Source organism: Silurus aristotelis (genome assembly GCF_946808225.1).
Source record: "Silurus aristotelis genome assembly, chromosome: 21".
Taxonomy (NCBI): domain Eukaryota; kingdom Metazoa; phylum Chordata; class Actinopteri; order Siluriformes; family Siluridae; genus Silurus; species Silurus aristotelis.
The window spans coordinates 8,185,055-8,329,233 of NC_139594.1; the positions used below are offsets into that span (position 1 = coordinate 8,185,055).

Here is a 144,179-nt window from a genome sequence, read left to right on the forward strand (position 1 = left end):
CATTACAGCTGCAAACATCTGTATTCGCTTTGATTCCAGCTCAGTTCATATTTTTGCTTTGTACCAATTTCCAACTGATCTCCTCAAACAAGACTGAATAATTCATAAAGTCACTATGTATTCAAAGCAGCGTGACTGTAAAGGATATATAGAGAGGTGTAGAGCAGTATAACAACGAGCCCAGAGATTAGTTACCGAACCTCTCAGCCACCCTTCGTTGTTTGATGGTAACTGTCTGAAACAAACTGCAACCTCAGCTAAATGTAGGAAAATTAGACCTATGGCTGAAGGCACAAACCTCTGCAGTGTGGACTTTGCGAAATGAATCTGCAACAAGGTCTAATGCAATAGACTTTGATTTTGTAAAATGCACGAGTTGCTCTCGGTTGTAGCAGCATGTCCAACCTGGCCTCACAGCAGATTAAGATAAATTGATATTTGAGCTGTACAACAGAGAGAGAGGAATAATGATGGTTCTCAAAAACATAACAAGCAGCATGCTGGCAGAGGAATAATAAACTCTTGCCCACTGTATTGCATTGTTCTCATATTGTCTCATTCAGGTTGGAGGCGGCGTCAAAAAAATTTATCTTAGGAAGACGGATAATTACATTAGATAAAAATATGTTTCCAATAATATTAAATAATCCATTTATAGTCTTAAACTACTAAAGACACCAGTCAGAGGCTTTGTGTTTGCAAATTAAGCCTATTTCACACCAGAACTGACAATATGTGAAGCAAATGAAAGAACCAACCACTTTTACTGTGCGTTTTTAATGATTATTTTAGATTCCATATTTCTGTGCTGCCAAACGCAGCTAAAGAACAAACATGAACAGATGTAATCAACAGTTTTTCAGACATGGTGTATACTTAGAACCAAGGAATGGAGGCTTCTGTGGTTATGTAAGAATTTTCCTATATTTAAAATTGACAAAAATAAATAAATACACTGTACATATAATACATTTTAAAAAACACAAAACAAGTATACCTGATATACACTGATCGGGCTGTGACCGCTGACAGAAAGTGAATAACACTGATTATCTCGTCATCATGGCACAAGTTAACATTTCGTCCTCAAAGTTGATGTGTTAGAAGCAGGGAAAATGGGCGAGCGTAAGGATTTTGACAAGAGCTTTATTGTGATGGCTGGAAGACTGGGTCAAAGCTTCTCCCAATCTGCAGCTCTTGTGGGCTGTTCCCGGTCTGCAGTGCTCAGTATCTATCAAAAGTGCTCCAAGGAAGGAACAGTGGTGAACCAGCGACAGGGTCATGAGCGGCCAAGGTTTACTGATGTACGTGGGGAGTGAAGGCTGGCCCACATGGTCCGATCCAACAGCTGAAATTACTGAAGTTAATGCTGCTAATGATCTACAGGTCAGAACTGTTTTGGCAGCAAAAAGAGGGCCGACACAATATTAGGCAGGCGGTCATAATGTTATTCCTGATCAATGTACAACGCTATAAAAATAACCGCTAAAATATCCTGTTGATGATCAAAGTCCAGAAAGAGTGATGCTATATTTTCCGGAAGGTTCTGGCGAGGAAATATAACTCCGCCGAATCTTTCCTACTTGCTTTGGGCTTCAGGGTCTTCACGTCTTGAAAAGCACGGGTAAGACCATCCCGGAGCTTGTGTGTGAGCGCTCCATCCCAGTACTTACAAAGCAGTGAGCCTCCAGGCCGCAACAGCTTCTCAGCAAGCTCTAACAACGAAAGACACATGCACACAAGTCTCTCATGGTCCAGCTCCTTAAGCCCAGTGGCATTCGGTGCCATATCACTGAGGATGACATCAGCATAAGCTTGAGGAAGGAGCTCCTGCAGCTTCGTGTGAGTAGTAGAACTGGTGATATCCTGGTTGGACAGGAAGTGGGCACCTTCCAAAGGGGCGATGTGTAGCAGATCTATTCCAAATACGCACCCTTTGGTTAAATCAGGCCCTGCGAGAAAAAAACAGTGAAACAGTTAAATCTAGTAATCATGATGATTTTAGAGATGTGTGCGAATGTATTTAAACATTCAGTGCAAAATCACTGATTAGTTGTAAACTTAATATAAATGAGTCTAATGCCAGAGGCTGTTAATCTCATTAGTAAATCAGCATGCCAGAGGCTGAAGTGAAGTGCTTTCAGAAATAAGTTTCTTATCAGTCTCCTCTACAAAGCCACTCTCTTAAAAAAACACATGCACATCACTTGAATTGTCTGTCATTGGCCTTAAGTAATAAATAAAACACAACAGGGAGTGCAGTTATAGGGAAATTTTCATTGAAAAGGAGGTGTAATACAGCGCAACACAGTTGTTTTGCCCCCACATGGTTTACAATTTTTTTTATTTACTAATGTATAACTTTATGCTCACCTGCACGCCAAAAACATTATCTGTATATTATATATATTTATTATATATCTTTTTTAGTCCTCATTACATCTGCACTATTTATATCTATGTATCTTTATATCCCTACTGTACATTCTGCCCAACATTTCATTCATTTGTGTATACAACGTGTGTGTGCGCCCGCCCGCCCGTCTGTCTGTCTGTCTGTCTGTCTGTCTATCTATCTATCACAATTTAGAACACAGTATGTCCAAACGTTTGTGGACACCTCACAATAACACAAATCAGGTTGTTCTAGATTTATTTCCTCCTAACTTTTCTGGGAAAGCTTTCCACTATATATGAGATTTTTGTGGTGGGGATTTGTGCTCATTCAGTAAAGAAAAAAAAGAAGATTGAGATCAGGCACTGTTGTTGGATGAGGAGTTTTGGGGTGCAGTCAGTGTTCCAGTTTATCCCAAAGCTGTTTAGTGAGGTTGAGGTCAGGGATTTGTGCAGGTTTTACACTCCAGTTCTTTCACTCCACCTTTTCAATTCATGTTTTTTTGTACCTGGCTGAACATGTCTGAGCCCAGGGACTATCCTCAAGGTTTGCTGTTATGGAATATTATAATAAGCATAATCACTACCCAAGTGCTTGGAACTTACTTTCTCCAGTTGAATTGACCCTTTGCACTGCGACTTGGCTCCAGGCTCCAGGGGCAGCACCGCAGTCTATAACACAGAAACCGGGCTTCAGAAGGCGGTACTTTTCATCTATTTCCAGCAGTTTGAAGGCGCTCCTACAGCGGAAGTTCTGAAGGTGAGCCGCTTTGACGAAGGGGTCGTTCATCTGGCGCACTATCCAGCGCTGCTCTGCGCCACTCTTCCCCTTCAGCACCTGGGATGAGCCATGAAGGCGACATGCCTGCAAATACAAACACTTCCACATGCTCTATATGAGTCTGGATGGTAACAAAAGTCGGGAAGTGCACCCAAAACACAATGCCTAACCGCCAGTGCTTCGAAGCATGCACTTATTAAGCATGAAACAAATATATAATACATCATTTCGACATGGTTTTGTCCATGAAGTTCTTCTTTATCTGACTTTCTACAGTACTCATGTGGCTGAAACGGCTTCTTCTTCTTTGTTACTATGTTCCAGTCTTGTAGCTTTATATCAACTACCACCTAGCGGTATGGAGTATATCTACCCTAAAATATCCGCACTTAATGATTACTGTCAAATAAAATTAAATCACACAAGAATATAACGGAATACATGCTGAATTGTACACGTGATGCTTCACTCTCCTGAAAGCTCGCCTGCTTTCCTAATTTTTTTTAAGTTCCGGGTTGATGATTCCAATCGAGATTATTTCAGTGTAACACAGTAAAGCATGTGGGCGGACAGAGGACACACGAACACGCGCGCGGGAAGGAAGCTGTAGTCCTGCTGGCGTTTCTTCAATAACTCGTTTAGCTGTTAAATTATAATAATAAGCCTGTAAGACATCTTTGAACAAGTAAGATGTTTTGTTTGCTGATTAAAAATTGCATTAGTATTAGTAAGGTTTCATTATTTCGACTATTATACATAGTCGATTATTTTTACAATTTGTATAAGTGCATACATTGTATTTATAATTCGCAGTTAGCACCTTTTTTTAAATGATTTAAGAAATTAAACTTAATTAAAAATATTTTAGTTTCAGAATTACTTTGTTGCCGTGTTTTTGGGAAGGAAAGATCTCAGGACTTCTTTCAGCTTCTCCCATTAGGGGTCGCTACAGCGGATCATCCGTCTCCATACCCCCCTGTCCTCTACATCTGCCTCTTTCAAACAACTACCTGGTCTTCCTCTTTTCCTTCTTCCTGGTGGCTCCATCCTCCGCATTCTTCTACAGATATACCCCATGTCCCTCTTCTGCACATGTCCAAACCATCTCAATCTCACCTCCCTCACCTTGTCTCCAAAACGTCCTACATGTGCTGTCCCTCTAATAAACTCATTCCTTATCCTTTCCATCCTCATCACTCCCAACAAAAACCTCAACATCTTCAGCCCTGCTATCTCCAGCTCCACCTCCTGTCTTTTACTCAATGCAACTGTCTTTAAACCATACAACATCGCAGGTCTCACCACAGTCCTATAAACTTTCCCTTTCACTCTTAGAGATACTCTTCTATCACAAATCACTTCTGTCACTCTTCTCCATCCACTCCACCCTGCCTGCATACTTTTCTTCACTTCTCTAACACACTCTCCATTACTTTGCACTGTTGACCCCAAGTACTTGAACTCCTCCACCATCTCCACCTCTTCTCCCTGCAACCGCATCACTCCACTGCCCTCCCTCTCATTCACACACATGTACTCTGTCTTACTCCTACTGCCTTTCATTCCCCTTCTTTCCAGCGCATATCTCCACCTCTCCAGGCTCTTCTCAACTTGCTCCCTACTCTCACCACTGAGCTGTATTAATAATGCACTTAGGTGTGATGCAGAAGGACACACAGTGGAGTGCATTGATCAGATGTAATTCTCCAATTATTCCACAGCGATTCTTTAGCAATTACAATGTGTCATGTATTTATGAATGGCATTTTAATAGTTTAGTTAGATTTATTGTTGGGGAATGTCTGAATGACAAGTTAGTTCTTCTTCTCTCGCTCTCTCTCTCTCTCTCTTAGTCTAAACTTCTCCTCAATCATTAGAAATTGTACTTTGTTAAACAACCCCAAAATGATGTGGCTCATCTTCAGGACAAGACATACATTAAAGGGGCTTTCACACACGTTCACTGAGTGCTCATAATCTCCAGCACCTATAGGAGACTCATTGTGACAAAAGCTACACATTATGCATGGTGTTATAAGATGCTACTGAAACAAAGAGACTAACAATAAGCATTAATGACTAGATTCTTGCGTTGTATTAGATGTTCACAAGGAAACTGCTAACCCTGGTGCTGGTGGTGCAACCTGGCCGTGTTCTGCTCGGCATGAAGAAGCGAGGCTTTGGAGCAGGAAAATGGAACGGCTTTGGGGGAAAAGTTAATCCCGGAGAGAGCATAGAGCAAGCAGCGAGACGGTGAGGAGACTCGTGAAATCTAACTTTACAGCTCATACATATTCTGCAGTATTGCACCAAGACAACATTTTATATTTTTCAGATGTTTCTGTGTAATTATTAAAAAATTGCTTCACACAAATGCAAATCTGATCAGTGCAGTACTTAAGTCTATATCAAGCAGTCACAAGACTTGTTTAAAATCGCAAGAATTAGAGATTGGATTAGAGATGGATGTATATACAATTCCTTATGTTAAAGCAATGGCATTCTAGCTGTATTATAAAAATTCAGCGATAAGATCTGTAGTGATACAGTGCATCTCAGAAAGTACAACCTTTTTCACATTTAGTTATGTTACAGCCTTATTACAAAATGGATTCAATTCATTATTTTCCTCTAAAATCTACAAACAATATCCCATAATGACAGCGTGAATAGAAGTTTGTTTGAAAGCTTTGCAAATTTAGTATAAATAAAATATCACATGTACATAAGTTCTCACAGTCTTTGCCATTACAATCAAAATTGAGCTCAGGTGCATCCCGCTTTCACTGATCATCATTGAGATGTTTCAACAACTTGATTGGAGTACACCTGTGGTCAAATCAGTTGACTGGACATGATTTGGAAAGAGACACACCTGTCTATATGAGGTCCCACAGTTAACAGTGCATGTCAGAGCACAAACCAAGACATAAAGTCAAATGAATTGTATGTAGACCTCAGAGACATGATTGTATCAAAACACAGTTATAGGGAAGGGTCATCATCTGTAAATGGAAGAAGTTTGGAACCACCAAACTGAGTGATCCGGGGAGAAGGGCCTTAGACAGGGAGGTGACCAAAAACCCAATGGTCACCCTGAAAGAGCTCCAGCGTTTCTCTGTGGAGAGAGGAGTACCTTCCAGAAGAACAGTCATCTCCGCAGCACTCCACCAATCAGGCCTGTATGGTTGAGTGTCCAGACGGAAGCCACTCCTCAGTAAAAGGCACATGACAGCCTGCCTGGAGTTGACCAAAAAGCACCTGAAGGACTCTTAGTTCATGAGAAACTTATGATTAAACTCTTTAGCCTGAATGTCTCACATACATATATCTTTATATATCTTTTATATATTTATATTTTATATATTTTATTTTATATAGTTTTTTATACTTTATTTATCTGCCTTCTTTTTCTTTTTCCCCATCCTATTCCCTCATGCCGGACCGTCGTAATAAGCATTTCACTGCATGTCGTACCCTGTATGTATGTGTATGTGATGAATAAAATTGATTTGATTTGAATGTCAAGCGTCGTGTCTGGAGAAAACCAGGCACCGCTTATCACCTGGCCAATACAATAGTCTGTACATGTGATTTTTTTTTTTTTTTTTTTTTTTGTAATACATTTGCAAAGATTTCAAACACTTTGTCATTATTAGGTATTGTTTGTAGAATTTTGATCGAAAAAATGAATTTAATCCATTTTGGAATGAGGCTGTAATGTAATGCAACAGTTTCAATGTCATATTGATTTGTTACTTTATTTTATTTAGAACGAAAGCATTATATCGACTTCACTGTAAATTCCAATATGTAATTGAAGGTCTGTGTTGCTGGAGTAAAATGACCAAGAATTAAAAAATGTGGAAAGTGCTCTTGTATTTCTTGAGCGAAAGTTTCCGATCTTTTAAAGAGAGCTGCTGGAGGAAAGCGGCCTCACTACAAACACGCTGGAAAAGATCGGAAACATCACATTTGAATTTGTCGGAGAAACGGAACTGATGGACGTGCACATATACCGAGCGGACGAATACGATGGCGAGCCAACAGAATCAGAAGGTAGCATCAAGACATTTTAGCATTCCATCTCTGTGATCGTGGCATAGATCATTCTGTTTTCTGTTTTTAAAATGTTTAACAGAACAAATGTTATTTTTTTGTATGGTTGTTCAAGAAATGCGGCCTCAGTGGTTTGATATCGACAAAATCCCCTACGGCAAAATGTGGGCAGATGACATCTTCTGGTTCCCACTGATGCTACAGAAGAAAAAGTTCTTGGGCTACTTTAAATTCCATGGCCATGATGTGATCCTGGAGCAAAAGCTAAACGAGGTGCAACAGCTTTAATTAGACTTTGAAATCTCTGATCTATGATGTTTTTCAAATGGACAGAAACGAGGTGAATGCCCTGTGCACACTCCAGTTAAGGAATGTGCATCATCTGCTGGACCTGGTGACACATGGAGCCTGCTCAGATATGATAACATCCTTAACCCTAACACATGTGGTCACTATTCCAAGTGACCACTTCTGATCGGATTTCACAAATAATGTGGTTAGGCTGTGATCTGTTATTGATTATCATACATTTTGCTCTTGTCTTTCTGCTAAAAACAGTTGAGCATATAGTGCACCTCTCAGGTGTAAGAACGGGACTTGTATTCCAACCTAACCAGTGAGCATATTTCCACAATATGGACAAAAGTATTAGAACGCCTGAACTTTAAATTTTCATACGTGCTTTCCCCCCCAAACTATCACCACAAAATTGGAGTCACACAATTGTATAGGATCAATGCAGTAGCATTATATTTTCCCTGTACTTGAACTAGGAGAGCCAAACCTATTCCAGCGTGACAATGCCCCTGTGCACAAAGCAAACACCATGAAGATATGCTTTGCATGGGCTTGAGTGGAAGATCTTGAGTGACCTGTTCTAGAGCTCTGACCCTTAACCCTGCTGAACACCTTTGGGATTAATTGAATGACTGACTGCACCCCAGGCCTCCTCACCTCACCTACATCAGTACCTGACTTTATTCACACCCTTGTGGCTGAATGAACACAAATCTTCATAATCTTCACACTCAAATCTAGTAGCACATCTTCCCAGAAGAAGTGGCGGTTATTATGACAGCAAATGGTGACTGAGTGTCGAATAGGATGTTCAAAAAGCACGTACGAATCTTATGGTCAGGTGTCCACAATCCTTTGTCCATGTAATAATAATAATGATGCTGCTTAGGCATTATGTTTATATGTTCATCCACAAGTGGTTAAATGTTTGTAAGATTTATGATTTTGTCAATTTTAGAATTGATCCAAACAGAGCAAAACCTTTAACACCTTCGCCTTTAAATACTGTATATTTAAGACTCTAGGATAAGTGGCTTTCTACTTACTGTGCCCACTAAGCAGCCTGAGTATAATGTAATCAGTTCTTGCTGAACCTGAGAGGTGCACTGAACTGTATACTGTATGTTATAAACTCTATTTTTAAGCAAGAACAAAAGTGGTCAAATCTTTAATAATTGATTTAAAAATAATCTAGCAAACTTTATCCCTCAAATCTACTCACAAGTGGGCACTGAAAACCCGTCCCAGCTGTCCAGTTGTGAGATAATATCCCAAGACGGACATTAAAAAGAAATCAGATACACGGTCTTTAAAATAAATACTGTTTGACGTTGATGTTCTACAACCGGTGTTTGTGTTATTCCCTAAATGCTCTCCTAAAATTACTATTGCAGCGGTGTCTGTAAAGATCTTTTTTTTTTTTTTTTTTGGTTACATAGTAATATGATGATTAGCAAACAGTTATTCAGCAATCCTGTTCTCTAAATCTTATGACAGGCTTTGGAAAGAAATAATGTAAAGTTTCTTGATGCAGTTTGTCACACTGTCACAGGTTACCGTTCATAGACATCTGTAATTAGTTTGTGTTTCGAGATTAGTTTTGTTGCTTTACACTGTGAAATAAATGACAACAATGGAAAGCTCTTGAATATAAAGAATTTAAATGAATCCAGTATGTATTATGAGTATGCATTACTAATATGAGACTTAAAATGATAAAACGGTATAGTATAAGTTTACATACACCTTGTAGAATCTGCAAAATGTTAATAATTTTTTTTTAATAACTGCCATAAATAAATCACTTAGTTTACATATAGTCCACAAACCACAAAAGTAACTAATTCAATACAAATGAGCAGTTCAGAAGTTTACATATGCTCTATTTTTAATAGTGTGTTGTTACCTGGATGATCAACTACTGTTTTAAAGTTTAGCGATTGTTGTTCATGAGCTTTATGTTTGTTCTGAGCAGTTACACTGTCCAGTATTCTTAAGGCAGATTCTCCAGAACCTGTACATTATCTTGATTATTCTGAGATCCACCTTGTTACATATTTTAGTTAATTCCCCCCCACACACACCCACAGTGTATCATGTGCTTTACATACAAGTTCAATGGATGAACAGAATAAATGTGTTAATTCTATAGTGTCATCTGGTGTGTAAATGGATTCTAAAGAAGGGAATTTCTGCTCCTAATGTTGAACTTGTGATTCATTTCTGTATTATCAGCAATATGACTGACTTCATTAGTGCTCAGAGTATCAAGCATCTGCTAATACTTTATTAGCAAACTTAAATATCCTAATAAACATCATGCACCTTAAAATGGTCTGTGAGCTGATATTTTTTCTTCAGTGTTGCTTATCTCTCATTTCTGTAAAGATAACATGTGAGTATTTTGACATAGTGCCTTTGGTGTGCCATAAGTTTGCAAGTAGTCAGGAATATTAAAAATCTACCATACAAATGTAAAGGGCCTTGTTTACAGTATATTGAACAATATTACCTTTTTCCTATTGTAATTATGTTTTTGTACAGAATAACTGCATCGAATTGAAAACACATTTCTTGCTTTATTGCTGATTAGCACAAAAATGTACATATAACAACATAATGGGTTAAAACAGGCAGCTGGGGAATTAATATGAACGAGCTGTGATTTGCTCATATTGCCAGCAGAGGGCAAACTATGGCACATGCTAAATCAATCAAGCAAATAAAAGTAAATGAATATACAAATTATCCAAAATATTCCTCATGCACAACACATTCCTCATGCACAACTCATAGATACTCAATTTCTACAAAATGTGTATAAAGGTTCTGTGAATAAATCAAAAAACATAATAATAGATGCATGATATACTGACATATCATATACAAGTAAAACCATTAAAATAGAATATATATTTCTCTGCTTTAAGTTACTAAACATTTAATATCTATCTTTTTCTTTCGCTTTACTTCATTTTTCCACCTGAGCTCTAGTAATTCAGACATTTTTTAATGCCTTAAGAAAACATCTGAGATTGTTTTTTGTATGTTCTTCAGATGTCAGTTCTTCTGCTATGCATATTATGAAAGCATGCTTGAATTGAGTGCACTTGAATAGATTTGGGCTCAGACATTGCAACTATGAATCTGTTTTGCAGTTATATACTAGATAGCTTTTTTTTTTGGATTAAAATAAAAATCCTTCTGTTGCAGCAATACTGCCATCCTCAGTCAGAATGTTCTTTATGATTCTGTACAAATTGGAGTGTTGTTTTTAAAACTATCATTAGCTTAATAATGACCCATATAGCATATAGGACTAAATAAAAAAAAATAAAATAAAGTAATAAAGAGCAAAATTGCTTTTCCTTTAAGCTACTTTACAAAGACAGCAGTTTCATACAAAATATGTTGGTGTCATTTCGCCATCAAGCTCAGCATGTGAGAAAAGAGAATTAGCAAGTTATCATCATGCAGTAGTGTACTGTAGGATACATAAAGGAAAAGAAAATTGTGCAAAGTCGTTCTGGCAGCCCAGCGTCGTTCCTCATCCTCTGCTATTTTGGCGTGAGAGGAGGAGACTGGCAACCATTACTGTCTGCAAAAAGTCCACTCAGCTTGGAGCGAAGATTGTTCCAAACCTGGCCCATCTACATGGAGATAACAGAAGACAAGAATTAGACTGGGACACTGGAAGCCTTGTGGAATGTTTTTCTTAATGTTATTTCACAGTTCCTGAAAATAGAACACCACATTAATACCACAGTTTGCTCAACTTCCTGTAGGGACCAGTTAAATGCTTTCTGCTTCATTAGTTAATAAGATTTCATTTAACCTGGTCAAAAAAAACCCTGTGTAGTTGTAGTTGACAGTCTCACTGTTAGTAAACGTGTGCACAATTTATTTCACTGAGATTGTAAAAAAAAAAAAAAAAAAAAAAAAAAAAACAGTTACGCTCTGCGTTAAAGAAAATCGCTGACTATAATTTAAAGCTGCTTTAAGTTTAATTAGTGTAATCTAACGAGACTCTGAAATGGGAGAAAAACGTACGCAATGTGGGCAAAACGTGGAAACCTGACATCCATGTGCTTGTTGAACATCCTATTCCAGATTTTTCCCTAATTTCCACACTTAATATTTCTTTAACATGTGGAAATATCTTTTATTAATGATTGATTCTGAATGCATTTTTCTTCCATGGCTTCCACTTTTCTATTCAGTGATCACATGAAATAACTATATACAAAGGATGTTCAGTAGCTGTTCCTGTGTCTACTAATGATTCCTGATTACTTTCTTCAGTGTCCTCATAAATGACTTCCTCTTTACAAATAAACAGTATACAAACAGTACAAACACTATACGGGCAAATGTGTATGGACACCTGACCGTAAGATTTGTATCGTTGACCATAATATTTGCAATGTTTACATCCAACTAAATGTTTACAGATTCAGTATTTATTTATAATTTTATACAGAAAATCCATTTGCACAAGCTTCTTTACTGTGCAGTGCTACTGTCATTGTTTTGTCATGTGTCTTGTCTGTTGTCTTGACTGTATCTGGTTGAAATGGCTATAAAGTCGACTTGATTTGACTTGCATGTGCTTTATTATGCATCCCATTCCACATTAAGTCCCCATTTGCTGTTATAATAACCTCCACTTGGGGTATTTTTTTGTAGCACATTTCACATTGTTATTAGTTATTTCTTGTCATTTCTTTTTGTTTATTTTATTTTATTCATATTAATTTTTGTATCACATTTCACATTCACAGTGTTATTTCTTTCTGTTTATTAATTACTTTCTGATATTTGCCCCACTCTGTATAACCAAAGAAAGTGGACTCAATATATCCACAGTAAGGCCTAATGTGTGCGAGTGTGCGAAAGCATAAGTCTCATTTATGGTCAGTGTTTCCGTTGCCAGCCTTATAAGTAGTTCCGTTTCTGGCCTAATGAGTTTCGGTTCCAGCCGGTGGAACTTATTTTGTTTCTGATTGGAGTCTTTGTCTTGTTACTGAATTTGTTTGTTCTTGTCTCAATTAGCCACAACACACTCTTCTCTTCTGAACAAGTTTCACTAGATTTATGAGTGTACTTGTTACCTCTATGTGCTCATTCATTCACAGGGGCATTAGTAAAGCCAGGTACTGATCTAGAGTGTGGAGGCCTGGGTCCCAATAGTGTTCAATAAGGTTGAGGTCAGAGCTCTATAGCAGGCCCCTCAAGATTTTCTATTCAGTGTCGATGACCTGAGCTCACACACAGACCCATGTATGTAGTGTATGGCAATTATACCCCATTCTTTAAAAAAAAATATATACTGCATATATAAGAATATATCTAGTTTAACTAGATTAAGTTGTACTAATCCAAGGCAAAGTCCACTATCTACATCCCTACAGGAGTAAAGGAGGAGTTATGCAGGGATATTCGGGTCTTGAGATATTTGTTAAGGGCTGCAAGGGGAAGAACAGGGAACAGAACTATGTGTTGTTTGGTGGGTGGAAGCAAGCAAAAGTTTTCTTGCTTTGAAGACTTCTGATATAATTAGATATTGTTTTTGTGTTTGCACATTTTGCAACATTTTGCTGTCAAGAATGTATCCCAGATACCTTTAAACCAGATTCCCCTGCATTATTTAGCAGGGCCAATAGCCATTCCTTTCTAAATAATTGTCGACATGCTATTATGTAACCTGGAAATTAATAAATGACAGTCCATAAATGCTTTACTGTCCTTGATGAGCTTGATAAATACAGTATCATCCAAGTATTTCAGAGAAGTTGTGGAGGGAGAGGGCATAATGCAGTCATTTGTGAAGTTAGATTATTAAAATTAATGACAATACAATCACATACCAGACTGTAGTGGACACCTGACCATGATACCAAATATGTGCTTGCTGAACATCCAATTCCAAAGGCATGTCATTGATTGGATTTGGTCACCACTTTGCTGTTATAATAACCTCCACAGAGATCAGGCACTCATATTGGGAGAGGAGGTATGGGGTGTTTTTGGTGTTCTAGTTCACCCCAAAGGTGTTAAGTGGGGTTGAGGTTGGAGAGCACAGGCTTAGAGATCACATGTGACGATTGTTTACAGCCTGTAAACCAGTCACTAGGTAAGTTGGTGATTAATGGAAAGTTGTTATGATGTACAGTCTCTTAGTGTTCTTAGAATTACAAGCTTAACCTTACAGTTTGAATCCAACTGTAAACTAGAAGGCCAGATTTCTGCACCTGTCACCCCAGGCACTGTATGCTTACAGTAAGTTCAACCCGCCAATTGTGGTTTATTGTAGATGTTTTTAGGAAAGTGTGTACAGAGGCAACATGGATAGATTCCAGAAAGACTGAGAACATTCGATGGCATACTGCTTAAGCACCCTTGCCTGGATGCCCTCTGGCCTAGGTTCTGATCTGGCTTACAACTACTGGTGGTGAATGAAGTAGATCCACAAGCCCTGAGATATTGACTGGGGAGGCTTGCAGCAGTACCTTACATTCATCTTAGCCGTTAAGAGATTTTAAATTGCCCATTGAATATACAGAGTATCAGCAAAATAGAAAAGCTTGATTTTTAAGGTAAAGCTGTGCTTTGTGCCTTCATGGCTTTATATTTAAGCTTGACCCTTAAAACTAAAATCTTTGACAAAAGCAGAATTTTCCAGAGCACCCAGTTCTGACATTAAAAAGCTGTATAATGTTCGTTTAAAATAGCTTATATATGATAGTAATTGACTCTAATATGTATATTTAGCATTTCTTGAAAAGGGAAAAATAAGTATTGTTATACAAACTGTCATTTGCCTCAAATACATGAGGTGGTAAAAAAAATAAAATCTTAATACTTACATAATAACATTTTTCTTTACACTTATTTCCCACCTCAGAGATACCTCAGAGTTAGAGTCCTTTATATTAATTAAGTTCCATAATATCCTTGTTTTATAATGCTACAGTGTTCGACTGTAGTGCAACATGACTGCTGAGTTATATAAGAGTTGATGTTTTTAATCACTCTCATGCAGGCCAAAAAAATGTGACATGATCTTGGAGGAAATTGAAATAAAAATCCCCAGGCAGGTGAAATTACCGGTCATGTGATTTTTGGAAAGGGAAGTGAATGCTTTTCATGCTTGGGATGTGTTGCTTCAGAACATTTTAACCATCTTTTTTTTATATGGGTGGAATTCCCTTTTTTCTTTTCTTCCACACAATCACTATTTCAAAGTCCTTCACATTCTTTGTCTGACCCATACAACATGTACATTCAACAATTCTCACCTCACTGTGACTCTGCACTTGTGAATTGACGAAAGACCCCAGAATGTGTGAGGTGATGGGGAGGTAGGCAAATATCACTTGACTTTCCTGATGCACACAGAACAGGGAAAAGTAGTTCCGTAGCTCCATCGTCTGGATTGCATTCTCCTGCTGCAAGGAGAAAGTCAATTTTGAATACATATTTCTATCTGTATTCTATCTGCATTTTTTTTTTCCAAACCATGAAAACTACTAAAATGTATAATTATCTAGAAGCATGAAATAATGTACTGAACAATTTTTATTGCAATAATATACATTGCCAAGACTGAAAGCGGATTCAAGGAATTGATATTGTCTGTACACCTGACATAGTGTACTGCTGTGTGGAATTATTGTTTCCCCACACAATGGCTGAGAAAAATGTCCCCTGTCCCCCCCCTTTTTTTTGGGCTAGGTTTAGGTATTTTGAGTGGTTTCTAAGATGTTATTGCAACCCTGGGTAATATGATATAACCACAAACACAGCTGGACAAAAGTATGTCTGAAACATCTCAAACCGAGCTGCTGGATAGCTATAAGTTGTTGACACTCATATGACAATTACGAGGTAACTCCGGATAGTACCATAGAGTAGCCTCTCGCACAAGTCAAGTGAGATAGTCTTGTGCCTTTTTCATTTAAGACAAAGTTGTTATGAGTGATATGGCAGCAAAATCAGTTTCTATATAATGGTTAAACAGAAAAATACTATATAATAAAAACACTTTGAGAAGTATTTATACATAAGTATTTATACATAAATATTTATACATTTTAATAGGTGCTTTGCTAATCAGCTTGACACTGATGAACATAAAGTTTGGCACATCTGGATTTGTGAGAATCATCCCATTCTTCCTCTAGAGAACCTTCCATGTTTTGTCAGGTGAAACAGCATTTTTTTCTCTCCATATGTAGTTTGGTATCCTCTGAGACTCGACCCCTTAGGACACTTTCAAAAGCCATCTGTGTGCAGAGTGTTTTGACACAATGTTGTGCTGGACTGGCGAACCATTTCTCCACACATCATATCTGTCTTTGAACACATTTTCCTTAGGGACGTCTGTGTACTACTGGACTTCGATCAACGAAAAAAACATCTTCCTAGGCTGCATAGTTCAATTGGGTAGCCAGCTTTAGGAAGAGTCTTAGTAAGTTTCAAAGCCGTTCCATGTAACAATTACATATCAGAGTCCTAAGAGACTGGCAAGAAATATTTTGTGTTTCTTTCTCCAAGACTGTGTATTGATGCAATCCAGCAGGTCTACATAATTGTTCAGAATTGTTGCTAAAAAAAAAAGTGAAGGGGTCTGAACTGAACACCACTTATGTTCAATACATATTGGGAATTTTGTAATGCATATCAATGTTCAAGTGTGTGTCTATAAGAAGACTGACCTGGACAATGCGGGACTCTAGCTGCTCCACAGACACCTGTTCTTTTGGCTGCACAGCTGCACTCATCATCTGTCTTTTCATCACACTGTACTTCTGAAGGGCCTTCTGGTGCTCGTGCAGAACACCCTTTTCGTGACGCTCACACAAGTCCTGCACCATATTCTCAGTAAGCATCTTGTAAATCTCGTAAAGATTAAGGCTGGACTCTATAATAATATCCATAATCATTGATAAAAAGATTCTACATAAAGAGCAGGTCTAGCCATGCTAACAGTTCATAAATACTCACCCTGTACGACTGCAGCAAATCCAGGAAGAAGTTCAGTTTTTCCACCACATCATCCTCTTCTCTTCTTCCCTATAAATAATTAACATATAAGGGCCCAGCAGTGAGATGATCTCTTTCGTATCTTACATAAACGCTTTCTATAAAAGAACTAGTACCTGTTGGGCAGCTTTTTCTGATAACAGGGAGAATTCAGAGGAAAAGCCATGAAGAGAAACTCTCAAATCAGCCCACATGCTCTTAGATGAGTCCAAGACAGGCACGGGTGAGGGATCACAACCCAACGTACTGGAGAAAGGGGTGAAGAGAAAATCAAATCAAATCTATGGTATATGTGGAACACAGAATATCAAGCAAATTTAAACACAAGACACAGCTGTATTACACTTATGTTTTATTCTTTTTATTATGTAAATTTATTGAGCTTCACTGCTAAAGAAAAGGTAATACGTGTCATTGTTAATATGCAGACACCTTTGAGTGTTTCAAAGAAGTAGCTTGAAATAATTCAGGAGTTCCCCTTGCTCAAAAGTAACACTTCCTTTAAACATGTCTGCTTTTTGAACAAGCACAATTGTTTGTCTGCTTTTATAGTCTCTTGCACATGTCCACAAAAAGGAAGTAACTGATGATTATTATTTTAAAACATGATGCCATTCGTGCAACTACCTCATTGTGAGTAATAAATGTTCAACTACAGAATTATTGCCACCTTTTGGAGGGAAAAGAAATCTACGAGTTGTGTAAAATACACAATACACTATTTAAGTAACTATAAAAATTTATTCTGCGATTCTTTGTGGAACATCTGTGTCAAAGTTTATCAACAACTAATATTGAATAAATTGAAAAGAAGTAACTGTAATGTGTGCGAAACCCTATTCATTCATTATTGGAAGAACTGTTCATTGTATGGAAACATTCAAAGAACATTCAACACAATAAAAATTAGGGTGCACAAGTAAGGTAAAGGCTATAAAGATACATATGTAAAAATGTAATTAATGGCATAAATGAAAAATATTAATAATCATTACCATTACATCATTTAACTTTAATAATCATAAACAATACTGTAACGCAACATCGTATAACTGATGCACGGCAGGTGTGTTATTTACCTAAGCTCCTTCCCAAACATGAGCAGATCTGTAGAGTTCTCCTTTGAACGCTCTGCCATTCTTTCCGCTCGGTCACGCAGTTTCTGAAAACTGTTGTGGATATTTCTGATCAGCTCTCGGCTTGTAGTAAACAGTACCTGGATGTCCGAAGGGAGGTATTCCTAAAGAAAACATACAAGGCCAGTGTTAGAACATAATGATGCTTAATATGAGCAGTGTTGCACACAATACAGTAAATAATGTGATTGTAGAAAAAATAAAAAGAAGAAGCATATAGAAACCTTGACTTGTGTTGCAAGTGTATAAGTCATGAACTCGTCTCCCATTTTCTTGAAAGAATCCCGCAGCTTTATTTGGACATCCTAACACAATTTTAAAAAATGGGAACATTTTTATAAATTATAACATTAACATGAATTCATATGATGCATTTTACTGACTAATGAATATAAATGACTGAAGAATCAGTGCACTCAAGGGGTGAGCGATATGACAAAAATATCATATCACAATAATTAAAGACAGAATTGTGCAATTTTTTTAATGCACAATATATTTTAAGATATTTAGTTACTGAAATACAGTAAAACTGCAAACAATAGTATTTAATTCAAAAACTGCAATATTATATAATAAATTTAAAAAATAAATTTACTGTACACTGAATGCACAAATTTAAAGTTCAACAAGAATGTGATTTATGCTTCTAATAAGAGGTTTAGTTTATATTGAAAAAGTTACCTACAATACCTCAGTTTTAGTCATTTCTATCAAACAAGACTTTCTGTGAAGCTACAATAATGAAAAAAAAAATCATATCCATAAGTGCAGTATGGACAGGATAGGACACTGATGGATACCTGAGATAATTCTGTCATTTCTTGGTTGCTTTTCCGTGATTTTATTTGTCCTTATCAGAAATGTCAGTCTTTCTCTCCCTCTTTCCTTAAGACTACTTACTGATTAAAGTACCTACTGTTTTTCCTCACGAAGATCTACAATGTTCCCCTCTTTTTAGTGCTGTCCAGATTATCAGCGCTGTAATTTTGCAGCCAGATGCTCCATTTTGTGTTAGAAAACATTTATCTGACACATTTGTGAAAAAACTAGAAAACTGAAATCTGGACAAACTCTAAAACTCTGGACAGCAGGATGACCACATCGATCAGAAACATGGTCATCCTGCTAGAGTTTTACTTCAGAGGAGATACAGAAGAGTCAAATGAGACCCTAATCCCACTCAAAAAGTAGTACAAACAAAAGACACTGAACAACTTTTCAAAAAGAAACAATAACATATTGTTCAAGTTAGCAATAGCAAACAAGCTGAAAGACAATGAAAAACCATGAAGAAAAATGTTACATCAGCTTAAGAACTCTATTCAGGATGTGAGAATGAATGTGTCCAACCTTCGCATAATTAGAAAGGACCTAAAGTGTGACATTACTGTTGGTGAGCCTTAAGAGGAAAATAAAAAGCATCAAAAACAAAATAAATAACAGGTCTAAACTGGTCTAGGATGTCCCTTTAATTCTCATTTAGTTTTTCTTTATAGTTTTATTGGTAAAGAATCAAAACTTTGACATAAATGTATACACATGTCCTAAAATTATTACTAGTATGCAGATTTGGCAAAAATGTTGAAACATAAAAACTAGGCATCATTTACTAAGGCATCTTTTTTACAAATGTAACTTGAAATTTGGATTGAAGAATGTCTGTTGTTCAATTTCAAATCCAGCCTCCTGATATACTGGGATACCAAAACAATACAAAAATAGTCTAATAGGTCGACACATATAGACCACACAAAACAGCACTAATATAGCAATACTGTAGAAATAATTAAATAAAAAAACGTTCATACCGAGCCGCTGAATGTGAGAAATATTTTAACAAGCTCGTCCTCTGAGAAAAAGGGATGCCTGGCAACGAGGTTCAAAAATCTGCCCAAACCACGTCGCCGTCCTTCAATGAACTCTCTCTCTGACTGCGAGTTCAACACTTTAGGGAACAGAGGTGAAGAAATTGAGTTAATTAAGATAAATCTGCATCAATTACCTAAAATATGAACAAAACACAATTTGCAAAACTATTGCTTGCTGGTTTTGTGTTGGCAGAAGCATGACATTAAATGTCAAAGCACCAAAACACAGACAGCACCAATAATTAAATTACATTACCGGTACATTTAATACACAGGTGTTTTACAACTTTTAGCATTTTAGAACATCTAATTCATGGAATAAAATTGTACCTGATTTAAGCACTCTTTTAGGTGGTAGGGAAGGCACCATTCTGTAGGCAAACCTATGAAGCAAAAGCTCATGGAAGACATCAAAGTCGCTGTAACGCCGATAGACGGACGTTTTGAAACGCTGAAAGGGGAAAAAAAAGGAAAAACTGGTACACAGAACATTAAACCTGTCGATAAACAACAATAGTTGCAGGAGTGTCGGGCTTTAGCTCCGTGAAGCTTTCTGTTGTAGATTTCTGTCATAATTTGTGTATTTGTGTAAATTACAGTAATTATTTTGAGACCGAATTTCTTTGGATGTGCCGGATGATTATGCAGACTTCTGTAGATATAAAGTAGTGTCATTATTAGAATAATTAATTCATGTGGGACGATAAAATTGACTGCTGGCATCATTTTAAACTACTCTTTATATTTCTCTGTATATAATATAACTTATATAATATAGCTTCACTATATATATATATATAATATATAACTCTATAAATCCATGATTCAGCACTTTTCCAGTAGACAAAAATCAACACAGACTCTACACATTATTCTGTCCACATACTGATTCTCGATGAATGGCTTTTTCCTACAGATGCAGAGTTCATGCAAGGCTGAGAAAAAAATTATCTCGTTCTGAAACTGCAATGCTGCAAGCAATCAATCAATTTGGCTATCCTTCCAAAATAAATCCGTCTAGCACCAACAGCCATGTTACACTCAAAGTTACAAATTCTTCCACATTCTGATGTTTCGGTGTGAACATTAACTGAAGCACTTGATCTGAATCTGCAGGATTTTTTACACTGTGACTAAATAAGCATATGTAAAGGTGTTCCTATAGAAATAAACAAATACACATTTTCCTAAAATGTTTCATACTTGTAACAAATGTGTACCTTCATGTGCAGGTATTTAATTATATTTTAATTACTGTAATGACTATTAACCTTTATTTTAATTACTCACGCTATTAACCTTTAACGTTATGGAGTTTGATGTTTAACAAATAAAGATTTTAATTTAGTTTCTAAAAAAGAAGTCAGAGGCTAACACATTTTGTTGTATGTGTGTGGTTGAAAGTCATTTATTGATTTATACAGAGTCAGCCAGACAGGTAGTATTCACAGGGGAGTCTTTCATTAATAACCATGGCCATGTTTTTCTATATTTTTCACAGAGAGAACCAATCTGACTTGACATTGAAGACTATAACCGGTTTAGAATTTAGAAGAATAGCACAACAAGTTGATCTTATTTACTCCCCACTAACTGCTTGAAAGAAATATCTTTAATAATGCAACCACCTATTATTAGTTTTTTATGCTGAAAATCTTTAATTACACATTGCTTGAGTAGTCAGAGCCTGAGGATGCTGAAACAAATCAATAATATAGTGAACTATTGAGCAAACATGATTGTCTACTGAAAATTCTGGCATTACAAAATGACTGACACAAACAAAGCAGTGTGTAGGAAATAGAAAACAAATCCGAACACAAATGCAAAAAAGGAGTTCTCTAAGATGTTTGTTCTCTTGACATTGTGAACATGTGACTCTCATTTGCTGACTATAACTGGCATACAGGAAGAAAGAATTAAATCTGTGAACACTGCTTGCACTATAATCTTTTCTACAGTATTCATTTATATGTATTCTACCAAAATGTCTAAAAGCTCAAATCTGCTCTATAGCTGTCACCTTTGTAAATGAATTATTAAATTATTAAATTTCTAGCTAAGGTTCTGTAATCCAAATGGATTATTAAATATTTATAAACAGGAGGTATTTTGCAAACAATTCCTAGTCAAAGATATACTAGTGCCATGCTGTTATAGATTAACTTGTGCTTCTACATTTTTAAACAAAGAATGTTGACATGTGCTTTGTAATCTGGAACACACACACAATATTATATATATATATATATATATTTACACACACACACACAGTGGAACCCGGTTATGTCGATGTCCTAGGGGGTCGCCAAAAAGCATCGAGATAAACGAAAATCAAAATGGCGGCAGTATATTAACGTGCTTGAAATTTCTTTATGTACATGATGTGCGTTAATAAATGAGAATGTGCATGCACGTGTTTTTGAAGGGTTTTTTACACAACAGCGTTGCCGCAATTTGTTTGATGAAGGCATGCTATAAAAATACATACAGTACATGTTTATCTGTCAGGAACCCACCTGCCACGCCCCCTTCGGCGCCCCCTTCGGCAGGTGTTTTCTCGGCCGCTTTCTCTGAAGCTCTCGGCTTCAATCGCGCACATATGGTGCTCGTTCAGCATCATCACCAGCTCCTATTTAAACTTCCACACTCTCACTGTCCGTTATTGTTGGTATATGTTAGTTCACGGCGGTTGTTGTTATCGCTCATGCGTATCCCGGTACGTGTCTTCCCACCGGCACTCTCTCAACGGCTGCGCTTTTCTTCCCAAAGCGCACCGCGGATCCCCCCCCGATCCTGCCGGTGTTCATTCTATGCTTTTGCTGCTCATCCCACGTTCTCCCGTGTGCTGTTTAGCGCCGCGCTTCTACTTTCGCTTTTTAACATTTAACAACAAAAGGCATATGTGCACTAACTAACAGCAGAGATTCACCAGTATACAATACAACACCTGTAGCAGCTGTAAGGTTTGATTTTTCCGCCACTTCCGCGAGTTCTTCTGCGGCTGCACAGCGCCGATCGAGATAACTGACGTTAAATGGCAAATCTGCTCATTATTTCACTTTAGTTGAGTATAAAGACAAAAACTTTTAAGTCAAATGTAAGCTGTGTCTTTCTGGTTTTAAACAGCAACTCCAATCTGTTGAAGCTCCTCCAGGACCTCCATGCTAGAAGCTAGAAGCTAACCCGGTGTTCTGTTCTACATTGTTGATAGTTTTTATACTTCAGCTGTGAAAGGAAGATTTTTAAGAGCTCAACACAACAGCTTTTATGATGCAGAAGCCACTTTAGTTTTTGATTGTGAATATATTATTCAGCTTGTTTTGTTATTTATTTCAGAAATCCTTGTGATATATTCAGTTTGTGCAGCTCTGACTTAAATAAAATAGTGTTTAAAAATTACTCCGTGTTTAAGTCTTTTGTGTTTGTATAGACCATAACACATAAAAGGGCATTAATGGGAACTTTAAAGAACGTTCTTTAAAAAAGTAACTAAAAAGTTACTTTTAACAGTAACGCATTACTTTTTGGTGTAAGTAATCAACAAAGTAACTAAGTTACTTTTTGAATCAAGTAACGAGTAACTGTAACTAGTTACTATTTTTTAGTAACTAGCACAACACTGTATATATATATATATATCTCAAGTCAAGTCAAGTTTATTTCTATAGCGCTTTTCACAACAGACATTGTCTCAAAGCAGAGTTACAAAATTTAAGAGGTAAAGTGTGCATTTATCTCTGATGAGCAGCCATGACGACTGTGGCAAGAAAAAACTCCCTTAGATGTTATGAGGAAGAAACCTTGAGAGGAACCAGACTAAAAAAGGGAACCCATCCTCATTTGGGTGACATCAAGAGTGTGATCATAATTCTTAAATAAAAAAAATAGCTCAACATTTGCGATCATCATAGATCCAACACCAGCTTCTCCATGCCAGAGCCTTGAAACACTCAAGGAGTGCTCTATAAACAATACTATATATATATATATATATATATATATATATATATATATATATATATATATATATATATATATATATATATATATATATTTATATATGTTTATAGTGCAATTACAAAAATCTACATCTGTCCACGGCCACTGTCTCCCCCAAAGATTTTTACACCTTTCTCTGCAGCAGCTATTTTAATTGTACTGTATATTTGTTTATTTAAAAGTTACTTCTTGTGAAACATCTTAGTGTGTGAACATACTACTCATTTATACTTACTTCACTGGTGACCTGATACTCCACATGTTTGAGGAACAGGCCTTTCTTCTCAGGGATGAGCTCCACCTTTATAGTGTCCTTGCCTAGCAGGTTCTCCAGAGACAAATACATAAGAAGAGGATTCTCCTGAGCTGGTTGTATTCTCAGGGCCTGCAGCTCCTTTGGGTCTCCCAGCTGAGGTTTAGGGAACTCTTTAAAATAATAATAAAAAAAAGTGTTATATTTTTCTTCCCTGAAAATTATTTATGGAACCGGTCAGGAGGGCTAGCAGTGTGAGAAAGTGTGAGTGTTAGGGATAAAAAAGTGATGCAGTAAGTAGTGTTAAAGGTCACATTCGGTTATTGCAGCCAGTCAGAAAGACACTGTCTTTAAAAAAGTCACAAAAAAAAGTGAAGACTAGATAAGAAGTACCTTTGGTCATTTACAAGTATCAAGTTAGTCTTTCCACATGTGTTCAAAATGTTAGACTCTTTTGAATTTAGTAAGACAAAAACCTAACATTGTTAACATTCTTAAAACAGATGCTAACTTTGTACCATGGTAACATAAATGTAGATTGATACATACGATTGCCACCGGTCAGATAACAGCTACAACAGTCACACTGAAACCCATAATTAAATTTAGATGTCGCAAACAGCTAAGCGATAACTTTATTATATCTTTCTTTTTATGTTGATTTTATTTTAACTCATAAAACATCTGAATAACAATGTGATTATTCAATCGCAACCTGATAGTCAACTTCATAACTAGATTTGCAGTATAATGAAGCACGCTTCACATACAGTTCATAAATTGTATCTCAAACATTATCAACACATGATCACATATCTAAAACATCATCAACATTCAGCTCTGTGGCGATATGCCCAAACTTCAACCTTTGCATGTATAGTGGTATGTATTATAATTGTGTGTTTTAGCAGCATCAACTTTCATGATTCATGAATGTGGTCCGATGGCCAGACCTGGGTGGTTTTTAAACATTTGGCATGTAAGAGAAAGAAACATGAGACATCAGCGTCGCTTTGTGCAGCTGAACTACCACAGGGGCAGCACCTGAAATAACACCATTCCACCAAAACGCCATCATTTTTTGAAAAGGAGTTAAAACTTGAGAGGGAAAAAGCCACAGCGTCCAAAACAATTCCTGCCTTGAAAACCAAGAGGAAGTCAAATTTTCTGACAACAATCACAAAAAAGCAATAACTATAAATAGAATTCAATAGAGGGAGCATATTCGCAATTTCACACAGAATTATAAGGTTACACAGAATTCAACAGGAAAGCAAGAGAACACATAGGGAAGCAAAACACACAAAAAGTGCTGACATAGCTGCTTTTTTTTTTTTTTTAAGAGTTGGAATAGAGGGAGTGTACATGTCCGGATAAAATATATTTATATGACTATATTTATAAGATTTCCTGTAAAAATATGTTAGAAGTCTAAACTTATGATTCGAGTCCTGACTAACAAAAACTCAAAAACAAAAACTGCTGCTACGAGGTTAATAAGAAGCCAGTGATTCACATGACATGTCATATAGAGTGCTCAGGTATGTGATTGGGTCTATATATCCTGTTAATGGCATATGGATTTCTATTGCTGAAATAAACTTTGCCTACCTTGTATGCAGTTCTCCAAGAGTTTGGGGCTCGGCTGCTTGCCTTGTTGAGCAAGGGCAATCAGCGCCAGGGCTTTATAGAGTGACAACTTACTAAGAAAACCATCTCCATTATCTACATGCTCTGTTATCTGTAAAATAAAAACAAAAAAGGCACATTTTATATATTACATTTTTGGCTCTCATTGAAAGTACCAAGAATGGCCGATACATCCTCTAGAAAATCTTAAACATGTTCAATGTAGGATTTACAAATATTATCAGATGTCCCTGAGTTGTATAGCAAACCTGGTTCTGTATGGTGACAGAGAGATTGGTCCTCTTGAGGAGTCTTTGGAACACATCGATTGACACACGTTCATCCGTCCTACTACTGATAGCTTGATGCACTTCCCTATAATACACAGGGACCGATCCTGTAGATGGAATAAAAAAGAGAGATACAACCTACACATTAAAATATAAACAGATGTGAATAGATATTATATATACTATATGGGCAAAAGTATTGCGACGTCTGACTTTTCTAGCTATTTGTGGTGCTATTTATTTGCTAGCTATTTTCTAGCTATATGTAACTGTTAACACAAAGTTGGAAGCACACAATTGGTGTCTCCGGATGCAGTAGCATGAAACTTTCCCATATTTGAAGTTTCTGAAATACTCCTAATACAACAGTGTATTAAGTGTATAAGAATAGGAAAATCTGAAAGACTGACATCTATTGGTAAATTTTGATATTATAATAGAAAGCTGGAAAATTTACCAGCTGGCAATGATGGTGTAACATTTTGACCAATTCTACCTGTGCTTTGGTTGCCCTTTGCTGGAGAGACAAAACTGGATATTCCAGCCTGTTCATTTTCTGTCACTTTCTAACTTCGAATACATACATATGTAAAACAGATGCTTCTAATGACATCTGTGAATTATGTTTTACTTTCAGTATCTCTACATTATGGTGTTTCATTTCATGGACAAACATATTTAGGATTCATAGCCCTTTACAGAAAGATAAACAGTATCAGAACAACTGGCACTAACTTCTCAGCTAGAATATAAATATGTGGACACCTGACCATCACACCCATATCTGGTTCTTCTCCAAACTGTTGACAATGTTTAAAGCAAACAGCTGTATAGAATACTGTTATATCTTGTAGAATTAGGGGTTTTTTTTCCACTGGAACTAAGGGGACTAAGCAAAACCTGTTCCAGCATGACAATGGCCTTGCACACAAGATGAACTCCATAAAGACATTGTGTGTTAAAGTTGGAGTAGAAGAACTTGTAGGGTCCTACAAACAGCCTTGACGTTCACCCCAGGAAGCATCTTTGAGATGAACTAGAACTCTACCATACACTTTCATGCAATTATCTAATCAGCCAATCATGTGACAACAGTGTAATACATCAAATCATGCAGTCACAAGCCAGCATCTTTGACTATCACATTAACCATCAGAATTAGGGGTAATGTAATTTAAGTAATGTTGACTGTAGCATGCCTGCTGATGCCAGATCGGTTGGTTTGAGATTTTTATACTTTATCTACCGTCTCCTGGGATTTTCAGTGGGCTCAGGCTCACCAAAACGAGACAGATGAAGACTGGAAAAATGTAGCCTGATATGATGAATCTTGATTTCCGTCTCCATGAGTCTCATAAAGGAACAGAATTAATCTATGGGCTATTGTCTCGACAGTCCATGCTAGTGGAGATGGTGTAACGATGTGCGTAATGTTTCTTGGCAAAATCTGGATATGTTAATACTGATCAATCCTGTTTGAGTATTATTGCTGGCCATATGCATCGTATCAGGACCACCATTTACCCATCGTCTAATGGCTACCTCCGGCATAATGCAAGTGCACATCGTCAGAAAAGCAAAAGTCGTCTCAAACTTGTTTCATAAACCTGAGTTCATGAGTGGTGGACAGTAAGGAAAGTGTAATTCGTTACATTACTTAAATAGCTTTTTCAGATGTCGGCACTTTACTTTGCGAAATTAGTCGTTCCTTTTTATTTGATTGGAACAAAATGTAACTGGTCAAGCACACAGTAAGCCACCAATCAGCGCACGCTCTGTTTTAAACTTGTTTTGATTGGCGTTTGGGGGTATCTCTTTAGCAACATGCAGTTCAGCATCAGATCAACAGCAAACAGAACATTTTGAGAGGAAAAATTGATGGAAGGAACTCATGATTCAACTCTCGTGGCCTTATTTGCTCAATTTTTCTTTTAAATAGTTGAAAAATGTTTTTGGGCTCAGGATAATTTAAACAGATATCAATCAGTGTTTGACTCATTAATATCATTCTATTAATAGATTGTTGTGCTGAGAGTAACAGAGTCTTTTCACATAAACTGAAGAGATTTGTGACAAAAATTATAATAGGAACATTATAGCCATAATAAATCATAGTACTTTGAATACAGGTGTATCTGAAGGCAAACATTTTTTTGTACTTTTACTCAAGTAAAAGTTTAAAGGAAACACTTTTACTGGAGTCATATTTTCCCAAGTGTATCTCGACTTTTACTCGAATACATGATTTATAAATTTCGTCTAGCACAGGAGTTCTTCAAAAATCTTTCCAGTCACCAGACCTGAATCCAGTAAAGCAGCTTTGGGATGTGGTAGAAAGTGTTAGAGACTGGCAGCATGAAAGTGCACCTGAAAGATCTCCACGAATGTGATGCATTTTTGTTTGTTTGTTTGTTTGTTTTTGAGACGGATTTACAATGTTTGCTTTCTTTCGTGCACGAACACAATATGAAAGTTGTTCTCTCGGGTGTCTTTCGGAGCCGCTCTGTTACGCAATAAAGTGCCACGGCTGCTCTCGCGCACTGCTTACCATAGAAGAGAATCAGAAATTAGAAGAACTTGCAGAAACCTCCATCTAGTCGTGTTTGCAGATCGAACAATATGCCAACATCCAGGACATTAAATAAACATATTTTAAGTGCTTTGCCTCCAGTTTGTCCATAAGTTTGTTCTACCAGAAACATACAAGTCCTGATCTAACGGCAAAAAGTTAGACAACCTCACTTTAAATGGGGACAAGTGTCTTACACAAGACCAACACACAAACCAAACACAGCTGCATTGCTCACCATAAGATAATACAGTAACACAATTACCTTCATTGAGCTCCCCTTCCATCGCTCACACTGTCATGTGAGTACATCTGCACCTCCATGTGATTTCCTGGGGAAAGAATCAAGAGGGGGGAGAGGGAGGGGGGGCTTTCCTACTGCCAGGCGTGAGATCGTAAAGTAGGCGGAGTCTAACGCCTCGCAAAAAACACTCACTTCGTCATGGGTTTGTCGAGGCATTGCTTCCGATCTAGAAGACTATTACTAAACCGGCACTACACCGCCCCCTGGAGGTCTGCCTAAGAAATCATTGCATGCATAGTTAACACTATGGTCAAAAGAATGTGGACATCCGACCACAATAGTTCATTCTTCCTCAAAAAAGTTGCCACAAAGATTGAAATACAGCAAACTGCAAATAACGTCTTTTTGTATGCTGTAGAATGACCTTTTTTCTGTTGAAACTTCTGTTCTGTTTCTATTAGAACAAATGTAAAAATGTGATTGTCCTGCACTGATCTAGCGTATCTAGCGTAGCATATTTAGCATGAGATGTTAAACAAGGATGCATGGATGTGATAGACCGGTGTCCACAAACATCTGGCAAATATAAAGTCTCCACGGCCTGTGAACAATGATAAACCTAGAATGAATGGATATTGTGTGTCGCCCAGATATGGTTGAGTTCCCTTTTAAGTACGTTTCCTCTCAGAGTTTCTTCCTCATGCCACCTCAGGGTGTTCTGCCTTGCCGCTGTTGCCGCTGGCTTGCTAATCAGGGATAAATTTAAAGGCAATAACTTATCAATTCAAATTTCTAACTTTTTTATTTCTGTTAAGATAATAGAAACACTATACAAATAATACCAAATTAAATTTACTAACATTGAAATTACTGTGCTATATAGCTAAACATTTTCTCCTGTGTGCTGCAAGTATCTTCCAAGAAGGCAATAATTATTTCAAAGTGCTTCACTAATTGTCAGCATGCAAGACTTAAATAAACAATATTCATCCATTCCTTGCTTCATGTCCAATAACCACTTGATTCAAAGCCTGTCCTGGTGAAGCTGGGTGTAGCCTGACTTAGCATAACCACTTTATCAACTGGCATGTTATTTTGGTGGTGGGAGGAAATCCCCAAACAGAACATGCAGAAAAAAATATCCACACAAATAGCTGCCTGAGTTTAGGTTCAAACCAGGGATGGAGAAGTTGTGAGAAGGTATTGTCACCTACTGTGCCACCAAACCACTAGGAAGAACAATGGCTTAAATTCAATGTCAGCTTCAACGTAACATGATGTAAGTTGCAAAGACAAAAAAAAAGAGATTTAATTACAATTTCATATCATGACATAGAATGGTGAGAATGCTAATATAACAATGACTAATTTTAATCATATTTTTATATAATAATTGGCAATATGTCAGTAGAGGTGCATAGGTATGTGAAAGTGTGCTTTGATAAAAGATCACTGTAAGTGATTTTGGTGTCCATCTTAAATTCTTCCTGCTGAAGTATCTTCGCCAGTTTTCTTGACTAAATTAATTACATTTATGGAATTTGGCAGACACACTTATCCTGAACAATGGGTATTCTCCTTTATACAACTGAGCAATAGGGGGTTGAGACCCTCACTCAGGGTCACAGGAGCAGCAGATTAGTGGTGTTGGGATTTGATCTCACGGCCTTTCAAGCCAAAATCCAACATTTTACTCAGTGAGCTTCCATTCCCACCCAGAGAAATACATTTTTTATTTCTGAATTCCTTGACCTGTGTTGCTTTCACAGCAAGCACTTATCTATGATGAGCTAATAGTGGCAGTAATTCTGAAACTTCCACCCCTTACCAACAGCCAAACATGCTCTTCCAGTCTGACTAGCTCAGCTTGTGTTTTGATCAGACTACACAGGATTTTTAATCACTGCTGCCACACTTTATCCTTTGAAAGCAGTGCTCACTGTTGCATTTAGCTTGGTAGATGTATGCTCAGGTAAGAAGCAGCAAAGAGAACAATTTGGGCTCCTTTAAAAATACTCAGTAGTCACTAAGATCTTGTTTAGAGCAATGTAATTAAATTATATTATAAATGATTATAAATACAGAGAAAGGATCTATGACTTGCATAATAATTTCTATTGTAATAATATATTGTAAAGATTGTGTCTGAGCACGGGAATGTGGGTCCATCACTTAAATACAAAAACTATCTCCCTTTTCCAATTGCCTTTTCTTTGGCAAATTGCAGGACTTTTGTGTGGGATGTTGCTGACATTTATCTGAAACTTGCCAAACTTGTTTAATCATTTCAGCTTTACAAAGGTTTTGTTTTTTTCCTTTATCTAAGGATGCTGTCAGCTCAGATATGTAAAAAAACAACATTAAAAAACAGTAAATGACAATTCATGGCATGCAATCAAAAGTGAACAATGCATTTTTAAACTCAGGACAAAGATTTACAGGAATGTAATGCAGTCATGTCAACATAGAGCATAATATAAACATCTTATAAAATTCATGCCATTAAGTTTTGATTCTATGTTTATTTTATTTTTCAAATCTATATTAAAATCTATATTAAACTTACGCACCAGAACCAGCAGATTCAGGGACAGCTTTTTTCCATCCACCATCACACTACTGAACTCTACACTACACCGCTAGATCACTACAAAACAAAACACAAAACAAATCACTGTATATAACCTCTGTACTATTCATGTACATATTTCATTGTATATTTTTTTTTACTCCTCAGTACATCTGCACTATTTTATCGATATGTATCTTTATATCATTACTGTACATTCTGCCCAACATTTCATTCATTTATGTGTATATAACGTATGTATGTATGTATGCATTCTATATTCATATATAGTAGACTGTTTATTCAGCTTGCTAACTCCTTAAATGCCATAACCTTGTAATCTTGTAACCTTTCACTTCTGCACATTCCTCTTCGACCGCTTCATTTTGCACTTTTGGTAGATGCCAAACTGCATTTCGTTGCTGTGTACCTGTAAAATGCAATGACAATAAAGTTCTATCTATCTATCTATCTATCTATCTATCTATCTATCTATCTATCTATCTATCTATCTATCTATCTATCTATCTATCTATCTATCTATCTATCTATCTATCTATCTATCTAAAGTTGTTCTCCTTTGGGTGTCTTTTGAGCTACTCAGTTATGCAATCTTAGGCAAGCATGTATGTATGGTCAGTGGTGGACAGCCACAAATAATTATTTTAAACTTTCATTACTGTATTAAAGAACATTTTTCTTTATTTTCATGTTTGGAAACTTTTACTTCACTGCTTTTTAATGCATAATGTCTCACTTTTTAATCATGCAAGAAAAACCATGGTGTTCCTCACCACTTTGACATGATAAAATATGTTAAATGAAGGTTTGGGGTAAAGGTACTCTTGGGGGAAACACTGACTTGTATAAACTATTCAAATATAGTTATTGATCAGAACTTTGATATTGATACCTAAGTGCATCTAAAAGCAAGTACTTTTACTCATCTGCGTTTTGACATCACTGCACTGCCTTCCAGTCCGTTTCAGAGTTAAAGGTTTTTTCTGATTTTTGAGTTAGTCTATAAAGCTTTAAATAATTCAGCTTCCAAATAGCTTGTTGACTTATGACAGCTCATGGACAGAGTACAGGAACAGACATGATCAAGTTTTTGCTGTGGCTGCTCAAATACTGTGGAATAATTTGCCTTTTAATCAAATCTGGCTACTTTAACATCTTTGTTAAAAACTTTTTTTTTTATTTGACTTTTAATTCCTAAAAAATCTTACGTTTCAGGGGGGTTCGTGTTTCTTGATTGATACTTGGTTTTGAATGCTCTATTTGTTTTACTTAGTACTTTTGTTGTAAAACAAAACAAACGTATAGGCTTGTTATAAAAGATGCAATAAGTAAGCTAAAGGTGCTAAAATAAACTACTGATTTATGATTGATTGACGTAATAGAAGTACTTGTACTTCACTGGAGTATTGATTTTTTTTTTCCACATACAGGAACCGTGTACTCTATTCACTAGTTTGTAAGAATAATTAGTTGTGTGCAGCGCCATCTAGCGGCAACATGTGAGCATTTATGTTGTTTTCATATTCTACCACTGGAGGTCGCGGCACTCAATAAATACATAATAGGTGATAAATCCGGTTTGATCCTCGGCTAAAAAAGGACTCCGCAGTGCTCCGGCATCAGCAGTGTCAGTAGTCGGAGGTCGTTCCCACTGGAGACATGGTGATCAGCGCGGCTTTTGGATGGACCCCATAACCAGAGATCGATACGCGAAGCAGAGCGGAGAAACAAGCGTGTAGGACGGATCCGACGTGGTTTTGGGCATGCGGGAGGACACAGGAATCAGATCAGACTCCAACATCCGATTGTACACGTGATTAACCCGATCTAACATTCAGGCAACTAGTTAATGATTAATCCGACTGTCAACAAAGAAGGATTTTTTTTTTTTTTTTACTGCTCGCGTGCTGAGGGTCTTTAAAATCTTGCTCAAGTCTCGGTAGGTCACAACAAAAGGAGGCAGTGATCTAGTTAGCTTAGCTTCCTGCCATCTGGAAAGCTAGTGCATGCAAACCGAGGGAGCCAGTGGAATCTACTGAGATGCACAAGAAACCCTGAACCCAGGAAAACACCTAACAAAACATCATTCCTCCTGGATGACAACACGAGGGTCTGGATTTCTCCACCAATGAGCCTGGAGATCAGCCGGCGCGTGCCGTGTGTGTGTGTGTGCAGATCGCAGACATTGTTACATCCGGTCTTCAGTCTTTTGCATTGCTAAAAGAAACCTTCTGAAGCTGTTTGAACATTGCATTTGGTTTCCGTTTGCCCGAAAATGGCCGCCGTGGTAAATTATTCGCCCCCGTGGTGGGTCAACCTGCTGCACCGTCTTCCTCACGTCAACCTGCGCTTCGAGCAGATCAGCAGTGACTTTCAGCCAGATGATTCCTCATACCAGCAGGTAAGATCTGCTGGACACACTGGAGTCAGTGCTGCAAGATGCATCTTCTGCTTTTTTTTTTTTTGGGGGGGGGGAGTCATTTTCCATGTCCTCTGAGAGGGTGATGTCATCAGTTACTGCAATGCATGCAAACTAATCCCCCTGCTACTCAGTCTGTATCTTGTATCCAGGGTATGTCCACTATACATCTAAAAGCCTGTAGAGACCTGGTCATCGTGCCGACCTGAGCTGTTTCGAGACGCTTTCCTAGGAAGGCTTTCCACCAGATTTTGGAGTGAGGCTGAGGGAGATTTCAGCCACCAGAGATATGACGCTGATGTTGGATGAGGAGGTCTGGGTTGTGGTCAGGGTTTATCCAGTTTCTTCCCAAAAGTGGTCAGTGGAGTTAGGGTCAGGGCTCTGTGCAGGACATTCGAGTTCTTTTACGCCAACTTTTACACATCATGTCTTCATCTACAGGAGTGTTGTCATGTGCTAATTTAAGTGTTTCAGGAAGAGGTAGGTCTTCAGTCGTCGCTTGAAGACAATCAGGGACTCCGCTGTATGGACATCCAGGGGAAGTTCATTCCACCACCTTGGTGCCAGAACAGAGAAGAGCCTTGAAGTGTACTTACCTCTCATTCTGAGAGAAGGTGGTACCAGTCGAGCAGTGCTGGAGGATTTGGGTGTGATGGAGATCAAGTGTCCCCCAGTCTTAATCCATATAGTGTATTGACATTAGTCTTGCTTAGTTGCCAAGTCAAATCCGTTGGTAAACGTGTAACGCAATCGGATTAAAAAAGTCTGCATGTAAACACCTTGATCCAATTGCATTGAGATTATTTTGAAGGTGGTTAGACACGAAATAATGCAGTAAATAGGGGATCACTTGAATCAGGCTGTTTTCTCAATCAGATTAAAAATATCCTGCACACATTCAGTGTGGTGGTCTCTGTTTTTCTGTGGTGAGTAAAAACCTCAGTAAGCGTCCTATTCAAAGTTCTTGTGGTGGTGGTGGTGGATCTAGATACCATCAAAGGAACATTACCTGACCACGTTCACATACTCATTCACACTAAAGGGCAATTTTAACACACAATTTCAATGATCAGGAGTTGAAGGAGTACATTTTGTGTAGAGAAGACCCAGTTTTCAGGGGGAAAAGGTTTCTTGCTGTTCTCCACTGTTGTTGCTTCTGCATTTCCAACTCATCAAAAACATCAGTGTAGTTTATTAATTTAGAGCAGAACCGAAAATCATTATAATGAGGCCCGTAACTGTAAAAATTGTGCTTAAAAAAAAAAAAAGCAGCTTCATGAGCTTTAATGGATTGAATAAACTACATTCTTTCATGAATGCATCCATGTTTTTTCTTTCTCTACTTTATCCAATTTTTTTTTGCACATCAAAAAGGTGAGAAATGACAAAACTCGCAAACTTGGAAATTACCACTTACACGGCGCAATGAACGCGGCATTAGTTATTTACAAGAGAATTCTGACTGGAACCTTGAATAAGACCAACTATTATTGCAAAATATTATATTTGCGAGCTTTTGGCCTATAAACAATGGGTAAAAATGCATTAACGATAAAAAATCTGTGGCGCTTTTGTCACCACTATGCGTTTTCACTCTGTAGTCACTTCATACCGGTTTTGTTTGTTTTGCTGTGGCCATGTCAGTGGCAGGTCATTTGTTCTGTAATAACTTTGGGAAATAAGAATAAAGTGTGTTCCAGCAGCGGCAGTCAATCCATTTTGCTTTTATTGCCACTGTTTTATTATTAAAAATTTTTTTTATAACTACAGTGTCGTCATTTGGTGAGATGATGAAATTAATCTAGGATGAATTTTTGCCATAATCATGTTCTAATGCACGCTTACTACTGAATGTTTAAGTCTGCTCAAGTCCAGATCGATTCCACAATCGATTTTTTTCTGTCTGCTTTGAGTCTTGGGAGTTATTAGGAGCATTATGTAGCTTACTCATGTTTTACTACCTATATTTAAAATGCTTTGTTTTTATGACATGGTTTGTATTTTATTAATTTAACTGTAATAAACAATTCAGTAAAAAGCTTTTAGTTTAATAAAATAAAAAAAAATCAGCTTTTAGATCGATTTAAATGACACCATTCCAAAAACAAATTTGGTTTTCTGGCACTGTATATTTTTGGCCGCTTTAGTTCGCTTCGATCGCTCATGTCACTTCCTGTCTCGATATTCAATGCTGCAGTTGGGAAGCAAATTGCTTTTACATATTATATTGTTGGGGTACCACCTACTTCTGCTTGGAAAGTTTCAGAAAGTCCGAAAAGTGTTTTGCTTTTTTTTTTTATGTGAGATTCAGGCTGACAAACTACACCCTTATCAGCTGACAAAACAAAGTGGTGCCTGAATAAACACCAAGTGTCCTAAACAGGCCAGGAGGCATGCTGGGTAAGTGACAGATGTAAATGTGAGTGTTGGTCTGTCCTCCCATTTGTCCAGTTGAAGACTTGAACAAATGCACTGTTGTTCTAGGATTAGTTTTCAATGTTGTATGGAATTTTATAATCTCTTGTCTTATTCTTTTAGTTGTTTTTTTTCCCCTTAAAAAAGGGATCACGGAAGGGGGGGGCTGAAATAAAAAAGAGGATGTAAGAATGAGTGTGCGCACAGTGTACAACTGAACAAACATCATTGTTCATCTTTAAGTACTTATATGCATCCTTCTTATAGAACAATGCTGCATTTGACTTTGGAATTGTGGAGATCTGAACTCGAGAGTCAATCAGACTTTGTTTAACTGTACAGCACTTTTGTGTACAACCTTTTGTGGAGTTGAAAGGAGCTTCAAGAAAAAAGAGTTGGAGAGAATGTCAGTTAATTGTATTTAAAAATAAAAAAATAGAAGAGATGATCAAACAGCTGAAGACCAAATGGAGAGAAAGAATTAAATGACAGTCCATTCAGCATGATTGGAAAGCCGGAGTGATGAGATGAGCCTCTTGACTTGACTTGATGAGCCTGGTTTAAAAAACTCTACTTCTCTAAAACGCTAAAAACATCATGCTAGGTGGCAGTAGGTTTAAGGCCGGCCATACAGAAATCCTGCTCACTTTTGAAATGATAGAATGAGGAACTAATAATGCACTGGTTTGCAGTGGGAAAGGTTAGATCCGATTGACTCAGGGAGGAAAATTGCACTTCTCAAAGTTTGTCTTTTGTTAGTGACAATCCAGTCGGCTGTGTCGAGTGACGTGTAGCTACCACTAAAAACAATGACATGTAGAGTCATTGATGTTAGAAGCATACATGTTGATCAATCTAAAGGATGTATGCATTCATAGATATTATCCATAGTATAATTATTTATATGTAAGAAATGCTTGTGTTTTACTGTTTCTTTTATGAGCAGCCATTTTGATTTGATTTGTCATCACTTCCTGAATTTGGAGTAGAGGATCCTAATCGAACACGTGTGAATAGACCCCCCCCTCTTGTCACGGCTGAGTATATGTCTGCATGCCTTATGTTTTTTTAGGCCATGATGCGTCACTCGTATTCTGGGCATTTGCCTTCATTCAGCATTAACACAGTCAGTTACTCATACGCTGAGTACGTTTGCACTATTTTGATCGTGGCGTATGGTACTAAAATGACTCGTTTTCTTTTTAAGAGATATGACAAAGTAAAAAACAGTGCTAAGCGTGTTGCTTGCTTACAAATCCAATAACAAAAAAGAGACTGTGTGGCCTGCGCTAGTGTAAATGCATAGCTACTTTGATTTAGATTTGCTGTCCTCCATTAGCATTCGTAGTTTAAACTTATCTGGCGTGTGTACCACAAAGCACATCAGAGGCTGGGGGGGAAGGGAGGACCGGCCTTTCTTCCACAGCATGCCACTCCTGCATCAGCTCAGATCTAACCCTCAACCACATCAAGTTAATCCTTTTTTCCTCAGAATGGTTATCTAGACGCTCTTAAGTATGAACTTTGTCCTACTTTCCGTTTCGACGCAAACAAAAAAGAAATGGATGAGAAACGTAGTTCTGAGACTGAATGAAAGAACATAGTGGCAGCCGTGACTTCGAGTGTACGGCTATAGATTTGTGTTCATTATTAATAACTTTGCATCAATATTAAATTTTGGATCACGAAGATGATGAGATTTAAGGTATTCTCTTTGTTTAGACTTAAAGTTGATTTACACTGAGTACGTTATTGAAGCAGTTATTTAAGGGGAGAAATACTTTATATGAACATAAATATTGGAACGCATATCTTTTCTAGCCATATGGGGTTCTTTTCCAAATCGTTCCAAATCAGTGTGTGGGATGTCTTTATTTGCCATGCACTTGAACTAGGAGACCCAAACCTGTTTCAGCATGACGATGATCCACAGGCCTCCTCATCCTACATGATTTTACTAACACCCTTGTGGCTGAATGAACACACATCTTCACACTTCACAATTTAGTGGATCATCTTCCCAGACAAGCAGAGGGTATTATAACAGCAAATGGGGACAACCTGCCAAATTGGTATGTGCTTTTCAACATCCTATCTTATTGTTAGTTGTCCTCAAACATTTGTCCATATTGTGTGGATTATAGATAAATAAAGAAGTAAAAATTGACTCACAAATAAGTGAGTATTTGTTTAGTTTGTATGCTGGACATGATATTTTTCCTGCACAACAGCAACATGGCAATGATTTCCTATTTTAATTTATTAATCTCACTTTTTTAAAACGGCCTAATTTTGTGTGAATATTTTCGCCACGCAATTATTTACATTTGATCTTTTTTTTTTTTTTCTCCAGATTTTCAGTTTCTTAGTAACATGACAAGCTGCAGGGTTTTTATGTCTTATTAACTTCAAGAAAGAAAGAAAACGTGCTCCTGGTGACTACTGAATATAACAGCTAGAACAATAACTAATACGAAATAGCTCCAGTGTTGGGAATGTTGATTGCATTCAAAACTCCTTTGATAATCACTAAATATGCAACCCTTTTTTTCAATCCATTTGTTAGGTATAGCAAGACAAGGTTTTAATCGAAGATGAATAATAAACAAACTAGAAGTGGGTTATTTTAAAGATTTGAGGTATACTTAACCACACCAAGCATTTTTAGTTTATCGTAACAGTCAAACAGGAAAGTCTTTAGGGAAGAGAAATTACACTTTCCAAATTTTTGTTAAAATGATAAGCTGTGTTTTTTTTCTGATAGAGTGATGGTGAGTGAGAGTGATTGCGAGAGAAAGAAAGCAGAGATTCAGATATCAGTGGAATCTTCCTTATCAATACTATAACAAATGATATCAGGAACTAATATGTTGACTATTAAACCTCAAAATGTGTGATGTGATAATTATTAATAAATTATATTTTGTAATCAGTTGGAAATCTGTCTTATAAGCAGAAAAATCCAGACTGTGCTGTTATATGAAAATAATGCACTCCCCTATTTAGAATCAGAATCATGTTTATTGGTCAAGCGTGTTAACAGACGCAAGGAATTTGGTTCCAGATGTTGATGACTCTCAAAATACAGACATAAATAACACTATACATTTAGCTTAGAATATACAGACAAAACGAGTATTGATAGAACACAATATACAGAGTATATGACGGATCAGTAACGTACATAAAGTGTGAGAGTGCATGGTAGAGCAAATAGCAGTATTGTGTGTCACGTAAGATAGAGGTTACTTTGATTTTGTACAATATACAGCAGCAATAGTGTGTGTAACAAATGGGGATGAAGTGATGAGTGACTGTTCTGATACACATCATGTTGCATGTCACCCCAGTATGTGTTATTGTAGCCTGTTATTTCTTACATAGTCAGCACTTTCTGTTGAAAAAGTCTGTTGTTTTGACAGTCATTGTGAATATGATGTCATTGCACACGTCACAATTTGAAACGGCTGCTTAACGTTTAGATGTAAGGCATTGGCCAAACGTCTGAATTCTTATTTTATATAACCAAGCAGCTGTGGCGGCTTAGTGGTGCTGGGATTTAAATTCACAAATTTCCGATCAGAAGTGTAACATCTTAACCACAGTTAAAATGTGTCATATCAACAATAAAAAATAAAACAATTTTAAAAAGTGTTTTTAAATCTTGAATTAAATTTCATTAAGCATAGACTCTATCTTAATAACCCAAAGTAAAGGGACACGAGCAAAAGTAGATTAATAATGAATCTGTTTTGTGCATGGATATGCTTCTAAACCAATTTTCTCATTCAAACAACACATCAGTACTTCTGCATGTTCTTTAGAAGAACATTAAAAGCTGACACATTAAAAGCTGACACCCTGACAGAGTGCAGGCAGGGTGGAGTGGGTGGAGTGGGTGGAGAAGAGTGGATGGAGTGATTTGTGATAGAAGAGTATCTGCAAGAGTGGAAGGGAAAGTTTATAGGACTGTGGTGAGACCTGCGATGTTGTATGGTTTAGAGACAGTGGCATTGAGTAAAAGACAGGCGGTGGAGCTGGAGGTAGCAGAGTTGAAGATGTTGAGGTTTTCGTTGAGAGTAACGACGATGGACTGGATTAGAAATGATTTTATTGGAGGGACAGCGCATGTAGGACGTTTTGGAGACAAGGTGAGGGAGGCGAGATTAAGATGGTTTGGACATGTGCAGAGGAGGGACATGGGGTGTATCAATAGGAGAATGCTGAGGATGTAGCCACCAGGAAGGAGAAAAAGAGGAAGACCAAGGAGAAGGTTTATGTATGTGGTAAGGGAAGACATGCAGGTGGTTGGTTTAAAAGAGGCAGATGTAGAGGACGGGGGGTATGGAGACGAATGATCCATTGTGGCGACCCTTAATGGGAGAAGCCGAAAAAAGAAGAAGATTAAAAGTTGACCAGTCCAGTTTTTGTAGTTTGTAAACTGTGTTAATGACCACAATCTGCAAAACCATCCTAACTGTGTGGATCAAAGTGTTTGTACGAAAATTATCCTAGGAATAAACAGACGTTTGGTAAATGTTTACTGTCCCACTTTCTCATGTCTGTAATTACACCCACCAATTTTGTCCCCATATGTGGTTCTGTTTGCATTAGTTCAGCGCTCATCTGATCTTTTGATGTGTGATTACACGAGTTTCATTTTTTGCATATACATGTATTTTGCATTTATTTAGTATGTATTTGGGTACATAGAACTGAAATATAAACAGTGCCTGTCAAGAGTTTGGAAACACCTAGTATTTTATTGTTTTCCTTCTGTTTATATATTTAACAAACTATGTATTTGAATAGTATGGAGAGTTACTTTGACCAAACAAGTATATAATTGCACAGACTTTATTTTCATTGCAAAAAGATTCCTGTTGCATGAATAACAGGTTTATACACTCTTTGCATCCAGACAGTCAGTTCTCATTCTTAAACATTCAGCTAAAATACTTTGCCATGTCTTCTGTAAAAACTTTCCAAAGTAAAGTTCTGTAAAACTTTTTTTTCTGACCTTGTGATCCAGTTCATCGCAGAGCAGTTCAATAGGATTTGGTTGAGGTGACTGGGCAGGCCATTCCTTGATGGATAAGACTCCAGCTGACTGTTTGCTCTCTGAATATAACTTCCAGAGCTTAAACATATACTGCGGGTGGCTGTCTTGTTGTATAGTAAGGTTTGTTCCAATTAGCAACAGTCCAGACTGAATTGCGTGGCGTAAAATTATGGAATGGTAGCCATGTTTGTTCAGTAGTTATTTCCACCAAGAATGAGCCTCCAACCTTCCCTTTCCACCTTCATGTTTGACTGTGGGACTGAGGCCGTCTGGAAAATAACATTATGCAACGCTAACTGTACAAATACTTTTCAGAGACGCTTGTTCTTATGTCAGTACATAGTAAGTAAGAAAATATTGGAGCTAAAATTGCATAAATAATAATGGACAAAAAATGTATCATATGATAGTTGGTTTAAGGAATCGCTCGGGTCGATGATTTGGAATTTTTTGCTTTACCATGTCAGTGGCTATTTTGCATAAATGTTGAGAGACTCACCTCATGACATCATGATTTGTCTCTTGAAACTTGTATAGGTAATGGACATAAAAAATGAATAGTCGTCTCTACCATTTGACTAGTAATCTTTTGTTACTAAATCATACTTCTCATGCCATTAAAAAGATCCTTTTTATGCTTAGCAAAGCAAGACACTTTTTTGCACTGATTACTATGCTGTTTTTTTTTAGCTGTCTGACCTGTAAAGCCTCAGGTACTTTCCACAAGTTAAGGTTGGCATGTGCTTTCCTTACTGCACACCATCAGTGCTCTAAAACACTGCTCTCCCCGTAATGCTATCTCTCCTTTCAAAGCATGTAATAGGCACCTTTCCAAGTGAACAGCACTACTTTCCTGTTGGAGCTGAAACCATACATGTTTTTCCACTCCCGCACCCACTCCCTATACTCACTGTGGGGGAGCTGGCGCTACTCTGTGACAGCTCCAGGCTCGGTGTTTTGCACTGGAGTCCCAAGGCACAAAGTGCTTCTGAAGCAAAGGGGGTTCAGAAGAGGACCTGGGGCCTCATTGTGGACGTACTGTTGTATGCCAGAGAAGTTTCTAAAATGTTTCTAGGCAACAAAAATGTTGCTTTTTTTTTTAGCTGTATTTTGTGCACTTGAATTAGCATATAGCGCATATATACACCTAGTTGTTCAATGTTTTTTGTTTTAATGTAAGAAGTTTTCAAATAAAGTACATTTTAGAAATCTAATATACTTAACTAATATACATTAATCACTTAAATATATTGTATTTCAGTATTGTGAAAAAAATCTATATCATTTTATTTGAATAGTACTTTTATATAAAGGACATAATCGCAAATAGATTAAAGAATTAGATTTCAAATAACTTTTTTCCATTTATGAATCAGTCCATTCAAGTTTATCTCTAATCAGCAAGCCAGTGGTGAAAGGGGCAAGGAAAAACTCTCTGAGATGGTATAAGGAAGAAACCTTGAGAGGAACCAGACTCAAAGGGAAATCCAGGTAACTTGTCGCAGATTCTTTGGTAGGTAAGATGCACGCACTAACTACGTACTGTCCCCCAGAGACCCAGATGATCGTAATGTTTTTTATTTTATTTGTAATGTTGGACACATTTAACAAGTGAAGGAAACAGGAATCCATGAATCTATATGTACGCATTTGTCTTTTTAGCATTAAACAGGAAATAAAGCTAGGTATTTGGCACTAAATATGCAGTATCAAAAGTAAAGAAACCATTCATTTGGTTTAAGCAAAAGGTTTGAATAAGTTCTTTGCCATTTGCATAGAATAAAAAATTTAATAAAATACAGATTCAGATGTTGCTTTGTCAGTTGCCTCTGTTAAGGAAATCAAAGACAACAAATAGCAGCAGCAGCATGTGACTAGTAAATTATGTTATTCAAAATCGATTTGACTTTCGCTAAGAACCCAGACTTTATCTAAGAACAAACCATGAAACAAAAGATAATGTGTGTATGGGCTTGAAAGATGATTTGAGCTGTTCCAGTGCGTCACTCATGGGAATGCCGTTTGAGATGCATAAACCAAAAGCTTGGCTGTTGCTAATCTGTTCTGTCAGTTTGTTGGCGTGGCGAGGCTGACGAGGCGGTCTCGTCGTCGAGCCAGACAGGAAACACAAGCTGTTTCTCTCAGCAGAATACTTCAAATAAATCGTCACATGACTCCCTTAGCATTGGATTACACTAGAGAATTTCAAAGGTGCTGCTGGTTGAGAATGCCTTCTTTAATGGCCACAATTTATTAGCTAAGGGGGGTTTATTAGCCTCAGTAAAATTTAAACAGGTCAACCGTGTTAGAGATTTCTAAGATGTTTTGCATCATCATTTGTGCACGTGTGTGGTCAGGTGTACTCCCGTCGCTTTCAAAGGCTTAAAAAAAATGTAAAAAAAATAAAATCTCAAACTGTTAGGTTAAACACAACTTTTATACATAAATGCATTTTTGAAACCCAATAAATCAGAGGAAATTGAACGGATACTCAAGTAGAAAGGGTTGGATCCTTTTTTGGATCCTTAGAGTTTGTTTATACTGACCAAACAAAGTGATGGAAATTTTTGAATAAACTTTTCCCAAAACTTTTTAGTAAAAGGATTCATAATAAAATTCAAGTTCATAAAATCAAAGGCCAGCCAAAAATTTAGCTTTGGAAAAATCATGCGTCTTTCCCACACATAATACGAAACTGCAAGGGATTTGCGTTTGGTTTATTGTGGATTTTCGAGCAGGATTTGCAGAATATAAAGTCTATCTTTGCTTTGGAGTCTTTGGAAAATTGACTGAATTTCATTCACTGAATGAAATTTGTTCATTGTTGGTCTCCTTTTTCACACAATGACAAAATGGAACCGAAGAGATGATGTTCACTGCTTTAAAGGCTTCTGTGAAACATTAAAACCAGCTTCTCATGATGGCCTGCAACTCTACATTAAAGGTAAAGTTGTGTCTGGTTAATGTATTAAGTGAGAAGTAGTTTGCATGAAGCCAAAGGAATTTTCATTTTTCCAGTCATTTGGTGAAAGATGCTAGTGGAAGATGAGGACGTCACATGCAGTCTGTGAAGTCCTCAGTCAGCATGTTTTATACTTCCCATTAATGAACAGTGTCTTTCCACACAAGATAAGGTTCAGCCATTTTTATTTTCCACTGCATGTCAGCAATTCCACAGACCTGAAGATTTTCAAGTTTGTTCGCTGTTGCATATTTTTTATATTTATTTTTGTCATACAATGTGAAGTGACCATTTTTGTTTTCTGAGCTGCTCTGTTTTAGGTTTTAGGTAGTTTCACCCATTTGGCACCATTGTGTGCTACCTTGCTGAGATTAGGTCTAGAAAGGTCACTGAGTTTACTTTATTCAATCGTGCAGTTCAATTCAATCAGTCTAAACTATTCGAGTCGAGTTACAGGAACTCAATTGTATTTGTAACTGAAAATGAAGATCGAACTCAGTTTGCCTTTACACAAATGAAACTTGCAGTGTAAATATAATAAAGTATAAAATATATATAATTGATAATCTATTTCAATTAAGATAAAAATTTATATTTCTATTTGCAAATGTAAAGTTCGGATAATACATTTCTTTTGCAAATACAGTTTCAGTTTTTGCTATTTTATAAAGGTTTTATTCTAGGCACCATTTTGTTCTTGTATCAGCCCCAGATACTACAAATCGGATCGCTACTATCTGTGCTCAGCTAAACGTGCAAGAGTTACAAGCAGCATTTGTGCCTTTAAACATGAGAGAGCTCACATCCACAAATCTGTTGGCCTTTTCTCTCTGTAGGCATGTTATTTTTAGGAGAAGCTGTGCTGTTGGGGACCACATTCTGAATGAGGAAGGAGTAGGCCTATTAAGATAATCTTCACGAGATTACCGCTGTTTAGTGGAGCTGGGTCTGGGACGCTTCCCGTCTTTAAACAGTGAACCACAGAAAAAAGAGGGAGATGTGGCAGGATTGTAATCTTGCTAATTGCCACAAAGTCTCTCTTCTATAATCATGGAAATAAAAAAAAAATAAAAAAAGGGGGGGGGGTCTTTTGTTCAAAGTAGTCATTTCTAACTACTAATTATATAGTAGTGGATATCATTTAGTACACTACACTACTAAATTGTTTGGTTATGCTGTGCATCAAAAATGCCTATATTTCCTGTAACCTAGGGGTCCTGGTACCAGGCTGTGGACAAGTACCAGGTCATGGATCATTTGCTCCGGGCTGCACAGAAAGAATAAAAACTCTTACTGTTTTATTTTATTTCCATTTTATAGACTTCCGGGATACAAGAACAATGTAGTGGTTCAATGGTTATGGCTCTGGGTTACTTCAGAATTTCGAAAGTTCATGTTTAAACTGAGCTGCCACTGTTTGGTCCTTGAAGGCCCTTACATCTTTCTGCTCCAGGGGCATTGTATCATCTCTGCCCCACACTTTGACCTCAACTTCCTAACAAGCTGGGAATTATTATTTTTTTTAAGCATTTTTCTTTGGGGTATCAATAAAGTTTAATACCTATGCACCTAAACAGACTCTTTGTTCATATTGTGTTCAAAATATCAATTATGGAATATTAAGGTCATACTGATATGTTTGAATGCCTCCTGAAACCAAAGCACAGTTGTACCTTTTGTATATTGTTGTATATTCAGCAAAACCAGATGATTGCAGTATTGCACATGTAGATGCTAGCTGCTAACAATGTAGACTAAATATCAGAAATTCCAACTTGGTAAACTTTTAGGGTTGAGAATCTGCTTATTTTTGTCTAAAGTATCAAAAATAGACACTGAATGTTTACATTTCAGTGACTGTTAGTAATAAAATATTTAGGTTTGTGCTTTTAGGTACCAATTTTTCATACCCAGGACTGATTTTCAGTATCTGAGATATTTACATCATTTTCATACTTCATTTAAAACTAACTTGCATTTAGCTAATTGATTCTGAAGGCCTAGTTAATAACGGTATGCATGCCAGCAATGCAGTTCTGACGGGATCTATTACTCTTTAAACACAGATGAATCATATTCTAAGTGCCTGCTGGCTCTTCTCCCAGGAATAACCTTTCATTGTCCTTCCTCTTACAGCCTTCTCACAATGAGTCTGACTAGCATGTGTTTAAGAACCACCTGAATTAATTTATGTAAATTCTACCAAATTTTATTTTAGTCTAGGTTTTAAGTGTTGCAGTAAAGTTCAGTGCAATTGTGTAATGAAATGGTATGGCATTAAGAATATCTTCAAGTACAATGTGAAACGAAACATTCCCACATCTAGTTGTAATCACATTTTTATTTAAAATGGTTAAATGAGATATAACCGATACATTCTTATAATCAACCATGGCTAGTAGGGATGCAAATAGCAGTTTCTTTATTTTCAATGCTATGGATCCTACACCTTTCTGGAGCTGGACCCCCATTCTTCCAACAGAGCTTATTACCGCCAATATTGTTTATGTGCTGAATTGGTTGAAGATTTAAGGACTCTGACAGTGATGGTCGTGGCAGTGGCATAACCTTTTCCTACCCATTCATGTGAATGGAGGCAGGTTCATCCTGAAAGTAACAACTCTTATTAGGATAGAAAGGTTTTCTTTTGTTTTGAAGGTGATCAGTCAGACTAACTTGGTATTGATTTTTAATGACTTTTTTTAAACAGAGGAGACAAGACTTTCACCTCTTCGGTCATAACTTTTTCTGTAGCTGTTGATGGTTGCTTCTTGATGTCCTGTCTTGTCCTGCTCAGACATTCAGTCACCAGAGCAGCTCTTTATTTCCTGACTTATCCCACAGTTGGACATGGATGACTAGAATTAAACATGCTTTCAACTACAGTTGTCAACCCTCTATACCCATGTGTTTTAGTTGGCAAACCCAGTCACAATCAGATTTCCTTTCCTTTGTCCATGGCAGGCTCATAACCTTCAGCTGCATGTTACCATGTCAAATTAACTGCTAATCTGATGGGTAAAGGTGATCTCTGTTTACCTGGACTTCTAGGTGTGCCTGGTACATTTTATCAGGATGGCAGGCATAATGTATGAAATCAGAAGTGGTCAGTGGAGATGGTCAAAATGCCATTTAGAGGGTTTCCTTGGCTAATTTAAACAAATAAGGCGACATTAGCTGTGTCAACTTTGATGTCATCAATAAAACTTCATGCAGGTTTGAAGGAAATGGCATCAAATTTTTTTATCTCCCGGACTAATATGGCTTGCTGAATGGGTGGAAGAGGAATCGAACGCATGTAGAAAAGCCAGTGAGCATTAAGACAAGAAAGCAGCAGGTGCTTCAATATGACCAGGCCCTGCCACAACAGGAACTTGGACCTCTACAGGATGTCCTATGGTGTAGGATGGAGGAAAGGAACACAGAGTTTTGTCAAAGATATAGATTTACAAGGTATTCATGCAACATTGAAACTTGCCACAAATAGTTGTTTAAAGATAAGGGTTTAAAGTACTGTATTTTTGTCACAGAAAAGTTTTAACTCCTCCACATTTAAGTGCTACTGTTGAAAAATCTGTATCTGTTCGAATGCTGTATATTTTTCACTATCTAGTGCATGAAGGCAAAGGGCACATTTAGATCCATGTTTAGCATTCTCCACTGGGAACTGAGCTGAATTCTTGTTTAAGAATGATTTGTATGTCTTTCTTTAAATACTCTAGAAATCCGATAATGCATTTTTTCCCCCCTCAAATCCTTTCTCATAAAAGGATGAGATGGAGCACAAACCACATTCCATTTCACCACAATCATATCCGTTGACCTTTCTGGTAATTGCAGTGTATTTAAAAATGAAGTCAAATCTTTCTTTTGCATTAACCAAGACGGTTTGTGATACACATCTATGAAAGAATGTACCTGACACCGCTAAGCCCAAGGGAGGGCTTATTGAGTTATACGATTGCATTAGCTGTTTGTTTATTTGATTCAGCTTATAGGTGGATGTGGGGTGACTTGATTAACTCCTCAGCAGGATACTTTATCTCTGCTTAATCATCTTGGTTTCACTTTGAAAACACAGGCGACCACAGATCTTCATTTCGCTCTCTGCGAGTGATATGAACCCCAAGGCTTGTTTTTGCTTGTTCACTCCTAAGGTTCTGCAGTCTGGCACATTCAAGCAGATATGCCTGTGCATATAGTTGCTTCTGGTCTCTTAATGACAGATTGGCACCAGTTGAAAGGGACAAGGATGAGACTATGGTTTTGTGAGACTTGAAAACCTCACATGACTACAGAAGTTCTATGGGTGTGAGATAAACAGATCTGACTTAAAGCCAAGTCTGTTCTCTCTACACCATGCTGTGCGGTGACTGTGGGCTTCATTTATAAACAATGGTCTTTTAAAGAATTTGTGGCTTTCAGTATTAAGGTGCTAGAATGATTGGAATAATTACTCATTATGTGCAGTGATAAGAATTATTCATACCACTTACAACAGTCAACAACTAATTACTAGGTTGTAATTACAGAACTATTTATTTAGTTTTAGACTAAATGGCACATGAAAATGTTAAGATTAGCGTGGGTTATGGTGTTGGTGGCCAACTAAACTCTAGTGCACTTACCCAAACTTTGGTTTCAACAAACTGAAATTCTAGATCGATAGAAGACAAATCAAGTACAATCTTTATGGTTCTGTATTTCAATTCAAAAGGCTTCTTCAGTCTTGCATGTCAGCATCCTTGTTTTTTTGGATGATTAGTAAAACAAAAAGTGCCTAAAATTGAATATGTGCTTCTGTGGAAGGACGTTGCTTCAATAAGACTTTAAGATCAAGTGTCCTCAGTGTTACACAATGGTTACGCAAGACATCACGAAAGGGCACATTTGATGAGTAATGCTTTGTTTTAGGTAAAATGTCAAAAGGCAGAAATAGAACTTACAAGTCATTCCTGGGTTGCCAGATCTTTGTGACAAGAGCAGCTCACTTCTAGTACGAATGTGCATGTTTTTTTTAATTGTTCTAGACAAAGTATATAGACTTTTATTTAAGCATCTTAATTACATGCAGACTTAATTTTAATGGATTATATGAGACCTTTATAGTTCGATATAGTCAGTATTTAATGTAAGTGCAAATTTGCTGAAGTTTTCTTTGCCAGTGTTTTGGGGAATTTGCAAACCGATTGAATGAAGATCTGACAGATTGTGCAAAAACATGGTCTATAATCCAGAAATAAGCAATGCATTCATACAATCCTATTTGTGTTAGGCACTTTACTCATTCTTCCATCTGTTTGCTCTGCTACGTCAGACTGTTCAGCACATTCATAGATCAACCCATGTAAGATCTTAGGCTAATCTGTTTGCTACATTTCTTCTGTTGTCCTACAGTCCATTCTGCTGCTTGGAGCGGTCGCACTAGCCTGCCTGGCACTGGACCTTCTCTTCCTCCTCTTTTACTCCTTCTGGCTTTGCTGTTGCCGCAAGAAGAGCAGCGAGCAGCCTAACGCTGACTGCTGCTGCACAGCCTGGTGTGTCATCATCGCCACCCTCGTGTGCAGGTGAGTTACTCCCAGCATGTACTGCTCCCTTTTCCTTTACAGTGTAAATTAACCACTGATAACTGACTGTGAACATGCAGCGCATTAGTAAGGTGTAGACTGCCATCAGCAACCAGAGCAGTTTTAGTGTCCCTAGGCATTGATTTTTTAACTTTCTAGAAGCATGATGGTAAATCTTGAAGCAAGAGATTCTCTAGAACCAGAGGTAAAAATGGTTTGATCATAAACTAAAAATGACCAGAATATATTTGCATTTGTCTTTTATTTTGGCACTACAATTTTAAATATATATATATATATATATATATATATGAGTGAAGGGCAGAGCTCTGTTTTAAAAAGGAGAGATAAGCCAAAATTTGGGATTTAAAAAAGCAAAAAAAAACCTGAAAGACAACAGTACTCTGTCGACTGCTGGTGAGAGTAAGGCATCTCACAAGGCAGAAGAATTGTACATCCTGGCACCGTCCCAACGTGTCGGGCGAAAATTAACATGCCAATATCTTTACAATTTTCTTCATATCATTATTGTAAGATTGTAACAACCGGAAGTTGGACCATCGTAACTTTGGGACCACCCATACATACAAATACAAAGTAACTAACCTCTATGTAGTTGACTGTACGTTCTGACAGTTTAGTCAAACACTGATTTCACAATTAAATCACTGTTCCAGTTAAAATGCTAACCAGTGTTTAATTTTTTACTGATTTTTCTTGTATCAAAATCAGTGTCACCAAGGTCTTGAATTTTTTATTTATTTAAATTTTTGTATTTTTTTTGTTTTAATACGTGATCCAGATTAAGAATGGAAATTAGGAAGTTGCTTCATGTTGTCATTCCTTCCACTCACCTGGAAGCATCTTCACTCCTCAGTTATTATTTGTGTATTTTGTTTGTGATTTTGGATTATTTTCGTCTCGGTCTTTGAATCTGTGCACTTTTGAACTTTTTATGCTATACGCTGACTATTTCAGCTGCGACTGCCTTCCTCACAGTGCCCTGGCTCCAAGTATCATCTGTAGATTAATGGGCCGTATCAGAAGCAGATCTCTTTTTATGGCTGTTAAGGCAGCAGTAACTTTCATTTTAGTTCTTTGCTCTTTGCTCCCCTGGCATTTGAATTATGTTCTCCACTAAAACAACTAACAGGAGCGAGAAAGATGGAGATACCCGACGGGTTTATTTTAAAGTGCTTGTCAGTTTTTATGACCTCTTCACACAATGCATTTTGGATATCGGGATATTGTACAAAAGTCGAACGAAACGTAATAACATTAATCTAACTTTTTGCATGAAATGCATTTTACATACTTCACAATGGCTGTTTATTACCTCAGCTTAAAGAAAAGCATTGCACTACTTGCTGGTTATTCACTCCTTCCCTACTGATAACAAAACCTGTTGGGTTTATTGGGGCATAAAATCGGTATATTGGTGGCAGTGCATTGTGGGGAAGACGGCAGCATTTTATTTCTTTACAGAAGGTGCTTGCAGGTTCCTTTGCTTCAGTGGTGGTAGGAAAATGGAAAAATATTTTTAGCTCTAATTCCAGCGTTGTGTACTCGAGTGCACGAAAGAGGGCAGCTTTGCCCATTACTAAGTGAACACCTGAGCACCAGCAGGAATTTTTTAATATCGTCATATAAATAGCATGTCAAAAAAAGAGTTTTATTCTGAGTAGTGATTAATTCATTAACCCCTCAAAGATCGTTAACATCAGATGTATTGAAAATAGTAAAGCAGTGCTTTCTAGACCTGGGTGATAGCATGATATTATTGGATATTGACGATGATTGACACCTGACTCAGTGTTGATTATTGACTCCATTCTACTCCCCAAAATGCAGCATGGTTGATTATTGCCTATTGTGTGTAGTGTCTGTATTGTTGTATTTTTGTAGCTGTTCGCACTTGTTTCCTTCATTTCTATTACAAGTTTTTACACCATATATATATATATATATATATATATATATATATATATATATATATATATATATATATATATATATATATATATAATATTGGATTGTTATTTATATAATTTATATTTTTTCTTTTTTTTTTTTACTTCGAATCTTTGGAATCTCTAGTCTGAAATCTCTTATCTGAAACTTTTAGGCTTTTTAAAATATAATAATTAAGCATTTTTAATATAACAATTTAACCCAAACCTCAATAACTAAAAAATCCTATGTCAGCTTGTACCTTATGTGTTGTCCACACATGCATTAAAATCTTGACTCAGTGGGTCCATGAATTTTATTTTTAAAGGGTCTTAGCACAAAAATGTTTGAGGACCACTGTAATAATAAAGGTCTCTGACTAAAACACCAGAACATAGACAGCTATGTAGTTTTTGATCTAAATATGCACTGAATCAACAACAATTCTTGTTCTGGTCACTGCACATCTTGAGCATATTTAAATAGTACGGTTTGGCTGCATTACGTAATCGAGTGCGGCTGAATGATTTGTGTGTTTGAAAGTGAAACCATAGAAACTGAATGCGCCTGGAAAGAACAATAGTGATTATTCCACACTGAAAACAGTTCTGCTGCTGTTGGATTGTGATCTTCGCTTTGATGCCAGGTGGTTTGTTTGTTTTTTATGGTATGTTGTATGTGATAAGCTGTGTGTTCATAGAGACACACAGCTACCACTGTTCTCTTCAGTCAGTGCTTCTTCCTTTAAACTTCTCATTGTAATTCAATGTATTTATGCATTTAATCAAAGAACATTAGTAATGTGCTTTGTCATGGTCCCCAAGTCCAGAGAGGAACAAAGTGATGGTGGGAAATCGGTGGGAAAATCAGCCGCTAGCTATTGTCCTGTCTCGCATCCTGCCGCAATAAAGCCTGTTGCCATGGCGATGTCTCCATTCAATGTTTAGGACGCTTAGCTCCTTTCATTATATCAGCAGGGTTGATCTTATTCACATGGTTGAGCCACATTGGGTAAAAGTTTAATTGAAGTTGCATGCCAGGCACATTCTATATATATATATTAAATATATAAAAATATTTTTATTATATTATTTATGTTTTGAAACAGCTGCTAATTATGCTATTCACTAAACTGAAGCATTAACCAATTTGAGCCTTTTTACACTTTAAAATCACCAGCAAACCCACCAGGCAACTGAAAGTATCAATGTGACTACCTAAGAGTATGGAAGCTAAAAAAGCTAATGGGCATAAATATATATTCTGTAAAATAAGCCAGAAATTCTTGAACATTCCTAGAAGAGATGGCTTTAAGATAGCTGTGGTTCTCTTTCATGTCCTGTTGGTGTTTATTATATTTGCACAAAATATTTCTTATATAATTATATAAGTTTTGCACTTGCCTGTTTTATAAATTTTTGGTGTCTGTTCAAGTTAATTAAATGTTCCTTGGTACCCAGGATATACTGTATGATCTAATTTGTCCACTCTTGCAAATGTATACTGATGGTCCCCGAGTTATGATTGTTTGACTTACGATTTCGAGCTTATGATGATGAGATCGATACGACAAAATTGTAAAAATATTTAAAATACGTTTTATTTGTTCTATAGATGTAGCCCAAACCAATATTCTGTTTACCATTTGTAGAATAATTTCAGAATCTAGTCTTTATAATGTTTGCTGATGTTGCCTTAGTAGCTAACATGCTAACTTGACCAAAATTCTTACAATATTTACAAGTGTTCCAAATCTTTAATGCTAGCATTCACTTTTATAAATGTTCTAGCCTGACATGATTTAAAAGAAATGTATACATGTATATGACTTGTTGATGGAGAAGTATAGAGAAGGACAGAAGGAGCTGCATTGTGTATTTGTGGATTTAGAGAAAGCGTACGATAGGGTGCCGAGAGAGGAGTTGTGGTATTGTATGAGTAAGTCAGGTGTGTCAGAGAAGTATGTGAGGGTGGTGCAGGACATGTATGAGGACAGTGTGACGGCAGTAAAGTGTGCAGTAGGTACGACAGACTGGTTCAGGGTGAAGGTTGGACTGCATCAAGGATCGGCCCTGAGCCCTTTCCTGTTTGCAGTGGTGATGGACAGGTTGACGGACGAGGTCAGACAGGAGTCTCCCTGGACTATGATGTTTGCAGATGATATTGTGATTTGTGGTGAGAGTAGAGAGCAGGTTGAGAAGAGCCTGGAGAGGTGGAGATATGCGCTGGAGAGAAGGGGAATGAAAGTCAGTAGGAGTAAGACAGAGTACATGTGTGTGAATGAGAGGGAGGGCAGTGGAGTGATGCGGTTGCAGGGAGAAGAGGTGGAGAAGGTGGAGGAGTTCAGGTACCTGGGGTCAACAGTGCAAAGTAATGGAGAGTGTGTTAGGGAAGTAAAGAAAAGAGTGCAGGCAGGGTGGAGTGGGTGGAGAAGAGTGACAGGAGTGATTTGTGATAGAAGAGTATCTGCAAGAATGAAAGGGAAAGTTTATAGGACTGTGGTGAGACCTGCGATGTTGTATGGATTAGAGACAGTGGCATTGAGTAAAAGACAGGAGGTGGAGCTGGAGGTAGCAGAGCTGAAGATGTTAAGGTTTTCGTTGGGAGTGACGAGGATGGACAAGATTAGAAATGAGTTTATTAGAGGGACAGCACATGTAGGATGTTTTGGTGACAAGGTGAGGGAGGCGAGATTGAGATGGTTTGGACATGTGCAGAGAAGGGACATGAATTATATTGGTAGAAAAATGCTGAAGATGGAGCCACCAGGTAGAAGGAAAAGAGGAAGGCCAAGGAGGAGGTTCATGGATGTGGTGAGGGAAGACATGCAGGTAGTTGGTGTAAAAGAGGCAGATATAGAGGACAGGGTGGTATGGAGACGGATGATCCGCTGTGGCGACCCCTAATGGGAGCAGCCGAAAGAAGAAGAAGAAGAAGAAGTATACATGTATATGACTGAATTTGAATAATCTGTATATGACTCAATAATTGACAGCAAACATTGTGAGCGTTTTTGAGTTTTTTCTGGAAACTGGAAGGATTTTTATAGGTACTATGAATAAATAAATGTTTACCAGTTTTTCTATTGTCTACTGTTGTCTTACCTCTTGCTATCTTGACTGGATATTTTTATTTTTTACCTAAATGACCTGTTTGTTGTTCCTCTTGTTGTCTATGTGCCCGTATGAAAGTGTGTGCATGTGCGGTTTGGTGAGATGAATAAATGCACTGCTAGTGAATGGCACCTAGAGATTTTAATGAGAAGGAGAGATAATGAAACACTGTGATTGAGAGTGTGTTTATGAGGAAGAACTTGCTGGGTCTGCTGTGTGTCTTCATGTGCTTCTCTCTGCATGGCTGATTAGCTCAGCTGTCAGGCGGCGCGGCAGGTGAGGACTTTATGAACACTGTGAATTACGCTCTGTCTTCCAGCCACTAAATTCAGCATTCAGCAGCACAGCCAATGTTTCCGGCCTCAGATAAAGCCTCCTCAGTGCACTAGAGATAAGTCAGGGGACAAGAGGGCTTCTGTAACACCATGTCATGTATTTAGGGTTTCATCGCGATTACTTTTAAAGTTATCTGTATGCAGTGATCATGCATTTCTTAGTCAGCTGTGATTGCTGTCCGTGAAATAAAGTGCATTATCACTTAGACGTCACCAGACCGTGATTAACCATCGACTGCTGGTGTTCTGTTGTGTTTTGTTGAAGTGTGTGAGTATCTGAGCAGTAATATGGCCTCTTGATCTCTTCGTAAATGATGGCACTTGAGCCTCCAGAGTACCAGGATGACTAACGACAGTAGAGCCTGCACTTCATCATCAGATTTTATCTTCAGGAGTTAGTAAGAAGTATATCTTATTCTCCCTGTCACAATCTCTCACATACTCACTTTCTCTATCTTTTTCTTTCTTTCTCTGACATATTTATTCTCTTCATTTTTATGCTTATATTTGCCCTTTTATGGTTTTTTCCTATTTTATTCTCTCGCTCTGGCTGGCTGCATTTGAGAGACTGTGCATGTTCAGGCAACATCCCTTTAACTGACACTGTCTTGGGAAACAGAACAAGCCAGTATTTTTTGTAAATAACATTATTCCAAGCAGGCCAAAATTGCTTGTTTTTTTGCAGAGTATCCCTTTAAGTTTTTGTGTGGTTTTTTTGTTTTGTTTTGTTTTTTACTTTTTGTGACATCACAACTGCTATTAATCCACTTTATTTTAGTTTGAACTATTGGTCTAATGCCACTAATGTCCACGTACTTCGATAAACTAGGCCGTTTTCAAAACCTTTAATCACAATCATTTTTATTATTAGACCAAAAATGACCATGTGCCTAACATCCATTATTTAAAAAGGAAATAATTATGTGAGGTGCTTATTTTTAAGTACCAACGTGCTGATTTGGCTACTCCTAAGCTACTGTTATTTCTCATGTTTCGGTTTTGCTTTTCCAGCCTAATAATGGTTTCCTTTGCATAGACAATTCTTTGGACCGCATAATGAGTTCTTATTAACAGATTCCATATACAAATTAAACAATTCTCCAGAATCAACTCCAGAACTTTTTATTCCTCTTCATTTGTTTTAAAATAAGGAGGAAACTGTAATGCCTGGAGATGAAGGCCTGCAAAGTAACTGCCTGTCTGTTGAGTCTCCAACAACTTCTGAGTCTGTGAAAATAAAAAAGGAAAAAAAATAGACTAATTTCTCAATTTAAAAAAAGCGAAAATTGCAATAATATTTCTTAAATCCCTTGAATGCAGTCTAAAAGACTTCATCTCAATCACGTATTAATTTTTTCATTACTAATTCATTATGTTGTACAATAGTCCATACATTAAAATGCAGCTCTACATCACTGACTAGCCTCTTTTATTGGATATTTTGATTTAAATAATTATTTTCGGATTAACAAGATTTAAGTGTAAAGTCTTTTTATTTATTTTTCGTCCTTTTTTTTTATTCAAGAAGTATCAGTGGATTTGTCTGGGAGAGAGCACAGAACATGGTCTTCAACAGCAAGTAGTGTTAAGGGAAATGGCGTTTACCATCTGTGTTTCATTAGGGTCTAATTTTGATCTGCAAATTGGTCATTTAACTAAACATGCAGCTCCTGAGCGAGAAACAGAGCTTGTAAATTTCTGCCACTTGCTTGACAAGGAATGACTAATAGAGACATGAGCACACAAGGCATTTTGGACAGTGCTGTTTTTGTGCAATGTGAAGTCTTTTACTGTCTACAAGGACGGTTTTAATCTGAAATGGCTTCCTCTTCACTGGATGAGAGCACTTATTAGCTAATGGCTGCTAGAGCAGTGTAGTGCACTACATAACAAATAGGATGTAATGTTGGCACTGAGAGGGAGAGTACAACAAAACTGAAAATGAACATGCATCTTTAAATGTTAAAATGTTGTGTTCAATTAGATAATCTTGTTGGAATAAAATCACTAATTCCAACTTTTATACACTATTTCAAAGGGTGGAAAAGAGAACTTAGCCATGTGATATTTCTTTTCTGTGTATTAGTGGTTGGATTGCCTCAGACTCTGTTTAGTCGTGCTGTCGCATAATTGAAGCTAGGATTAAAGACCCCTTCTGCATTTATTCATGTCTGCCTTCTGTGGCCAGGAGTCCCAAGAAAGCAAAATTGGAAATGGTGTGTGGGAAGGAACGCATTCCCTCGCTTACCTGTCAATCATGGTGACACTGGCCAATCCTGGGCATCTGTGAGTTCATGTGTGCAATCTGTGCATAGAGTGAATTGCAATGTCAAACACATATGTTATTCATACAAAAAAAAGGCATGAAATTCGGGCTGTTTAGCCAAATCTGGAGCTCTGTTTCTGAGAGGGCGAAGCTATGGTGAACTCAAATCAAATCAATGATTTGATTTGAGTTCACCATAGCTTCGCCCTCTCAGAAACAGAGCTCCAAATTTGACTGAACAGTAGTAATTTAGTAGTAATAGAACTTGTAGTAATAATATTTTCTTCATTCAAATTTTTTACTGAAAAATCAAATCATGACCAGAGGGTATCATTACACTCCTTCTTAATTCCGATTATGTAAAGTAACAGAGGCAATGAAGATTTGGTTCTGGGCAATCAAGGCACACATTGTTCTTTTCCGGTTGGATAAAATACTGCAACTCAGTGAATGAACAAGTCATGACTCATTCTGAAACATGTAGTTCAATAGACATAATATAACGTTGAGTCTTTCAAGGAAGCGTAAAACAAGTTTTGACCAACTGTATTTGTGAATTTTTTATTTTTTTTTTATTTTTTATTTTTCAGTCTTGGCACGAATTAGTTAAATGGGGTTTTTTTTAGTTAGGAAATAATTAAATAAGTGGTCCTGAATGAATGAGTGGTTAACAAGTGGCTGTTGAAGTCTCAGGCTATTTGTGTTTTCTGTTTCTTTTCAGTCCTCAGAATATGGATTTGTTTCGACTAAGACAGTCTTAGCTGAGGGCAGTTCAATGTTTAAACTTTAAGAGATTAAGGAAAAGTGTTTCAGTCTTGTAGGTAATGAGTGCCTACTTGCCCCTCACCCCTTATGTACCAAATTGAAATCTCTGTTGATGTAAAGTGTTTCTGGTTGAAATGGGAACAAGAGGAGTCCAAATTAAGACAAGTCCCTTCTTTGTATCTGTGATTGGACAACACACACTGTGTTCTTGATGTCCTGTTTTGTACTTGCCATGAAGTGATCATTCTTGTTTTTGTATGTATGAGTCAACAGAGTCCTTCAATTGGATCTGTGGCCTGATACAGAAATTAGTTCTCATAAGTTTAAAACTAAATCTTTTTGTTTAGTTAGTTAGTGTTACACAAATAGGCGTTGTAAACTGCTGCTTTTTAGGAGCTGGGAGGGTGTATTTTCGAAAAAGAAGGACAAACCTGGTAATAGCAAGCAGTCTTTTTAAAGATGCCGTTGTGCACAGGTACAGATTATTATAAATGTAACCGCATGTAGGGTGTGTGTTTTGTGGCAGTTAAATTATTTGTTTAACTCCGTACTAGCAGATTATCCCTCCAGATTTACTGCTTTGTCGGAATGCCGGGAACTTGAGCCAAGCCACTATTCTAGGAGTCATGTGACAGCCTCTGGGAGTCACCACCATGATGTCTCACTTTTGATCTTCAGTGCCTTGAAAAAGTCAATAAATCTTAATTAGGCTGGAAGTCGGAATTAACAAGTGTGTTGCCCTATTGTTGAACAAAGTTCGGCTTTTGATTTTGGTTTCATTTTTTCAGCGCATTTTGCTGGAATCAGCAAGTACCGGCATGAAAGCTACACGCCCGTGTTGCTCATATCTGATCGTGGCTGGACGAGTTTGCAGGGTCATTTACCAAGCTGGAGTGTACGCGGAATGTTTCTCCATAGTGCTGCACATGCTGAAAACTACAGTGTCGACAAATGGCTCAATGAGTCTTTGTTCAGATGGCGGTGCTCCACAGGGTCCCCCCGCTAGTGTAGAGACACTGATTCTTACTCCTATTGAGTACTACACAAAAGGACTGGACGACTACAAAGAGGGAGGGATAAACTCCAATAGGAGGATATGCCCTCAGAATGGGGGTGCACTGGTGCCACCTGGTGGTGAGGTAGCACTAAAGTAAACAGCCTTTTGTTTTGTTTTTTTGTTTTTTTTTTGCCACGATAAATTCCACAACTGCATGTTGCCAATATAATAATATTATTTAATAAGAGCAGTTCTTTCCATCTGGAGCACATTAGCCAACACTATGGCTTTGATTGTGCACTCCTCCATACCCACCTGAACTACATGATCATCACTGAACAAAAGAAATTCATTAATTCATTGTTCTGATGCAGCTTCAGCGGTGTTTCAGTTTTGAAATAAAGCAGCTGTTCTTCACAGCTAGCTCTATTACATTGGATTTTAACAATGAGTTTGCCAGATTTCCTCTGCAAGAACATTATTCAGATACCCTCGTTCACCTCCTCCTCCTCCATCATCTCATCCTGTTTTTCATGCCCACTCTTTTTGGTCTCTTTACAGTGCTGGCATTGCTGTTGGTTTCTATGGGAATGGAGAGACCTGTGATGGAGTTAACCGTCTCACTTACTCACTGCGCCACGCCAACCGTACTATTGCCGGCGTACAGAAACTGGTAAAGCCGCCACAGTTTCTTTTTTTTTTTTTATAAAACTTGGAAAGCATTATTCTGTGCATAATCACAAATTTTTACACATATATGTAAACCTCACAATTACCAGCATTTCTGAACGACCCTAAAAGGGTATTGTGTTTCTTGTCTGTGGTTTTGTGCTTACAGGTATCAGATAGCACCACCTCCCTAAATCTGACTGTCGATGAGAATTTGCAGCATTTGCAGAGCCAGTACACGAAGCACACTGATTACCTGTCAATTGTGCAGAAGCTGCAGGGCCAACTGGATGAACTTCTCAAACAGATGGTGGAGCTCCCTTTCTGGAGCAATCCCAGCATTTCCCTGGAGGCACTGGCCATCAGGATTGAACTCTATGACTGGTACAGGTGAGATGGAGGAAAATATATCAGTGGGACATTTTTATTATTGTTTATTACATGCGGTTTAATATATTAGTGCGATTGGTTGTGTCTGAATCAGAATGTTCCTTGTTGCATTTGAACAGAGCTTTACTGACTGTTTTGTAAATGAGGGAAGTGTGAGAGGAAGAGAGAGAGAGAGAAAGAAAGCTGAAAGGAATACTGACTGTCACACCAAGCGTGAACAGTGCTTTCTTACAGAGAGTGAAAATTAGCATTTTACTCACGCCCCGAATCTTTCAGCCTATTGTCACGTTTATATATATTTTTTTATATACTGCTTTTTGCATAGGCTAGACTAGAATCTTCTTTACAAACCTTGAGAGAAAGAAATCCATAGCAAATTAAAGATTTCAACAACATGAAAGATGACATTTTTTTTTTTTTTTTTTTTAATAAAATAAAACTTTTAAATCAGATTTAAAAGTTTGCAGTGTGAATGAAAGAATCTGTGTAACAGTTTGTTGTAGTATGTTCAGACCCCTGTATAAATAAATATATATACGTGTGTGTGTGTTTTTTTTATATATATATATATATATATATATATATATATATATATATATATATATATATATATATATATATATATATATATATATATATATATAATATTTCACACATTGTGTGTGTGTGTATTTACATGTTTATGTTTTTTGACTGGATTGGCTGTATTAGAGTATTTAAATAACACATTTATATATTAATCTCCCTACAGCTGCTTAAAGGAAGTCATCTCGCTCAGTACTTTGGTAATATGTTGGTAATATATTTGTGGTTTTAGGTGGCTCGGCTATCTGGGTATTCTCTTGTTTGACGTGTTCATCTGCCTGCTGGTGCTCTTCGGCCTTATTCGCAATTCTAAAGGAACTCTGATTGGGTGAGTGTGCGTGTGTATTCTCGAATAGGAGTTTGTCAGGTCGTAAAAAAAGCTCTGAAAAACCAGCTTGGAGAAGCCTCACATTCTGTCACCGATTTAGATGCATACGGGGTTTTTTTTACTTCACCGTGCCGTGTATGTGTGGGAGTAACTAGTAATGGGATCACCTTTTTAATTAACTTTGAGGTTTGGCCCACAGCACAATTTTATCCACCATCCTTTACAACATGTATTTATGTGATGATTAATAATAATATAAACTGTCTAATTATTACTATTCACATTTTTATTTGGCTTCATCCAAATTTCGAAGGCACCCATTTTACAGTAGACTGCGGCAGCAGTACGTCAATCATGCTGTGAAGTTAATCAGAGCCTTTACGCCAGGCACTGGCTACATACAGAGCAGATATTCAAAATAAAAACAAGCAGATTCCATGCTACGCTGGCAAACTTAATAAAATTTGTAAGTGATTCAAATCAACCTTTAATTGTTTGTTTCATGATACTTGCTTTTTTGAGTCCTCTTAATTATCAGAATGTTATATGATGATTAAAAAGTCTTCTAAATCTTAATAAATGCATAAAATTATCATTATGAATGTTTGTAATATCACCTGAAGTGCCTTTTTAACTGGAAATAGTGCTCTACAGAAATGCCAAATGTTTGATTCTTTCTTGGCTCTTATTAATTGTAGCCGCATTAGATCTGATTGCAGTAACAGCTACTAGAAACCTTTGTGTTAATGATTGTAATATAGTTGTATCTATTTAACATACAACATTATTTTGATCTTGACCTGGCGCTACCAAGTCCAGCATTGTTCGTTTTTGGGGGGTAAATAACTCTTCTGTTGTAAAATAGAATTTACACTCATGAAAATATTACATACAGTACGTATATATAAACTTTGCTAAGCTGACAAACCCAAATCTTGATCCTATTTGCAAGTAAATATTAATGGAATTTGAGGACTTTGAGCCTTTATAGCAGACTTTCTGGGCAAAAAAAAGTTCAGCACAATATATTGTTTGAATGGGGGCCATTTTTTATATAAAACTCTTGAAGTCTAAAATTAAAAAGCTATATTTCCAGAAGAGCAAATATAATATTCTGTTATGATTATTTTAATAGTCCTTCATTATAAATGCTCTATAAATCCCCTTTACTAGGCAATATTTTTAGCACAGGCAGGGATATTTTAATCTCGTTGAATCTGGTCATTACTCATGCTTGCACACTATGGAACTACATACCAAGCAAATGAAAAATAAATGTAAGAAGTTGTTATAGATTTGATAGTTAAATATATGAAATAATAATTTTAAAAGCACTGAGTTTTGTATAGATTTATTTTGTTTGTAGTTTGCATTTACACATTTCATTTCTGTACTTATGTGCACATTTTATTCACTTAATTTTTTTAACCGTTTTTTTGCAAAAAAGTGTTTCTAAATGTATTCCTCTGAATATCATGCATTGATTTTTATTTTATTATTTTATTTATTTTTTTTTATTTTTTTTGCAAGCGTGACAAATTTACATCTGGACACATTGATTTGTTTTGAAGCTTAAGAGTTTTTACAAGCTTTGAACTATAGTGAGGTCAGGTTTAAAGTACAGGACCTTATGACTGACCCCATTAACCTTCTGCTGCCCTAAAATAAGTAACAGCTGCGCGGCCGTTAGCTCTTAAACTCTAAGACGTCTGTATCTCTTCTATAGATCAAGCATTTTATTTACGTTTGGGCGTTTTTACATTTCACGTCTGCTACAATGCTATATTAATTTGAGGACCTTTCAGGACTAATCAGAGCATGAAGGCTTTTAGAGAAAGGCTTGTTTCAGTGAAATATTAAGCACCAAAACAAACAGGGCAGGTTCTTTTCCTATGCACCCAAAGGTTAATGAATCACCAGTGTATCTCTTGGTGATATATTCTTGAAAGAGATTCCTAAATGAAAGACTACACTTAACCTTGCATTCAGAGAGGTACGTTTAATTGTAGACACACAATAATACCGTACTGAGGTTGTAATAAAGGGTTTGATGTGGAATTCCTAGAGCAGCAGGAGAATCAGCGCGCCTGTCGCACAGCATGATTATACTGTATGAAACGGTAATGCTATTTAGAACACTCATCATTGTTGTTTACTTGTGTTGCTTTGTCTCCATGCAGGGTCTGTTTACTGGGTGTGTTGGCACTGGTAATCAGCTGGGGATCGCTGGGTTTGGAGCTGGCTGTATCCTCGGTGAGTGTCTCCATGGCAACACTACCCAGTTTTTTTTTTCTGTGCGCGCTGTAAAAACCTTACAGCGCTTTCCATTTTGCTCCTTCTTCGCTCCACCTGTACATGCCAAATACGTCATGGCTGCATCACAAGGACGAGGATGTACTGCATAACATACCTTATAATGTACACCCTGTGTTGTAGGGTACAAATATTGCGACTGATATAAAAATGATAATGTGCTACTAATAAATGTACCGTGTGTCTTTGTGTAGCCTTCTCAAGGATGATGGAACGATAATCCACAACACTAAGAAAACGACTGAGATTGTGGCCTTTCTTTTTTTCAGTATTTTTTTTCGTCTTTTGGTCATACGTTACTCATGTTTTTCCAGTCTAAAATAGTAAGCAATAGCAAACAATATATATTTTTTGGCTGTTTATGGGTGTGTTTTTACGCTGCTGTCTTACGTTAATGATGTCACTTCGTTAGAGCTCTGACCCACATGCACACAGGATATATCGGGAGTCTGTTTTCGATGTAGTTTATTAGTTTATGTACATCTGGTCTTTTTGGAAGAACTGTTCAATGCAAATCATTTTCTTCTACATATGTTTAACACTCATAAATAAATCATATTAAAATCATTTAAACCTTCAGAATATTTTTAATATATATATCTTTTATTGTAAACATTTATGGGAATACCATTAATGAAGAGTCAAACATAATTCAGGGTCTTAAAATATTGATACATTATAGAAATATAAAGAGGAGAAAAAGGCAATATGTGCAAATGGTGTATCAGTTTAGGATTGTAGTATGAGGCATATTTTTTTCAAAGGTAAATGCCATTTTACATTGAGGACCTACAGTCTCAAGAACACCACTTCAAGATCAATGTCATTTATGTGGAGTTTGGACATTGGAATGTTGAGCTATTTTATGAGTTTCTTAGTAGCTCCTGGTTCAATAATCTCAAAATGACTGTAGAAAACTGTAGAAAGGACATTACTCATAATCTTACATTCCAGTGCTCATGTTAGTCTTCTCTCTCCAGTGTTCTGTATTGTTTAAAGACTATAATCACACTCCTGATGTCACCTAAATGAGGATGGGTTCCCCTTTTGAGTCTGGTTCCTCTCCAGGTTTCTTCCTCATAACATTCAAGGGAGTTTTTCCTTGCCACAGTCACCATTGCTCCTCATCAGGGAAAAAATACACATCGTTCACCTTAACTGTTAAATTCTATAAAGCTGCTTTGAGACAATGTCTGTTGTGAAAAGCGCTATAGAAATAAACTTGACTTGTTCGGAAGTGATTTTTGATTTTAATACTGCAAATTTTTCTGTTTACACTGTGCACAAAAGGGTTACATTAGCTGTGTATGAATAGAAAGAAAACTTTGGTTGTTTGATGAACCCAGCAGTCTGTAGTTGATGGTCATCGCACAGGCTAATGTTGTGGACATAAATGTGGACATAAAACTAGGCTGCTAATTTGGCTCCCAGCATTGTATGACTTTCAGTTAGAAACTAAGACATAGCTTGTTGTTTTACCATGGCTTCAGCTTTTGATTGAGATTTTTCTTCCCCACTAACCCAGAGCCTGTTTGGAATGAGTCAACTGGTCTAAGAGTCTTGAGCTTTTGTTAATCTAGAATGAAATGCTTTCTATAATATTCATTCTCATCCCATTCACAGAGCTCGAGTGACTTTTGCGTGGCACCAGACACGTACATCGCGGAAGTGGCCGAACGCTACAGAGTCATCAACAAAGGTGAGATTTTACACTTTTGTTTTTAATCATCATCTGCCAACGTCTAATAAGTGTGCTTCCGAGGTGAGTCATGGGCTTGTGGGTTTTGCCAAGTGAATAATAACCGAACACGGTCTTGCCCTTTTGTGATTGAGTTCATACACGTGGTATTTTCTCACCGTGTTTTCGGCTCACACAGGCTCTTGTGTCCTGTTTGCGTTCAGAGAAGGTAAACCAGCTTCTTAGCTCATAACAACAGGCAGTAGAGTATAAATTATCAGCAGGAGGCAGCTAAGAGACCATGTGTGTGCCAAATACTGGTCTCTACTGATCAGGAGGAGAAATTAGAGCAGGACAGAGATAGGTGTTCCTGTTTCACAGTAATGCTGCACAGCAAAAGGTAAAGCATGCAGTATGACTATTAATTAATCTTTTCTTTTTTTACCCTTGATCTTGCTTCGCCTTTGATTTTCGCTTTCCCACTTGCTTTTGAGCATAAAAAAAAAGTTTTTTTTTTTTTTCTTTCCCCCAGCTTATCGCAGTTACCCTCATAGCCCATAGCAAACACCCTGACAGTGGCTAATGACTGTGGATGAAACAAGCATACAAAATGATCATAGAAGCATTAACAAGGTTGCCAGAGTACCAGCTCTGATCATCCTTCAGACCCTTGTTTAAAAAAATAAATAAATAAACTCTCTGTACTCTGGGACCTAATTACAAAACTTTTCCCCATTATTTCCACTGTTTCTATCTTTGTCCCCATGGAATGCTGTATAAAGATGTCTGTTATGTTGTATTGTATATTACAGTGTCTGACTCGAGTTAAGCTGGCACATGCTTTTTTGGGCTATTGTAAGATCTTCTTTGCAGTAATGTCTCAATAGAGCAGCCTGTCTGTCTGCCCTCAGGGCTCTAGCCTCTCCACTGCCTCTCAGAGGTCACCACTGTAATTATCTGCCAATGTCTTCCTTTATTCTGTCCTTTGTTTGTGCCAGTCTTGTCTTCTTAAAATCAATCGTAGTTGGAAATGGCTGTACCTTAAAAAGCTTTAAGCAGACCACTAAAGTTTCTTGATTTTTGGTGCAAGGACGACTGTGTATCAGATATGCTTGTTTCTCTTGGGTCGCCTTTTACACTCGCCCCTATTGATCTTTGTTCTATTTTACGCTGACATCCCCAATCGCCCGATAATATGTCCAGTTACTAAAGTTCACGTAAAGATGATTGACGAGGCTCTGGGTCTGTGGCTCGCTTATAACCTTTGAAAGCCTCTTGTGTTTGGCCATGTGTGGGCATAATTGAGTGAGCGTTTAATTCTTCTCATTAGCAGACTTGTTAGGTTTAGTGTGTGTGTGTGTGTGTGTGTGTGTGTGTGTGTGTGTGTGTGTGTGTGTGTGTGTGTGTGTGTGTGTGTGTGTGTGTGTGTGTGTGTGTGTGTGTGTGTGTGTGTGTGTGTGAGGAAGCCAAATCTCAGATGCAAATGAGCTCTACCACAACCAGGAATGGATAGTGATTTGTTGGCTGCTGCTTGTCAGGGTGCCCTTGTGTGTGTGTGTGTGTGTGTGTGTGTGAGAAGCTATGAAAGAGAAGAAAGCGTGAAAGGTTTAATCACTCCTCCAATGACCCAGGCCTACAGCTCTGACTCACTTACGAATCGCTCTCTCCGTCTGATTCGTGTACGCAAATGTCCGCAGTATAGCGGGTGTGTGAAAATCACAATTACGTTTGTGCTGGAGCTTGTCAGGAGGTGGTGTGAATATGTGGCGCTTCCTGCGCAGAAATAGAGCGTGGGAAGCTTTTTATAAACCTGTTTTCCTCCCACATATGCGCACTAACCTGCATCCGACATCTCCCGAGTCGGAGTGGATCAGCGAACGTGTTCACAGACGGCTTTTTTTTTCAGCCTCTGAGACAGAAGGCTACTTCAACAGAAAACACATTTGTTTCTTATCTATGGGCTTAATTGACTAATGCGAGGGTGAGGGGGACTGACCTTGTGTTCCGGTCGGATATTTTCTTATTGCACATGTCTGAATAAGGCTATAAAGGGGATTTGTGGCAAATTATGTCTGTAATGAAAAAAATAAAGATTACCAGGTACACATATACGGCCAAACATTTGTGAACACCTGACCATCGCACCAATATGTGCTTGGACATTTCATTCCTTTCTGTTTTAATAGGCTCCACACTTCTGGGAATGCTTTCCACTATATTTTGTATGGGTATTTGTGATGATTTGGCATCATTAGCAAGATCAGGCACTGATGTTGGGTGTGGGGGTTTGGGGTGCATTCGGTTTCAATTCCAATTCATCCCAGAGGGTGGTCAGTGAGATTGAGGTCAAGGTTCTGTGCAGGACACTTGAGTTCTTAACACACCATGTCTTCATAGAGCTTGCTTTGGACCTTCTGGCTATAGTTTTTTGGAGGCCCACTTATCATTGTGTGATAGTCAGGTGTATACAGATTTTTTGCCATTCAGAAAAGAGGCATTATTAAAGGGTTGAAAATGATGTCTGGATTTCCAGTTATTTGTTTGTCATTGTTCTTAACCTACCGTCTTTCTTGCTTTCAAAGACATCCTGCAGTATTATCTACGGTGCAGCGTGGGCCAAACCAACCCGTTTCAACAGGTAATAGTGGCTTCAAACATTCAATCAGTCTCAATCAATATGTATATTTCATATTGTTTATTTTTTTTTTTACTTTTGTATGCAGCTTGGCGTTTGTACAATAAAATGAACCTGGTTTGTCGAAATTTTATTTGGAGCCATTAAGGAATTTATGATCCTTCTCTGGAGACATACTACCCCATGCATACACCCCCCCACCAAGGTTCTATAGAGCATTACCACTGGTCTTCTACAGCTCTCTGTACACCAGACAGCACTTTGGCCAAGGGAATCTAATTAGATTTAGCCCTGGCTTTATGTGAATAATATATTACCCTTCTTTTATTTTTTTATTTTTTTTCCCAAAAAAGTATCCAAAGTATCCCACTGCATGTAACTAATCACATCAGGCGGTGGCAAGCCCTTTCTATTTTAATACACAGCTCATTGCTTTTAACCAGCGGCTAACAGTCATATGGAGATTGTATATTGATCTCTGTGAGCCAGTGAATCTAACTGGTGTCTGACTGATTCCACTTATATAGATGAGTCTCACGGAGTACGGCTGAGGCCACAAATTTCAGTCTTGTATTTAAAGATAAAGATGCGCTCTCTCTCTTTATGTCTTGTGACCGATTGATATATTGGGGCCATAAAGAGAATTTTTTCCAGCATTGATTTAATAATTTCCTGTCCCTTTTTTGTTAAGATGGAAGACTCGAACAGATACATATTGATCTGGTGTTTTCAAAAATGATTGTGACAACAGGCTTTTTCACAAAGCAATGCAGAACAGACTGTACAGTCACATACAAGATGCCTTGGGTATTCTTTTTTGTAATTTTTTCAGCCTTTCATGGCAAATTTAAAAATAGAACTGTTGCTAAGAGCCCGGGCAGGCATCAACATGCTTTTTGAAGGCGCCTTTCAAATATTAATGCATTTCTGAGATGTCACGGTTCCTTTGGCACTCGGCACTGAAATGGACTGCACATGTTGTATTGTTGTATTATTTCTACTCCTGTATTTCTCACAGAAAATCCTTGGGCAGCCTGTCACCCACCACCCTCTCTATCTTATGGGTTCTTATGCATTATTCAATCTCACTAGGGAATAGCAGTGGGCAAGGGTGATGATGCGTCTCAGTCAGCAGACGAGAGACCATCTGTCACTTCTGTTCATTCCATATCCATCTCTGACCGAGTATTCATGACATTCAATGCTCAGTTTTCCTTTCGTTCCAGTTTCTAACACATCCAAAACACACCTGCTCAGCAGCGTCGTACAGTCTTGCTTGGACTAGCTAGGTTTGTAGCTGGAGTAGAGGATACTTTTCCAAGATTTAAGAACTCACTCAAATGTGGTGAATGTAAATAATTGAATATTTGGAGTACTCCTTGGGAAAACTCAATTCAAATTTATTGCACTGCATCCAAGATGTTTTTGTGATCACAACGCCTGGATCCCATAGTGCTATGAAAATATATTTGCTGATTTCCTGAAATTGTATTTTTTCCTGATATTAAATTTTTTGCATATTTGTCACATTTAAATGATTTGGACAATCAAGCATATTTTAATATCACACAAAGATAAACCCAAAATGCAGTTTTTATATGATTATTTCATTTATTAAGGGGAACAAAAAAATATATATATTTTTATTTCCAATTTAAAGACAACAGTATTTGGACACCTGACTATTTGCATGTGCATTTGAACATCCCATTCCACATTTAGTACAAATTTGCTGTTATAATAACCTCAGCTCTTCTGGTAAGATGTTCCACTAGATTAGTATACTTGTGGAGATTTGTGATCATTCATCCACAAGGGTGTTCGTAAAGTCAGGTACTGATGTTAGGGTGAAGAGGCCTGGGGTGCAGTCAGTGTTCCAGTAAATTCTTAAGGTGTTCATTAGTTTTGAGGTTGAGCTCTGTAGAAGGCGCCTCAAGATCTTCCATTAAGATCTTCCACTCCAACCATATCTTTATGTGCACAGGGGCATTGTCATGCTGGAATAGGTTTGAGTCTCGTAGTTTAAATGAAGGAAAAATTTTATGCTATTACATCCAAAGACATCCTATACATATATAATTGTGTGCCTCCGACTTTGTGGTAACAGTTTGGTAATTTGCTTATATATTATCTATATCTTATATTATCTCTATCAATCTTTCTGTCTGTCTACCTATCTAAAGTATCTATCATTTGTCTTGTTTCAGTGGGAGGAACATGGCAAACCCAAGTATTTCAAGAAAATTGTCACTCACACTTTGCTTTTATTTACGTGTGTGTGAGTGAACCTTAATTCAAGTTCACTGGTAACCAGGCACATTAATGTTATTCCCCTAAAAATAAAGTTAAATTCTGTAAAGCTGCTTTGAGACAATGTCTGTTGTGAAAAGCGCTGTAGAAATAAACTTGACTTGAGCAATATGTCTTGTGTTATAGAAACTGTCTGGAAGCCACAAGGCTCTGGTGGAGATGCAGGATGACGTGTTGGAGCTCCTGCGTTCTGCAGTGCGAGAATACCCCCAAACCAAAGTGTGTACCACACACACCATACACATGACACACCATACACAGAACAAGTCTTACAGCGTGACTGTACCTAGGGACCATGTGCGTGTGTTCATGGCATCTAGTTCTGATTCTTTCCTTCTTTCCCATGTTTACTAACATAATGAGAGCAGATAAGTAGGAAATGTGAAAGGGAAGTGGTGACTTCTGGTGACTTCTGGTGACACAGGGGTGTGTGTGTTTGTAAAAAAAAAAAAAAAAAGAAACGCTGACCCAGTGGGGGAAAGATCACACCCTGATCTAGCCACAGGAACTTAAAAGAAAATTCCATTGGATTTCTTTTTATTTTTTTGTTTTATGAGTTGTCAGAAGAGAGTATGCTGTGCTTTTTGGTTGTCATTTCAATAGAAAGAATGGGTGACGAGTTAACGTCTGATTTATATCTGATATATTGTAATGATAAATTGTTCGTCCAGCTTGTTTTGCAGATGTTTCACTACCCTGAATAAGTACGACAATTAATAAATTAAATTTGGAATAGTTGGCGAATTTCTGTGATATAAGGGAAGTCACCACAAGGCTTTTCATCAATTTCTGGTACAAAACTGCTTCTTAGTCCTCCTTAAAAAAAAATTATTCTCTATTTAACCATTAAAAAATATGTTAGGAGCAGATTTAGCCTTTCATATGGAAATATGTTTGAATGTAGAATTCATTAGACAAAAACCGCTGCCCTTCAGACTTCTATTATAAATTATTTAATAATGATTTTTGTTCTGAACTGGAGAATTAATTTAGCATGGGTTAGAGTTTAGGGTTAATCTGTTACATGACAGATTTCGAACAGAAGCACTCCCATGTGTCTGTGTGAATAGCCTGCTGTCTGTGTGGAAAGCTTTTTTTAGGGGGCTTTTATAAGACTTTGAGCATGTGTAGCTTCGTCCATGGTGAGAGCAGAGGGAATTACAGAAAAGATGCAAGGTTTTGGTGTGTTAAATGTGAGTGAAAATTAAGTGCGAGTATACTGCAAAATTAAGCACTGCATTTTCTATATTGCGCGCATGCACACACTACAGTTCTGCTTTAGTGCAGCCTGACCCAGTTACGTTGCTGTTTTTACTCTCCATCTTTCTTACAGAGCAATCTAGAGCAAATTCAGGGGGTTTTGAACACCACCGAAATCAGCCTGCATCAGCTGACTGCCCTTGTAGATTGCCGCAGTCTGCACATGGTAAGTGAATCTGATAAGTGTGTGTAGTGTTTTTTGTTTTGGACAGACCCAGGACGAACATTGTCATCCTCATCCAATACCCAGCTTCACTTCAGTGCGTTTCTTTTGTCCTGTGTGTGTACAGAGCTAGTGTGAAATAACCATCAGTCATGGAGCATTGTAGTATAAAGTAGGCTTTGAGGTATTTTAGGAGTGTGGTCTCTATGGGGGTTTCTGCTCAGCAAATTACCATTTTTAATCTCTGGAACAGACATGATGGATTTTTTTTTTTTTTTTTTTATTACACACACGTGTTGAACCACCGAATTCAGACATGTTAAACGGTGATACCATTTCTGTTGTAGCTCAACACTAAGATTTACAGCAGATTATGCATAAACGGATTAGATTTTATTTAACTATGGGCACTTCTTTGTGTTAGTGCCGCATGCTAGGTTTTAAAGCTGTTAGAGAACAATAACAGGTTAAGTTCCTACTCTGGTTATTCAGCCTGTGCATTGTGCAAGCTCTTAGTGTGTTGTTATAATGCATAATCGCAACACCTTGACGATGACTAATAGTGGATAATTTGCAAGTGGGAGACACTGCAGCGCTGTTGCCTTTGCGGAAATCTATGTCCCTGCGGAGCTCGCTCTGACTTCTGAGACTCTTACACGGTCCTCATTGTCTGTACAGCAGAGTACAGTATTAAAGGGTTCTGTTCATTTCAAAAATGATAAATATGGTGTTTGTGTGTGAGAAATACATGGTGTGTGTGGGGTTTCTGCAGCGCCTAAGTTCTGAATGCCACGTTCTTCTGTCTAGTCACGAATCTGGGATTGTGGTGGAGTGTGGGTGTGTGAAGAGTGTGGGCTTGTGTCTTATGCTCTCTCTCTTTCTCTCTTTTTCCCTCCTTCACTTTTTCTTTCTCCCCCTCCCTCTCCCCCCCCCAATGGTTATGAACATGACGTACATTTGTGTTTTAGCAATGTGTGTATGTGTCCTCAGCAGCAAATATGTGTTTCCGTTACTTTCAGCAGGATTACGCAGGAATTGATTGAGCTCGTGTGTGGGGGTTTAAAATACCGTCTCTTTCTATGATGAAAAAAATATCACGAGGCTAGAAGATGCTCATGATGATACTGAGGATTTTTTCACCGTACCATATTAGTTAAACGTCTGCTAGATTTGTTCTCTTCTGGATCCATGCCTGTATATATGTAGCACACACGCACGCCACACAGTGTATCAGGAAGATATATATATACTGTACTACATATTATGTGTCAAAGGAGTAATTGAGATCAATAGGCTACTTGTACACTAGGGCTTGGGCCTATTTTTGTGGTTGTGAAATAGCATCTATGGAGTCTCTGTTTTCTTTCAGCACTGCAGCCAACCAGACTGGAATGTTTAAAATTTTAGATTTTTGTTGTGTTTTTTTTAAATAAAATTGTCTAACTTAATTTGGGTGTATTCATTGATATGTTCTTATTGTCGTAGTTGTTCAAGTTTTGAAGAGGCATGTAGTCCGATGCCTTTCTCCAGCTTATTCAGAGATAATATGGATGAGTTCCAACATGTATTGCGATAACGTTGTCGAGGATCATTTTTCTGGGAGCTCTTGCAGACACCATATAAAAGGCTTCTGTATAAAATCATTCAAGAGCATCATCATTAAAGTGGACAAGCTGTGAGCATTATCATTTTGGTTAGAAGGTGAAAGTAGTTTATAATATCTACAGGGTCAGTTATATCCTCTCCCTTTACTGTCTGGCTCAGCAATATTAAATGGTAGCATAATTGTCATTTTAAACCATTGATGTCTCAAACACATCAAAAAATAAAGTTTTGAACCATAACCGATTATATCTAGTGTTTCCTAATGATTAATCAAAAAGGAGACAAAGGGTATAAATTCATTTTAACTCGATTTGTCACTATAGTTACAATGTAGTTCAGCTGATTGGATATGCTGATAAAAAATTGTGCTCATTTCAGAAATTCAGATATTGCTAGATCATTCATATCCAACAGCTGTATGTAGGAAGATGTGCTTATTTGTTTCATGTGTTTAATATGTGTGTGAGATGCTGTTTTTTCTTTCTGCAGGATTACGTGCAGGCTGTGACAGGGCTTTGCTATGACGGTCTAGAAGGGCTGATTTACCTGGTGCTCTTTTCCTTCGTCACAGCCCTCATGTTCAGCTCCATCATCTGCAGCGTGCCTCACACATGGCAGGCTCGAAGGTGAGCGTTGTGCGTGTGTTGGGAAGGAAGTTGTAAAGCTTTGTCCTGTTTTTGATTCTCACTTACTGTTCAACAAATTGGTGGCGGACTTTGCGCGTCAGAAACGCACACGTCCATAAAAATTGTTGGCGCGCGGGAAATCCGGCTGCTCATCATGGATGAGATATGGCATTAATGTGTGGCAACTGTGCATGTGGTTGGTTGGTACAAATTTCTGACTCATCTTCATGAGTCCCCAGCACAGGCGCAGCTGCTTCCCCTCTCTTATAATCATTTCCTTTTCTGGATTCGAGGCAGCAGGGATTAAACAGGAACAGGGTAGAACCGGATTTGAGCTTTCCATAATTAACTCTGATCTTCAGTAGCACTGGAGTGTCTCCTCCATTGTCGCAAGATGTAGCTCTTAGCACCAAGTCTCTTTATCACTGTCAATCATCCACACTTCAAAGAGTGTGTGAATGGGTTAAAAACAGGGCAGTTTTAATTATAATCGGATCGATCATTAACAGTACCATTAACACTTCAGAAAATATTAAAAAACAGGAGGCATTTGAAAAACATTTTATTGAGGCTACATTCACGTTGCCGCATTTTGTGTCTGGAGCTGGAGCACAGTAGGTCTTTGTTTCTCTGTCATGCTGAATCCAGTGTTTCGGAGCTGATCGCTGAGGTTTGAAGTGCTCTGCTGAACAGTTTCTCCACCTGACCGTGGTGCCCTTGTAAGATGCTGCAACACACTGCAAAAAAAAAAAAACGTGTTCTTTCTTTTTCCGGCAGGGGGAGGTAGAGCTAAAAAGGTGACATCATCTAGTTGCTGATGTTTATTCCTGTGCTTTCTTTTGGCATGATCATCTGCATTGAAACCCGTCGAGACTCAAGATATTGCATTATGTGTGATTGTGTTTACTAAAGCCAAGCCAGTGCTCGAATAGGTGCAGTAGATAGTACTGATTAACACTGATTTAATAACTAAATTGTGTTGAAGTGGTTTTTGCGGTCCAGTCAGTTTCCTCACAGTCTGCAAAACAGGAAATTGAAAGAGAGAGAGAGAGAACAGGAAAAAGCTTCTGTTCTTATGGGTTATGAGGAGCACTGCAGAAACGTATGTGCTCATTTTGTTCTGCAGACGTCTTAATGTGATGGCAAAGTCACAGTCTGCCCTCTGCTGGCCACGTCTATTACTGCCAATGTCAAGCTAAAAGCTGTGGAACGTCAATAACATAAGTTTGATGACCGCCATCTCCCCCCACCCCCACCTGCTCCCTGCTTTATTGCGCACTCAGGCCCAGTGAAGACAATGAGGAAGACTCCGCAGCTTCTGGAGGAAGGCAAAACCATGATAACTTGTACCGGGTGCACATGCCTAGCCTATACAGCTGTGGCAGCAGCTATGGCAGCGAGACCAGCATCCCTGCAGCAGCACACACTGTCAGCAATGCCCCCGTTACTGAGTACATGTAAGTTACACATGTTCACTTTATACACACTCGACACTTAAAGTCATGCAAAAAACAAATGTTAGGGTGCAAATCAACAACTCATGACCTTCCATTTTTTACAACTTCGTAGTCTCAACATCTGTCCCTTACCACTGCAAGCATGCGCGCGCACACATGTACACGTGTGTGTGTGTGTGTGTGTGTCAACATATATATTACACAGGGTTCAGCCTTTATTCTTGTCTAATAAGGGACAGTGCCGTGCATTTTTATACTTGCTCCCTCATCCTTGATGACGCAGTTCAGAATGAACGTTTTTAGTATTAAAATGCCATTTCTTTCTGAATTGCTTTTGAATTACTATTACATCTTTATTAGGAGTCTATTAAAAGAATACAGGGAGTTATTATCATCCAGGACTGAATGATGCTACAGCCCTGAGCTTTATATTCATACAGCACGCAGTAGTATGCATGAGGTTTGCTGCAAATAATGTGTACATTATACAGTGATTGTCACTGTCTGTAAAGCAAACATGAAACACAAAAATTAGGCTGAAAAAACCTTACTTTTAGTCTATTCATTTACAACTGTCCATGAGAGAGTTTTATTATTTAGGGGAGAAATTCAGTGGAGCTTAAGAAGATATAAATAATAGAACTGAGGTTTTCATATGCTTTTCATTAGGGTTTTTTTTTTTTTTTTGGTAGGCGCAAGCAGACTTGAAGACGTAATGTTCTGGATGCTGGATCTGAAAAAGGATCACATCAATCAGCCTTTTTTCTCTATGCTTTTGTCCTTTTGTTCACAATAAGAACTTTTTATTTTAACTTTTGAAACACTCCCAAGTGGACATTAAAAAAAAAAAGATTATAAATGCTGTTTATTTTGGGATGCAGCGTAAAACTGAGGGGAAAAAAAACTTGTGGAAGAAGCAATGGTGTATTTGAAGTCATGTGATGCAGTTATGTGTCAACTCTAAACAAACAATGTGACGGCTGGTGGTTGATCTGTGGTTGTTGATTTGGCTGAATTAATATCACAATGGGGCAAAATGTTTGCTCTGAATGGCATTGATTTGAACACACACAAATTAATTAAGCATATGACAGTGATGACCAAAGCTATTCATACATTTTCAACTGTTTTGGTGTGGACAAGCAGTTATTTGGAAAACGTTTAAAAACCCCAGTGTGGGTGGAGAGCATTTAAAAACGTGAATGCGGTTCTGTCTGGATTAACATGGATCTAGCCTGTGGTGTTTACTTTAGTATTTTCACTTGTGTTGCTTGTATTTGAGATGTATTTTGAACAACCTTACTCTGAAACGGCATTATAAAATCCACAACACGGTACGTCATCGCAACATTTCGATATGCAAAATGCAAACCAGGTCTTACAGGCGGAAATTCTGATTTTCAATCGGATTACATCATTGACTGAAGGCCCTTTTTTCTCAGTCCAAATAACGCACTGTTACATAAAACACAGTAGGAATTAATACAGTATCTGGTGGCATTCTCTGAAGACGACATAAATCATACATTTAAAATCCTCCGCACCATATCACTTTAGAAACCGATTTTTATTATTTCAAAGATATAAACTATAGAAATCTGAAAAAGGTGTTATTGACTATTCAGCAGTAAGTCTCTTTCAGATAAAAGAAAACATAAAATGGAGAATTTATACTGAGTCATAAGCTAAAAAAAAGAATAAAAATCAAGATTCGGTGAGGATTTCATATAGAATGGCAACTCCATGGTCGGTTTTTAATCATGTCCAGGGTACAGTTAGCTGTGAGCCATTTTGAGGACCGAGTCGCTCTGGGCGTTTGTTGAATGGAGAAGAGATCTGAACATTAGGCAGGTGCCAGACGGTGTAGGTTTTTATACACAGAGCTTTAAATTTGATTCCATTTGAGACTGGGAGCCAGTGGAGAGAAGTGAGATGTCTGTAAATAAATTCAAACCTTCCTGCAGATTAGCACTGAAACAACCAATATGTTCGGCAGATTTATTTTTTCTTCTCTGCCTGCTAGGATTTTCTTGCTAGCAGTGTCAACAGTCTGCAGTGGTTTTCGCATGCGTTCCTTAATCTGGTGTTGCTGCAATTTCGTGCTAATTTAAGAACTTTTTTCTCACATTGTGAATTTCCATTAGGCATAAATGGCAAAGTAGGGTTTACTATTTTATATTTGCTTAGAAATTTAGCTATGCTGAAGCTTGAAAATAAAAAGTAGGCTACATTCTGGTGAGTTTTGTTTGTTCATACTTGTGCATCTTTCTTTCATCACACAGGACACAGAATGCAAACTTCCAAAATCCTCGCTGTGAGAACACTCCTCTTATTGGGAGAGAGTCGCCTCCCCCTTCTGTAAGTGTCTAACACTAAATGACACACACACACACACACACACTCACACACACACTGTTTGTATACTGGTAGTTCGTTTAATTTACACAGCATGTTGAAAAGGGCATGGCTGCGTTTCTGTGCCTGTGTGAGAGAGAAAGCTGTGTCTCTGTACAGGCTGTCAGGTGAAGTTAGAGCACACCAGGATCACACAATGAAACCATTAGACCTTTCAGAGTTAGTTTGGTGTGCCGACCTGGCAGTGCAGCTTAGTTTAGAGGACTGAGACGACTTGAGAGCTGCAGCATCAAGGTTGATGTTAATAGATGTATCTTTTAAAGAGAGAGAGCGAAAGAGAGAGATGGGGGAAGGGAGTCTGAAAGGATCTGAATTGCCTGTTTTGATTTTGTTGAAGTGTCACTTAGCTTGTGTGTCTGCTTTACACTCTTTTTGGCTGAACCCTCCCTCTGTTATGCAGTTCGGTCTGACTGCACTGGACGCAACGGTTACTGCTACAGACAGTTAAGGGCCTCAGGGGCTACTACTCGTAATGGTTTTAAACCTACAGGTACTGAAGTCATCTGGTCCATCCCCCTAATTTCTCCCTGTCTCAAATGTGTACATGGTGGACAGGGCTATGCTATTGCAAATTTGACAACTAGCCAAATCGATTATTTTAAATTAAAGCATGAGGCTGCACAGAGAGGATACGTGCATGAATCATAGACTTTCACAATGGGGCCATTCAAGTCGCACCACAGAACAGTCTGTCCGCATGATGCATTAAATAGTATGGGAGATTTTTGTATGATAGCTAATTGCTTTAAAAAATATATATATATATATATATATATATATATATATATATATATATATATATATATATAATTTCTTAATATATATTCTTATATATTACAAAACAGGGAAAATCATTGTAGTCTTGATGTTTGTCATTTGTAAGCAAAAGAATAGCCAACAGTCTGTGATGTATATTAGCCGTGTAAATAGATTGATTACAGTATCAAATGTTTAAAGGTATGAAGTGTTGTACTCTTTATGGTTCATGCGATGAGTAGCCATGTTGATTTTAGGTAATTTGTAATTTGAACTTTGGGTTGGGGAGACCGCCTCGAGTTCTCGAGTAAATAGTGGAGTGGAGGGTTTTTTTTGTATTGTTTTTCTAGTCGGTGTCATGAATAAGGAGTTACGCCATTCAGTGGATATGCAGAATAATTTCGTATACTGTTAAAATCGAGGCGCTTGCCTTGCTGTTGCCTATGCATTGTGTGCGTCATCTTAAGTTAAATATTATACAATAACTATTGCAAAAAAAATAAAATAATAATAAAAATAGCAGCCACTAGAGAATGGCAGATATTTTGGCTCAACATTTCACAAACTGTCACGTTGTCCATCATGTATACAGTCAACCAAAGGCCATAAAAGCTGCTGTTCTACCCAATAGCCTGTTGCCCCTCCTTTTGGTGTGCCATGCTGTTGTTTTTTTTTTTTTCATGACCTGTAATCAGAAGCACTCCAGATCAGCTCTGCTCCTCAAAGTTCAGTCTCAGTAGTAAGAGTTTACCTTTGGCCACAGGAAGCAGACATGTGCAGACCTATTTTTTATTTTTTTAGATTGTTAGATTCCCAAAGTAGAGAAAGGTGTTTGCTTTTTTTTTTTTTTTTCCTTCGGTAGCGTGTGGTTTGAGGTAGTTTTTAGTAGTGTTAAGCTCTGCTAACAACAACGACCTGAGATGTCCTCAACAGGCTTTTCTCTCCTTCTGTCTGTCATTTGGAGCTTAAGTCTAGATTGGCAGAACCTAGAGAATGGAGCGTTAATGCTTTGTTAGATGCAGGTCTCTTTTCAAGGATGCTTATGGGCTGCCTTTGTGTGTGCATGTGTGCATACACTTACATGTATATGTATGCAATCATAGGATTTCTGATAATCACAGGGGCTCAAAAAAAGTCTTGATCTGCAAGTCAGCACCTTATGAAACTTGACACATGGAGCTTTCCTGCTGCAGACTTCAAGAATCAGACTGCTCTGTTAGTGCACTGTTACGCACTAATGAAGAACCTCGAACCAATAATCTCTTGGTTTCAAGACTAACTTACATCCAGTACTTGACCCATCTTTGCATATAATATTTGCTGTGTATCAGATCATAATGTACAAGTATACTAATGTAGTCTAATTTGTCTATTAGTAATAAATCCAACCCACATTTAGAGCATCATCCAGTTTGTGTACTCTGATCATTAATCATTCCCTTTTGACTGTATTAAATCGTGTTTTGTGTTGCATTCTCACGGCTATTTTGATGACTGACATCGTGTTAAATTCCACCCACTCTATAATTGAAGCGAGCGTGTATAATTCTTGTCTACCGCAAAACATGTTTGTACCCTGATTTGGTCTCAGTGCAGCACTCGGTTACTTTTGATAGTATTAAAAGCTCAAAACCCTGATGTATGGTGTTTATGTACTCCCAGTCAAAAGTATGTGGACACCCAACCATTACACTTTGGTGTGCTTGTCTATTTTTTGATTGAGGCTCCTTTTTGTTGTAAGCTCCACTCTTCTGTGAAGGCTTTTCACTAGGTTTTGAAGTGTGGCTTTGGGGAATTTAGCTACATAAATGAGATCAGGTACTGAAGTTTGGTATCTGAGGTGTACTCTGTGTTCTAGTTCATCCCAGAGGTGTTTAATGGGGGTGAGGTCAGGTGCTGTGCAGGACACTCAGGTTCTTCCAGTCCAGCCTTCTTAAACCGTGTCCACATGGAGCTCGCTTTATGCACAGCAGCATTGTCATGCAGGTTTGAGTTCTGGGGAAGTTAAATTGTAAGGCTATGGTGCACACAGATGTTCTGTACAATTCTGAGCTTCAGACTTTGTGGCAAATGATTTAGGGCTACATAAGAACTACATATGTAATGTAATGGTCGGGTGTCCACATATTTGTGGCCATCTATGGCATGTGTTTTTAGGCCCACTGTGTAAGAAGTCAATCACATGTAAAACACGTTTGTTACCCATGCTTGTGTTGAACACCTTTCCTCTGTTTGTGTCTCTGCAGTACACTTCCAGCATGAGGGCCAAGTACCTGGCCAACGCCCGGCCTGATCCCAACAGCACCGCTGCAGCACATTAGAGAGCTCCCAGGGACGTCCGTAATCGCTCACATAAACAAACACACACACACACACACACACACACACACACACACACACACACACACACACACACACACACACAAACACACAAACACACACACATTTTCAAACCCCCTCTCACAAATGTGCCCTTGCTCCTATGACCCATAAACAGACCCCAGCCGGCCCACAAATCCTATTTCAGACAAAAAGGACCCCCACATATTCACCAGTGAAGAGGCCCCTTGTTTACACATGACTGGCCACAGTTCCAAATAGTGGCATACTCCTGACAAGTGTGTGTGTGTGCGCGTGTGTATGTCTGTCTGTGTGTGTATGTTTTACAGGTCTATGTGTGGGTGTACATGTTTGTTCGTACATGCTGCCGTTGCTTTTTTGTGGTGCTTTTGCCAGAAGAGCCTAAAGCCCCAGAAGTGCAAAGCCAGTCGGGGTATCTGGCCTATCACATTCCTGCATGACTTCTATAATGTGACCTCGTGCGTGTGTGTGTACATAGGATTATTTGACTGGTTAGAATTTTCTAGGCTTTCAACACAAAACACAGTAGCATCCACTCTGATTAACTGGATCAACAACACGTTTTATCTCACCACCCGGGTACCTCCGTGTATCACGTCTTCACAAATAGAAGTGCGTAAGAGCTTCTGCAGTGGAAATGAATGCCGATTAGAACCAGTTTGAACAAAGTGTATTTTGAAATTCACTGATTCTGTGGTGCTAGCTAATCTTATGAAATCTGAAAAAGAATACTGCCATTATGTATGAGGAAAGGAAACAAGTAGCAATAGTGTGGTTTAGGGTTGATATAATGGCTTAGGGGTTAGCTGTAGTTTTAGAATTTCATTCACATGCTTTCTTTTAGGTGGAGTAGTGTTAATTAAAGCCATGGCCAGCTTTAGAAAACCCTGTGTAAGCTTCTCCTTCCCTTATTTCTTTTTTTAAACACCATGCATGTAAATAACCACTCGGAGGTCCCCGGTGCGATCAAAATGAGACACACGTTCATAGCGCACAATGTTAAACAGCAGCGTTGCTGTAAGAGTAAAAGCTGCTCAGGTTCTCTAATACAGAGATTGGCAATCATGCACACAAAATGGCATATGAGGGTTTGGGTATTCGATTTTATTCACCTCAGCTCTCTTTGTATATCATAACTACTAGACAGCAGGCCTGGAATTTCAGTGCTGATTTCAGCAAGATACTGCATTTTATAATGTCTGTGGATTCTAGGAACTGCGATCTTTTCTTTTTAATCGTACAATTTTGGTCTCTGCCATGGAAGTGACACGTTTTCGGTTATCTATGACATCCGTGTTGCATGCTTTGCAGCGGTTTTTCCCTCCACAGCGGGATTTTATCATTGTGTACTTGAGAACTTCTCTGTACTGTACCTGAACATGAACTATGAACTTGGACATATTGCAAGCATGGACCCGAATATGGCTGTTCATTTTTTTTTTTTTTTTTTTTTTTTAATGTATATTTTTTTTCCCTCCATCTTTTGAAGCAGGATGGACTCACAGGGCAGAGGGAATAGCTGAGTCAGCGAAACAGTTTGCCTGGAATGTCCAGGAAAGTTTTATTTAACGTCAACATTTCTCTGCTCCTATTCACCAATGTTATAACCACTAAGTTACCATGGATTCTGACAGCAACTGCAGCACATCTGGATTAAGGAGAAGGTGTTATATGGACACTTGCATCTCCCCAAATAACCTCTCTCTAACACACACGGACACATACTCTCACACACACACAAACACACACACATACATACAGATGTTGATGCATGGTCCACCATTCACCATGTCTTGGGTCCTCTGACAGATTTGAACATGGATGGTCTCCTGCAGAGAGTCGCGAGTTGGTCATCGATGTTTTGGTTATTCACACAGCTTCTTCTCTTGAACTGCACCCTGCTATGCAATGTCATGTGCAATGGTGCAAGCCAGACATAAACCATTTTGACATTCCTGGCTCAGGCTGGGGGTGGAAATTTCCCTAAAATGCTACACCGACCAAACCATTCCGTGTACAGCCACGTTCCTGGGACAGGGGCATGCATTCTGGCTAAAGACTGATCATGTATAAAAAAAATATGGACAGCTCGTGTGGACTAGAAGAAACATAATCAATGGAAAAATAAAATTAGGAGCAAAAGGGATTGTGAAAGACTTTGGGTGGAGAAAAAGGAACCTGGGTTATTTGTGTCTTTTAAGTCATAGCTGAACATCTCAAGCTTTCTGGACTTTAAGCATTTGTTCATCGATTTCTCTGAGGCATGGTGACCCTTTCGATATGGAGTGTGTTCTGAATTGTTCTCGTGTGCTACTGATGCTTTTTTTTTTGGGTTCTTTGAATTATTGCAATCAATAACGAGGCAAGGTTCCTCGACTGTGCCAACAACCAAACCATGACTTTGAATCTTATTCCCCTCATACCTTTTAAATGTTTCCCCTGTTTTAAATGGGCCTTTTTTGTACATTCACAACTCAGCCTATGCCTGAGCAATCAAGCAAGTCGCCTGTGAACATGAGCCTGACGATTTAAGAATCGCCTTCTTTTATTCTATGTGAACGACCATTTGTTAGTAATGCAATATATTTTATTCTTTTTATTTGTCATACTCTGTTAATTTCATAATGCTAGAACAGTGTGTATGTATGTGTATATGTATACATGTGTGTGTATGTATGTGTCTGTATATGTATATACATATACACACACACACACATATATGTATTATATAAATATATATTTATATACATCATATAATTAAACTATATATAAAACTACAATGCAGAAATGAAGAAAACAGTAAGACAAATTTGCAATTCCATAGTGCAAACTGTCGCACTTCATTTTATTTTATTTGTATTTTATTATTTTTTTTGCTAGTCATTGTGGCATATTTTTAGGATGATTAGTAAGCACATAGTTTGGTATTTAATTATTTTGAGTGAATTTTCACCTTTTTTCTTTTACCCGTCTTTCTTTTTTTCCCCCTTTTAATTTTTACCATTTACTAAAATATTGTACATGTTAAACCTGTGGTTTTATTCAGCTTGAACTCAGTGTTTTCAGATTAAAATAACATGAACTGACAGCAGGTTTTATTGTCTGTTTTTTGGCAAGTAACACAGAGCTGAAAAGTCTTTATCCTTGATTGATCGATTGATTGTTCAAAACAAATTTGTTATTAAAAGTGTTTACTATTTAATGCACTATTAAGGTTTTGAAAAAAGGAAATATTTTCTACCACAAACAGCGAAATTTTATTTAGAAAATGTTTTTAATTGTGATAAACCAATGATAATATGATGAGCAATTACAGTAGAGTAAAAAGATTTCAAGGTGAAAATGTAAAGCAGATGTTTAAACTAAGAGAAACAAAGCTTATTAGATGTAGTTCTACTATTATCGGGTTCCTAACTTGACTGGACACCAATTAGAATTAATTGACCATTTAAGCTAGGTCATGACTTTTACATTAAAAGAAAAAAGGAAAAATTACATTAGGTACATTAGGTAATATTTACAATTGGCATTTTAACATTAGAATCCAAATGAACATGAGGCAACCAACATAGGGTCAAAGAAAACAGATAGTGGAACCCATTATTAAAATTTTTCAAATGGAACAATTTTAGAAATCATCACAGTGTAGTGTAAACCAGTTAAGATGCCTGTGCAAAGAGACAAAGCCATAAACCTCAGAGCTGAATGAGTATGCATTGGAAATCATGGCTGGGGTACTAGTCAGAAAATGTTTCAGACATAAATGTTTAGTGAACGGTCCACCAAACCTGAACCCATGAGCAATGAAAAAAAAAAAAAGAATAGGCTGACACGAGACAACATTCCTCATATTTCCTACATCTGGACAGATTTATGTTTGGAGGAAGCCTTCAACCCAGAAGATCTGCTGCAAACTGTTAGGTACACTGGATCATCCATTAACAAAGTAACAATGTGGAAATCATTTAGTGCAAAGGCTGCAAAACAAAATAAATAATCACAAATATATAAAAGGTCATATAACTATTGAAAACTAAGAGGCAATTATACAGTAAACCCCATAGTACAAATAATAAACCCATACTCCAGTATGAGCCTGCCTGTGTACTTATTACTAAAATCAATTATTTCTCTTCTTCTTCTTTCGGCTGCTCCCATTAGGGGTCGCCACAGCGGATCATCCGTCTCCATACCACCCTGTCCTCTACATCTGCCTCTTTCACACCAACTACCTGCATGTCTTCCCTCACCACATCCATGAACCTCCTCCTTGGCCTTCCTCTTTTCCTCCTACCTGGTGGCTCCATCTTCAGCATTTTTCTACCAATATAATTCATGTCCCTTCTCTGCACATGTCCAAACCATCTCAATCTCGCCTCCCTCACCATGTCACCAAAACATCCTACATGTGCTGTCCCTCTAATAAACTCATTTCTAATCTTGTCCATCCTCGTCACTCCTAACGAAAACCTTAACATCTTTAGCTCTGCTACCTCCAGCTCCACCTCCTGTCTTTTACTCAATGCCACTGTCTCTAATCCATACAACATCGCAGGTCTCACCACAGTCCTATAAACTTTCCCTTTCATTCTTGCAGATACCCTACTATCACAAATCACTCCTGTCACTCTTCTCCACCCACTCCACCCTGCCTGCACTCTTTTCTTTACTTCTCTAACACACTCTCCATTACTTTGCACTGTTGACCCCAGGTACCTGAACTCCTCCACCTTCTCCACCTCTTCTCCCTGCAACCGCATCACTCCACTGCCCTCCCTCTCATTCACACACATGTACTCTGTCTTACTCCTACTGACTTTCATTCCCCTTCTCTCAAGCGCATATCTCCACCTCTCCAGGCTCTTCTCAACCTGCTCTCTACTCTCACCGCAAATCACAATATCATCTGCAAACATCATAGTCCAGGGAGACTCCTGTCTGACCTCGTCCGTCAACCTGTCCATCACCACTGCAAACAGGAAAGGGCTCAGGGCCGATCCTTGATGCAGTCCAACCTTCACCCTGAACCAGTCTGTCGTACCTACTGCACACTTCACTGCCGTCACACTGTCCTCATACATGTCCTGCACCACCCTCACATACTTCTCTGACACACCTGACTTCCTCATACAATACCACAACTCCTCTCTCGGCACCCTGTTGTACGCTTTCTCTAAATCCACAAATACACAATGCAGCTCCTTCTGTCCTTCTCTATGCTTCTCCATTAACATCCTCAAAGCAAATAAGGCATCTGTGGTGCTCTTCCTCGGCATGAAACCATACTGTTGCTCACAGATGGTCACCTCTTCTCTCAGCCTGGCTTCCACTACTCTTTCCCATAACTTCATGGTGTGACTGATCAACTTAATTCCCCTGTAGTTACTGCAGGTCTGCACATCTCCCTTATGTTTAAAGATCGGTACCAGCACACTCCTTCTCCATTCCTCAGGCATCCTCTCCCCTTCCAGAAACCTGTTAAACAATCTGGTTAAAAACTCCACTGCCATCTCTCCTAAACATCTCCACGCTTCTACCGGTATGTCATCTGGTCCAACCAACTTTCCATTCTTCATCCTCATAATCGCTGCTCTCACTTCCTCCTTACTAATCCTATCTACATCCTGCTTCACCAACTCCAACTCCACATCCTCCAACCTTCTCTCTCTCTGATTTTCCTCATTCATCAGCTGCTCAAAATACTCCCTCCATCTTCTCAACACACTCTCCTCATTAGTCAACACATTTCCCTCTCCATCCTTTATTGCTCTAACTTGCAGTACATCCTTCCCAGCTCGGTCCCTCTGCCTGGCCAATCGGTATAAATCCTTTTCTCCTTCCTTAGTGACCAACCTCTTATAAAGCTCCTCATATGCCCTTTCCTTGGCTTTCGCCACATCCCTTTTTACCTGCTGCCGCATCTCCTTGTACTCCTGCCTACTTTTCTCTTATCACTCTGTTGATCCCACTTCTGTTTTGCCAACCTCTTTCCCCTAATGCTCTCCTGCACTTCCTCATTCCACCACCACGTCTCCTTGTCTTGCTTTCTATTTCCAGATGTCACACCAAGTACTTTTCTAGCTGCCTCCCTAATCACTCCTGCAGTAGTTGCCCAATCATCCGGCACCTCTTCACCACCACCAAGCCCCTGTCTGACCTCTTCCCTGAACCTCACACTACACTCTTCCTCCTTCAGTTTCCACCATCTTATTCTTCTTTCAATCCTTACTTTCCTCCTCTTCTTCTTCGCCTCCAAAACCATCCTACAGATCACCATCCGATGCTGTCTAGCTACACTGTCCCCCGCCAACACCTTACAGTCTCCAATCTCCTTCAGGTTGCATCTCCTACACAGAACATAATCAACCTGTGTGCACCTTCCTCCACTCTTATACGTCACCCTATGATCCTCCTTCTTCTTAAAACGTGTTCACCACTGCCATTTCCATCCTTTTAGCAAGATCTACCACCATCTGCCCTTCCACATTCCTCTCCTTAAAACTATACCTACCCATCACCTCCTCATCACCTCTGTTCCCTTCACCTACATGCCCATTAAAGTCTGCCCCAATCACCAATCGTTCTTTCCTAGGTACACCATCTACCACTTCATCTAATTCACTCCAGAACCCTTCCTTCTCCTCCATCTCACAGCCAACTTGTGGAGCATAGGCACTGATGACATTTATCATCATCCCTTCAACCTCCACCTTCACGATCATCACCCTATCAGAAACTCTCTTCACCTCCACTACACTCTTACTGTACTCTTCCTTCAGAATCACCCCTACACCATTTCTCTTTCCATCCACACCATGATAAAACAGTTTAAACCCACCTCCAATGTTCCTGGCCTTACTCCCTTTCCACTTGGTCTCCTGAACACACAGCATATCTACCTTTCTCCTCTCCATCATATCAGCTACCTCTCTCCCTTTACCCGTCATAGTACCAACATTTAAAGTACCAACCCGAACCTCTACTCTCCTACACTGCTCCTTTTCCTGCCGTCTCTGTAGACGTCTTCCTCCTCTCCTTCTCCTCCTTCGGCCAACAGTAGCCCAATTTCCACCGGTACCCTGTCGGCTAACGATACCTGTGGCGGTCGTTGTTAACCCGGGCCTCGACCGATCCGGTATGAAATTCACATTTGTGATCCGCATATTTGATTTGGCACATGTTTTACGCTGGATGCCCTTCCTAACGCAACCCTCCCCATTTACCCGGGCTTGGGACCGGCACTAAGAGTGCACTGGCTTGTGCCCCCCTAATGGCTGGGTTAAAATCAATTATTTGAGATTTCATAAACTACAGAAGGCAACCAAGCACCTTATATGACCTCGGTATTTAGAGTTCTTTCATGGTAGAACAAACCACAAAGCAGATCCATACCATAAGCAGGACCCTCCATAAATATTTAGCAATGTCTTGGAGCATTGCAAGAATATTTAAATATCCTTGTATGTAAATGTATCAACAGGTATGTCCAGCTAAACTGTGGATAATTTAACAGAAAATTAAAAGATTAGTGACATATAGTTTTGCATATATTTTGGACAAAACATGTCTAAAAAGAATTGTAAGTGTGGTGTAGTCAGATTTTTCTTTGAGTCTTCCTTCTTCTCTTTCCTGCTTCTATTGAAAATTCCGTCCTTGCCTCTGACAGACAAAATGGCCGAATGCAACGTAATTACTCATAAATGAACACTAGTGGGCAGTATTGTCACAGACAGAATACTCGAAGACAGGGGTTGTGGTATAGACTTTTTCCTCGTGTTAATATTATTTTGGGATTTCAGATCATGTTTCAGAGGAACAGTCTCAGAAATTATGGCAGCATAATATAAAAATTATATTCAAAAAATCTCTTCTTTTAGTGAGCTCAGGTTAGTGTGGGTATCTGTAAGTATCTATTTCAAGAATTATTTTGGAAACATCCGGAACAAACAAGTTCCCTGGGTAGCAAACAGATGTTGGCCCAAGTGTATTTTGGAGAGCTGTGTTGGCTTTCCCTTTTACAGTGCTGGACATCCTTGCCAAAGTTGATGAAAGTTGGCCCAAACTTAGCGAAGACGCATTTTCTCATAACACCCACCAGCAGTTAGCCAACCTAATGGCTGACAGCCTAACATTGGCTCACTGACAGTTTGCTTCTTGGGTCATTAGTTTCAATATTATTTGACTATTAGTTCTGATTATCATTACATTTGACACATTGGCTTCTCACACAGATGCTCGGCACTGAACACAGCCCACAATCTTATTTAATGGAGGGTTATGTTCATGTGCCAGTTGACCAAAGCTTGAAAAAAAAACATTTTCCACTTTAAATGAAATATAACAATCCACAAATTTAGCTGAGGTTTTCTAGTCTTTTCTTGCTGGCTTTTAGTTTCAGGTTATTTTAGTTTTTTGTATCTAGTAAACACTGCTATTGTGCTGGTCTCATTGCTAGTCTACCTGGTGAGTAAGTTAAGTGAATAGCAAAGCCCATTTCACCTAATAGGGTTTAAAAAAACACAAATACATGTTTGTCTTTCTTCTTAGTCATCCTCATATCTTGACTCTCTTCTTTTATAAAATCATCTTGATGCACAGTGCTCTGTATAGGTGCTAATTTATGTTGAAGTGGTCTGAATAGAGACCAGCTTCATGTTTCTCTATGCAGCATGAAAAGTTGGAAAGGAAATAAAAACCCACGTCAGACCAAGTGTTCAGGTAGCAGATGTATTAGTCAGTTTTGATTTTTAAAATCAGCAGATGTGTTGTTATAACTGATCTTTATATAACTAACCAATTCTGTCATAAGAATATAAGTAAGGAAGTGAATAAGCATTGAGACCCAGAGAATGTCATAGCTGTTCATATTCTGATGTCATTGCATCTGAGAGTGCCAGTAGTATGAGTTTGACCCAGACTAAGTGCTCATTTGCTATAAAACCTATTCCAGCAGTTGGAGCTTGAGATATAGTTTGCATATCTGCATTAAGGAACATTTATCTAAATTCTGAGCTCGCTAAACGCTTTCAGGTAAGCTACTCTAACAAATTCAGAGTGGCTGTCAAGAGCAATAAATAAAAAAATTAAATTAAATAAAAAATAAAAAATAAATTTTTTATATATATATATATATATATATATATATATATATATATATATATATATATATATATATATATATATATATTACCTAAACTCACTTACTAACAAAAGTAAAGATTAAAGTAAACAATAAGTAAATATAAATAAATATACATATTAAGGTATATATTAAGTAAAATGTGTGGAAGCAGTGAAAAACTGTTGGCCGAAGGGTCAAACTACAATCAGTTATAAAGGTTATTGCACATGTAACTAATTATTATTATCACACTGAGATTATTGCACATAATTGCAATTTCAACAATATACAAGTGTGGCATGAAAAAACATCTGTATTATCTATATCGTATAACATCTATATCATGGAGGAGTTAGATAGTTTGATAGTTTTTACTCCTCAGACTGACCAGTGTTTTATGTAGTAGAAGGGAAGAGTTATCCAAATACAATCAATCTGTCTTTTATATAATGTTCCATTTTAGATGATTGGACTAATCTTCAATGGCCCCGGTGTCTACTCCTGTTTTTCCACAGTATACAAAGAGAAAAAGAAATCTCATCAGAACAAAATGTAAAAAAAATTGTCTCTTTATATAGTATATATGGTTTATAACAAAGCACATAAAAAGGGTCCAGGTGCTTTTCTTATTATTTAGAACTGAGGATGTTCATTAAGTTGAAGATGTTAAGGTTTACACTTGCTTTGCTTAAAATAATGAATAATGATGCATGCTGGATATCCAGCTCCATGAGCACCAGACCAGTTTGAACTTCAGTAGGGCTATAAGGAGGGGTGGCTAGTATAGTGAAAAAGCAGTTAAGTTGACGTAAGAGACTTTTAATTATTTTTTTTTGTTTGGTGCAGTTAAGTGCAATTGTACAACCAGTGGCTCATGGAAAAAGCTTCTTAGCTCAGACCATCACGTGTCAAGTGTTTACACAGAATGAAAGGCAACCTAGACTTGAGCTTTATTTTGGCTGCCAGTGATGCTGATGTGTTTACATTGTAATGTTTTCACAAGTAATGCAGCAGTAATTAAGTCAAGTCAAGAGTCAAGAGGCTTTTATTGTCATTTCTGCTATACACAGTGGTACACAGTACACAGTATAAACGAGATAACGTTCCTCCGGAACCCTGGTGCTACACTAAACAACATAGAGCTACAACACAACACAAGCTACGTTAAGAGCATCGAGTGCAACCTAGTGCAAACAGTGCAGACAAAAAAAACAGTACAGACAGACATTGCAGACAGACAACACAAGGCAAGACACAAAACACGAGATAGCGCCAACCAGTAAACCTACTGTATACTTTAATTATACAGTACTGTGTGAGGAGAACTGTAAAAACTATAACTATGATATAAACAGACACAATGCAGTGCAAAACAACAGCAGCAGTCAAGAAGTGCAAAAGACAGCAGGTAAACAGTATATCAAGTATAAATAATAATAAATAAATGATGGTGGAATGGATTGAGATTGAGATGAGTAATAAGTAATGAGTGTGTGTTAAGTCCAGGTTGTGCAGTTCGGTAACACACATTTGAGTGAGTGAGTGAGTGAGTGAGTGTGTGTGTGTGTGTGTGTGTGTGTGTGTGTGTGTGTGTGTGTGTGTGTGTGTGTGTGTGTGAGAGAGTTCTATTTCAGTTCTGTGTATTGAGGAGCCTGATTGCTTGCGGGAAAAAAACTGTTGCACAGTCTTGATGTGGCCGCCCGAATTCTTGGTATGGCAATCGGAGGAAACACGAGAAACATTTTATATTAGTGTTTGTGCATTGTATTCTACTTCTACCACCCCCACCCCTCTCTCTCTCTCTCTCTCTCTCTCTCTCTCTCTCTCTCTCTCTCTCTCTCTCTCTATATATATATATATATATATATATATATATATATATATATATATATATATATGTGTGTGTGTGTGTGTGTGTGTGTGTGTGTGTGTGTGTGTGTGTGTGTGTGTGTGTATGTGTGTGTGTGTGTGTGTATATATGCACATGCACTCTGATTCCTCTTGGGATCAATAAAGTGTTTAATCACATCTAATCTTGTGACAATCATTGCTCAAACCTAATAGATTTGTTGTCAAGTTATTGATCAATAATGTCCAATGTACACGGAACACAAAACATTCTGCACAATTTATTTATTAGTTTTTCAGGATTAGTAGCCTGCTCTGATTTCTACAGCACTCATGTTGAGGAAGAGGCTACAGGTAATTCACCTAATAAAATCTTCAAAGATAATCCTAACCACTAGGTGTCAATATTTATCTATGGCACAATGTGTTCCATTCGAATAATAAAAAAAAAAAGCGAACTCTATGGTAAGGGTTAGTTTCACACATTTTGCAATCCCCAGTCCCACGTGTTTTTGTACGACTGTGGTTAGTGTAGCTCAGGCCTCTGTAGACATTATGGATCACTAACAGTGTGTGGGAAGTAATGACATCACTCAAATTAGTCCAGAGAGGCCTCTAAGAGGTTGAGTCTGGGGCTATGCCTTGACTGCTTTGATTCTTTTTTTTCATGAAATTTGTGAGCTGAGGATAAATACCTACACAAACATGTTAAAGATTATCAGTCTGATTATCAGAGATAAACAACATGCAGCCTGTTTTTGTGATAGGCTTTTGTATGGTGGGCTGTTCTGCTGCGAACACAAGAATGTGCTAGACATACATACTTACATGCCGAGTGGGAGTAAGAAAGGCTGTGTTGTGCTGGTGACCCAAGTAGGGTGACTGCTGTCATGAGGTTGGTGTCACGAACAGGATAGAGGGCTGCCATAGAACACTTCCTCCTGGAGCCCACTTGGCAGCTGCTGCTCGCCCAAGGCTTGTGTTTTGTGTATTATGTGTGTATGTGAGGGGGTGTGCGTGAGGGAATGGAAAGGCGGCTGACTATAGGGAAAACAATGATCACCCTCAAGCGCAAACTAAACGGGAGTACAAAATGGGCTTCCATTAATCTCGACTTGTCACATTGAACTGCTGCTTTGGGCTTTTAACAGCTCGGTATATACCATGATCTCAGTACACAGGCACGGGAAATTGGAGCTTATCTACATGACCACTATGCGTAATCTTTTTTATTAGATTGTCCTATATCATTTCTTTTTTATGTGATTTTATTCACACTAGCTTGTATTTCTAGGCTGCACTGACAACACAAAACAGAGCATGTGTCAGATTAATGCAGGACAGAAAGGTACATTTATGTGTCCTAATCCAGATTTATCCATACCTTGCTCCAGCGTCTCATTATATTACTCATTGTGAAAGTAGGATCAGTTGGGGAAGTTCATGCAATGTGCAAATACAATGCTATACTGGTTCTGCAGTGATTATTTGTACAGATTAGTGTTTGATCTTCTTTGACTCTTTCTGATTTAAAAATAAATATATGTTTGTTAGGTTCTAAATTAAACCCAATAATTTAGGTTTTCTTATATTAAGAATTATTTTGAAGTTGGAAATTTGACAAGAATGTCACAACTAATGGTGGCCAGGAGACAAGGAAATAAAATAGTTTGTGCTGTTTGGTGGGAAGGATGTTTTTCTCTCAACTGTCAATCACAGCAACTCTAGCCAATCTGTGTGAGTCTTGAACTAATTAATGCAGGATAGAGCAGATTTGGCTAAACAAATGCATTGGGTGGGTGACGTGTCTCTGAGAAAGCATGTGCTTGTCCCACCTTCCCTTGTTGGTAGCTATCCTGTTATAAGGAACTGTTATGAATTGAGGAAAAAATCAGAAAGACCATGTTTAGGAAAAACCAACGGAGGATCAGCATTTTATGTGGATGCAGCCAATCTGACTGCTAATGAAAGTATGCTAGCCATTTTATTTTTCAAATGGTGATTGTCTTACTATCATTCTGAATTGTATATCACTATTTCATAATGATTTTAGAATAAGGCTCTGTGTACCTCTTTGTTTCTCTGACAAGAAGGTGATCAAAATACAGTTAATATCCTTGTATGCTTGGCGAATGAAAATGCAAATGTTTCAAGCCTTTATTTCGGTATGCTCCAATGCTTATTTCCTTCAAATACATTTATTTTAAATTGTGTAAATTGTAAAATAAGACCTTATGGTGTACATCAGATCAGGTCTTGTTTCACCTTGTGTAATAGCAACCAGCCTTGATGTCCATGTGTCCATGTTCAGTACACTGGTTCTATGATAAGAAGGTGAAAATAATACAGTATGGAAACTATAAGTGAACTTCTGTAAGACCATGATTCTGTATAAAGGCCTCCCCGAGCCACCATGTGCATATAATCTAAAACCATAGCCTAGATGGTGCGCAGATGGTAAAGATCAGAATGACTGCAGGTGGATCATTATTATCTTGATCAGAAAAGAAATCCAGCCACCATCTGCTTTCGAAAGTGAAATCTGTCTATATCTGGTACTTTCTTGCCAGATGTCACTTGATTCAAGAATGGAGAAAGAGGGGTAAACTCTCAGATTTAGCTTCATGTGCACAACACCATTCGCAGCTGCGCTGTTTTGTGTAGTCCTGACCTTTGGGGTGGAGTCGGAGACTCATGGAAACATTGCACGTTGTTGCTGGGAGCCATAGAGAGGGGCAGCTGTGTGTGTGGGGTGTGCTTGTGTTTGCCTACGTTTTCTTCACACGCCAGCGGCTCTTTTGAACAACAGAAAGACCAAGCAGGCGGCTCTGAATGATTGCTACCCCTAACCCCCCTCCATTTTTTTACTGAAGTGTGTGTGGAAATTTCTCTGCCATTGCTACATCGTTTCTATGCATGCTCTCCACCTACACATATACAATCACACAAATGCAGACACAACTCTTCCAGCCTCTAACCTCATGCCCCTTCCATCAAAGACACCACACTCTGCTTATACACGGCCCTATCCTATTTGTTATGGCTCTTTTATGTAGCCTCTGTGTTTCAATTTATAACCCTGTCTTCTCTGCCAAGAGACAAAAGAAGGGTACCAAGACATAATTCTTCTGTATAAACCTCACATCACTGATCCTCAATGATTGCAACCATTGCTGGCAACAAACTCGGCTTCTTTGTGCTGACTTTGTGTTCAGTTCCTGCTTACTTGAGACCTGTAACAAAAGCCACTTAACTAATTCATACAGGTCTTCACACATTTTTGCTGTTTCAATTATGCCCGTTTTTCAACGTTATGATATTCTTAAGAGCCTATTTGCATGACGCCTCAGCCCAACTGAAAGTGTTTTGATAGATATAAAGCCAGCAGACAATCATCTACTCACTATCACTTGTCTGAGAGCAGGTATATCTGTTAGCGTACTTGCCAGACTTTCACACCTTAGACAGCTTTTAGTGTGAATAATTATTTGCATCCTGTTTTGCATGTCAGTAAAACGGCATCACTCTGCGTTCCGTTAAGAAATTCTCACAGAAATACAGGGACAAGCAGCCACACAACAAACCTGTGTAATAGTGTACACTGCAATTTGGCATAAATACCTGCAATTTTACATTAGGCTATAAATCAGTCAAATAAAATATTCATAAAACTCGATATTTAAGTCAGATCATAAAAACACCAGAGCAAATCAGGAAACACAATGTCAAATTTGAGAGAAAGCATTGAAAGCAGGCAAACCACAAACTCTAACAATACTAAATGAACCTTGGAGCTTGACTAAGTGATCATGGAAATGTATTTAATGTACAAAAGTAAATATACGAGTATAGTAAATATAGTATATTAAATATAAATATAGTACTTATTTCCACAAATGCCTTTATGTAATGTAAAAAAAAGTTCCAGCAAACTAAAATTAATGTTTAATGTTTTCAATCTTTCTTTCATCTTCAGTAACTTTTTCACCATCATCTGATAGGGCCATAACAAGCCTAACAGATCCTTAGTTATTACAGATTTTCCTCAATTTTTGCTTACACCTGCTCTTTATATGTGTACTTTTTTTCATACACCAATGCTAGTTTTTGCACTGAAAGAAAGCTATATATAATATCTAAGTACATATTTTACTGAATGTTATTTTTCTATTTTGTCAGACAGTGGCCTATTGTATGAATTGTCTACCAACAATCCATGTAAGATTGGACACACATAGATGCTATACCAATATCTATTTAGGTATACATAGTTTTTTGCTTTTATCTTTTGTTTTCTTTTGTTTTGTCCAATAATAGGTTATTATATGAAATGTCCGCCGGCAATCCGTATAGGATTAGTAAATAGCAACTCTATATATAAGAAGTTATAAAATAGGTTTTGGCTTTTTCTTCTCTCCTTTTTCTTCTATCTCTTGTTGTTTTGTTGTGTCAGACAAAGCTTACTGCATGCACACCTGTGGCGCACACATGCTGTACGTGGAAGTGTAGACGAAACAGGAAAAGGAAGAGCAAAGTATAGATTTGAAAGAAGAAGAAACAGATTATTAATTTAAGACTGTATGTAGAGGTTAATATTTAGTAGGGGGAACTACTCATATTAATGAGAGATCCAGTATAGGTTTTTATATTTATCTTCTTTTATACTTTCAACATATTTGATTTCATTTTGACTATTTATTTTCATTTAAGTCAGTGTATTTTATGGTGACCAACATTGTTCTTTACTTGTTAAAATGACAAGGATAAATCAAACAAATGGCAGTAGTGTGCTTTTCCATAATTATTTACACATTTTGGTTGCACACTGGACCATGACTTTGAATGACAAAAACGTTTGTGTTTTGGCCAAGCCTGTAGAGCAAAACCCGAGGCACATTTTCACTGGAATTTATTCTCACTTCTTCACATTGAACTATTTTGGACACATTAAGAATTAAAATACATATTTTTAGAAATCAGAGAAAGGACATAATCTAAACAGCCTTTTTTTTTGCACATCTATAGCATGTTTTATGAGAGAAATTCAATTTTCAAGATGACTGATGGACCACTGATACCAATGATGGACCACTTCATTTCTAACTTGGTTCTGCTTTAGTAACTTTGTAATCAGGGTCGTGGTGGATTCAGAACTTGTCCATGGAACACTAGGCATGAGCCGGGAATATACTCTTAATAGAAAGCTGCACCAAGGCATTGTGCACACACACTCACACACACACACACACACACACACACACACACACACACACACACACACACACACACACACACACACACACAATCTTAGGAGCAATTTACCATAGCCAACCAACCGAAAGTTTCTGGGGAATAGGGGGAAATAGTTTTTCATTATTTCTTTAGCTGCTTGTTATTATCATGTTACTTTCAGTCATCAACCAGTTTGTACACTAAATGCACCAATAAATTATTTCAACTGACCAGTGAAGGTATTTATGTCAAAAAACAACAACTACAAAAAATTGCACATGGAGAGAAAAAAGTAATATATTATTTTTCATACTTCTGGGATTGGTCTTTTACTGGTGCATTTACATCAGACTTGTGTTTTGAATATACAGACATTTTATAAGAATGTGTGGTTAAAATGCAGGCAAGAGTGCGTCCAAAATTAGAGGTGCTTCTGAAGGGTGGTAGGAACCTGATGTTATCTGATATCTTTCACTCGCTTTATTTGACATCACATTTGAGAACTCAGTGTTAATCTTATTCAGTTTGAATTCCCCTGATGGACACTAATCTACCGTTAGCATGTAATTAAGAAGGTGACGTTTTTCCATCTACTTTAGAAAACAGCTTATTTGTCATGATGAGGTATAACCAGAATTGAAAAGTTTACACACTGAAAAGGTGTTAGGTGCCTAGGGCAGTCTGACTCAGATTAAAAATAGACCTAATGTTTTCCAAGAAGTGCAACAGTTTCAAGACATATGAAACCATTTTCTTTCCTACATTCTCCTAAATGCTAATGATTTGCCATTAATCTTTTTGATTTGACATTTTATCAAGCAAGGCATGGCATCGGCTCACGTTTTGGTTTTTTTAATGGCAACGATAGCAACTCAGCCTGTGCCTCCTGTTCTAGTCTGACTGTGTGGAGTCATTGTGTGGTCCAACTCTTTGACGCTTCGCTGCAGAAGCAGTCATAACAGACCTAAAGGCCTTAATTAGAGATGAGAATTTGAAGTACGGATGAGAACGGAAAACAAAGTGTGTTCTCTAAATGCTGTTTTTAGGGTGTAGCCATAATACTGACCAACAGTAATGACTTCAAACTGTTATTACACCACCACCATTACAGTTTTTTATGCATTTTAAGCATATAATATTGAGCATTTATTCATGCATATCTGTGTATGGGTGTGTGTGTGTGTGTGTGTGTGTGTGTGTGTGTGTGTGTGTGTGTGTGTGTCTGAGACCTCCTGTTGTTCTCAACTATAACGGTTTCAGCAGTATACACTGTCTTTACCTCCTATTTCAGGAAAGTCACATGTTCTGGTAAGGTGCCATTTATAGACTTTGTAAGTCTGGCTTAAGCCTGTTTCACACACCTAGCCAAAGGAAAAAAGGTGCTATCTAGAAAAAAATGATCTGCCAAGCTGATACACTCCTACTGTAAGCAGAGCCCATAATTACTACTTTGGTCTGTTTCTGTGTTGTGGTTGAGGAGGCTATCGCCAACACTTCTAATGCTCTGTCTCTAGCAGATGAACCTGTTATCTTTACACTTCAGATAAATGTAAGACTGTGTGTGTGTGTGTGTGTGTGTGTGTGTGTGTGTGTGTGTGTGTGTGTGTGTGTGTGTGTGTGTGTGTGTGTGTTTGTGTTCTGTGGAGCCCCAGTGCAAAAATTGAGTTTAAATGAAAAACAGATGTATAGGTAATGTGACTTGATGTAGGCGTGATGTTCTGCTCACCTTTAAGTTTTAGCACCTTAGACAACATGCCACAGTTTTTTCTCGAGACTTTGCCTCACTTCCTTCTTTTCTATGCATGTAACCCAGCAACCTGCATTAGCGTTATATATTTGTCTAAAAAGTGGTCTGTTCTGTACAGTTGTATACATGTGCTGACATACAAACTTTTTTGTAACATTTTATTTTTTGATGCAAGTAAGAAACTGTTTGGAAATATAAAATAATTTACAGCAGTAGTCTGTTTCTCACTTTTTTCAGTGTCTTTACATAGTACAGTATGTCAAAAGCCAAATTCTTTGTTACATCATTCGAAAAGTATTCTTCTTATAAGCTTGGGAAATATTGGTATGGAATTAACTTTGCTATCTCTAAGTGACTTAGAAAACATCACTGGAAACCTGGTCAGAAAAGAGAACATATGCTTTTTTGTAAAAATAAAGATCTCACATGGTGATTGTTGTTTTTGGCATAGTTTCTGTTTGATGACTTTACTACGTCAACTGTCTATCCAGTAGATAAATTATAGGTGGGGTTGCTGTTCAGACTTTGCTTTTGGATAAGACCAGACTGAAAAGACATCTTTTTAAAACATGTCCTAATACATCTAGCAAAAATTCTGTTTGATTCTGTCTCATATTACATGGGTTTGTTTTGCTGGATTTCTAGAAAGACTTCTGCAAAAATTGTTCTGAAATAATAAACAGTTCTGAACAACCCATGCATGTAAATGGTACTCTCATGTGAAGGGCATACCCTCTTTCCCTTCTCCCTCCCCAAAATCTCCAACAACTTACAGCATTTTTATACCAAGCAAGTGCTGCTCCGTACACATGCACATTTCAGTGTTTTCTTAAGCGAGTCTAGAGAGTAAGGTTCATTTCCTGTTTCGGGCAGTCTGTGTTTAAATATTCATATGGAGTGTATAAAGTGAAAGGTAAAACACAGACAGATGTGTAGTTTCTCAGCGGGTATGCCATTTTATTTTTTTAAAAAGCTAATGCATGGTTACCACAGTGGAGTACCACAGTAACTCCATCAGGATGTTAATCCCTGAGAGAAAGGCATTTGAACAATTGGAGAATCCAGATACTGGAGGATAAATTACAGCCATTAGCACAATTCTAAGCCAAAAAAAAAAAAAAAAAAGATAAAATAAGCAGTCATCAGAACTATGCCTGATGCACAGGTAAAAGTATAATACCATCTAAACGATTATGTACAATTATTTTTTTAGCATGGCACAGTAAATACATACTGCTTTAAAAAATAACAGTCTACCCAATATGGGTCATTGCACAAAAAAGATAAAAATAATAATAATAATAATAAACTAAACAGAGACTGTCTCTGTATAGGGCACATTGCCATTGCTCATGTAAAGTTTTAACATGACTGCTATATGATTAAGAGTAGAGACCCCACACAAGTCAAATGAGTAATTTGGAGCAGGCCAACTGGGACATCAGGTAATACATTTGACTCATGCACATTTGAATTACATTTTTTTTCAAATGGCCATGGTCATGCTGGCATGTCGGGTCTACTCATGATGAAATATTTGCAAGAATCACTTTACAAAAGCAATGAGCAGTTCATTCAACCAAGCTGTGCAACTTTATGAAAAAGTTTTTTTTTTAGAATAAAGCTTAGAAATTTAGCAATATCCAATTCTCATGAATAATATATGCCAAGATTGTTTGAATGCAGGAATTGCCATTTTTTAAATCAACATGGGCTTCTGTTACATTCAGCTTCGAGGCCCGTCATCACAATCATTTTCAGAACAGTAAGGGAAGAAAAGTGCTTTATCCAAATGTACCACAGATTCAAACAATCTGATAGCACATCTGGAAATTGCCTTTTGCCAGCACAAATCATATAAATATAAATTATCAACTTATCAGTTTATACAAAGGTAATAACCATAGTATAAGTCTATTGAAACTGAAAATGATACTAACAACGGATTTACCCTTCATCTAAATATTTTGTCCGGAGTCCTTTACAACTTAATAAAGCACCCATATATAAATTACTCTCTCTTTCAGGCTTGTCATCTCAGACCTGAAATTAAAATCCTAAATTGCATTTTAAAAAAGAAAAAAATAAATCATATGTACTAAGCATGTAAAGCTGGCAGAAAAAGGCATGGACACATTTTAAAAAACACATTCTATGAGAATTGCAATGGATACAAGCAATATGAAGGACATAAGCACAGCTGATTGCCTGTGAAGCTTGGTGCTAAAAGCCTTTTTTCCTGAGGGGCTGTGGGCCCCACTGCTTGGTACACAGACAGAAAGCTCACGCACCAGGCAAGAAGGAAGTGTCCGAAGGCAGGCCGCACAGCAGCCTAGTAAAAAAAAACAAAAAAAAAACACGAGAGGCCACGTTGCACTGCAATGTCAATCAAAGCAGCCACATGGGCCAATACCACACTGGTCCCTAGTGCCTTTCAGATACTGAGGCACAGTCGGGACGAGGATACAACAGAGGAGCTGGTTGCCTTAATAGGTAACCTGAGGAGGACACCAGGGAGTATCCGGATAGAGCAGGCAGTGCACAGACTTAAACCTGTAAGAGACACATGTGGACAATAATGAATTTCAATCAACCTGAATAACTATGGGCTTGTGCTAAATGACACGACATCTAAAGAACTCTTACCTGGATGGGTCCTCCTCAACCGGAAAAACTCCTTTCATGTTGATGATATTCCTCTTGTTCTCAAACATACCGTAACTCAGTGTAATCTGAAACACAGACCAATAAGAATTGAGATTTCAGCTGTGCAACTATCACAGGTAATTTGCTTACATTTCTAAGTTTAAGTGTCAAACACACCTGTTTGTGTACTTCTAATCGAGACACCTGTTGCAGGTTCTCTAGATGTGAGTGGAACAGGTTACTACGTGTAAGTGGAACCCCTAGAACTGACTCGATGACGTAACCAATGGTGCAGTCATCAGGGAGGCGGATCTTTTCTGCTGTGTTCATGAAATGACCACCACTGGAAAAGAAACAGGAGTTACAGATTAATTTATAGCCATTTATTAAACAAAAACAAAAAATGTAAACTATATACATGAATTTAAAACTAAAAGATATGTTATTTATCATACCTTGCCCAAGGGCTCATTTTCAGAGCCAGACCACGGCTGATGCAGAAACCAGCTCCCCCAGTGGCAAACCAGAAATTAACAGGTCTCTGAAAAAGAAAGGACGAGTTTTAACATAATTTGGCTTCAGGTCAAACTGAATTGATATTAAACCCTAAAAGGTATTTAGCTACTTACCATCTTGTTGTCACCGAGTCTCTCTGTAGCCTCAATGGGCCTGTCCAGGCTGGGTTTGCCAATGTACAAGTCCTGAGTGTGAGGATATTGAGAAAGCAGCTTGACAAGTGTCCTGACGTTCACATAGTTATCATCATCCACATGGCAGAACCACCTGAACAAGAGAACAATGCAGTTAATAATTGGTATGCGGTAGTTTGTCGAAAATAAATTCTTAATAACATTTCCACACTTACTTTTTTCCTGATTCAATAAACTTGTCATACTCCACAGCCATCTTGCAGGACAGAGCCTGGCGGCTGTGAGCAGCAGAGCAGTTGGTGTTAATGACATGGTTTCCTGCATGGAATAAAGGGCAGATGTGGGTCAGTGCACACATACCACTCAAATCATTCATCATTTTTAACACTTGACTAATGCAATGAACTTGGGGCAAAATGTGATCAGTCATCTCCATGCAATTCTTGATAATAGCCTAGAGCTCGGAGCAGGATTACTACCCCCTGCTAGGGTCATGGTATTTATCATGATAGTACTCACCCATTTTCTTCTTCAACTCCTCATCCTCCCCATCTGTGAAGATGTATGTCTATGGAAACACACAGCATAAACGGTCAGCTCTCATATTTGCTGTCTATTACAGAATCAGTGCAACAAAGTTAAGAAGACGTGCATAACAGGAACTGGCTCAGTCTAAATGCGTCTTTGTGTGCTATTTATTTCATACAGGCTGATTGGGAGTTATTGTCTGTTTTAAACCATGGAAAACTTTGTCGGTTAAACAAGCCAAGCTCTACCCCACTGCATAAAAGAGGCCTTGTTGCTGCTTTTTAGGCTCTCTATGGCAACTGCTCCGGAACCCCCAAGTATCCCAGACACAGAACAAAAAGGACAGCAGACAACCCACCCACCCCAATTACTGCCCCCCCAACCACCACCCAATTTTACACCCCACCACAGACCCCAATTTATTCTCTATCCTCAGACCACTTCACATATCTAAAATGGCATACAATTCTCTAAGAGGCTGCACATTTGAAAATAATCGACAAATCATGCAAGCTGAAAAGAAGAGTGAAAAAAAGCCTCCAAGTTTCATTCTCAGGTCAAGATAAAAGCCATTATGCATGTAGTCACAATGCAGTCAAAGTGAGGTTTGATACTACCCCTATTATATAGGAGAGGATGGTGAGAAGAGAAGGGCAGGATTAGACACTTTTTTTTGGTGGATAAGACAGAGCAGGTGCTCGACAGCAGCAGGAAGGCCGCTTTTAAAGGCGCCTCACTGCCATACTCCTCACACAGCCTGATGAAAGCACATCCACCGTTAACCTGTTTACACTGCAGCTCAGGTGAGACAACACCTGCCACCTGCTGCTTTATCACAGCCACGTGTCAGAACAGGCCTGCCCGGCCATGGCCTCCTAAACACACGGCCTAATTGACTCCACTGTTGCTTGGCCTTTGTGCTCAGTTTGTCAAAAACTCATGCCAGAAGGCAGCTTTTGGTCAAATGTCCTATTCTGCACAAACACACACACACACTTGCCTTTCTGCTGCGGTTTTTATTTTCTTTTAACCTTGGGTGCTGTCATAGTGTGTTTGATTGGTTTGCAGAGCAAACTCTGAGCAGATGTTCAGCGCGAGATATTGGAGTCCAGTGCCCACGGCCTCTGTTTGTACAGCCAGAGCTGGCTGCTGAAAAATCAGAGGCCACTGCTGTTTGCGCTCAGTTCTTCTGAAAAGCCAGGCTAATCACGCAAGCAGCTGCCAGCACTGGCCACTAACAGACAGCCCAGAAAACAGAAAAAGAAACCTCAGAGCTGATTAGTATGTGTGAGCCCCTGTCTTTGTGCATGTCCGTGTGGCTATTTACCCCTAATTCACTTCCATCAACACCCACACCTCCCTTTCATACCATTCTCTGGCTGAACAATGCAGAGTGTTTTCAGGATGACTAAAGCCTTCGCTGGGGAAGCTTGAAATATGCTTGGCTGCATTTGCATACAGCTGCAGTGGTTAACTAAAAAGCGGTTTCCCAATAGCAAGTCCTTTGTTCTTTCTTTCTCTATTTAACTGAACGATCCAAATATCAATGAAGTTTTATATAAAGTGATGATTCATGACTGTTTTTTTAGTAGAAATTTAAACTTCTTTCCTATTCTAGAATTTAATTTCACACCTTATTATACAAGGTAAAATACATTATATTAGAAGTTTCCGGAGTTATATGTGGATTGCAGCTATGACCTAGAAAGCACAGCAAGGCCCTTCCCATCTCCAGAACTGGCGCTGAACAGAGAGAGTACGGAGCCTGGCTGGCTGTCTCCAGCTCCCCGGGAAGGAAACAAATAGGCCCTCCTCCCTCCATTAGCCACCCGCACAGGCTGCTTTCCTGTCTGTGCCAGGGCAAATCACACTCTACTACCACCCTTTTCCCTTGATTTAAAAATGACTGAAGAGGAAAATAAAAATTGGACTAATATAACTAACTGAAGAAATGACACACATTCAGAATAATGCGTGGTCAAGATATCTTTGTGTTAAATAACGGCGGTATAATTCAAAGTCTGTGTGTGGGATGGTGTAACTGGACACCGGATAGCACAGTACAGGCAAAAGTCTCATTTTATTATTGTAGAGTTCCCTTGCTGAGGGAAGCTCCATTGTTCCAGGGGGAAACTTGGAGAAACACAGGAAACCAGGAGCCGTGGTCTGAAACAATCTTAGCGGCAGTGGATCAAACTAAAAAGAACACCACCGTTCCAAGGAACAGGCTTATCAAAATTTATTGCCGTGAATTATCTATCCCACTGTGATATCATAAAGCTTTTGTTTTCCCCATAAAAGACAATGGAGGTTATAGCTTTGAAAAAACGACAACCGACTTATCCTTTCTTAAAATCTGATCTATGAAAGCAAGGACAGCAGGGACATTTTCTTGTTCCCAGCCAGCCTGAGACACTTATAGGCACAGTATCAACATTAACACTTGATTGGATCTATCTGTATTATTTACATATAAACAGCACTGCAGGGTGAGCTGCTCGTCACCCATACAGCAGTGCACAAAGCGTGACAGGACGTGGCCAGAAATGGCTTACAGCACACAATAAAGCGAGAGATGTGTCCAAATATAATCACGGGCCCACATGGCCCTGTTCATCGTGTTTTTAATGCTGGTAGCCTCCCCTGACATATGCTATGCAGTTCCCATGCTACACTTTAACAATACAATCCCCCCTCTAAACACTTGTCTGGTGCTGGAAAAGACCTTGGGCTAATCCCTAAACAGTTCAGATGACAATTACTGGGATTTCACATGCTAAGGTGTTGCGGGGCCCAACACTGAAATGACCTTAATGCAGACATCCATATGTACACACTGGGAATGTGGGGATTCATTAGTACTCAGGCTATTGTTCTCTGAGGCCAGGCCACCTGGCACCCATTCTCTAGAAACTCCCTCTTGTATTCGGGCTTGTTTTGGTCTTTTATGACCGCAGTGCTCTCTAGCAGCTGTCCACATTAGGAGCCTTCTGTTAACTCTCCCTGTTTCCAACTTGCATCACTCACTGTACAGAACAGAAATGATGGGAACGAACAAAAACTTTGGAAACCAACTCTCTGAAATGGGCCCAGAAACGTATGCATGGACAGACACTAGGATATGAATGAGTAAAAAACAGATATCTTAGTGTAACTCATGTGTACTATTATTCAGCTCATTGCTCACACAACAAAGAGAACTTGCAAGCCCAGGGAGCCTAATCGTCCTGTATTTTGATGCTCTTGGAAACCTAGAAACGCTCTTTGTTCCGAGTCAGATAAAGAATGAGGCTGGAAGTGTATAAGAATAAGATAAAAGAGTATTTCCATGCCACGGACAGCCTCTTTCTAAGCAGCCGTGTTCTCGAATTTGGCACTAAATCTCATACGAACCAGAGAAGGAGGCATTTTCTGACAGTGTGTGAGGCAAATTAAACTGACTCTTGGTCAAGTATGCATGACTATTCTCAGAGGTGGATAAAATCACTTTGACTGTTCATGGTTTGGTCCTGCCAAGTGTGCTGAGAAAGCCTTTGTGGTCTACTATAAAAGAGACCCATTTCTCAGAACCACATTTTCACACTGTGCGTCACTCTGCATGCTCCTTAGATCCCTGAAACTTTCCTATAGATTCTGAGCCTTTGTCTTTAGGGAAGCCCTGCTTTTTTTTTCCCACCGTTCAGGCTCAACCAATCCAGCCATTGCCTCAGCTTCATAGTTCCCATGAAGAGTGTGAAGTAAAGGCCTGGGAAAGCTTTTCTTTGGCCTTCAGAAAGATGCTTTGTTAGCCCTGGAAAGGGGGACAGCCCAGAGGCTAGAGCCGGGATGCATCCTCTGGCCTTGTGCATTCAGGGGGACATCTACAAACAATTGAGGCAAGGGGGAAGGGGAGAGAGTGCAGCGTGGACTGCTTCATGTATTTGTCTTTTGAAGGTACTGATCCACATGGGAAATCTAATGAAGGCATTGATGGCAATTCTTTTTTTACAATGTCATTATTTTTATTATACACAGTCATGTGTATAATGATGAGCAAAGGCATCATTGCATCACTAAATAATCCTACCCACTTAAACCTCTCTAATTAAAGTCTCCTCCAATAAAACGTAAAGGAAACATTTGTTAGACAAGACTTAGGTTTAAGACACGTCTCACCTGTTGAACGTTTCTCGAAATCCACGTTTCCAAAAGCAAGTGAAGGCGGGGCTGGTGGAACTTCTTGGTGGTCTTCACGGCGATGAAGAGGTCGTCGAGGCGCAGCTCTTCAGCCGGCGCGCTGGATGGAGCGCCCGAGAGCGCAGCGTTGGGTTTGTCCGCAGCCTCTCTCCTGCTCCGCGTCAGCTTGGAAAAATAGGCGGAAAATCCCTTTTTCTTTCCTCCGTCCAGGCCTGATTGGTCGCTCTGCACTCCTCCATCCACCTCCAGCTCCAGCTCGGCCACACTCTGTAGTGAGCGCATCCCCACCTCCGTGTCCCCGCGCGCGTCACGGGGCGCGCTCCTGCGCTGCTGCGCGAGCACCACGAGCAGCGCCACGCAGGTGACGGCCGCTCCTGCTGCGGAGAGCGCAGTTTTCCTGCTGGGACTTTTTAACATGCTGATAGATAGAACTCTAACACGAAGCTACGCTCGTCCGCGATGACCCCTGCATAACACACTATGGCGTTACAAAACCTGGTATCAACTACCTCCCTACTCAAACACTTGGGAAAAAACTCGCCGATGAGCCACAGCGACTCTTTTATAAACTGCCCGTGGGGTAAGCCACGCCCAAAGGGGCGGGTCTAAAGCGGATGTAGAGCGGGAAGTACCGCGGGTGTTTGGCAGTGGAAGGACTCACAGTAACGACACACACACACACACACACACAACTGGAGGCAAATAAACCCCACTTAGGCCTAATAGGTGTATAACCTTTTGCAGAGATTCAAAAACGTTTTGCTTATTATTAAAACTACACATATATAAATAAATTGTGTTACTATAATTGAATAACATTATACTATGGCATACAATACAATAACAATACAATATTTCATTAAAAATATATCCAGCAGTTACAGTTTTTTAATTTTCACACTCAGGATCAAACCATCTTTTATGAGATCTGTGTTAAAATAAACTTTTACAATATTTGGATTATGAATGTTATCAATTTTAAGTTTTAGAATAAAAACAAACACAGAAAGAAGAAATGTTAAATTCATACCACCTCTGCACTATTTATATCACAAATAAAAAAAATCATGTTTTTTTTTTTTTCGAGGGATTGAAAAACTTTGCCAGGTCACAGATATCAATAAAATGAAAGATAAGGAGGCAGGTGCTCTGTGTGATAAGATCTTTTTAGAAATGAAAATCTGTGACAAGTACCCTGGCTTCTTAGTGACAGTTGGTTATAAAGTGGGACTTGGAGTTACATTTCAACAATTTATTGCTCTATGCATGTGCTGCCTATTTGCACAATGGGCCTCATTTATCTTTTAGTTCATTTGTGTTTAAGTGCTTTCATAGACTGAGCTGAAGTAAATGTTTATAAAAAAAAGTTTCAGTAAAGCTGCCTTTTTTTCATATCCACTTCCACATGTTGATAATGGCAATCACCTGTACCCAGTAAAGTAAGACCCGTAAAGTAATGTTGGAAAAAAAAGTAAGAAATGGTTAAAGTAAGGGACTGCTTATTTATATTTAGTGACCGCCACAAATCTCCATATAAGACAAAGCCTAACCCTTTTATTACAAAGATGCCTATAACACTGACATTGTCAAAAAGTAATATTTCTTCCATTTATAGGGTGCCATTTCTTTTTATCTTGATCAAATATTATGTCATTTCTTAGTTTTTTTTTATTTTTTATTTCAAATCTTTAATATGACTTTAAATACTATTTGTGTGGGTAAATGATAAAAACAATTTTAACTATATAAATATATTTACTGAAAATTGGGAAATATTGCAAAAGCCACTTTCCTCAGCAAACTGATTTTCATCATTCACGAATAATAAATTTCCTTATGTAAATGCCCCTGCATCAACGACCCACCATGTCAATAGGTGTCTAGGTGCCTATTCACCTCATATCAAAAAGAAATTGATTTGACACATAAATCTTCAAAAACATTGTGACTGCTAACATGTTGGTTTATTGTCTTTGTCTCACAACCAATTCTCTTGACCTATATAAAGAATCTTATGTATTTCTGTTATATATATCATATATGTGTATGTATGTATGTATGTATGTATGTATGTATGTATGTATGTATGTATGTATGTATGTATGTATGTATGTATGTATGAATGTATGCCCCAAATTCCTGTAATTTCTCAACCACAGCCCTTTCAAATTCAGACATTTCCTGACCAATTCTTTGCAGCTGTCTTCATGAGGAGTCATTAAATCCTTGCGTACATCCATAATGCTTGCTATAGGGAATGTGGCATCTATGTCATGTCATGTTTCCTTGGCTTTAGCCTTTATTGTTTGCTTTGGACTAAACATTGCTGTGCTCTGCATGGTTCTTCAAGGATGTGCTTCCTTAGCAGAGAGGCCATAGGGTTAGATGGATACTGATTGACCCCAAGCATGAGTTCTGCAGACTGAATACAGCAGCAGCTGCCGTTGGCACAAGCCGACACAGAGATGGAATGCCTGTTTCCTGTCAAAATCTACAACTGCCAGTTCACTACTATAAAAAGTCCAGTGTTTGGTTGCTACTGTCCACATTTTTGATGACTGCAGTAATAGCATACATAATTAAACTTTTTTTAGATGGTAATACTAGACGTGACAGACCAACATTTTTTACAATCATCATAAAATGTATTTTTACAGCCTGCGCATATTCAAAATTACGAATAAATAAACTAAATAAATAAATAGGAATATTTTGAAGAAAAAAATAACCCTTGCTGAAATGTTAAACATAATTTTACTGTGCAATTGATTGAAAAAAAAAACCATATTGTCATGGCATGTCATTGAGCTGAATTTTATTCGAACAAATTAACTTTTTAAGAAAACCACGCCATGCCAGAACAATTATATGGTGTTGGTTAAATCTTTAGTGCCACCAACCAACTGACAACACCTTTTTATCGTTGCTTTATGCAGCCCACAAAAAAGGGCATTAAAACAAGTATGAGAAACCAGGCAAAGGGGTTGTCCTCATGGCCCTTGTTCCTCTTGGATCATTGGACTCTTTCTCTCCTTACTGCACAGACACTTCACTAAGAGCCCTTTCTTTAGACACCAGGAACAATAGCTGTGGTTAAAAGTGGCGCTAAAACGCCACAATGTGAAGGTTCTGCTCGGAATCCGTATTCAAGTACCCCAAAGCCCACCCTATCAGCCACCTCCTCTAACAAGACTACCAAAAAAAGTTCCTTTCTTGTATTCTCCTCAAAGCAGCCCCCTCCCCACAAACCACCACCACCACCACCACCACATCCTTCCTCTTTCACTATGGTACCGCTGAATTCCTTTGGGATGAAAGATCCCAGTTGTGTACCACCCACTTGCCCACAAGAATGTCCAAGAATATAAGAGAAAGAGGCAGAGAGCTAATAAATATGTCCAATGCAACAAATCTCGCTATCACCAAGCTGGTGTAGAAAACGAATGTGCTATGATTGGACAGGAGATGATTGCATCATTACAATTTATAAAATCAGTATGAAGTATAGAAGCGTACCCAGCCAGATGTAGCCAGATGTGTGATGAATAAAAGTGTACCCAGTTTTGACATTTTTTTATTTATATTTTTAAACACATAAAAAAATGCCTTAGCTAGAATATTCAGCATACAAAAATATGCTTATCTTATCTTTCCATTCTTAGCATTTTATCTGCTTCAGAAACCCTGTGGAACTCAGGACTGGCCCTAATTAAATGATTTCCAGGGTCTGTAAATAGAAAGAGAATAGAAAAAAGGTCATTAGAAAGGGTTGACTGAGGTAAGCATGCTGCATGTATAATATGAACATGTCCTTCTTTCATCTGTTCTTATTTATGTTTTCATGTTTGTGTTTTCCCTTCCCTCCGACCATTCAGCTGGTACCCTGCTTTTGAAGATACCAGTTAAACTAGCACCAGCTGGATAAGAGGACAAAGTCTGAATGTTTTCCCATTATCTCATTGCACATTGGGTATCAGTGCATGCTTTTGATTTTGGATATCTCTCCACAATCTACTATATGTTATTCCACATCCTATAGCGAACCATCTCAGATCTAATATTTATCTGCTAAGGTCTGATGCTTTGTGGATTGACCATAGCATGCTTTCTAGCTTAATCCTTAAAATGGATCCTAAAGTTTTTGCCACAGTCACTCTCACTTTTAGTAACCACTTAATGGATTTCCTAGAAAATGACTGGCTTGTTTTTCTTTGTTGTGAATATTATTGATTTAAAAGGAAAGTCCACTGCATGTTAAGCCTTTCATCTCTGAAACTCATCTAAGTTACTTTTTTTAAACATTAACAAGTAAACACAAAGACCTCAGAAGACTCCAACATCCATTCCTCTTTGTCTTTGTCTCTATCTGTTGGATATTTATTCATCTGATGGAATGACCATCAAAAGAAATCACATTAAAGACACCGATTCCAGACAGTAGTGTCTCCCCACAGACCAAATGTCTAGTGCAGGACTTTTGAGCATTCAATAATATGTTTGCACCGAGACTATTAACATCCCATCTGGCCCAAATTTATTCCAGTTGATGAAAAAATCTGTATACTGTAGCACGATGAACAAAAACATACTTTATTTATTTGTCTTTGGATCAGAACACTTTTCCCCTGTTATAAATCCTGTGGGGAACATCCTCAGAAGTGGCGCCCCGAGAAGAGGAACATGAAGCGGCATCTGAGAGGCCGCAGGGTCCCCTGGCTCTCACTTCGGCTGTGACCTGTAATCCTATCAGTGCTAGTACAGCCATGCTGGCAGAATAAATATGGCTATTTGCCTCTGACAGGGCCCCGTTGAATTAGCCATGGCCCTCTCTCACAAACACAACATTAAAATTTGTGCTTCTTCTTCTTTGTGGGCCACTTTATTTCCACCTAACCATGTGTCCTGGCATGTGTATCTTCAAAAATTCTGTCATATCTTGTGGATGAACCCAGCATACCAAATGGCTTTGGTGTTGGAGGAGTGTGGATAGCTTGATAAGCATTTATTGCAGATGTTTTGAAACCCAGGGTGTGTGAGGGTGTCAGCTGCAGAAGTTGTGACTTGTGCTTTGTTTCTACCATGTCCAATGGATTATGGAGCAATATGGTAATGGCTGAGATGACCAGTCTGTGGTAGTCAGATTACACCAGACTTAAGTTGTTTAACAGCAGTTCAGTTGAATGTTTAGTATGCAGTACATAATAAATATTCATTACCGATTGCAGAAGTTGTTGAATTTGAAAAAAAATCCAAGCAATTATCAAATTTAGAAGTCTCTTTATTTCTCACATGCAGATTGTTATGTACTGAATAATTTCTACAGTGAAATTCTTAATACATATATTACAATAGACACAAAGTTCAGAGTAGTGCAGGATAATCCAGTTCTTATAACATTAAATATATTTAAACATTAAATACAAAAGTTGTGCAAACTGCAATGTGCAAGCGTATCTGCTATACACATTATGTCCATAAACATTCTGATTTAGTGTGTGTGTTGTGAGATGCATCTGCTATTGGATATCCCTTTTTATGACCACTACACTCAACTTGTTTTTAGCAGATTTGTAAATCATTGAAATCTCCTTCACTTTCCTAAAACGTTTTCTGCAAAAATAGTGGACTTTTGTCATATTCAGTTTGCTCTGGTCCTGTTTTGTGTTAAACTACAAAGATCTACACCAGATCACAACAGATAAAGTCTGAGTAACAATACAGTAAGAATATATTATTACATACTGTTATAATAATGTAACTTTTCAGTAGCTTCTTTGTTTGTTCTAGGACCTAGATGATCTCGTCTGACACGTCTAAGGAGGTCTTGATGATGTCTAAAGACCAACCTATTCCTGAAGTATTTAAATTAGCACTTAAGCTGTACTTGAAGTGTGAATTGCATTTTCTGTGTGCTTTTTGTAATTATATTACTACCAATATCTGGTTGTATAGAGATTTCAAAGCACATCTGTAATTCACATTGGAAAAGACCATCTGCCAGATGCCATAAATGTAAATGTAGATTTGCATTTCCTCTGAAGCCTCAATTAATAAATAATTTAAACTCTGCTCATAATTCTTTGTAAGCTGTAAATGAATCTTTGTAAACGATTTTTATAAACTCTAATAATGCCTCCCAAAGCTTGAGTAAGTTGCTTTAAGTAACCACATGGTATTATAATGCGTATCGTAATGCTAATCCTCTTAGCCTTAGCATGTGATATACAACAGTACAAGTAAAGCCATGCTGAGGTTGTAAATTCGAGCCTCACCTGGAGCGGAAGCTTTCGGGGTAACATACATTAGAAGGGCCAGATTTATACTTCAGTTAAACCTGTTGGCAATGCTGTGTTGAATTATAAGTAATTATGTGTTTGTTTGTTTTTTGAGCTAGTGGTAATTTAGTGATTAAGGCGTTTTGTCTACTGTTTAGAAAATCAAAAGTTCAACTGTTAGCATTGTCCCATAAATCACTACTGGCTCCTTGAGCAAAGCCCTTAACTTCTGTGTGGTATCCTATCCCAAATATAAATAGCTTAAAATAAATATGTCAGGTAAACACATTGATGCATTACCTATGTATATATCAGAGTTTCTAAAAATAAAGTATCAATGATTCACAATCAAAACTATGAACAATATCAAAAGCGTGACCCAGTATTTCATCAACCTTTTTTTGTGTGCCGGTGATCATTTGTGCTGAGATAAAAGAAGGTGCTTTTATCGATTAGAATGTGGCTGTTTGGCCTTGTTTCTAAAGCCTGGGAGTAGAGAAGCCTGGACAAGAAGGTGACTGTCTGCAGATAAATTGGCCAAAAAGCCCACAGAAAGCCTTTCTTCAACTTATACCGGTCCCTTTTGTGCTTAGAAGCTACCTTGCTGAGTAGGACAATGGGAGAGCCATTGGAAACTGAGCCATGCTCCTGCACTGCCTGGAGCCTATTAAGACCCAAAGCACTACTGTAGCGCTCTCTCATCAGAGCCACATTCTCATTCAAATAGATCAGCGCATCTCAATGGGCCTCTAGAAACAGCAGCTGCATGGCAACAGTAAACGAGATCCATTTTGTGTCTCAAAAGTCTTGCTCTCTCTCTCCCTTTCTCTCTCTCTCTCTCTCTCTCTCTCTCTCTCTCTCTCTCTCTCTCTCTCTCTCTCTCTCTCTCTCTCTCTCTGTCTTTCTTTCTACCTAGTAGGTGAAAGGAGTGTTAAGTAGTGTACATTCATCATCCCTACTCTATTAATAACTGTCTAATAACTAATTACATATCTTGCCTGGACCATATCAAATACTAAAACTCCAACATGATACAAACAGACTGAATGAATTCTTATTGCACTTACATCAATAAGTGCAATCATCAACTTTGTTCTAATAAAATGAGACACTGCTAATTAGGCTTAAGTAACACACTGGATGGGTGGAGAGCTTTCAGAGGGAAATGACTTCTCAGGAATGCCGAGAGCTCATCAACAAGGCTACAGACGATTTCATTATGGGGACACCAAGTTGCACTTGTAATTAATGGATAAGTCACTATTCATATTCAAGTGGGTGAAATGGTTATTCTCTCTAAGGTTTTATAAACTGTATTCATCTTATCTTGAAAGTGGGGAGTCAAAACACAAAATGTCATTTTCTAACTTTGTATTAAATATAGTATATGCTTTCCATTTTAGCTTACTAACAGAATCTGAATATGGAGGTGTCGTTTGTTTACTTTTTTCATCTTGTAGCCTAATGCACAGCCACAGAAACATTTTATTTCTGACTTAACACTTCAGTCAAAATTCAGCATCAGTATCTCACAGTGACCCAGTGAGTTTGTCTTCTGTCTTTTGGATGGTAAGGAAAAGTACTATGATTAGACCTCCAAGCGTGTGTGGTTCAGAAGTGCTATTTTCCACACACTGGTCATTTCAGGCAGGTGAGGAAAGAAGCACGAGGCTGTCACACAAGTGTGAAAGCCTTTGCATGGAGTGTGAAAAATCTCAGCCATGTTTAATGAATGTCACACTAGAACTTCAAAGATTTAAACTCACCTATTAACTAGAGCAAACTTTCAATGGTTAGATGGATCTTTCACTTTCTCCCCTCTGTTTTTACATCTAATGAAAGCCACATATTGATGATTTGACTTTGGAGAACAGTGGGCCAATAAAGTAAAGCAACAGTGTCTATTTAGTTATTGTAGTTTGATGTATATTTTTTTTTAGGCATAATTACTAATTTGTCTTTCCGCTATTTCTACCCAGCCTGCTATTTTCCAGATTTCCTTTATTTTGTTTGTGGCTTCATCTCTATGGGAAGCATCAGATTATGCACATCCTCAAGGCCTCATGGGACTCTCTATTCTATTTTAAATAAGTATGTCAATCTAATGTAAAAGGATTAGTGGTGTCAGACACATGCTTAATGGAAGACATTAATAAAAGCTAATCAGTCATCAGTCTCTCTCTCTCTCTCTCTCTCTCTCTCTCTCTCTCTCTCTCTCTCTCTCTCTCTCTCTTCTTTCGCTACCACTTTCTCTGCCAGGGCTTTTTTGTTTTAACCAGACATAACTTACCAGTGTTTGCCAGTGGAAAGAATGGAAATACTGGGAACTGATACAGTTGGCAAAAAGAACAAGGAGAGACAGGACGGCCATGATGGAGTAGAATGACACGGAACTGTGGTGCGTGAGAATCTCACAGGGATTTCTCCCAAACTGCTGAGCTGTAGGGAGTGAGTGTGTTGGGAAAACGCTGAGCGATTCACTGTGTGTGTTTATTGTGTGTGATGCTAATCACATAGTTCACACACTGAGGGAGAGGTATGAGACGTGGGAAAAACTGCTCACACAGATAGGGGAAGGTTTTGAGTGCACTGTTGACTCCAAATGTTTCTTTTTCTAAATAAACTTTTCTACTTTATCTCTTAGGCACACTATGCTAGAAATTCAGGGCGGTTTTTCAGTACATGTACATTTTTATATTATTATATAAATAGTTATAATATTATATATAATATTATAATAGCAGTGGTGCTGGTGGTAGTGCTGAGCCAGTGCTGGTAACCAGAGAAACTTCTTTAAAAAAATGTCCTACATTAAACCTTTACGTAATTAGAATAATAACAAACATGGAGAATTTTACAAGCTTTCTCGGTTTCGAGGAGCTATTATACCACCCAATGTCAACATGTTCAGGATCTGCAGACACATTACTACAGACCATAATTGCACATAATTAGTCTGGGCAATGTGATGTCACCATACACTGTCTGACCACCTCTTTCGTATGACTAGTCATCTAGTGAGAGAGTCTTTAGACAAATATAGATTTGACTGCAAAAATCAAAGAACAGAAGTTCAAGCATAGGACATAGCATAATGTAATTTTATTTGTTACACTGGCATCTAATAATCTTGCTTGCAGTAATGGCTGGGCTTTAGGGACAAACCAACAGATTTTAGGGTAATTGTCCCATATACATTTTATAAAATGTAATTATACACTGAAATTTGTTCATTATAATCCTACAGATTTTTTAAACCATTTCTTTAAGGGAACTTTTTTTCTATATCTTGATAGAGCTTGATGAATAATCTGGTTTCACTCTATAGTTCTCCTTTTACTTACTTTTAAGCAAGACAACCCTTAAATTAAACCAGCAATCCATTATGGTGAGACTTTAAAGCATAAAACTGTAGAAGTAACCAAACCAAAATGGATCCCATGGTGAAGTAAAATACACCAGATAATTGTAGATAATTGCAGGTTTCCTAAATTGTTGTGTAAAAATAATAATCCTGGAGCGTATACATTTGTTTACAACTTGTATCAGATATGGTTTTATTAATTTTAGCTATCTAATCTTACCATGCTTCAAACTGTATTTTGTTAGCATTAGCAAAGTTAGCATAAGCACAGCATTGCTCATATGTTGTACATTATTTAGCTAATTTAAGATAAAAAGTTCAAAAAAAGGTTTCATTGTAGTAATGGTTACAAAACTGGCACCTTTGCAGTGACTAAAATGAGTGAATGTGACATGATTTTTTTTATTTTATTTACATGTGTGTCATCAGAACAGTCACAGCAGTCAGAACACTGGTATGATATGTATACATGGGCCAACAATCTGTTAATATACTTTCGACAGTCTCAATCCTTCATGGCATGGATTCCACAAGATGTTAAGATCATTTGAGACTCTGGTCTAGGTTCGCATGAGCACATCACACAAATTTTTCACGGTTGCTTTTATGCATTGAATGTCTTGCTGTACAACATCCCAAAATTGTTCTACTGGATTCAGATCCAGTGTTGGCAAAGGCCACTAAAAAAACACAGCGCTCACTGTCATGTTCATTAAATCATTTTGAGACAACTTGGTGCACAAATAATGCTGAAAGAAGCCAGTAGTATATGGTAATCTGTGGTCATGTTGGGATGCACATGGTCAGCAACAATACTTAAATACTATGCGGGATTCAATAGATGATTGGTTTGTATTAACACTCCAAAAACGTGCCAAAAAACATTTCCTACATCATTACACAATCAGCCTGAATCACTGACCGAAGGCATGCTGTTGGTGTCACATTCCGACCCTTTCATTTGTGTTTTCACATTGAGCTGCATTTTAAACTCACTGCTTTTTGTAAAGTAATTAGTCCATGCTCTTCATGTCCATTTACTTATCTCCAGACATTCTAGTACAGTTAAGATTTGCATATTAAATGCTTTATTGTAAATGAAAGTTATTGCATAACTGAACTTGCCTTAGTTGTCTTTAACCTTTAAATGTTTATTGCTTGCTCAAATTTTTCTTTCGCTTTCTCTATTTTATTCCACTGTAGGATTGATTCTGTATGTGTTTTTTTTTTATTTGTGTGTGTACATGTAAAACCTAATTTATCAAAAGTAACAAACACTCTTAATGGACAATGTATATTCATTACACTGCAGGAAAAAAATATAGTAATTGATTTCCAGCTAAGATCGATTTTGTTGTTAGTTTTGGCGCAGTGAATGGACTGCTGTTGACGTAATGAGAAAAACCGAACAGCTCATCTTCAATACATCATCTCAGTAATTGTAAATATTATTGCAGACTGCTTTGAGCTGAAATTAAACATTTCAGAGCAGTTGATATCTCTTTCATGATTACATTGTGTTTCTAAAAAGATCACAGGCTTTGAGAAGGCTCTGCATGAGGTCAAGGGCCAAAACTGAGCCGCTGTTTCTCATAGTGCACAACTTTTCCCATGCTGAAAGCCAACCCCTTGTATTAATAGCTGTGCTCCTGGCAGGTAAGAAGCCTTAGGGTCAACCTTTGCTTATAAGCGCCTCTGTGTCACTGGCCTGACCTGCCACTGGTCCTCTGAGATCGTAAATGTGCCCAGCCTCACACCAGCCTGATATCTGATCTGCCTCCTGCTGATTCTGGCTCCTATGTGCTCCCTATTTCCACTCCCTCAGGAGCCTGTAGTAACCACACTATAGCAGGAAACCCTGGACTGTTATGCTGGACATATTATAAACCTGCACCCAAACATTAATATTTTTTTCACTTTCACTTAATGAAGAAAGAATATTATGGATGTGTTATGAATTCTTTATAAATACTGCATGTAATCTTTTGAAAAATATGTTTTGCAGTTTTCTCTTTTTTTCCTCTCTGTGGTCTCTTTCTTGTACTTTATTCCTTTGTTTACCATACTGATATTTTATGGACCATGATATTTTGAATAATAACAACTAATCTCTTAGGTAAGATGCTCAGTGAGAGCTCAGTTTACATGTAATGGTTGTGACAATCTGTCACTAAGTGCGTTATTGTTTGTGACCTGTAAAATGGATTATCCCTGCCCAGAACACTTAGGTGTTTTCCTGACTCGAAAAATTGAATCAGGGGAATTTGGAGCTGGGAAAATAAATGTGCAGGTCCAGGCTTGAAAATGCAACTGTTGCAAAAATAATTTGAGAAAGCCACATTTTAATCAATGTTGGCTAGTAAACAGTTCAAACATAACTTCTCATGGGAAAATGCTGAATGTAGGGCTAAAATGTGTTTTATTTTATTTTATTTTATTTTATTTTATTTTATTTTATTTTATCCACACATTTTTGGATGTTGAAATGTTGAGTTAATATTGTTATGAACCTCTTCTCTTTAAAGATTAAAATACTGTAGATGCTTCAAAAGGCATACGTGCCTCAACTTGAGACCTTTAATATTAATCTAAAAAAACATTGTGTTTGTCATCTGTGAGAATTTACAGAATGTTTTTCAGGCCTATGTGGAAAGTCGAGGAGAAAGCAGCTCATATATGCTCCTTGTAAGTCCAGCACTGCTGCAGCCTTGTAATATGAAGCAAACACTGTGGCTTTGTTTATCAGTGGATTTGCAACATAAAGGGCACAAGACAAGTAGAACCCGGAACATAAAGACAAGCTTCACAAGAGCTCTTTTTCTTACATCACTTGGACTACCTTTTCTTATAATGCTGTACTTTTCAAGCAAACAAACCATAGCCCTGGGTTTCATGCAGTCCAAAATAAAATCACTTGTTTAGACAAGACCTGAAATGAAATCCACATTTGTCAAAATTATACTTTATAGTTTTCTGTTTTGCCTTTTTATGCTATCATAAATTAGAGAGCTGGTTACCACTGCTATCAATTACCTCATAATAGACTCTTGGATTTTTTGAGAGGTGAAAATGAAGTGTGTTATTAACTTCCTCATTATTAGTTTATACATATAGTATGCTTTAGGCAGTTTTTTTTTTATGAGAGCAGCAGATTAGGTATATGCACTGCCAAGCAAGAACGAACTCATGGTAATGGTCACCACCTGTTAGGGATAGATTTATCCTGTCTTCTGTCTGGCAATTGCCCGTTTCTACAAATACAAACACACGCCTGCACATTCGTTCTGGCTAGTTGATTGAATCTTCTGCTCTAACTGCTACGCTCATATTTGGATATTTGGTTCTTTTTCTGGTCGAGCAGGAAATAGGCAGGCTTATCCTCTCCCCAGACAAGCCTTGAGTGGGTGGACCCCAACAACCTTTGAGCATTGAGCGTACTCAATAGGACCTGACAGCCTTCACTGATGCTACTAAAAAAGATCTTCTCTTTAAAAACTGGGGCCTGATCCATCCCCATAGTTAACCAGGAGCCCTCTTGTTTAGATTAATGCACTTAACATTTCCAATCTATCTCTCAGTGAATGAGGAACTCAACTTTCCTGAGGTGCAATTTTGTCTCCCTCTTTTTTTTTCTTTTTTTTTTACTTTATTAAATTTGTTTCTCATTAAGAGCTGTATAAATAATCTAAGGCCAATTTTCAAGTTTGGTTCATAAATAATGCAGAATTCCCATATTGCCTCAGAAACAGATTGACGTTGCTTGTCGTGGGCCAATGAGCTCACATATGTATGAGATGCTACTTATGAGGCGACTCTTGTCCAGTGACTGTGGGAAACACTATTACCTCAGATTCCAGAGACCCTAATTTCCCATGGGGAGAGTCACAGAGAAGGGTAAAATTCTGCATGATGAATCCAAGCAACTCAGGTGACCAGTAAATGATTTTCATGGTTGACAGCTCCTAAGGATTTCCAAAATAAGTGGTTGATTATTTCAAGCCCAGGAGCCCAACTAAATCTAAGCTACATTTGTTTTTGTGAATGCTGGTTAAAGTGCTGTATGTGCCATTGTGTTTTACTCACGAAGAAGCACCTTGTACTGTACACTTTAAGATGTAAATCATGAATAGAAAACACCACTCATTCCATCTGGTTTTGCTTGTTTTACACCATCAGATTGGATACCCTTTTTCCCAAAGGAATAATGTAAGTTTAACACTAATGGCCCTGGCACAACACATCCACTCTTGCAATGGCATATTTTGCACCATCAGGCCTTTTCAATTATAGCGTGTTGAATCAGTGTCTATCTTCATAGGTATTTGATTAGTTGTTGAATAAATCAGACAATGAAAACTGCTTGGGGACAAAGGAAAGAAGAAAAGTAAGGAAATGGTTGTCTCTGTGCAGCAAATAAAATTTTACACAGTATAGTTTTAAATGGAATCTATGACAATAGGTACAGACACAAAGCAAGTTGATGTTATGTGGTCATATTATTTAGTGCAGTATGTTTTTAAATTAACAGTCCATTACAGACATAGAACATTTGATTCTTTAATCAAGATGCATGACATATGTCAATGAGGTATAATGAGGTGATCCTCAATAGAGAATGCGATGGTATAATTGAAGGTTTAGTCAGGAGCATATTTATAGGAGACACTGGTGGAGAAATGGGATAGTTTGGGGATTCTGTGAAACTAAAAACAAGTAACTTATCAGCACTGAAAACAAGCCAGCAGTTTTTAGCAAGCCTTTCACTGGATCCCGAGACTTTAACCAGATCTTGGTCTAAAGACAGACCACACACACAGAGTATGTGGCCCACGTGCTTGAGCTCATACAACAGCTCCAAGGAGGTGTTGAGCATCCATCACAATGAATATGAGCAGAAAATATACAAAGCTCTGTCATATGCATAGTTGATGACCACATTGTCTACGCTGAACACGCAAATGTGTCATCACTCTGAAATGAGTGAACATTTTAACACAAGGGCCTTTCTTTAATATTTTTAGCTTATTTTTATATTTTGTGCGCCAGCTGCTAAACTGGGTGTGATCCCGAGAGATCATGCGAGTGTGATAAAACATCATGGGATATCTATGTGTGGGAATACCTCCTCTGTGCCTCCAGCTTTGTTTATTTCTCTTTTGAATGTTTAGTCTCAGGCTTTTAGAGATAACTTTTATTGCCAGATTTGTCTTTACTCATCGTGATTACAAATGATAAATTATGACACTGTGGTGAGAACACAACTTACAGTAATAAAACTGCTATAATACTTTTCTAGATTCTTGTTAAAAAAAAAAACATTATGCTCTGCATCACAAAATGCTCTGCATTAAAAATGTCTGCGGTCAATCCGAAGCGATCACATGTTCCAGCCGCATCTTGTGATTGGCCACACTGATCTGTGTATCAATAACCCCAGCTTCTATTCACCCAGGGTGGCAGAAGGACTACATAAGCCCATACTCACTCTTCGCCTCTTTCCCACAACCTCTAGGCACCTCTGAGGAAGTCATCCATGCCTAAATGTGCCTCCTTAATCAAAGACTGAATGTAGAAGTTGTCCTGGAGGTTGGCTGTCGCGGGTATGGCATTAGCAAAGCACATGCTCGCCTTTCAGGCTCCAACAATAAAGGCTATTGTGTTGCTTCAGAGCTGTCTATTGAGATTTAGGACGGGTCTCCGACAGCAAGACAATGCAGGAGCAATGGCAAGACAGTCCCTAATGAGCACCACTGAAATGCAAAGGAAAGGGATCCAAGTTTGGACACTGGGCCACATGTACACAACACAACATATGAAACACTTTGGACAGTGTTACAAAAGACTCCTTTCTTTAATCCCTTCAGTCATGCAATCATAGCCTACTCCTGCCTTTTGAGACAGTATGTTTTAAAACAATTATGAAGTGCTGTACTGGTATGTGTTACACCTATGGGTATATGGTAACCACTACAAGCTGTAGTGAATGAACAGATTTGGCTGTGGATGAAAAATATTAGATCTGGTTTATATCATAAAACAGAGAAGGAGTCACATTGGCGCTACATTCTTCCAATGGAAAAGCAATTATATTGAAAAAAAATATGTATCATATATGATCATTGCTGTGGTTTAAACAATAATGCCCCAGTTCCAGCTCTATAACATTATGATTTAATCCATAAGTTTTTTTCTGAATTTTATTATTACCTAAGCCCTGTATCATTTTCCAGATTCTCTTTCTATTATTTTGTCTGATATTTGCCAAGCTTACAAAGATATTTTAAATGTTTTCTGCACATAACAGCTCTTCATTGTATTCTTATGAATATCTACAATGTAGGTTTTGGATTACAATCTTTTTATGTGTAGCATGGTCTATGTAATTCACATCTGAAAGATACACTTTATCTTTTCATTTTCCAAATTTAATCTCGTAAAAATGTAAACAATTCTTCAGTGGCCAGTTCATCTTTAATATTATGGCATATAAATTAGCAAATAAAAATATTTAGGCCTTCTTGTGCTACAGAAGTTCTCATGTGTCTTTTTATTCTTGTTTTTCTGCAGTCTAAAACAAATTTCTTTTAATCATTTTTGTTTTATTTAGCATTTGTTTTGCTTGGGCTTTGATCTGTCATAGTAACTTTGAGACATTATCCATGAACTTAGACCTGCAGCAGTGATTACACTAGCACTTTTAATAACTCACAATCCATTTTCCAGCTGCCTTACATCATCCCGTTGTATGTATATGGAGAGCCTGATGAAACTGAATTAGCATGGACCTGCCAAACCTTGTTATCTGGCACTGCATTCATCAAACGCTGGTGTTAAGAGACTCATTCTGCTCTTTAGTTCTGTTCTCGTCTTTTTTTGCATTGCCTCTCGGAAAAACGGCAGAGCTGTTTATAACAGCCAGGGTGGAGATCCCTTTCTTATAAGGTTTTACTGTGGCTGTTTACAGCATTATGTCAAAACCAAAGTGTTAACGCAGAAAGGGAGGACTGCTTTAAGGGTTCATATAAAAAATAAAGCTCAGCTATACGCTCTTTCGTTTTTTTTTTTTTTTGCAATATTATTACCCTCTATCTCAAGCTCGTTTAGAGGGGGAATTGTTTCTCTAAAGGGGAGGTTGAAGCCTTTGTGTGGTGCGTGCCATGCAGTGTAGTGGATCTCCTTTCTTCCCTATTTTGCAGGACAGCCATTTTTATTTAAATGAAGGCCATCTATCAGAGTGCTGAGAGCCTCCATTCATGTCCTTAGAAAGGACATGCTGTAGACAGACCTGTCTGAGGGCTGCCCAAACACACACATGGCAGATGTATTAAAGAAAGCACAGACTGCCCATCAACAGGTCCTGTGAATGGACTGCCCTCCTCTTGTCACTTTCAGCTTTATGCTAATTTCCACACTGAGCTATTTGCAGCATTGATATCGTGCCTTGAGTACTCTATGGATGCAAGTACTTCACAAAGCCATCACAGTACTACAGTGACAAAATCTTGGATTCGTTTCAGGGGCAGACTGGCACCAGTGTGTGCTGATCAAATTCACGACTTCAGTCTTGTAGCCATTTACAAGGCTATTCTTCACGGCGTGCTCCATGACTGCAAGCCATCAGGGACTAATCGATATAATTAAAACTGACCACTTCTGTTTCATCCACTATTGAGACTGCAAACACTTGACATGCTTAAGCCTTTGATATAATGGTGCCCACAGAGATAAGACCTATGGCCTGTCTCCTGGAGTGAGCAAGACAGAAAGAGAATGAGTGATAGTGTGCGAATGTGGGGTTGCATGCGTGTGTGTGTGTGTGTGTGTGTGTGTGTGTGTGTGTGTGTGTGTGTGTGTGTATGCATAAGAGATAAACAATGGGGGCTTGGCTTGCCCAAGGCAAGCCATCTGCCACAGTCAAAAAGAGCTTGATAGTGTTTTTTCCTAAAGGAATGCTAAGGCAATGCTGGTCTATGCAGTTCCATCAGGGATGTCACCATGTGCATTTTTATTGGGAAATTCTGAGTGTGTGAATGCATTTAAATTAAAATGATATGTCCCTGTGCCTTGCTGTTTGTTTTTCTATTCTAGCTTTCTTACACATCGCAGATAACTTGTACTTCAGTTGCTCGCCATGGAACTTTTCCTGCTCCCAATCTCAGATAAAAGAAACTTAACCATTAATCCTCTTAAACCTAAAGTCAGCACTTGTTTTAGATACCCCCCACCCCCACACCCAGAACAGCTTTTGTACTCTCTAAGCTCTTTATGCTTGGCCTCCTTGTACAGGATATGAGGGTTCTTAATGTCAGTTAGTTACAGAGTGCACTCAGCGAGTATTTTTTGCATGATTGCCAGTGCTTAAGATGTTCTGGCAAAAAAAGTAGGCTTCGTGTTTAATTTTGGAGCCTATGCAAGTGATGAGCCTATCAAGGAATTTTAAGAATTGTGTGAGACTGGGTCTGAGAAAAAAAGAGCGGGAATATTTTCTCAAACTAAGGGACAAAGGCAAACCCTGGGTCTGTGATTGGGTGCTGGGTGACTGCCGTCAAGTAGAGTGACTATAGTGTGTGTTTGTGTGTGTGTGTGTGTGTGTGTGTGTGTGTGTGTGTGTGTGTGTGTGTGTGTGTGTGTGTGTGTGTGTGTGTGTGTGTGTGTGTAGAGGATGGCCTCTGACCCTCTCAGCAGGTGTGTGTGTGCCTGGGTTTTTAATGAAGAGGAGTCTGCTTAGAGTTTAGAGTGTGTTGAGGAGGTGGCTAAGAGGGACAGATGTTGTATAGGGAAGCCCCTAGGGGAAAGTGTGCCATAGCTCTGTAGTGAGGGAGATACAATAGAACAGGGCTCACACAAAAAAATCTCACACAATTGATTCAACCCTATCTCCATGGTAACTTAGTACTGCTACAGCAACACTGAATGAATGAATGAATGAGTGAATGAATGAATGAATGAATGAATGAATGAATGAATGAATGAATGAAGTATCTACAGCCAGAATGTTTTTAAATCCTCAGTTCTACCCTTTGTATAGGACTGCCCTGATCAGATTAAAAATAGAATCGTTGTTTGTTTGTTTGTTTGTTTGGTTTTTGTTTGTTTGTTTGTTTGTTTTATAGCATAACATATTGGCTCACTTTTGGTACAAGAAATAACTGCCAATGTTTAATTAACAGTCTGATGGCATTCTTATATTGTATGTCTTTATTATATGTCCAGACCAGCTTTTGCTGCAGATTGCCAAAGATATCTGGGATGAGACAAGGCTCGATGGAGCCTACTTCTGTTCCCCAACCTAAGGCTTGGAGCACATGCTGCACAGCCACTGGCACCAGTTGACAGAAAGGCTGTGGAATGTGCTGGCCAGGGACAACTCCACCACAAAACTGCACTTACATCAAAGCTACAAGGATCTCCAGACACAAGGCAAAATGAAAGACACAGCTTGTTGTCTGGGCTGTTTACCAGAACATGGCTTCTGTGGAATGTGAGATTTCACCATGAGAGTTGTTTAGAGCTATACTGGAAGTGTCAGAGGACCACAAAAAAACTGCAAAATGCATGCAGGAGTTAACAATTTTTCCACATAGTCTGTTTAACACAGCTTATACAACACAAGTCATATTTAAAAAAAATTAACTGATGACAGGCCAGTGGTTTTGCTGAAATCATCTATAAATCCATAATATTTATAAACTACTCAGAAACTGGGCTTTTTTCCTTTTGAGTGGCCTTGTGTGCCTGGCTATCTTCAAAATCTTTTATTGGGATATCATGGAACAACGCTGTATGAGAAACAGCATGAGAGTGGGGCAAATGTAATTAGAATATTAATCATTCCTGCTATAAAAATTAGTAGTGTTCCCTGGGACATTAAGAATAGATGGAGCATATAGAAGGTGATTGATGGAATGCTGGTTACATTGCACTGTGAGGAACGTGTTTGAATGTTTTTAGTGCTGAGAGGACACGTGTCATTCAGGGTACAAAAACAGTTCCTACTCCAATCTGTGCTTGAGATTCAATAAAAGATTAGGAGAAAGATGTGAATGTAAGCATTCAATAAACACAACAGGGCTAAGAGAGTAACGATGACAACATTCCAATAAAGTGAGAGTCCCTTAGTTCTCTTGTGAAAGGGCTAACTTGTCCTCTTTCCTGTACTCTCTTTTACAAAGTGATTTTGAAAGCAAACCTTGGAATAAGAGAAGAAAATAAGAATAGCAGTCCTCGCTCAGTGTAAATAGATGTCGAGATGGGGACCATAGTTGTTGCAGGAAAGGCCTTAAATTGTGCAGGAAAGGAAAAAACAATGCTTCAGAATGTCTGTATATTTATCTGCATGACCTCAGTTAGTCTGCACCTTTGTGTGGATTCTAGGAAATTCACCAGAGGTCTCATCACAGTGGCAGTGGGTCAGCAGGCAGCTTGCTCATAGTCGGTGCTGACCGTTTGTATTGTATCTGTCAGTACATGATAGAAGAGAGTTATCTGAGCCCCTCAGGCCAGGCAGCCTTGGGTCAAAGGGGACAAAGAGTGAAGAAAAGCATTGGTCAGGCTCAGGGAATGCATGGGGGCAAGTTTCGAACTTCAGCCACTGAGTGAAAGCGTGTGTCAGGTCACGCCTTCTTGCCATGAATTAGCAGACCCGCCTTTTCTCCAGAGTTCAATGGGATCGCTTTCAAGATTTTCACCTCAAAAATGAACACTGTGAAGCATTTTGTGAAATCGAAAGCACTGCAGCTGTTGAAATGGCTCCCTGCAGAGCCATGCAATGGAAAAGAGGAGGGAAGTCTAAACCTTCAACCTTTTTCAACCCAGCAGTCTCCTCTCCATCAGCATTCTCACGAGACTAAAGCATCAAATGGAATTGGCTCACTCTGACATGCCACTGCTGACAGACTTTACAGACCCATTTGGATATATTTTGTGTGCTTTTGGGTATCTTCTCTGGTTATATAAGCTGCAGCTTTACTTGGTTAGATAAAAAAAATGACCAGTGTTGAATTTCAATGTTATTTGGTATACATGCCAAATTGTAGATGGGGTCCTTTTGGCAAAATTGCTTGGCTTTTAGGGTGGCCACTTAATCTGAACAGAATAAAAAGTCTTTAAAATACTCATTTTGTATTTTATAGTTAAACTGTGTAATACATTTAGGCCATACCTCATATAAGGCATGAAAAAACACAAATAAATTTTCATTCTAGTTATGATTTCTGGCTCAGATTATGGTTTTGTTGCATTATCTGAAACACAAGATTTAGTAGGTAAGTAAAATCAGCTAATAGTCTAACTAATTTAATTTGAATAAACCAGGCAGGCTTGACAATAGCAATAGGCTGGAGGTCAGAAGGGCCTTTTGTATTAGTTACCAAGTGGCAGCTGCAGCCGATGGCTCTGTTATATGAGCCACTTCATGGCCATTTTATGAACTTTGACTTTATGAAGACGCATATACTCACTCCTCATACGTAGAGTACAAAAACATGAGTGTGTGTGTGTGTGTGTGTGTGTGTGTGTGTGTGTGTGTGTGTGTGTGTGTGCGCGTGTGAGAGTGTGCGTGTGTGTGTGCACGCATGTGTGTGTTCTGGGGGAAAACATTTATGCCTGTTTGGACAAGATTTTATATACATAGATTAAAGATTGTAGCCTGACAGAATTAATTGTTGTAGCCAGCAATGCTAATCTACCTACTGCCAATACTACTTAACAGCTTAGCTAGTATTTATTTTCCTATAGGTGCGGATATGATCTTGGCAAGCTAATGTTTACTTAATGATTATGCACAGTTCTTGAAAATAAAATTATTAATAATAACATTTCTTGCAGTCAAACATGCCTTCAATTATTACTTGTCCAAAGCTTATTAAGCAATATCCAGATATTTTGAGTGCCTAGGGTAGATTTAAAGCAAATTGAATGTAATCATGACAAACTCGTTTATAAACCTCCACATAATTTAGAGCATTACAAAAGAAACTGTTCATTCCTCTTCTTCCTGTGTTGAATCTGAGGCCAACACAAAAAAAAGGCATCTTATCTATAGCATTGTCAAGCCACTGTGCTTAGGGAAGCACTTTTTCCATTAGCTGTCTATTTAGCAGAGCAAGGATGTCTATATAAAAGAAGGCTAAAAATTCCACATCCTATCCATTGCAGACATACAGCAAAACAATTCCTTCAGGTCATCCCATCCACAGGAAGCTCCTCTGTGTGTGTTTGTTATCAACTTGTCCAAATAACTCTCCTGACCTGTGAGCTTCTGGAAGACTCTTGATTACAGCGAAACCCAGTGGTTAAATCCATCTCCACCTTTTTCATTTCCTCACACCAAACCTGGGGCGCGGATGCTACAGTATCAGATGACTAGATAAAAATTCTCAGTGAAGCGGTTGAGATGCTTTTTCTTATTGTTTTTTTCATTCCATCATCTGTTTGTGTACACAAGCTCTTAGTTTGATCACAGTTCTCACCATTGTCTGTGGATCCATGTTTTCAGGACAGGATTACGAGTGTTATTTATCGTAACACAGCTGCTTCTTAGCCTGCAACATGGAATTGCTGATCATATCCATTTGGAGAATAAACCGTGTTTGGCACAAATGTAGAAAAACTGTCCTTGAAGAGCCATTTTACAACTCTGCATTGATGATTATGGAACTGAATCATCACACTTTCTAAATTTACATAAAGGCACTGCAGTTTAGCTTCTAGATTAGATTCTGCAGTGCTTAAGCACATAGGACAACAGTACTGCAAGATCCCTACCTTTTGTAAAAACATCTTTCATTATGTGGCTTGGGTTTACCCAGCGTAGTCTTATGATGATCATTTCATTAGTTCCTGGTTGAACTACATTGTGTTAAATTCTTTCCCCAAAAATATCTAAAGGGCATTAGGATGACCACATTTCTCACAGTTGTATCTTTGAAAACTGAAGAATGGTCCTTGTGCGTCTCACACAATTAAAGCAATGTACCACATTTCGAGAGGTTGAAAGGGTCCATTTAAGGAAATAGAGTATTTTTGTTTGTTTTATTGGATGTTGTTTAAAGTCCCCTACATGGTCAAATGATTGTGGACACCTGACTTTCACAATACTCTATTGACTTACCTCTCCAAATTGTTGGCTAAAAGTTGGAAGTACACAATTGTCTAGAATGTCTTTGTTTGCTGTATAAATGCTTTTTTTTACTGGAACGATGAGACTCAAACCTGTTATGCTATTATATCGCCCCATTCATGAATCATGTAAGAGACTCTGTTTCATGAAAACATGGGATGTGCAGGTTAAAGTGGAAAAACTAGAATGTCCTTTACAGAGCATTAAACTCAACTCCACAAAACACCTTTGGGATGAACTGGACCACTGAATACCCGCTAGAATTTCACAGCTAACATCATTACCTTATCATTAGTCTTATAGCTGATTTATCAAAATTTCACATAGCCACACTCCAAAAACTAGTGCAAAGTCTTCCCAGCAGAATGCACTTCAACAAAGTTCAACAAGCACTTATGAGGTGATGGTCAGGTGTGCACCAACTCTTGACTATGTAGTGTGAATAAAGCACCATTTACACACACACACACACACACACACACACACACACACACACACACACACACACACACACACACACACACACACACACACACACAGCACACACGTAGAAATTTTGAGCAGTCAATTCTGCATAGACAAAATTATGCAGATTTTTGTCAGGTGTGAAGAAACCAGAGAACTTATAGGAAACCCATGATTAATAAGGAGTGATCATGAAGAACTACATACAGACAGTTAGTAATTGGTCAGAAATGAGTCCTTACTTGTTTGTAATTTGAATGTCTGACATACACATAAGCAGTTGTTCAGTGTTCTATAACCAATCAACAGGCAGTGACAATTATTACAAATTATATGTTTATATAAAAAATATGTTTATATAAAAAGGCCTTAAAGCCTCTGCTGATTATCCCGAAAAGGCCTTAAAGCCTCTGCTAATTATCCCAATTTGCTGTAATAAATGACCCCATGCTTCACAAATTTCCCACTTCATGAAAATGCAGTACAAGAGAAATAACTTGTCCAGTGTTGTTAAGTAAACTTGCCTTCTTGAAAAAAGAGACCCATATTGTATATAGCAATTATTTCCCACCACAGCAAGTCATTTTTCTGCAGGGGAAAATCATGCTTGAAAAAAAAACAGTCCTTCTTAAGTTCAAATCAATCATTAAAAGCATGTTTGTCTTTGACTGCTAAATCAAAATATTAAAAATGGCCATACAGTGCTTTCTGGAAACTCTAATTGGACATCCTGTAGTGTATCTGTCACTGATGAGGGTGAAAGTGACAAGGCGATTCTGACCACCCTCCTCCACACTTCCTGTTGGGGCAGACTGGAATCATGCACACTATCTATCTACCACACGCACACACTGTTTCTCGAATAATGCCAACAATGAACTATTTCCTCTGGGTACAGCCTGCATAACGTTCAGGTCTGCAGATTCTATCAGTTGCATGTTTGCAGTAATACAGGGAAAGTTTTCTGAGGTTATTTCCACTGGGTTTGTGTCATGGGAAATATAAATCTACCTCTTTCTGCAAGAAATAAAAAATAGCCCTTCAGTTGCTTAAAAGCACTGATTAATCAAATCAAAAGCACCAGAAAAGAGACTACTTTAGAGATGTGTAAGTGTGCTAGCATTTTCAGCAGGGAAGATTAGAGGAGGTTTAGAAACAACTAGAATAATTCTTTATTTAACCAATGCTGAGAATATTCAAGAAATATTTAGTTTTATATTTACAGGGGTTTTGGTCAATTTTTACCTATTAGTGTGTTTTTGCTTGTTTTTGTCAATACATATTACTTTATTAGGCTGACAAATATATCTTGTCCTAAAGCATACAATAAAAACTGCATAATGTTTAATTATTATTATTATTATTATTATTATTATTATTATTATTATTATTATTATTATTATGATGTTACATTGGAAGCTAATAAAAATAATCAAAGAATAACTATAACAGTTAATTGCATTTTAATTAATAATGCTTTAGAATAATTACCATATTGTTATTTAATAAACAGATATCTTAAAAAGAAAAAGTTTTAAGTAGCTTTATAGCTACTTTAAGGATTCTCTTTTTAGCATCTGGAGAATGAACTTCATAAAGTTTGTATTTTATATGCTAAACTGACCTTAATGTAGCCTAAGCTAAAATAGTAGCCTAAGGTATCTAAGCTAAAATTTGTCTTTATAGAGACTACCTTTTAAAAGTAGAAATTAACTCAGTTTAATTGAATTAGTGTGTTAACATGAATATTAGCATATACAGCGCAAAAAGCAATGTTTGAAATACTTTGGCTGCTTCATGTAAAACAAATATGTTTTTGAGTATCTGTGTTTTTTAAATATCTCATTACACATTTAGTCCTTATTTGTTGGTAAAATAACTTCCACTCTCCAGATTTATGCTCAATCTCCCACAAGGCTGTTAGTTAAGTCCAATACTGATGTAGCATGAGGAGGCCTGGGGTGCAATCAGCGTTTCCATTTATCTGAAAGGTGTTCAGTAGGGTTGATATATAGTATGCCACTCAAGATCTTCCACTTTAATTTAGCTAATGCTAAATACTGTGAGCAAACACATAATATAGTAGCTGGAAGCAATAATGGAGACAAAAATTACCCAGCACTGTGCAAATAACTTAATAAAGTGACTAAAAAGAAAGCGAGATAAGCCCCTTCAGTGCATCTATTTGATACATAAATATTGATCTTGACCACTTAGCTCAATTTATTCCTAATATGACAGACAATAATAATAAATTAATCTTATTGAAGTTGTATTGTATATTTTGTACTTTATTAACTTCTTCTTCTTCTTTCGGCTGCTCCCATTAGGGGTCGCCACAGCAGATCATCCGTCTCCATACCACCCTGTCCTCTACATCTGCCTCTTTCACACCAACTACCTGCATGTCTTCCCTCACCACATCCATGAACCTCCTCCTTAGCCTTCCTCTTTTCCTCCTACCTGGTGGCTCCATCCTCAGCATTCTTCTACCAATATAATTCATGTCCCTTCTTTGCACATGTCCAAACCATCTCAATCTCGCCTCCCTCACCTTGTCACCAAAACATCCTACATGCGCTGAACCTCTAATAAACTCATTTCTAATCTTGTCCATCCTCGTCACTCCCAACGAAAACCTTAACATCTTCAGCTCTGCCACCTCCAGCTCTATCTCCTGTCTTTTACTCAATGCCACTGTCTCTAATCCATACAACATCGCAGGTCTCACCACAGTCCTATAAACTTTCCCTTTCCTTCTTGCAGATACCCTACTATCACAAATCACTCCTGTCACTCTTCTCCACCCACTCCACCCTGCCTGCACTCTTTTCTTTACTTCTCTAACACACTCTCCATTACTTTGCACTGTTGACCCCAGGTACCTGAACTCCTCCACCTTTTCCAGCTCTTCTCCCTGCAACTGCATCACTCCACTGCCCTCCCTCTCATTCACACACATGTACTCTGTCTTACTCCTACTGATTCTCATTCCCTTTCTCTCCAACGCATATCTCCACCTCTCCAGGCTCTTCTCAAATTGCTCCCTACTCTCACCACAAATGACAATATCATCCGCAAACATCATAGTCCAGGGAGACTCCTGTCTGACCTCGTCTGTCAACCTGTCCATCACCACTGCAAACAGGAAAGGGCTCAGGGCCGATCCTTGATGCAGTCCAACCTTCACCCTGAACCAGTCTGTCGTACCTACTGCACACTTCACTGCCGTCACACTGTCCTCATACATGTCCTGCACCACCCTCACATACTTCTCTGACACACCTGACTTCCTCATACAATACCACAACTCCTCTCTTGGCACCCTGTCGTACGCTTTCTCTAAATACACAAATACACAATGCAATTCCTTCTGTCCTTCTCTATACTTCTCCATCAACATCCTCAAAGCAAATAAGGCATCTGTGGTGCTCTTCCTCGGCATGAAACCATACTGTTGCTCACAGATTGTCACCTCTTCTCTCAGCCTGGCTTCCACTACTCTTTCCCTTTCCCTACTCTTTTTAACTTCATGGTGTGACTGATCAACTTAATTCCCCTGTAGTTACTGCAAGACTGCACATCTCCTTTATGCTTGAAGATCGGTACCAGCACACTTCTCCATTCCTCAGGCATCTTCTCACCTTCCAAAATCTTGTTAAACAACCTGGTCAAAAACTCCACTGCCATCTCTCCACGCTTCTACCGGTATGTCATCTGGTCCAACCGACTTTCCACTCTTCATCCTCTTAATCGCTGCTCTCACTTCCTCCTTACTAATCCTATCTACATCCTGCTTCACCAACTCCACATCGTCCAACCTTCTCTCTCTCTGATTTTCCTCATTCATCAGCTGCTCAAAATACTCCCTCCACCTTCTCAACACACTCTCCTCACTAGTCAAGACATTTCCCTCTCCATCCTTTACTGCTCTAACTTGCAGTACATCCTTCCCAGCTCGGTCCCTCTGCCTGGCCAATCGGTATAAATCCTTTTCTCCTTCCTTAGTGTCCAACCTCTCATACATTTCCATCCTTTTAGCAAAATCTACCACCACTTGCCCTTCCACATTCCTCTCCTTAAAACCATACCTACCCATCACCTCCTCATCACCTCTGTTCCCTTCACCTACATGCCCATTAAAGTCTGCCCCAATCACCAATCGTTCTTTCCTAGGTACACCATCTACCACTTCATCTAATTCACTCCAGAATTTTTCCTTCTCCTCCATCTCACAGCCAACTTGGGGAGCATAGGCACTGATGACATTTATCATCATCCCTTCAACTTCCACCTTCACGATCATCACCCTATCAGAAACTTTCCTCACCTCCACTACACTCTTACTGTACTCTTCCTTCATTATCACCCCTACACCATTTCTCTTTCCATCCACACCATGATAAAACAGTTTAAACCCACCTCCAATGTTCCTGGCCTTACTCCCTTTTCACTTGGTCTCCTAAACACACAACAGATCTTTCTCCTCTCCATCATATCAGCTACCTCTCTCCCTTTACCCGTCATAGTACCAACATTTAAAGTACCAACCCGAACCTCCACTCTCCTACACTGCTCCTTTCCCTGCCGTCTCCGTAGACGTCTTCCTCCTCTCCTCCTCCTCCTTCGGCCAACAGTAGCCCAATTTCCACCGGTACCCTGTCGGCTAACGACACCTGTGGCGGTCGTTGTTAACCCGGGCCTCGACCGATCCAGTATGAAATTCTCATTTGTGATCCGCATATTTGATTTGGCACATGTTTTACGCTGGATGCCCTTGCTAACACAACCCTCCCCATTTACCCGGGCTTGGGACCGGCACTAAGAGTGCACTGGCTTGTGCATCCATAATGGCTGGGTTGTACTTTATTAACTAATAAAGTTAAAGAACTGAAGAGTTCTTCTGTATCTACAACAGACCCTGATTGCTCAAGCAGGAAGTGTGTGCATCAGTGCATATAGAGGAAGTTTCCAAGTGCTGCTGAACAGAGTGATGTTTATGCTGGGCTCAGCTGAGGAGCAAGGCCAACAGTGGCAGTGGGTTGTGACTTGCTGAGTTACACCATGAGTCATTTTTTCCACTCGAGAGCCGCAAAGCAAACAGATCAACACTGCTGGACACAGGGACAGCAGCAGAGCACCGGATGTGCTGCTGTGGAACATCTACATGCGTGTTTTTGTTGTTTTTCCATTGGTATGCCTCATAAATGTCCCGCAGCTTTTGTGTCTAATCATTCTGATATCAGCCCTGACTTAAACAATCATTTAGGTTTGTTTAATCATCTTTTAATGAGTTTTTGAGACTAGATCAAGTGAAAAAGCATGGCTTTTCATGAGACTTTTGTTTAAGTAAACTTGTATAAGTATTTCGAGGTTTTAAGTCCAAACCATATCTAAATCACTTATTTGTTTAAGTTCTTCAATTGGCCTACTCACTGATGAGTAGTTATTTATTTTAGACTCCAGACCATATTCCAAACCAAACCCAATTAATCTTCTAGTTCTGCTCACAGATGAATCCTCACCAAAAATACTCAGGTCATCCTGACAACAAAGTGGTGTAAATCTTGACTAATGGTTGCTCTGGCAGAATTCGAGCAAGCTAGTAAACACATAACCACTATGGTTCACAAGCTAACAGCATGCATCTGAATCCTCCCTCATTCTCCTGCTGTGGACTGGGCACAGGCGCCTGGCCAGGCTCTGATAAGAGACGAGGAGGCTCAGGGATCAGACTAGCTTCCTGCCTGAAAATACCACCTCATCAATTTTACAGCAGTTGAGCCAATTACAGATTTCCTTCTCTTGTTTTTTTTTCTTTCCCAGTGTTTGCTAGTGGCATTAAGACTTTCCATGAGAAGCTTGATCCAATAATCTTGTTAGCTATCTTGTAGATATCTTTTTTTTTTTTTTTTTTTGTAAATGTGTTTATAAGTGGACGCTGTATGTTTTTTGGCTTTAGCCCCGCAATCCTCAGTGATGCATTAAAGTAGTAATAGCTTTACCCATTCCCCATAGATACTATGTCAATATTAAGAGATATGAGACGAACTATTTAATCCTATCTTCAAAGTAATGACTGTTTGTTATGACAGTGGGGAAGAATAGAGCATTTCTTTTCTCTTTGTACTTAGGCTGATTAGCATGATTATCTTGTTTTCTCATGGCAGTAATATATGGAGAGAGGGGAGGAGATGGCCTACTTGTGGTAGAGGTTTAAAGGCTTGCACCTCGTTCCCTCGTTCTCTGGTTCAATAGAGTTTGCAGGTGATTTTAGACCTTTCTGAGCACCCTTTAAATGTTTGTATGCAGATCATATCCAAAACAATCTACGCCAATAAATACAGGTTAAAATCATGCAAAACATTTCTTTAGACATTTCTATTGTTACAGCAGTAGTGGTTTTGTTGCAATGGACTGTTTCTTTGCCATTGTGTAATTCAACTCAACACATATTAAATACAACTAATGTGTACATTAATAGGATTTCATCATAATTGTCACATTTATTTTCATTCTTTATATAAACCACTCTGGTGTGTTGTGTGGATTTGATTAGCTTTTGGCTGATGGCCACAAACCTGTTTAAAAGTTAAATACTCTTTAATATGAAATGTTTAGTAGCTCTAATCACTTGAGAGGTTTTTAAGAGGCTCTTGATAACAGCACATTAACAAAACATTTTCAGAGACCCTTATTACCAAACACAGTTAACATAAAGCATTCTGACATTCTGATTTCCTAATCTAAATGCTTATAAAACAGAGCCTTTTATTTGCAATTAAAGTTTCATTTGTTGAATGGGTGCCAGGTTAAATTATAGTGCCAGTTTTGTGAGCATAAACATCTAGAAAGACTCTAAAGAGACACAGGGCAGATGATTTGAATGTTAACAGGCTAGTGATAAGAGACAGCAGAGAATTTTATTATTAGCGTACAAAGTTTTATATCCTTATTTTTACTCAAAGGAAAATGGGGCTTCATTAAGCTGGAGAGAAAAGTTTTTGAAGCCCAAGATGGTGATTTTTAAGGTAGGGATTTCTATTTCTTCCAGGTTTAATCCAAAATATTTTGATAAAAGATTAAAAATAGTGTGTTATGATCAAAATAGTACTGCTGAATTTGATATAGTTGTCTATGATTCCTCTTAGTGGTGTTAGAGAGCATTTAAGGAGTTCTCTTTATCTCTTCACCCCTCTTTCTCTCTATTCTTTTGTTCTCAGGAATGGAATCATGGCCTAAGCTATTTCCAGGAGTGCCTGGGTGTGCTTCAACTATTTGATCCTCTGACACAATGTCCTCTTTTGTTTGGCAAACACAGATTGTGGATTGAAGAGCACAAATACACAATGTGTAAGAGAATCTGCCGTCAGCAGTAGAGATCTGGAGACGCATTCAGGTCTTTCTGTAAAAGTTGCCCGAACGAAAGTCTTTGACTGGCGCCTGATTAAATCACACAATCCACTACAGAATAGATACGAAATGAGCATAAAGACTAATTGCTTGTCAAGTTTTAAAAACTTCTCGTGGTACTTTTTTAGCCCCGTGCCTTTAGTTTTTTAGAGTTATCTTTGCAGACATATGTGTGAAACATTAACTTGAACTGTAGCATCCTACCAGCTGAATTCCACGTGAGGATTAAAGTGTGTGGGTTGAGCAGAGGGGTTTAGGATGGTGTGCATGGTAGGAGTGAAAAAGTGAAGCCATGGATCAGGCCAGCTAAAGCATGCACCATCTTTTTGCTGTATGTTGTGATCAGAAGCTGTTCAGATGCTTTGCCTGAAATAACTGGAGTGGTACATGTGAAGGAAAATCTTTGTGCTGACCAAAAACAGCAGTATGCAGGGTTCATCTATTTCGAAGGAAGATGCAGATAATAGATGCAGAATTGTCCCCCCTTATTTTTTATTCTTTATTGGCTTTATCAGTGTCTGACCTATTCACAGATTACACCCAAACAGATCACAATATTCCATATTGTTTAGAATAGGGTGTGACTGAAAGATCAAAAGCACTGATTGCTCAACTATTCCCAGAGCCTAGCTCTCGAGGGAGCAGACTGCATCGCTGTGTGGGTCCCTGTACTGTCATTACAGCCAATGAAACACAAAATAGTTTAGGGAGATGAGATAACATTGTCTGTAAGTAAACCACAGGTGGGAAGCTCAACAGGGCATTATTAGATATCTCGATCCCAGGGTATAACATTGCTCCTAACCCCCTCAGGGGCTCTGCCCTACCATCTGCTCATAGACTCTCAGCCCTTTTTCTCTCTCTTTCTCTTTCTGCCCATGCTGTTCAGTGAACACTCATTCACCTTCTCAACCTAAGAACACACTCAATTCTCCCAGAAACAGATGCATATATAAGAGCTGCGATTCAATTGGATGTACTCAGCTTGGTCAGATACGTCATCTTGAAAATTCTTCTTCCTTTAATTGTATGATAGTTCAAATCACAAACTGATCCAAACAGTTCATTCAGGTTTTATATACATGTTTGGCTTCTCAGGAATAGAGTTATAATACTTTTTGCTGTGCATTTATTTAGAGAAACTGCCTTGTGATGGAAACTGTTCTATTGGATGTAGCTGACATTGTAAATAATCATTTAATCAATCTAGCTTTTTGAAGGCTGTATAGATTTGGAGTACAGATGTATGTAGTATATAGATGCGATATAGCAAGTACATAAAAAAAAAGTCATGCATCATTGTTCAATCTCAGAGAATTCTCCCCAAAAAGCAGCAAACATTTTTCCCCTATCATCATTCTTGTCCACATGCAAAATTAAATCTGTGTCACTTATCTGTATAAATATGCATAATAAATAAGGCAGCTAAAACAATTTACTGATAGTAGAAGTGTTCTTTTTCTTAATATATTACAAAATGATAAACTAAATATTTTTTTAAAAGCCTCTGGGTATAAAAAAAAGATCAATATAAACTAACAACCAGTTCTGACAGTTCTTTCTGACACTAATGGAATTGAAAATGCTCTTTAAACATTACTTATTTTACCTGCTCCATTTCAAAGCTTATCACTTTGGTAAAACAAGGATCTCATTTGAAAGTAATTAGTTGAGAAGGTGATGGAAAGGAACACTACACTCTAGCAGAAAGGAAACCATTATAGAATGAAAACAAGAGAGTGTGATAAGTGGAGAATCCTGTGAAAATTAACGCCCGAATGGACAACACCAATTAGAGTCAAGAAGGACAGCGACCACCTTGAAGCAGCTTGTGAGATAAATATCGGCATCAAGACCTCTGTTTGCCTGTTTCAATGCAAGCCTCATGATAATATGGAGTAGGTTAGCATGCTTTTCAAGAACGCATGATTTACACACTAAGCTGCTTTTAAAGCTCGCCTGATCTAAAGTTTGAACTGTCAGGTATGTAAAACAGATTAGGCTTAACGCTGCTCCTGGATGAATCTATACACACCATGCTTAGACCTTTGACCTGGATACATGTTTGATCTGGCAGCAATGTGTTAAATTGGTAATGCCCCCTTATGCACACGTGCAAATTAAATTATGGACTGTTGCTTATGTTTAAGAACTTCAGAGGGGAAGTCTTTTGTTTTCATATTGGAAGGTATAATTTTAAGGGAAGCATGAGGCATTTAGTTGAGTAGTTTCAAAATAAAATCATCAGTTTACAGCAGGCTTAAAGGCTTTTGGATGGTAGCGGCTTTTTAATGATTATTATTGATTACAAATATTTGGATTCAAAGTTCATTTAAAGCTTTTATTCCAGATTATCTGCTTACATAAATAATAATAAACTAACAATAATACATTTTATTCTAAAGCTAATGTAGAGGAAATGTCCTCGAATATTTGGTATATGTTGCACAATAGGAAGTATTGCATTAGTTGGCAGGTATCTCTTTCTCTAAACTCACAATTTGCAACTAATGAACAGCAAAATATTTGTATTACAAAAGTATTACAAAAGGTAGTCAACAGCTGCAAAAACACTCAAAATCATTTATGCAGTTCACCTCATGCTTGCACATGTGGTGCGTTTGTGAGGAACAGAGACTCTTAGCCACAGTGTCTGACCTGTGCCCCCTTGGTTAATATGCTTACAGATGCTAATTACAAATGCATAACCCAATCTAAACAGATCACTGTACAGTAAATCCCATGCTTGTCCTGACAGTCATATATTAACACTCATAGCAGAGAGTGAAAGCTTCTTGGCTGTTTGTCTTTGGCAGTAAGACTGTACTGTTTTTATAAGGGAGGGGGAGAACAGGGAGCAGATAGGCCCGATTTGCAGTAGGAATGGTAGATGAGCTAGAGCACGTTGCTGGGGTAATGATTTGAGCAGATGTGTGGGATGACCCGACTCTGACCCGCAGCATGGCCTCTGAGCCCCTAAAGACCTCTAGCAGGGAGATTTACGCTCACTTTGTAAACAAGAAAGCATGGTGCTCAACATGGTTGAACGTCATTTATGTAACATTTTACGCAGATGAGACATTTTTTAAGATTTTACTGTATTTTATTGGATTAGGCATTGCATTTAAACTGAAACCAGCTGGATAGTAGACATGGCATCTTTTTTTACTGTTAGAAAATAGACCCTGACAATAAATTCATTTTTATACCAATTCATGTTGAATTCCCTTATTTTTCAGAATATATAGCAGCCTCAACAGGAGTTCAATTTGCAAGGCAAATCACAGATTTACCACAGATTTACTATTGATAAATGTATTTATTTACTATTAATTACTTATTATTTTTATTATTATTATTAGTAGTAGTAGTAGTAGTAGTAGTATTATAGAAAGTTTCCTTAGCATAGAAAGTATTTACAATAGACTGATTTTGGATTCTTGGTAAAACAATATAACAATGTTACATTAACAACAAAAGATGCTATTCTTCGATAATATAAGACTTTGTTAGTAATGGGGTATTGATATGTCATTAAGGGATTAATACCTTTCCGGATCTGGATTTCACCAATCTGGATTGTGGATTATTTTTTCAAAAAGAGTATGCACTGTCATGTTTTTTTTCGTTACTTAGCAAGTTAAACTGTTATAAATGTCTAGAAATAGATGTTCACTAGGAATGTAACGGTACACAAAATTCACATTCATTTTTTATTCACGGTTTGGTTTAATTTTAGTACGGTTAAAGGAAAGAAATGCAAAACATAAAATTGCATGTCGTTTTTTTAAACACAGTTTATTAACATCTGTGATCATCAACAATGAATATTTTCAAAACAATTTTAAATAAAATTTTATTTAATAAACTTTTTATTATAATGATTACATTTAGTAATAAATTGGTAATAATTAAATTGTTAAAATAAAATTTTATAAATAGAAACATTTAATTAATTAGTTTACAGTTATTAGACCCCATTTGGATGTGTATGTAAGTGTGTGTGTAAAATTTTCTAAAGATTTTTTCTACTTAACTGTTCTACTCATTCCAGCAAACTTGAACAAATGTCTTCATTCATTTACTCACTCGATATGTGGAATTGTTAGAATTTTCTCCTTAATGAGAAATTCTTGAAGCTGGACGTAAAATGCTAAAGAATCCATAGTGCTAGCGTTAGCCACTTCCTGGTTAGCGGCTTATGCTAGCGATATGGATTCTTTAGCGTTTTTCATGTATGCGCAAAACAAATCTTATTTCCGGTACCGAGTAAGTAGCCACAGTGACACTGAGCTAACTCTAGTTTCCTTTTAATACATCTGGCATTGCTGTGTATGTTTTCAAGTTTATTTAACAACAACAACAACAACAATAATAATAATAATAATAATAATAATAATAATAATAATAATAATAATAACAATAAAATGTTAAAATATGCAGTCAAAGTGCGAGTCGGAGACTAACCAAACTTGTGGTCCACCACTTAATACGTTCCTCAGGGAACTCAGATTTTAAATATGTTCCGCACCTAAAAAGGATTGCACTGGGTACACGTGAAAGTGTACCAAAAAAAAATTCAGTATGAATACGTGAACCATTACCCACCTAATGTTCACAAGAATGAACTGATAGAAGGCTCATGTGGGTGAGTGATGCATCAGAAGGGACAGCAGTTGACAGACATTTGTAATCTTATCACAGATATAAAAATAGATGCCAGAGCTGTCAGGTTGCCACTGGAAGTGTTAACCATCACACATGCAGCTTTAGATGTCACACAGTAAACAAGGGCTTTCAGAGCTCTATTGTTGAATTATCGTGCAACTTGAGTCCCCATTGTATACTCGTTTTCTACTTAAAAACATGGTGCACATTATTTGGTGCATTAGTTAGAACACTAGGTATAATCTGTCATAAATCAGATTAATTTAAAATAATGGTTTACTGTGGAAAATCAAAGAGTCAGAGTCTTTAGAGAAGCAGTGAATCAATAAAACCAACCATTTCAAAACATCCTATCAGGTCAATTTAGCATCCAATCATAGTAGAGCCAACACTGCATGACCCTGGGGAAGGTGGACAAAAAACAATATGGACATGTTCCCCAACAAACAGAAGGAAAGGGAGCTCACTCCTGACTTCATTCCAGGCTGGAACCCTGCTAAGCACCATAAGGCCTCTGTTATTCTTGCCTTTATTTCCCTCTTGGTGATGGCTATTTAGAAGCTGAGCAAATAGGCCAGATACGTCGCTGAACTAACAACTCAGCAATCGAGCACACATGCCATCAATGGGCCAAACTTATGTGCACACACTTTATGGAGACTATATAAATACATCAGTAAAGGATTGTGAACGTTGTGGAAATAAATGGAGGTCCATGTGTCCAGACAAATTTGAGCCAAGTCATCTCCTTTAGCCTTTGTCAGCAGCCGAATATAAATCTCTTGAGATAAAACCACTCCACATAAAGATTTATTTTGACTGATTGGTTTTGCTTTTGACACAGTAATGCACTCCTAAATCCTTTGGGAACTGCTGTGAATGTTTTCTTTTATTTTCTTTTTTTTAGAAAGCAAAGATTGGCATTCTCCCCTGACATCATGCAAACCCTCCCAGTGTACCATTCCCTTCTCCTCATCACTCTTTTCTCCTCTCCAATTGAGGGACCAAACAGCAAAAGGAGGATGTTTCCTCACTAAAGCATCCGTAAAGTCTCAGCAGAGCATGACAGAGTTTGCTTAGTTGGGATTTAGAGTTTAAGAAACAAATCTGCTGCATCGCATTGCAAGGATTATATCTTAGTTCTCATTATCCTCCAAACAAAGGAGAAACAGATATGAAAAAAAATATATAGATCTTTTATATAAAGTATTCTATAGAAGCCTGTAAACTGACTAATAGCTTATGCTGTACATCCATGCTTTTACTTTCCCTGTATATAGAATTTTAAATGAGACAATTCTTCATTCCATTGGTTTCTATTAAAAATGTGACATTTTTGTTGCCAAGTATCATTTCCTATGACTCAGTATTGTTTATTACTATATGAATCAAATCTTTCTCAATTTATTTTGCCCCAAGCCTCAACACAAAAATATTACCCAGCACCATAAGTCATAAATACATAATTTCTTAGTCTGAGGACATTAAATAAGTTTACCATGTTTAGAAATATTTATGAGTAATATTTATCTTTACATTTATTCACTAGAAAACAATGGTTAAATCAGGCAGATGCCCATGCAGTGTCTGTATAACAACACTATGTTAAGACCCCAGCATCCTCCTTCACACAAATAGGCTTTTATGTCTCCTTTCATGTCTGCTAACTCGCCACGGCCAGTCTTTTATCAGTGGAGACATTGCTGTGTTTATGAGTCCCCATAAAACTTTAACGGATTACTTTGAATGCATGTTAAAGTTTACACCATTTCCTACTGTTTTGCAATTGCTTAATTTTACAGACGGCCGCAAAGGAGACAATGATCATACATGTGTGAAACGTGACGTACAAATGTGCCATGTGTATATAAAAAGGCATACAAAGCATTATTATTTATGTTGGTTTGACTTTTGTTCTATATTTTTCTTCTTCCTCATTATTATTATTATTATTATTATTATTATTATTATTATTATTATTATTATCATCATTATTATTATTATGAGAGACAACATTTCTAAACACTACTCTGAGATCTTTCAAGGTACTTTACTATATATGAATTACTGTGCTATGACTTTTCTAAGTGATTTATAGTCTTTATGTTAAGGAAGCTTAAATTAGCCAAAATTCCAAATGTGCTTTCATTGAGAATCTAATTACACTTACCAAATTAAGGGCAAAAGAAAAGTTCAGAGCCTGGATAAGAATGCTCAAGATTTCTGTCAAAACTCATTCACACACCTGCATGCTCATGGCCTGATAAACTTCTTCTCTCCTCGCTCACTCTGCCACTACACCAGTGACACAAAATCTCACTTCATCTATCTGTTCATAAACGACACACACTCTCTGCATTCATG

General features: G+C 38.1%; 5 protein-coding genes across 6 annotated transcripts; 2 read left to right on the forward strand and 3 right to left on the reverse strand.

Moving 5' to 3' along the window:
- Nucleotides 1-757: 757 nt before the first annotated feature.
- Nucleotides 758-3,682, reverse strand: mrm2 (mitochondrial rRNA methyltransferase 2). Its single transcript, XM_083524628.1, has 2 exons — nucleotides 3,001-3,682; nucleotides 758-1,952 (listed from the first exon to the last, which is right to left on the reverse strand). Exons 1-2 carry the CDS (start codon nucleotides 3,281-3,283, stop codon nucleotides 1,528-1,530), a joined length of 708 nt encoding a protein of 235 aa, XP_083380754.1. The 5' UTR covers nucleotides 3,284-3,682; the 3' UTR covers nucleotides 758-1,527.
- A 46-nt stretch (nucleotides 3,683-3,728) lies between these two features.
- Nucleotides 3,729-9,863, forward strand: nudt1 (nudix (nucleoside diphosphate linked moiety X)-type motif 1). Its single transcript, XM_083524652.1, has 4 exons — nucleotides 3,729-3,860; nucleotides 5,277-5,428; nucleotides 7,089-7,234; nucleotides 7,350-9,863. Exons 2-4 carry the CDS (start codon nucleotides 5,277-5,279, stop codon nucleotides 7,520-7,522), a joined length of 471 nt encoding a protein of 156 aa, XP_083380778.1. The 5' UTR covers nucleotides 3,729-3,860; the 3' UTR covers nucleotides 7,523-9,863.
- A 68-nt stretch (nucleotides 9,864-9,931) lies between these two features.
- snx8a (sorting nexin 8a) lies at nucleotides 9,932-30,694 on the reverse strand. Its single transcript, XM_083524506.1, has 14 exons — nucleotides 30,024-30,694; nucleotides 28,592-29,277; nucleotides 25,737-25,864; nucleotides 25,450-25,579; nucleotides 23,821-24,011; nucleotides 19,914-20,034; nucleotides 19,524-19,660; nucleotides 17,937-18,017; nucleotides 17,656-17,816; nucleotides 16,693-16,822; nucleotides 16,538-16,606; nucleotides 16,249-16,398; nucleotides 14,830-14,979; nucleotides 9,932-11,181 (listed from the first exon to the last, which is right to left on the reverse strand). Exons 2-14 carry the CDS (start codon nucleotides 28,611-28,613, stop codon nucleotides 11,089-11,091), a joined length of 1,563 nt encoding a protein of 520 aa, XP_083380632.1. The 5' UTR covers nucleotides 28,614-29,277; nucleotides 30,024-30,694; the 3' UTR covers nucleotides 9,932-11,088.
- Nucleotides 30,695-32,689: 1,995 nt separating this feature from the next.
- On the forward strand, nucleotides 32,690-83,650 carry ttyh3a (tweety family member 3a). 2 transcript variants are annotated; one of them, XM_083524499.1, is made up of 14 exons: nucleotides 32,693-33,561; nucleotides 49,416-49,585; nucleotides 59,573-59,684; nucleotides 59,850-60,070; nucleotides 60,888-60,983; nucleotides 63,164-63,236; nucleotides 64,920-64,995; nucleotides 67,557-67,612; nucleotides 70,046-70,138; nucleotides 71,253-71,345; nucleotides 73,437-73,573; nucleotides 74,857-75,030; nucleotides 77,313-77,388; nucleotides 80,448-83,650. In XM_083524499.1, exons 1-14 carry the CDS (start codon nucleotides 33,436-33,438, stop codon nucleotides 80,520-80,522), a joined length of 1,578 nt encoding a protein of 525 aa, XP_083380625.1. In that variant the 5' UTR covers nucleotides 32,693-33,435; the 3' UTR covers nucleotides 80,523-83,650. The 2 variants fall into 2 exon arrangements, with proteins under 2 accessions (XP_083380626.1, XP_083380625.1); XM_083524500.1 differs by lacking the exon at nucleotides 77,313-77,388 and having other exon boundaries at nucleotides 32,690-33,561.
- Nucleotides 83,651-99,441: 15,791 nt separating this feature from the next.
- Nucleotides 99,442-107,055, reverse strand: lfng (LFNG O-fucosylpeptide 3-beta-N-acetylglucosaminyltransferase). Its single transcript, XM_083524157.1, has 8 exons — nucleotides 106,490-107,055; nucleotides 102,326-102,374; nucleotides 102,022-102,124; nucleotides 101,786-101,939; nucleotides 101,612-101,697; nucleotides 101,334-101,499; nucleotides 101,157-101,242; nucleotides 99,442-101,063 (listed from the first exon to the last, which is right to left on the reverse strand). Exons 1-8 carry the CDS (start codon nucleotides 106,925-106,927, stop codon nucleotides 100,997-100,999), a joined length of 1,149 nt encoding a protein of 382 aa, XP_083380283.1. The 5' UTR covers nucleotides 106,928-107,055; the 3' UTR covers nucleotides 99,442-100,996.
- Nucleotides 107,056-144,179: the final 37,124 nt, after the last annotated feature.

Excerpts from the sequence above, each read along its gene's own strand:
- lfng (XM_083524157.1), bottom strand. The coding sequence starts at position 106,927 with ATGTTAAAAAGTCCCAGCAGGAAAACTGCGCTCTCCGCAGCAGGAGCG. Across the intron at positions 102,125-102,325 it reads GGAGTTGAAGAAGAAAATGG|GAAACCATGTCATTAACACC; the intron begins GTGAGTACTATC and ends TATTCCATGCAG. Across the intron at positions 101,064-101,156 it reads GTTGAGGAGGACCCATCCAG|GTTTAAGTCTGTGCACTGCC; the intron begins GTAAGAGTTCTT and ends TGTCTCTTACAG.
- mrm2 (XM_083524628.1), bottom strand. The coding sequence starts at position 3,283 with ATGTGGAAGTGTTTGTATTTGCAGGCATGTCGCCTTCATGGCTCATCC. Across the intron at positions 1,953-3,000 it reads GGTCAATTCAACTGGAGAAA|GGCCTGATTTAACCAAAGGG; the intron begins GTAAGTTCCAAG and ends TTTTTCTCGCAG.
- ttyh3a (XM_083524499.1), top strand. The coding sequence starts at position 33,436 with ATGGCCGCCGTGGTAAATTATTCGCCCCCGTGGTGGGTCAACCTGCTG. Across the intron at positions 71,346-73,436 it reads ATTGCCGCAGTCTGCACATG|GATTACGTGCAGGCTGTGAC; the intron begins GTAAGTGAATCT and ends TTCTTTCTGCAG. Across the intron at positions 77,389-80,447 it reads GAGAGTCGCCTCCCCCTTCT|TACACTTCCAGCATGAGGGC; the intron begins GTAAGTGTCTAA and ends GTGTCTCTGCAG.
- nudt1 (XM_083524652.1), top strand. The coding sequence starts at position 5,277 with ATGTTCACAAGGAAACTGCTAACCCTGGTGCTGGTGGTGCAACCTGGC. Across the intron at positions 5,429-7,088 it reads ATAGAGCAAGCAGCGAGACG|AGAGCTGCTGGAGGAAAGCG; the intron begins GTGAGGAGACTC and ends GATCTTTTAAAG. Across the intron at positions 7,235-7,349 it reads CGAGCCAACAGAATCAGAAG|AAATGCGGCCTCAGTGGTTT; the intron begins GTAGCATCAAGA and ends TGGTTGTTCAAG.
- snx8a (XM_083524506.1), bottom strand. The coding sequence starts at position 28,613 with ATGGAAGGGGAGCTCAATGAAG. Across the intron at positions 25,865-28,591 it reads GGAAGGGGAGCTCAATGAAG|GATCGGTCCCTGTGTATTAT; the intron begins GTAATTGTGTTA and ends TTCCATCTACAG. Across the intron at positions 19,661-19,913 it reads TAAAAGAGTGCTTAAATCAG|TGTTGAACTCGCAGTCAGAG; the intron begins GTACAATTTTAT and ends TGTTCCCTAAAG.